Source organism: Chelonia mydas, chromosome 1, assembly GCF_015237465.2.
Source record: "Chelonia mydas isolate rCheMyd1 chromosome 1, rCheMyd1.pri.v2, whole genome shotgun sequence".
Taxonomy (NCBI): Eukaryota; Metazoa; Chordata; order Testudines; family Cheloniidae; genus Chelonia; species Chelonia mydas.
The window spans coordinates 166,258,462-166,385,238 of record NC_057849.1 but is presented as its reverse complement, the minus strand read 5'-3'; the positions used below and the strand labels follow the sequence as shown (position 1 = coordinate 166,385,238).

Below are 126,777 nucleotides of genomic sequence, written 5' to 3'. Positions count from 1 at the left end.
CGGAGCTCCGTGCCCAGACTCCAGTCAGCTGCCCCATATTCCGAGCAGGAAGGGGGCAGCCAAGAAGCCCGATGCAGCTGCATCATTCCTGGCCTGGAGCAAGAAGCTGAGGGAGGGTGCAGTCAGGCTACCGGTGGGGAGCTGTGCATGGAGGCATCTCCACACACACACTGCCCCTCTTAAGTCGATGGAAGCACTTCTGGTGAGGATGCGCAGGGCCAGCCTTAGGAAAAATGGTGCCCTGGGCAAACTTGTATTTTTGGTGTCTTTGGCCCCCATGGATGTGGCACCCAACCCCCATTGCCCTTGGCCCCAATGCGCTCCCCACCCTCCGTTCGTCCCTAACCCCTGCACTGTGCCCCCTTTGCCCCAACCCCTGTCCCTCCCTCCTGTGCCCCAATCCCTGCCCCTCCTGCACCTCTAACCCCTGCACTGTGCCTCCTTTGCCCCCAACCCCAGCACCCCATTCCTGTGCCCCTAAGCCCTGCACCCACCCTGCTGCACCCACATGGGGAAACTGACCTGGATGCACAGAGCAGCTGGCATTGCTGCTTGCTTCCCCGCCCCCCAGAACACTGCTCCTCGCCACCCCCTCTAGGGGACTGTGAGTGTGGGAGCGATGTTAGGATTCCCTGCATCCAGGTCACTTTCCCCACCTGGCCTACATAAGGGGTGGGCAGGAGAACAGCAGCTCCTATTGCCTCACAGCACAGCCCAGGTGGGGAAAGTGACCTGGACGCAGGAAGCCCTGGCATTCCTCACTCCCCTCCTTACAGCCCCCTAGGGGGACACAGAGGAATTTTTGGGGGGAGCAGCATCTATGCATCACCGCTCTCTTTCCCCGCCCCCCATGTTCCTCTCCTGGAGGAAGCAGGAAGAAATCTGGGCATCCTCTCCCCCCACCCATGGGGCACTCCCCTGCCAGCCAGGAGCAATTTCTGACTCTACATCAGCAGTGCGCACCTCTGTGCTTCCGCACGGCGGCCCCTTGATCATGGCGTCCCTGGGCGGTCGTCCGGGTGACCCACCCCATGGTGGTCCGGGCACCATCGACAGAAGAAGGGCAGTGTGGACATGAATAACCGCAGTAATTACTGCAGTGGCTGTAAGTTGACCTAACATAGGTCAACATATGTTTATAGTGTAGACATTGTCCTTACTATGTTTACTTGGGCCCTGATGCAGCAAAACACTTAAGCATGTGAGCAATCCCACTGATTTAACTGGGACTATTTATATTTAAAGTTAAGCACATACTTACGGATATTTTGCTACACTGGAGATTTGGGCAAGTCCTTTATCCTTCCTGTGACTCAGTTTCTCTATTTGTAAAACTGAGTTGTTAATATCGTTATGAGCTGTGTGAAAACTAGTTATGGATTGAGTTAAAACCTTGTTCAAACTTATGTGTTAACATGGCTGTGACAGGTTAGGCCCCCCCCCCAATTCCCCCCTGCATCCGGGATGCCACCTGATGTGCTGGGGTCCCACTCAGCCCCCCGGGCCTGCCAGACTGGGTTTCCCTTGCACAGGGTTGCTGTGCTAGATTCTCAAGCCCCTTTCCAGCATGCATCCTGGCAAGACCACATCCAGCTGCAGACACAGACTGCAGTCAGATCTGTGTGAGAAGATTAACCCAGCACTCACCCACCCACTGTGGAGCGGTAAACCCCAGATAATATTGTCTTATGCTGTATAGAAAGATCTGCACTGTGCAAGCTCATAAAATTCGCCCTCTCCCTCAGTGTAGAGAGAGATATGCACAACTTCTTGCCCCCCCCATTACAAATTGCACAAACTGGGTGTAATAATAAACAGAAACAAGTTTATTAACTATAAAAGGCAGGTTTTAAGTGATTATAAGGGATAGCAAACAGAATAAGGCAGATTATTAAGCAAATCAAACAAAATACGCAAACTAAGCTTAAGATCTTAAAGAGACTGGTTTCAAGAAATAATTTCTTACCCTAAATGTTGTTTCAGGCAAGTGCAGAGTTTCTGTAGCTTAGAGTTCCAGTTATTTCTCTTTACAGACTAGACTCCTCTGTCTCAGTCGTGACTCACTCAGCCCTTGCCTTTTCCTCAGCTTAGTTCCTTTGGGCTTGTCTACACTGGTAAATTTTGTCGATTAAACTAATGTCAACACAAAAAAAATAGACAAAAGCAAAGTCACCAAAGCGAGTCTACATTTGCTTCCTCTGTCAACAGATCGTGTCCACATTCGGGGCACCTTTGTCGACAGCATGAGCAATGCACTGTGGGTATATATCCCACAGTGCCTGGCAACACCATCTGTCACTACGTGTTGTGGGAAGGCAGAAACGGAGTGCGGCGCATCCTGGGATGTGCAAAATGTCCCGTCCTGAACCGCTTTGTGTCCCATCCCTCCAATGGTTTCTGGCTTCCTTTCGCACCGTTCCTGACTTTCCTTTCATGCTGTTTTTCCAATGTCAGTCTTTGTAGTACGTGCCAGCATCGGCAGTGAGAGAAGATGGATCCCGCACTTCTCTCCTATGCGCTGTTAACTGTTGTGAGGACATCGCGCATGGCAGCAGAGTTACTCGCAAAGTTACTGACAGAGGATGAATCGCAGGCACCCAAGTGTGATAAGAACAGCAGCAACTTATCGGTGCTTTGTGCATTCACAGAGCAGATGCATTTGGTAGACCATCGCTTTTGGGCTAGGGAAACAAGCACTGATTGGTGGGATTGCATTGTCATGCAGGTGTGGGATGACAACCAATGGGTACAGAACTTTAGGATGCGTAAAGCAACCTTTATGGAGCAATGTGCTGCGCTGGCCCCCAACCTGTAGTGCAAGGACACCAGAATGAGAGCTGCCCTTCCGGTAGAGAAGCATGTTGCAATCGCTGGGTGGAAGCTGGCGAATCCAGACTGCTACTGGTCAGTTGCAAATCAGTTTGGAGCGGGGAAGTCCACTGGTGGTGCTGTATTAGTGTGTGCAGGACTTTAGGCAGGCACACAGCTCCATGAGCACCCCAATCATGGTGAGCGTCGGAAGTGGGGGGGAAGGCGGTTGTGCATACAGACAAAATGGTCACAGCTTGCAGGGCAGCTTTGCAGAGAACTCACTCTAAAATTATCACACACTTTTTCAAAAGCGGCCAACCTGCTTGCTGACATTTCACTGCTGCGGGTGAGCAGGGAAACCAGGGCACAACTACGGCATGTTTGCAGCTTTCACTCCAGTCTATATGCAGCTCAGCCATGTGCCACTTTGGTCCCAGCTCCAGTGATTGCTAAATGGAATGGTACAGTTTCCTATAATGGGGGAACGAACAAGGCTGCAGTACCTTGGGATCTGCAGCAGAGGATTAACAAGTACCTATTGGAAACTTTCCAGAGCCTCTCTCTGGAGGATTCCCTGCAGATCTCACTGTCCATCGACACCTTGCTTGGCCATGCAGATTAGCTACACAGGGCAATGTCCAGCTCATAGAAAACACTACCTGCCTTCCACTTTTCGATTCCCTACACAGCAACTTACCCGGCATCTCATCTGCTTCCTGCTTCCCATAGAGCACTTCTGGAGTGGAGAAAAGTTCCTGGCTGCCTGCCCCACCGGGCGACCCTGCTGGAAGCTCCACATCCTCTGCTACCTCCACTTCTTCATCCAGAATTTCAGCTTCCGGGTTACCCCCTTTCAGCTGCCTCCGAAGTATCCACGGGGCTATCGGCGATGGAGGTGGGGTCACCACCGAGGATAGCATTCAGCTCCTTATAGAGGCAGCAGGTCTTAGGTGCACCACCAGAGTGATGGTTTGCCTCCCGTGCCTTATGGTACGCCTGCCTCAGCTCCTTTATCTTCGCTCTGCACTGCTGCGTGTCCTGATCATAGCCCTTTTCGCACAAGCCTCGAGAAATCTGCCCATATGTGTCCCGATTCCTATGGGTCAATCGCAGCTGAGACTGAACAGACTCCTCTCCCCATATACTGATCAGATCCAGCAACTCAGCAGTGGTCCAAGCGAGAATATGTTTGGTGCGATAGCCAGCCATGCTTACCTGGGAAGCTCACATAGGAAGCCAGCAGGCAAGAAATGAGATTTAAAATTCCCAGTCTTGCAAGGGGGAGGGGCGGGTTGGCTGCAAGGTAGAGGAGTTTAAACCACTGCGCAGAGTGGCAGCATGGGAATTGTGGGACACTTTCTGGAGGCCAATAAAATAAAATAAAAAAAGGCGTGGTGTCTATACTGGCTGTTTATCGACAATAAAGGGAGGGGAAAAGACAAAGGTCTCTCGCAGGGGTGGAAGTTTTTTGTTGCCAAAACTGGACATTTTTTCTGACAAAAGTCCCATTGCAGTGTGTACGCTATTGCTGTTTTGTCGCCAAAAGGCAGTTTTTGGTGACAAAACTTGCCAGTGTAGATAAGCCCTAAGTCTCTTCAGGTACTTTCAACAGTCTTTCTTCTTGGGTAGGCAATGGAGGGGAACCCTGTTTGCCTTAGTCCCCAGCCTTAAATAAGATTTACATAAGGCAGGAATCTTTTGTTTCCCAGTCTTGACCTTCCCCCTCCTTTTAATGGAAAATTACTAGAAGTCCAAGTTAGTGTTTAGTACCAGGTGACAGGACCACCTGACCTGGCAGTGTCACAGCCACATCCCAGGATGCCTCTCAGGAAGGAGAGAGATTAGTATCTTCGAAGTCTTATTGTTTCTTCCTAATGGCTCATCAAAGCTGATGCCCCGTTGTCTGGTGGGTGTCTCTCAAATACACACACAGTTGTAATTGTTAAATAGTCAATATTCCTAACTTTAGATACAGAAATGATACATGCATACAAGTTGAATAATCACATTCAGTAAATCATAACCTTTCCAATGATACCTTACAAGACCCATCTTGCATAAAATATATCTCAGTTATGCCATATCCATATCATAAGCATATTTCCATAAAGAATATGGGGTGTAACATCACAATGCCTGTCACTTAAGATTGTTGTAAGAAATACTTAGGAGGCTTCACCTAAAATAAAGCCTAGTAGAATCTGCCCAGAAACTAACACGATGTGGGCAGAGGGTTCCCCTGGGTATTGTGACCAGGTGGGGCTGTGTGAGGGAAAAGAGAATATACAGAAACTGAGAACAGACCAGATGAGAGAGAAGTGCAGAGGCAAAAATCAAGGAAGCTAAGCAGTAGCAGCCTGTGAGCACTAAAAGCTCTGTGTAGCTCAAAAGCTTTTTCACCAACAGAAGTTGGTCTGATAACACACATTACTTCACCCACCTTGTCTCTCTAATGTAGTAGGCTCTTTACACACTTATTTCTTTTATATTTGTAATGCACTTTGTGATCCTTAGATGAAAGACTCACAAGAAAGTGAAAAGAGGTTATTATTTATTATTTATATTATTAGTTGTTGCTATTCTAACTGCATTAGGTGTGGAATTAATCTTTCCACTCAATGATTTGAGGAGTTCATATCCAGTCAATGACCCACGCAAAAGTACAGACGTTTTACTTTATGTTAATTTCCATTTAAAAGTTAAAAGTTCACATTTGGGGATATATAGACTTATTATATGGAACACACCCTTCAATCTGGTAAGGAGAAGGCAAGCTCAGAAAAGGTTGGGAAAGGAATAGACAGAGATCTCTGAGGAGTCCACTTTTCTCCAACTCTCCAGAAATCTGGAATATTAGCAATTTAAGTCTTATTAATGTAGCACTTTTGCTTTTATTCATTACAAATTTCTCTCTTTTTAAATCTTGTCTTGATACATATCTCTTCCTTTGCACAGGCATGTGAAACTTTTTATTCAATTTATATCTCAGTTCTGGAACATTTGGGGATCAGATCCTGGCTCCTTCTTCCTCCTGCTTGTGCTGCTCTGTCAGCACAAAGAAGACGAAAAGCCACCTAAGGACTAGTAGCATAGAGGACATATTGGAGTTCAAGCTCCAAGGGGACGTGGTTGTGTCACTGCTGAACTTTGACAATCCCCAGCTGGTAGAATGACCTTTTGTGGAGATATTACCAGCCAGTACAACCTAGAGGAGCGCTGAAGCTGCTGTAAATTTCACATAGGCTAAACTAGCACTTGAACAGCCCCTGAACTGGAGGAGGACTCAAGATGGCATAATGTTTGGCTGCAGCTGTGGATTCAACCCTTTAAACGTATTTTGCTCCACGATACCACAACAGGCTCACAGTCATCAGATTGTCTCCTTTAACATTCTCTACCACAGTTTATTTCTTAAGGTTAACATCAGAGAATAAAAATCTGAGTCCATTAGATCTCTGTGAATTGAGCCAAGGACCAGTTTGGGGGTATTTTTAGTTGTACAAATCTGGCACTCTCAGCAGCACGCAGGGGACTTACTGGGTCACTTTAATCAACCTGTTGATCTAGACCAGTGGTTCCCAAACTTTTTCTGCCGCTTGTGCAGGGAAAGCCCCTAGCGGGCCGGGCCAGTTTGTTTACCTGCCGTGTCCGCAGGTTCAGCCGATCGCAGCTCCCACTGGCCGCAGTTCGCTGCTCCAGGCCAATGGGAGCTGCTGGAAGCGGCGGCCAGTATGTTCCTCAGCCCGCGCCACTTCCAGCAGCTCCCATTGGCCTGGAGCAGCGAACCACGGCCACGGGGATCCGTGATCGGCTGAACCTGTGGATGCGGCAGGTAAACAAAACGGCCCGGCCCGCCAGGGGCTTTCCCTGCACAAGCAGCAGAAAAAGTTTGGGAACCACTGATCTAGACCAAAGTGAAGCTAGGCCAAAATCCAAAGGACTTCTGATTGAAAAGCACTCTGAAAAGGATTTGGCTGCATTCCAATGGCTTTTTGTTAAATGAGAATCACAGCATATTAGGAGGTATGTGGTAGAGAAAGAAGATAGTCACGTAATAGAACAGAAAGAAGGAAAAAGAGCCAAAAATTATTACCAGGGTGAAGTCTCCAAATGCCCACTTGAAGTTCATGAAGAATGTGATTTTCTTTTGTAGTCTGTGTAAAGTGGGATATTGTCATTGGCACCCCCTTTACTTAAAGCATTACTAGCCCCAACAAGGCACTTACACCAGAGGTGCTATACCCCATCATGTAGAAGTGACAAACCGTGACTACTATATCCTGATGGCTCCAAGCTCACCAATTCTAATGAACATATTCTCAAGACCAGTGGTTCTCAAACTTTTGTATTGGTGACCCCTTTCACACAGCAAGCATCTGAGTGCGACCCCCCTTTATAAATTAAAAACACTTTTTTTTACATTTAACATTATTATAAATGCTGGAGGCAAAGCAGGGTTTGCGGGTGGAGGCTGACAACTCGTGACCCCCCCATGTAATAACCTCGTGACCCCAGAGGGGTCACGACCCCCAGTTTGAGAACTCCCCCATCTAGAAGCAAAGTATTTTAAGCATTGCCATGAGATAATTCCCAACATTAAGTGGAACCCCTTGCCCCATCTTCATTACCATGTTAACATATTGTCCAGAAATTTCTTTAGTTGCACTGAGGAGCATCCAGCTCCTACCTAGAGGTGTGACACTGCCCCGGTGGCTCTGTGCACTGCCCCGTCCACAGGTGCTGCCCCTGCAGCTCCCATTGGCCGCAGTTCCCAGCCAATGGGAGCTGCAGAGCCGGCACTTGGAGTGGGGGGCACCGTGCAGAGCCTTGTGGCTGCCCCTACATGTAGGAGCCGGAGGAGGGACATGCCGCTGTTCCGGAAGCCGCGTGGAGCGGGGCAAGCCCCCGACCCCACTCCCTGTCGGGACTTGTGGGCTGGATTCAAAGGTCTGATGGGCTGAATGCGGCCCACGGGCCATAGTTTGCCCACCCCTGGGTTAACCCCAGAGGAATTGGGGGATGGAAAGAAAGCCTGAGAAGGCTGGGTAGAAAGAAGCCTCAGGAACAGCAGCAAGCTGTAGGACTGAGCAGACTTTAACTGCTCACTATAGGATTCCTTGGCTGGAACCCAGTGTAGAGTTGGATTCCCCTACCAGCCACTGGAAGTGGTACAAGATTAGTGGATAAACCAACCGGACAGCTAGTCCAGAAGGACTTTGTTACCCTGGAAGGGGAGGACTATATAGTGACCTGGCCAGAAGGCCAAGTCATGAATGGGGAGCACCTGGAGTCGTAAAGAGAAAAAGGTGGGGGAGGTGTCACAGCATGAGTAACTGATGGAAGTGGAGGCTAGCCTAGGTGAGAGCTGAATCCCTAGATGTAGCCACAAGGAGATGCCACCAGCAGTGAGTGAACTCCTTCACACAGGGTATCAAAGTAGTTCTCAGACGACCATTGTTGTGTGTTTTTGTTTTGGTTTTAGAGGGCCCCAGTATTACCTCATTATCCACCTTCAAAACTCTCTTCTCTGCCATGATGCCTACAAAACAAACTTGACAATGGTTAGGCTGCTGGTGTGATGAGACCATTGCCTATCACGCTCAATCAGTAACATTTCATGTTTTCTTTGTACTCTGCCATTGGTCTGTCTGTATCCATCTGCCATCTCTTGTCTTATATTGAGCATATGTCTACACTACAATGGCACAGCTACAGCGCTGTGTATTCACAGTGTAGACATATGCTTAATATAAGACAAGAGATGGCAGATGGATACAGACAGACCAACGGCAGAGACATTGATGGAAGGGGTTTTCTGTCAATGTAATTATTCCACCTCTCTGAAAGGCTGTAGCTAGGTCAATGGAAGAATCCTTCCCTTGATCTAGCCAAATCTACATCAGGGCTTAGGTTAACCTAACTGCGGTGCTCAGGGTGCAAAATGTTTCACAGCCCTAAGCAACATAGCTAGGTCAGCCTGAAAAACATTAGGCTAAAAAACATATTCAGATCCATTGTAGAGCACTTGCCTTATTTTCCAGAAAAAGCAAACCAACACAAAGGAAAGAAAAAAGGAATTTTGATTTGTCACAGATGTAAATCAGGAGTAATGCTACTGAAGTCAGTGGAGTTACACTGGTAAAAACTTGTGTAAATGATATCAGAACTAGGCCCTAGATATGAGTTTATGTTTCTGGCAGTTAGTATTGGAAGCCTACTACATTTGAGAGACAAAAATAGGTACTCTTCACCCGATTGCCTGATGACTGTGCCCCAATGACTAACTCCCTAATTCCCTTCTCCAATCACTGCATCATCCAAATTGCCACTTTGTCCCTTGATGGGGCTTAATCCCTGTCAAGGTTCCTTCCCTACTCTGAACTCTAGGGTACAGATGTGGGGACCTGCATGAAAGACCCCCTAAGCTTATTTTTACCAGCTTAGGTTAAATGCTGCCACCACCAAAGTGTTACACAAAGAACAGGGGAAGTGCCCACTTGGAAACGTCTCCTCCTCCCAAATATCCCCCCAAGCACTACACCCCCTTTCCTGGGGAAGGCTTGATAAAAATCCTCACCAATTTGCATAGGTGAACACAGACCCAAACCCTTGGATCTTAATAACAATGAAAAGCAATCAGGTTCTTAAAAGAAGAATTTTAATTAAATAAACAGTAAAAGAATCACCTCTGTAAAATCAGGATGGTAAATACCTTACAGGGTAATCAGATTCAGAACATAGAGAATCCCTCTAGGCAAAACCTTAAGTTACAAAAAGACACAAAACCAGGAATATACATTCTATTCAGCACAACTTATTTTATCAGCCATTTAAACAAAACAGAATCTAACGCATATCTAACTAGATTGCTTACTGACTTTTTATAGGAGTTCTGACCTGCATTCCTGCTCTGGTCCCAGGAAAAGCATCACACAGACAGAGGGAGCCCTTTGTCCGTTCCGCCCTCCCCCCTCCAGCTTTGAAAGTATCTTGTCTCCTCATTGGTCATTTTGGTCAGGTGCCAACGAGGAGACTTTCTTATTTTAAGGTATGTCTACATTGCACATTCTTTCTGGCTGTATGTAGGGTATATACACTACATGCCTTCCTTAGCATGAGTATAAATAGCAGGATAGGTGGCGAGGTACTGCTTAGGGGAGTAAAGAGACAGCTGAACGCTGTGGGTATGTAACCGGCTATATACCCTACACTGCTCTCTATGTGCCCAAGTAGTGCCTCCCCTGTCGATCCTGCTACTTTTAGCAGTGTAGTGTCCCACAGCTGCCTCCCTGCTTCTGGAGCCTGCCCCTGCCATAGTGAAAGATTGGGCACTGGGGAAAGGTCTAGTGGGAGAGAGGCAGTGGGGAAAGGCTCCAGCAGCTCCCCACTGCTACACACCACAGCATGGATAGCCTGCTTTTCACTGCACTGTGCAGCTACACATACCCTACATGCTTCTGCAAGTGGTGTGCAAGCTTTCTGAAATTCATTGTAAATTTTTCCTCTCAAATTTCATTCCATTCCATCCCTTTATACCACCCTAAATAATTCCTTTCCATCCTGGGTGTGTTAATCCTTAGAATACTTGTAAATGATGATCATGTTCTAATCCAAGCCAAATAAATCAAAGTTTATTATTGTCACAGTTTGGTGCAGAAGCATCTCCTTGAACTTGTTCAAGATCTGTTGTAAAAACAAAAAGAATGGAGTTTTGCTGAGCAAAAGTGAAAGATTCCAAATGTTTGATGGGATTTTATTGGTGGTGGAAGGAAGAAAAGAGTAAATGCACAGAAAGTCGAGGCAGCTACTGCAAGTGCTGCTGTGTCTGGATTTTTAACAGTGTGATTAAAAATCAGAAGCAAACAAATTAAAATGGAAGGTTATGAAGTCACTATCCTGAAAACCAAACAAATTGCTGAAGTAAGGCTTGTGAGAAAGCTCAGCCTCAAATGTCCTAGAGTTTACTGTTACAAAAATGGATAGACATTTAGAAAATCAATACAGTGATGACGATGTTCAGCTACCATGAAGAAAAATACATTTAAAGTGTTTTTCATGGATTATTCAATGTTTGTTTAATACATACACGCTTGACATCCCTTGCAAGTTCACCAGCTATTACTTACCAAGGGGAATGATAGCTTCACATGAGATTCCTAAAACTAGGAATATAAATGTTTTTCTTCCGTGACTCAGTTCTCTGCACTAATGCATATATATGAAGAAGTAAGCACTTTTGGAGAAAAGTGATAATTCTGTGAAATTGCTGACCGGAGTTTATTTGAGAATAATGAACTTTACTTCCCTGGGATTTATTCTTCCCATTTTCAATCAGGGTTATGAAATTTATTCTACAATTTCTGTCAGTTTAAAAAATTTATCACACACACAAAAATGAAATGAAGCCAGAACAGAATATGAAAAATATAATCCAAGACTTTTGACAGGACGCATACTTCTATTTAGAATCCTTTCTGAATCCTTCCCATTTGCTTTTCACTTTCTCTACATACTTTCTGCCTGAAGTGCTCAACATACTTAAAAATATATACTGAAATATAAAAAGTAACAGATGTTGCTGGGAATACAGACAAAACGGCTGTATGTTTAAGATGGATTTACAATTGTTTTAACAAATTAGTTTTGCATTTGCTTGATTCTTCTAAACATGAGAAGAGCATCTTAGAATATCAGGGCTGGAAGGGACCTTAGGAGATCATCTAGTCCAACCCCCTGCTCAAAGCAGGACCAACCCCCAATTTTTGCCCCAGATCCCTAAATGGCCCCCTCAAAGATTGAGCTCACAAGCCTGGATTTAGCAGACCGAGGCTCAAATCACTGAGCTGTCTCCCCTGATCTTAGGAATCACTGGCAGGTCTAGTGATTGCAAGTGTGGAACTGATTCATAACTATTTGTAAAGACACTTTACATTTGTAGTGATTTAATAGTTATGTGTTTTACCTAGGAATATCTTTAAAATGTAAAAACAGCTTAGATCTCCCCCTTGTGGAGTCATTTACACTCTTTGCAAATTAGTGTAAAGTAGGTGGAAAATCAAAGAGTCCTGTTGCACCTGCCGCTTTTAGGTGGAAAGTGCAACTTTATACACAGATTGACTTCACATGGTGCAAGAGAGTGGCGGAAAATCAGGCTCACTACGTTAAATGTAATAACCATTTGTCTGTTGTATAAATCCAATCTTGTACCATTGAGGACAATGGTAGGTTTGCCAGTGACTTCAATGATCACAAAAATCAATCCCTATATAATCTTTGGAGTAAGGATCCTGGCTCTTCTGAGCCCACCACTGTGAGAGTGCTACTGGAACATAAACAAATACAATAAATAAATAAATAATAATAATAAATAATACTTGAAACCTACCCTCGCATAGAATCAGAGATGTTTTATTTTTCTGTTCAAACTATGTTCAGTGCAAGCTATTGTTCCAGGGCGTGGGGCAGCTGCGTAGGAAACTGGGATGATTTCACAGTGTTAGTGTAAAAGAAAAGTTACGTTTCCACTGTGCATGCCAAGTGTGCATGCCACTGTGCATGGCCAAGAAGACAATCAGGAATTCATCAAGATTAACATGCATGTTCAGAGCTGCACAGAAGTGAGCTGTAGCTCACGAAAGCTCATGCTCAAATAAATTGGTTAGTCTCTAAGGTGCCGCAAGTACTCCTTTTCTTTTTGCAAATACAGACTAACATGGCTGTTACTCTGAAACCAGGGGCTGGAAGGTGGCTTGGTTTGGCTTAGCATAGCTTAGCTATTGCAGCCAGAGTAGATAGGATTCCCGTTACAGCTGGAATTCTCCGTTCATTTCAAGGTTGCCCCACCCTTCCCCACCACCGGCTCTGGGTGGCTGTGTCTCACCTCTCCTGCCTTGGCAGCGGGGAACCTGTGCTGGATAAGGACAACACTGACCAACATATAGAAGCGGCCCCAGTCCTTTCCGCTCTTGGGACCGTCTTCCCTGAAGCGTGATGGGCAGTGCTAGGATCCGGCAGAAACCTTCCTTCACACCCAGCCTGGGCGGCTGGAGAGACGCCTCCCCGCAGCTCCCCGAGAAGCCCCCGCTGGAGGGAGCCGGAGAGCCCCCGCCCCCGCCTGCAGGGCGCCGCGGGAGTCCCGCTAGCCGAGGCGCCCAGGGAGCTGCTCCAGCCGCCTCGCGGGAAGCAGCTGGTGCTGGAAGATGGCGAGCCGCAGCCTCCTGCCGCTTCTCCTCGGCACCCTGGGGGCTCTGTGCTGTAAGTGGCGCGTCGCTCCCCTCTCCGCCGCGGCCGGGCCCTGCTGGAGGGCAGGGCGCAGCCCCAGCCCCAGCCCAGCTGCTCGCGGCGCCCTTTGTTCGGCCGGCTGCCGCGGCTCGCTCGCCCCGCGCAGCCCCGGGGCCGGAGCCGCTGTGTCTCCGGGGAGCCAGCCGCGGGCGGGGTTTGATCCCCCTGCTGTGCTGGGAGTCGTGGCCCTGCCTCCCTGCAAGGGGGGGAGCAGGGACGGCCCGCTCCCTCTGCAGGCTGGAGCGGGCCCCGGAGCGGGCTGCGTCTAGCGCAAAGGGATGCGGGAATTGGAAAGGATGGAGCGGGGCTTATCGCTTGGGGTGGCGGGATATCTTCTGCGCTAGTCCGTAATGCTGTTGGTCGGACCAGTTTGGGGGGCGAGGAGCTGCTGACTCCTCCAGAAGGTGGCTGGGCTCCTTTCCTTCCAACCTGTTGCTTTAAGCTTCCCCTAGGAGCTCGGTGAAGGCGAGTTTGCAGTGAGGGGGACCCCTTGCTGAATGGAGAGGTGCATCGCCTTGGCCAGAGAAAGGCTATGCAGGGCTGGAAGGGACCTGGACTTCTGGCCAGCCCCCTGCATTGAGGCAGGCCATGGTACCTAGACCATCTCTGCCAAGTGTTTGTCCAGTCTGTTCTTAAAAAACCCCTCTAATGATAGGGCTTCCACAACCACCTGTGGAAGCCCATTCCAGAGTTTAACTCCCTTTACTGTTTTTAAAAAAAGTTTTTTCCTAATATCTAACCTAAATCTCCCGTGTTGCAGATTAAACATATTACTACTTATATTACCTTTAGTGAATATGGAAAACAGTTGATCACTGTCCTCTTTATAATGGCCCTTAACATATTTGAAGACTGTTGTCAGGCCCTGCCCATGTCTTCTTTTCTCATGACTAAACATACCACATTATTTTAATCTTTAGAATACCTCATACATCAGGTATTCTAAACCTTTCAACATTTTTTGTTCCTCTCAAATTTTTCCAATTTGTCCACATTTTCCCTAAAGTTTGATGCTCAGAATTGAACACAGTACTCCAGCTGAGGTCTCACCGCTGCTGAGTAGAGTGACACACTTATCTCCCATGTCTTATGTACACCTCAGAAAGATATTAGCCTTCTTTGCAACTGTATCACATCCTTGACTCATTCTATTTGTAGAGCCACAAATATAATTCCTGGATTCTTTTCAGAACTACTACTGCCTAGCCAGTTATTCCTATTTTGTAGTTGTGCATTTAATTTTTCTTTCTTTCTGAAGTATAGTACTTTGTACTTGTCTTTATTGACTTTCAGACCAGTTCTCCAGTTTGTCATGGTTGTTTTATTTCTAATTCTGTTCTCCAAAGTGCTTGCAACCCTTCCCAGCGTAGTATCATCTGCAAAATTTATAAGCATACTCTAAGTCATTAATGAAAATATTGAGTAGTACTGAACCGCAGACGGACTCCTGTGAGACCTCACTAGATATGTCTTCCCAGTTTGATAGCAAACCATTCCTAGCTACTCTTAGAGTACAACCTTTCATCCAATTGTGCATCCATCTTATAATAATTTATTTTAGATCACATTTCCCTAGTTTGCTTATGACAATGTCATGTGGGACTATGTCAAAAGCCTTACTAAAGTCAAACTATATCACATCTACAGCTTCCCCCTCCACTTGGTAGTAATCCTGTCAAAGACGGAAGTTAACTTGGGTGCTTGTTATTTACATGGATTTGTCAAGAACAAACAAAAGCTCTTTGAGGCAAGGACTGCCTTTTCTGTGTTTGTACAGCACCTAGCACAACGTGGTCCTGGTACACGACTGGGGCTTCTAGGCACTACTGCAATAATAATAATAAATAATACCAAACCCTTGCCTGTAAAACCAACCTGTTTGCCTGCATGTTTAGGTCTCATACCGCACCTATCAATGTGGTATCTTAGGCCCGGTCTATATTACAAAGTTAGGTTGATGTAAGTCGACTTGTTTGTGCACGTGTCTCTGGCTGATGTCAGGACCCTGTTATGGTGACGCAGTAAGTGTCTTACTGTGGTCAATAATGCAATACAAATATAATCTTTTCCAATACTCTGTCAGGTTCTGCAGTTCTTTACCTCATGTTCCTTCAAATAGCAATTCGTGGGTGGACCTCTGAACTCTTGTGGAGTGCTATTGACTTCAGTAGAGCTTTGGATCAGGCCTCAAGTGAACAAAACTATTATTGTTTTCTTTGCGCCCAGGAGCAAAAGCCAAAATATGTATCCACCATAGAAATAAAAACAAACAGCTTCAGTACAAATGGGGGGAACATGTACTGATAAAAACAGAGAACATATTGAAACTACTGTATGTAACTTATTAATTAGACTTGTTTCAAAGCAAGTTGTTCATCTGCCTCAGTAAGGCAGTTTTCAGGGTGATTTTTATAAAATAAAGAAGCGGTATCGGAGCTGAAATTTTTCTATGTCTGCAGAAAGTTTTAATGTATTATGTAAAACAGAGAAACCCCAAACTTTCCCTTGCAGTTTCAGAAACTTGACACCATTCTATTGACAGCATGGTTCAAACGGTAACTCTTTTTTAAAGCAAAACAGAAAAGGGAAGTAAATCAGGAAAAAAATTGCCCTTCCCAGAGTGCACACTGAATATAAACATGAGAAGTTGTAACAGTGGGAAAGAAATCTTCCGATTAACAGTGCGTAAATATGCAGCAAATTATGCCAAACATCTGATAAGAATGTATCATACATAGAATATATTTTACTGAATACCCTATAATTTTGTATCATACATTTAATTTGTTTTGGTGTCTCCAACCTCTTCTCATTTTAGTGATTAGATATGACATCTGTTTCTGAGGTTGTGTGTGGAAATAACATTTTGAACTGAAATGTATATGTAGCAGTATCTCACTAATTCACAATGGCCACCTAGAGTGAGATAATCTAGCCCAGGGGTGGGCAAACTTTTTGGCCTGAGGGCCACATCTTGGTATGGAAATTGTATGACAGGCCATGAATGCTCACAAAGTTGGGGGTTGGGGTGAGGGCTCCAGATGGGGGTGTGGGCTCTGGGGTTGGGCCAGGGATGAGGGCTTTGTTTGGGGTACCGGAGGGGACTGCAGGCTGGGGGTGGAGCAGAGGGATTTGGAGTATGGGAAGGGGCTCTGGGCTAAGGCAGAGGGTTGGGGTGTAGGAAGGGGTACAGGCTCTGGGCTGGGGGTGTGCATTCCAGGGTGGGGCCAGAAATGGGGGGTTCAGGGTGTGGGAGGGGGCTCTGTGCTGGGGCAGGGGGTTGGGGTGCGGGGTGGGGGTTCTGAGCTGGTGCAGGGGAGGGGTGAGGGCACCGGGTGCAGGCTCTGGGGTGGGGCTGGAGATAAGAGGTTTGGGGTGCAAGAGGGTGCCCTGAGCTGGGACTGAGGGGTTTGGAGGGCAGGAGGGGGATCAGGGCTGGGGCAGGGAGGTGGGATGTGGGAGGAGGGCAGGGGGGAAGGCTGTGAGTGGTGCTTACCTCAAGAAGCTCCTGGAGGCAGTGGCATGTCCCACTCTGGCTCCTACATGGAGGCGTGGTGCCAGCCACGTGGCTTTGTGCGCTGCCCTGTCCGTAGGCGCTGCACCTGCAGCTCCCATTGGCTGCAGTTCCCAGCCATTGGGAGCGGCAGAACTGGCACTTGGTTTGGGGGCAGCGTGCGGAGCCCTGTGGCTGGCTGCCCCTACACGTAGGAGCCAGAGGGGGGACATGTTGCTGCTTCCGGGAGCCATGCTGAGCCATGGCACGCATGGAGTGGGGCAAGCCCCCGACCCCGCTCCCCGACGGGAGCTCAAGGGCCAGATTAAAAGGTCTGACGGTCTGGATGCGGCCCGCAGGCCATAGTTTGCTTACCCCTGATCTAGCCTTCAGTAGCCTGAGTGAAGGTTCCCACTGCATGGATTGGCCATCTCCTATATGAGAGTGGAGGAGAAGGAGGTCACTTCCTCTACAGTACCATCTTCCTCTTTCCCCCCACCCTCCCCCCACTACTCCCCACAGCAGAACCTTCTTGACAGGGTAAGAGATTTGCTGCTGAGGAGAGGGTGGCCAGCCGGGGATAAGGAGGGAGGGCTGTAGGCAGCATCGGTGGGAAAGTGCCTATTACTGGCTCTTCTTTTTCTTCTCTCCCTTACAGCTACCAGGCATTGAGAAAAGACTAGTTCATTTGGTTTGTTTCGCCTATATGGGAGTGGGGACTTTTTGTTTAATTCCTTATTTGATTTCTTGCCTTTCCAGTGTTTGGAGATAGAAAGCTATTTGTCTCTTTATTTAGTGATACACATTTACAGTTGTTGTTCCAAGTTAGTGCACTTTTTTGTCTTCAGATTTCCTTTTTTTTCTTTTTCTTTTTGAGGGGGTGGGATGGGTAGAGGTCTGCTGATGCAGCTGTGCGTGACAATTTACATCATGTACTCTGATGGAGACCATGTGAGCTTCCTAACCTATGAGCTACCCATTCAAGGATTCTTTCAGGCCTTTTAAATTCTGAACGAGAATGAGCTGTGTTCATGGGGTAATTATAAGATCCAGGGGAATAAGTGCATTAATCTAGATGTGTAGTGGTAGTGATTGTGGAAAGATCCCAATCAGGGCTTTAAATTAAGCCGGAGCTGTCTGAAGCAGAGCTCCAGTAAATTTTTTAAACCTGTGGGTCTAAAGCCCTGAGCTTTCGTGTGCCCCATGGGGCTGAAGCCCAGAGCCCTGAATGGGGGTGAGGGGCTATGGGAAATACTGTATTAGAATTTCAGCCTTGGTACCAATGAATCTAAAAGTGCATCAGACGTTTTATGAAGTTTCCAAGTCCGATCAGTCTGATATTTTTTGCTCATGTTGGTGTAAATCAGGATTAACTGTATTGAAGTGAATGGAGTTTCATTGGTGAAACTGACAGGAAAATCAGGCCCTGTATGTCCCTATGAGGACTTTACAAAGGCAGTATAGTGTCTTTGGCAAATGTTACAATGCACTATTCTGACCCACCTAATTCAATTCTGAGTAAGTTCAAACATATTCCTAGTTCTTGGAAAGCCCTAGTGCAGTGGTTCCCAAACTAGGGGCGCCGCTTGTTCAGGGAAAGCCCCTGGTGAACTGGACAAGTTTGTTTACCTGCCGCATCCGCAGGTTCAGCCGATCGCAGCTCCCAGTGGCCGTGGTTCGCTGCTCTGGGCCAATGGGGGCTGCGGGAAGCAGCTGCCAGCACGTCCCTTGGCCCATGCCGCTTCCTGCAGCTCCCATTGGCCGAGAGCGGCGAACCGCGGCCACTGGGAGCCGCGATCGGCCAAACCTGCAGACGTGGCAGGTAAACAGACCAGCCCGGCCTGCCAGGGGCTTTCCCTGAATAAATGGCGCCTCTAGTTTGGGAACCACTGCCCTAGTGCAAAGGACCATTTTCAAGAATCTTTGAATAAGCCAAATATGGAGTTTTTGTGCCAAAACATCTTGGAGATAAAATATGACACAAAAACATAAGAATTCATGAAAGATGATTTATACCTATTTTCCAATATCCATATCTCAAACAAATTGTCTCCTAAAATTTGCCAAGAAATATCTCATAGGGTCACACATGCAAAACTTTGAATTATAAACAGCAATGGCATAGTATTAACCAGGGGTGGTTTTACCAGGTAAAATCATAGGTTTTTTTACCAACCTGGGAAAAAACTAGTTTGTCCCAGTGTAAGGCATTCTCTATTTTAAAAACTGTTTGTTTAATGTACACCATATTGCACTTAGTTGTAATTACGTGTCCGAATTGTGGTTACATGAGGCAGTAGACTTGAAGATTAACTTAGGGTTGTACAAATAAAAAGTAAAACTGTTGTGGGCATAATACTAATATGTGTAACTATAATACTGAATGTCGGAATACCCTTTGGTTTGAGATTTTCTCAAGGAAGTTGTACACGTCATGACTCAAGTTTCAGTTTTCAATATTATATGAGCAAAAGTTGAAAACATTTGATTATATGAAAACAACAATGCAGAGTTGTAGGCTAGAAGCATTAAGCAATGAGAAGCATGCAGAGCTGCAGACTACCAGTCCAGGTCCATTTGGCCAAGCAGCATTCTGTATCATAAGACCAACTTTGATTTAGTGGATAGACTGCGCCCATTTCTCATTTTGAATTGATTCATTCTGTGCTTGCTGAACACTGATGCAGTTGCACCCCCAGTTCTATGAAGTCACATGGAATATCAGCACTGGAACTTCAGATTTTTCTACCATGTTACAGGTGAAGCATTTGCCTTAATAGTGGATGAAAAATTGATCTTTAGTATGGAGCTCCTTCTGCTAGAAATGCAATTAAATATGGCAGAAAGTCAGGATTTTTGCTGAGCAACCACTGACTTCCAGTTTCTTCTTCTTCTTCAGCTGACAATTCCTTTCTTGCATACTTTGGATGAGGGAAGTTGGCCAACATGTGTACAGGAGTAATTGCCTCAGGAACTCTTTTATACTTTTGCTTTGTGTGGCGCAAGATCTCCACTTATCAGGAAATACGTACAACATCAACTATTGATGTGTCCCTTTTGGAGTATGTTAAGTGCCACAACAACCAGTTTCAATTGACTGATCAAGTTCTTTGCTTCTCAGTAAATCCCTTGATTATTAATTATATTGACCACTCTATCTTCAAGTTCTACCTCATGATGGCTCACAATCCTGAGACAATGCGGCTGACTTTTAACATACATTTCCAGGCATGTTGTTTGACTGGTCCATCGTGTGTCACCAGGGATTTGGGGTTTTACAGATCCTTAGCGTTCTTTTAACGAGGCTCCAGGCTGATGGTGAATATGGAAGTACTTTTGTAAATCTACATGTTTCATCAAAGGACTTGGTGTAAGGTCTTGTCAAGTGAAATTAGCCAACGTGATGCACATCTATATGTAACCAAATTGTTGATATCTTGTTCCAACTCACTTCTCACACTTTGCATCTTTTCCCCATTGTCTGTCAGGTAACTCTTAACAACCACAACTATACGGGTCATTTGCTAATGCCTTGACTTCCCTGGACACTGAAACACAGTACTTTTCAGTCTTATTGCTTCCAGTGTCAACTGCTGATACGTAAACCTCATTTTTCTCTAACTCCGTGGTTCTCTAACTTTTGTACTGGTGACCCCTTTCACATAGCAAGCCTCTGAGTGCGACTCCCCCCCCCTTTATACATTAAAAACACTTTTTAATATATTTAACACCATTATAAATGCTGGAGTCAAAGCAGGGTTTAGGGTGGAGGCTGACCGCTCACGACCCCCCATGTAATAACCTCATGACCCCCAGTTTGAGAACCCCTGTTCTAACTGCACCCAGTTCATTGGAGTAACGTGCATAGCCATCTTGTGTTAATGTAACTGTTTTTCCGTGTAATTTGTTGCATGCTTCTACCCTCAAGCTATCAGTGACTGCATCTAACAGTTCACCAGCTATCTGCTTTTGATTGGGTGCTTTGTAATCTGGCCCTCGGTAGCTAATCCATTGCTTGAAAATTTGCATGTTCAGTAACAGAAAAGGAAATATTACAGCCATATTTTTTTTTCCAAATTTCAAGCCTAGCTTTTTGTTTCAATTCTGGAGTTCTTTTTGTTGCGAACATTTGTGGTTGAAAAACCGTGATGCTTCCTCCTGGTTCGTGGCTGACCTGGATCTGATTTTCCTTTGATGTACCTGGCAATGGCAATGAGGTATTATTATATTAGTACCTTCATCCTCAATCTTATGCCAGTACTCACATACATTTAGCTGAAACCAGTGATTGTTTTGTCTGTTTTTTCAACTGTACTTTGCAAAATGTCTTCTCATACGGTCTGCCTTCCAAATCACTTTTTCTTTTCAATTTCTGCATCTAAGACTCTCTCTCTTGCCATTTTCATGAATTTTCTCAATATCCATTAATTGAGTCAAGTGGTCTTGCCCCTTTCCTCATACTGAAATATTTTGACTTGAATCCCTGTGCTCCCAGAGTTCAGCTGCACACCAGATCAGGAGACAGAGGACTGGACTGGATAGTTAGTTTGGGAGTGTACCACAAAGACTTCAACTTCAGAATCTGGGAATTCACCATCTTTATTTGCTAAACAAAAATAAAATTTGCATTCCTAAAGAGAAGGAGAATTCCCAGATTCAAAAATTTCAGTTTCTGTTTGGGGTAGCCAAGTCAATAGCATAAAGCATTAGGTTGAGGCTTGTTTTGTTTAATTTTATTTCCTTTAATTAAAAATACAGACAACATAACTGCAAAACTATTATCAAATTACTAAAAGTTTTTCAGTAATTTTCATTACTATAGTCCTAATTTTATTCTTTGTGGTTTCCTGGTTTAAACAGATATTTATCAACACCCTGTCCAAAACTAGTTTTTCCTAAGAAATTGCCAACCGTGCCTATAAAGGATGCAAAGATGTGGGTGAGGAAAATCAGACTTATAAATCGGGCTCTATACCAGAGGTAGGCAAACTACGGCCCGTGGGCCACATCTGGCCTGCGGGACTGTTCTGCCTGGCCCCTGAGCTCCTGGCCCAGGAGGCTAGCCCCCGGTACCTCCCCCACTACTCCCCCTCCCCCGCAGCCTCAGCTCACTGCACTGCCGGCGCAATGCTCTGGGCAGCAGGGCTGCGAGCTCCTGGGGCAGTGCAGCTGCAGAGCCCAGCCTGACCCGGTGCTCTGCACTGCGCAGTGCATGGCCGGCTCAAGCCGGGCTGCGCGGCTGCCTGTCCTGGTGCAGCCACGCCGCCAGCCACTGGTGCTCCAGGCAGCGCAGTAAGGGGGCAGAGAGTAGGGGAAGAGGGTTGGATAGAGGCCAGGGGAATTCAGGGGGTGGTCAGGGGCCGGGGGTGTGAACAGGGTTCGGGGCGGTCAGAGGGCAGGGAAGGGGGGGTTGCACGGGGGCAGGAGTTCCGGTGGCGGTCAGGGGACAGGGAGAAGGGATGGTTGGATGGGGCAGAGGTCCCTGGGGGCGGCACTCAGGAAGGAGGGGGGTTTGGAATGGGGTGGTGGAGGGCAGTTAGGGGCGGGGGGTCTGGGGGCGGTCAGGGAGAAGAGGTGGTTGGATGGGCCAGGGGTCCTGGGGGGGCAGTCAGGAAGGAGAGGAGGGGTTGGATGGGTGGCAGCGGGCAGTTGGGGGGGGGGGCCTGGGGACAGTCAGGGAACAGAGAGCGGGGGGGCGGGAGTGGATGGGGGGAGGATCCTGGGGGGGCGAGAAGCAGGGAGGGGTCAGGTGGGGGTGGGGGCTGGGCCATGCCTGGCTGTTTGGGGAGGCACAGCCTCCCGTAACTGGCCCTCCAGACAATTTCTGACACCCGATGCGGCCCTCAGGCCAAAAAGTTTGTCCGCCCCTGCTCTATACTGTCTATAATTCTGTGGCCATGGAAGCAATGGCAGAATATGCCTTTTGCTTCAGGACATAACATTTTATTTAGAATGAAATTAATCTGGCTCCTGTCCAGATTTATTAGTGGAGAGAAGTTAAGCCTGATCTAAACACAGGGAGGTTTTTTGTGCCAGGATAATTATTTTGGTTAGGGCTGTGACTTCTTTTTGTTTCTACTAAAATAATTATACCATTATAAGACCTAGTGTGGGCACAATTATATTGTTATAAAGGTTCTTAAACTCTTGCAGCCCACGCCTGAGTTATACTACAAAGTTAGGTCAATGGAATTCACCTGACATTGACCTAGTTGTGTATGTGTATACACTTAAATATGTCTCCCACTGATGTAAGCTCTCTGTTATGCCAACATAGTAACACCGTCTTCCTGAGTGGCGTTGAGCCATGGTTGATGTATTGAGGTCAGTGCTGCATGAATGCAGATGTTGTGTTGCCTGTGTCAACCCTAACAGTCCTCCAGAAGCTGTCCCACACTGACTGCTGTGGTCTCAATTGTGAACTCCACTGCCCAGGGGTCACAGAGACCAGAAGCCCTGCCCTTTTAAAACTCTGCAAATTTTTGAAATGCCCTTTTCCTGATTTGTCCATCTTGGCACACCTAGCAGCTCTTCACCGTTATGTGCAACTGCCCAGCTGACCATTCCAGCTACGTGTTCCAAGTGCACTCCAGACTAGAGTAGACAGGAGGTATTGGATCTCCTGGACCTGTGAGGGGAAAAACACTGTGCAAGCACAGCTACAGACCATGCACAAAAATGTGGACATCTACAACTGGATTGCATGGGGGATGCAGGAGAAGGGGTATGGCAGAGATCAGCAGCAGTGCTAAGTGAAAGTGAAGGAGCTGCGGCAGGCATATCAGAAGGCCAGGGAGGACAACAGTTGATCCAGTGCTGAGCTATAGACCTGCCACTTTTACAAAAAGCTGCATGCCATCTTGGTGAAGACACCGCCACCGCTCCACACACCACTATGGATACCTCCGAAGAGCCTGAGTCACAGGCTCCTGGCATGAACAGCAAGATGAAGGGGGATGGGGGACATGTGACTGGGGGAGCCAGCTGTACCACAAGCCAGGACCTGTTTGAGACTCCACTGCAGTCCAGTCAGTCCTGGCAGTCGATCACAGATGAGCCCAATGCAGGGGAAGGGACCTCAGGTAAATGTGTAAATGTATCTCCCATTACAGTGATGGCATCCCCAACTTACCAGGATACAGCTAGTGACTTTGAGTTAATTATATGTAGTAGAAGAGGTAGCAGTACAACAAAGAGAGAGAGAGAGTTGCTATCTGCCTTTCATTCCCCTATAGATTTTAGGCAGGGGGGCCATATGGAGCAGCTTCTCTGTACAGGGCTGTCCCTTGAATCAGCCTGAGAGCTCTGGAGGAAATGTTTTCATGGTGGTACTCTGCAGTCTTCTCCCAAAGGTTTAGACTCCTTTTCCTTCCACTAGGGTAGGAAACTTTCCCATGTCAGTTGGTGATATACTTCAGTGTCACCTGTTGAATTTACAGGCTAGCAGCATGTGGGCCCAGGTGGCTTTGGGATGCCAGCAGCAGTTGTGCTCTCTGCCTTTGTTATTCTCAGGAGTGAGAGATCAGCTAAAATCACCACTGCCTGTGGAAAATGGTGCCTGTATTTAACCCCATTGCCCTGTACTCATGGTTTCATGCAACTGAGCAATTCTCTCGTCATTTCCTTCACCTCTGGCAGACCATACTCACCATGGCCGGTGGTGTGAACGGCACTGTGCACAAGCATGCTGAAGCAGAAGTGTCAATAAGCATGTTTTGTTTAAAACTTTAGGGATGCAAGGGACAGGCGTTCTGAATCTTATGTTTTTTGCTTTCCAGTAGGACTATATTGACAATGTCAAATGTGTGTTTTATCTGTAACTGCTGCCATTGTGGCCTTGAGGGTCTCCCCCTCCACACCCATGGAATGCCTGAGCCAGATAAGGAGCAAAAAGAAGAGGACTTGGGATGACCTGTTCAGTGAGGTCCTGCAAGCCAGTGCTGCATCAGCCCATGAACAGAGGGCCTCGAGGATGAATATTGCGGACTGTATGAAGAGGGAAATGGGAGACAGGCCCAGGAATGAGAGAGGGGAGTACATTAGGACATAATGGGGCTTTTCTAGCAGCAAACACAGATGTTACAATCCCAGGCTCAACTCCCTTTGCATTCCATGGAGAACTCCAGTATAGCACTTCCCTATACCCCCCGACAGTGTTCCATGTGGCATCTGGGGCTGCATCCCTACCCCTACCATTCCATATCGAGGAACGTGAAGGTCAATCAAAGCTTTACATGCATGGACCCTTGAGAGCCACTGCTGATATATATGTAAGCTAAAATGGACATGAATGTTCCTTCCTCTTCTTTAAGGTTCTCATGTATTTTGCTTTTAACTTGCACAGAATTTTTTAGAGAGTTTTTGTTACTCATCTTTATTTGTTCACAACGTGTGCCTCACTTGTTGTACACAGTGACGCAACAGATCGGATCAGTGACAAACACAGTGTAATAGTCATAAATATATAGCAAGCATCAGTGTTATGTTCACAGATGTGCATGAAGCACCACTCAGTTCCTAACAGGTCCCCAAAACATCAGGGTCAGGTAGAGCATAGTACACCACACTGCATTACTATGGCTCACAGTTAAAGTGCTCTTTCACAGCCTCCCTGAGCTGTATAGGTCTGCATTGATCTCTTCTGATAGTCCTTGTGTCTGGCTGTCCAAACTCAGCAGACAGCTGCTCCATCTCCGCTTTCCTCCACAGTGGCAACATTTCCTTCTTTACTTCACAAATATATGTTGCAGGACACAGCAGACAGCTATAACTGTTAGGATGTCTCTCATTGAGATCCAACCTTGTCAGTAAACAATGCCAGCTTCCGTTCAGTCTACTAATAGCACATTCAACTGTCATTCTGCACCTGCTGAGCTGGTAGTTGGATCTTTCCTTGGTGCTGTCAAAGAGGTTACTGGCATACAGCTTCATGAGCCAGGGGAGCAAAGGGAAGACCGGGCACCCAGGATCGCTAGTGGCATTTCAACATTGCCAGTGGTAATCTGCCAGTTGAAGAAAAAAAGTCCCTGGTTGTAGCTTTCTGAACAGATGTGAGCTTCATGCAGCTTCCCCGACCACTGAACACTGATGTCCGTGAAGCATCCTGGGTGGTCCATCAGACCTTGCGTAGCCACAGAAAAGTAGCTCTTTCTGTTGATGTACTCTGTGCGGAGGTGGTTTGGTGCCAAAACAGGGATGTGTCTGCTGTCTATCACTTCACCACAGTTCAGGAACCCCCCTTGCTGCAGATCCATCCATTATGTCCTGCACATTGCCGAGAGTCGCAGTCCTGTGTAGCAGGAGGCAATTAATGGCCCTGTACGCTTGCATGACAGCAGCCCTGACAGTGGATTTTCCAACTGCAGTTTGACTTCCCACTGCCTGGTAGCAACCTGGAGTTGCACATTTCCACAGTGCAATCACCACTCGTGCCTCCACTGTCCATGCAGCTCTCATGCTGGTGTTCCTGCGCTGGATGGCTGGGGTGAGCTCAGCACACAGATTCGGGAATGTGGCCTTGTGCATCCAAAAGTTCTGCAGCCACTGCTTGTCATCCCACACCTGCATGGTTGTGTGATTCCCCCTCAGTCAGTGCTTGTTTCTCAGACCCAGAAGCAGCACTCCACTGTTTGCAGCTGCTCCATGAATGCCACCGACAATCTTGAATTGTGTTCCACAGCAATCTGACCTCCAGGAGATTGTCCTATTCCCTGCTGCTCTTCTTGCAGCTCTGCAAATACCAGAGGTCTGTGCGTCCCATGTTTTAAACGGACATGACAGTAGGGCAGAGCTGTACAAACTCCATGCTTCTGTCAGAGATGACAAACAAGAAGTCCCATGCAGGTTTGTGGGATTTTCAAAATAGTCATGGAAATTATGGGATAGAGATAGCATTATGGGGTGGAGGAAGTTGCACGATAGGAACTTGAGTCCAAGGTCCTAGGGTTAACTCGTGTGACTCTTTGGCCCACCATGCATTGCCATAACTTCCCAAAAGATAGTGCACAGGACTGTGGTGAGCTGCACATTGGGATACCTACCCATGGTGCACCACACTAGGCATCAAAATAAGCTCTCTTGGTGAGTACGCAGAGCACCGATGCAAGGAGCCAAGTGTGCAAGCGCACAAGTGATAGACTAAATGTGGCAGCTTCATGCTGACTTAACTTGTGTCGGCAAAAGTTTGTAGAATAGATATGCCCTCATTCTCTTTCCTGTGCAGGTACTGACGTCCTAATAAGGATCTGGCACACATATTCTATGACCTGGCTTAAATGACGCAATCTATGAGAAAAATATATGAGCAACTGAAACTCTTTTTATTTATTGGAACAATTCTATCAGGAGTTTTTTCCCCACAAAATTTTGAGAATGTTTGAATAAACTACTGTGTTTTTTCTTGAGCAGGATGATACAAAGGGTTTCCTAGAAGCAAAGGTCACCTCTTTATGGCAGGGAAATAAGTTTTGAAAATCATTAGTATTTTATTCTGAACTCATTCCTCACAGAAATGTTGGAAGTTTAGTGTGTAAGAATAAATGTCTTCCCTCTTTCTTCATTTTAGTTTTTGCTTTAATAATTATTCCCCAGTAAGAAACATTTGTTGATTTCACACATATCCAGTAGAAGATTTATTATAGCTGCTTTTGTTGACATCCTTTCAGTTTGGATGCATTGGCCAACGTGAAAGGGTAGTAGAAATTCTAGTTTGTATTTTCATTATGTATTACAGTCCTGTCACCTTAATTTCATGTCCTGAAAGGGATATCTTGCCCTGCAGGAGGAATTCTGTTGAATAATGTTGCATTCCTGTTTAGAACCACCTACCAAAGCGTGTTCTTCCTTCTGGAGAGGTGGAATTTTAAAGCTGTAAGAGTTACAATGAGTGAAATAGTTATTTAAAGTGAGACTGTTGGCCAGGTTACCCTATTCTGGGGGAAAAACTTACAAGAGAAATCCCTGTGAGGATCCCTCAGTTCTGCTGGAGAAGCATAGTTTCCTTTCTCCTCTCTGTGCTTTGCTGTATAGACTGCAAGACCATACCCTACACCTCCATCCCCAAAAACCTCCACTGAACCCCAGGGATCTGAGAGTATCCTGGCACTTCGTCTGGAAGTCAGGGCCACCTGCATAGAGGTCTGCTCAAATTCTGTGCCCCCACCGTGACCTGTCCTGCTCCCCAGTCCAAGGGAATCCCTGCCCTGGAGGGGGTTCAACAGAAAAGGTAACAACACAGCCCCTAGCTATGTTATCTCAGTAAGCTATCCCCTGTACAGAAGAGGGAGGATGTGCGTGTCCTATTGGTCCCAGTCCAACATCTGCCTTCCCCTGCTCAGATCTCTGGCCCTACAAAGGTGGCTGACCCCATTGCCTACTGTGGATAGATCTGGAGATGGTAGAGCCACGCATAGTGGGAACCCTCTGCATGCAAATCTCTGTAATACAGTTTCACCTCCAGCCCCCTTGTGTCTGAGGCATAGGCACAAGGGACAGAATTAAGGCTGAATGTTCAACCTTCACTTTTGCAGTTTCCTTACCCTGAGAGCTTGTTTGTTTTCCCCCCACTTTTAATGTTGCAGTAACACATGCTTTTTGTTGGTGCAAGGAATATGTATTATGTTAATTCTGGCTGTTTTCTTTCAGACTCTTCATCTTACTTATGTCAAATCTACTAAAGAATATATTTTTTAAATCTTTTAAAAATATACAGTATGTTTATATATGGCTTCCTCTCTGGATCCTACTGAGAATTAGCTTCTTGGTATGCCCCAGTTCAGTGAGACAGGACCCTCTGCAGTGTGTGAGATATTCTAGTTATAGAAACCATACATAATTCCCTTTTAGAACTAATTTAAAAATTGCCTTTTATTTCCTAGAACTATATCTTATCTTTTAGGATCAGATATATCCATATAACCTTGTATGCTATCATACTTCCTGCTGACACATACAGTCTCTTTAGTGGTAATATAGATTGAATTTTCCTTGTGAGAGATTAATTTTGAGACCAGTTCTTTAGCCCTGAGCTAGGCTGTCTATTTAGTGTGACTGACTGACCTGCAGAAAGATTTAGCATGATGGAATTGCAGGGCATATTATATAAAATAAGTAAATCCCAATCCTAATCTAATAACCTTTCATCTCTCTTTCAAACCAGAACAATATCCACTAAACAAGAGCCTGTCCATCCACTTTCACCAGATTCTGTCTCTCAAATCAGTGAGCCATTTTAGAAACTCCTTTTTTTTTAACACGAAGCGGGGAGGTTTTATTTGGCCTGGTTCCCTAACAAACAGATAAGTCCTGTTTAACACACTTATCTAAAGGAAAACAAAAATACATTCAGAATGGCAACTGTTCACACAGTCCATGAAGCTGTTTTTTACTGACAGCAACTGACACATCATTTATGTCTGTTATGGGAGACCATCTGTATATGCCAAGGCTGTATGGAATGCTTAGTGAAAATCTATTCTGAAAAGTTGCTATAGCAGAAATAGAATCTTCTTTAATGAGTAGATCTGCTACTCATCTAAGATCTGCTTAATGTAGTGAAAGAATTAAGGGTTTTTTCCCTCCCTGACAATCTTGTGGAACAGACACAGATTTGGGAGAGATGACTTACACATCAACAAAATTAATAACAAAGTTCCAGTGTCGTGTCTTCATGATGAATTGTTTTTAATTTTAACTGATCAAATTTGATATGCAAATTGAAAGACAATAAATGCAGCTTTTTTCTCCCCAAGATTCATTTTTCAGAGGGAATCTGAATCTTTAAGGTTTACTTCCTGATTCAGAGTTCTGCCTTTTGGAATTTCATTTCCATCCTATGTAACAAGACACTTTGGGTTCTAGCAGTGTAATTCTGGAAAAGAGGCTGCTTTTTTTGTCTCCCTACTGGTTAGCAGTGCAGACCTCCTTGTGTGGTAATCTCCGTCACAGAAAGCTTGGTTCAGAAATCATGATCTTTATAATCAAGCCAGTTAAATAATTCACTTCCTCGTCTTACTCTGTTGTACACCTGCTGGGTCTTATTTGAGACAAGGGAAGGCAAAGTGAGTTTACCAGTTAACTTTACGATCAGTGGTCCAGTTCATTTGTTTTCGATTTATACAATAGTTGCTTGGAGGGCAGAGAGGGAAGAAATAGCACTTCAAGACAATTCAAGGTAATATAGTAACCACAGTAGTTGTTGATCCATTAGTGAGGTTGTATGTTAACTAGAACTAAAAATAAAAAGTGTGTGTGTGTGGGGGGGTTCCATTTCTCCCCACTTGCATCAATTTGTTGACTAGCTCACAGATTAAGAAACCTGGGTCATCCTGTCGCCCCCCTCTCGTCCATTCCATTCGTTTTTCTTTACTTGTTGTCTGTCCTTGTATACTTGATCCTCACAGATTTTACAATCTGCCTTTTTATTCCATGTTTGTACAGTGACTACCACAATAGGTCCCCATCCCTAACTGGAGCTTCTGCCTGCTCCTTTAACACAAATTTTTAATAATAATAGCAGTGTCATCTGAAACTGGGATGTGAAAAAGAATCTGGTTTTAACAAATGGATAACACAAAAGAAATAAACATTAGGGTCTGGACTAAAGCATGAGGTAATCCTCCAATTGCTAATTTAAATGTAACCCTTGAACTACTAACATCCATATGTGGATACTCCAGTTACACTAAAACACATACTTTTCTGAGACTTGCACTGTGGATACTGGACCAGGGAAAAAAGATTAGACTGCTTTGGAGCTGCAGGCCAGAGAAAAAAATATCCTACCATGTCAGATTTTTCACTGTTTTAAACTCTTATTTATTTTAATTTAAATTTAGTGCCAGACTAGCAGTGCTCTGTAAAATTGCCCATAACATGATTTAAATTAAAACTACCTGAACTATAGTAGGAGCAGCAGTATGGCTAAACCCAAGCCCTCAAAAATCATGAGGTTAGGAGAAAAGCATGAGATTTTTAAACAATAATAAATATACTGGGCTCTTTTTGTTTACCTTCTGACTTGTGAGCATTTAGGCTTCACTTGCTTCATGTTTTCAAGCATTTCTATACAACTATGAGAGCTAAAAACTGAACAAGAAAGCGAGAAAGAGAACTGAGATTTTCATGCAATCTCTTGCTTCCAAGAGCTAGGGCTTTAGAGAAAACGCCCAATATCATGAGTGTGCCAACAAAATTGTGAGAGTTGGCAACACCTCTGAAAGAGAACCTGAGCTGTGGGGAGACAGAGTCAGGGGTACATAATGGCATGACGGCAGCTCCTGTGTATAACAGAGCTGCAATTTGCCTCCCTGGTTTATACTAAAGGAAGACTAGCAAGAGCCATAGTGAGCCCAGAGAGAGTCAAAGAGCGTGAAATGTACAAAGCCCTGCAGCAGGCATTCTGATGGGCAGAAAGAGATGTTCTTTTGTAACTTATGTAATGTGATTATTTAAAGCCCCCTTGAGTGCCTTTTAAAATACTGCCACATGACATCATCAAGTTGAAATCCTCCTCCTCCTCCCTGGCTCTGTAGACTATAGAGCTCCTTGGCTGTTCTCACAATTTGCTCCCTCCTCTTTCTGTCAGGTGCATACTTTTTCCGTTGATGATAATTCACGCTAAGAAATATTAGGTCTTGCTCAATCTTATCACTCCACCTTCTCCTTGGTTGGCTGCAAGCCTGGATACCATAAGTATACTCTTCCAAGAGATACTTAACTGGTCTGTCTTCTGTCATCCTAACTACATGTCCTGCCCACTGAAGTTGTTAGGATTTCACTACACTTAATCTCCCGCACTTCCCTATTAAATTTTCTGCACTCATCACTGCACTCATCACTGTTACTGGCCCAACACTTCATCTCAAAGGTATTTAGCTGTACCCAGGTCTCACATCCATATAAAACAATAGGCCTTGTAAGTGGACTTGTATATCTGAAGCTTGGTCTTTCTCAGGTTTTTTTGGAGCTGAAAATTCTCAGCAGAGAAAAGTAAACAGGTATTTCTGCTCTGCAACCATGCCTTCAAATCTAGTCAAATTGAAAAGGGAAAAGAAGAGTTAAAAACAATTTTAAGTAGTATTAACCTGCTTCTCACTCCTGCTGTCAGGTTTTGTGGTTTTACAGTAATTTCAGTTTAAATTAAAATATGCTATTCTTATTTTAATCCTGTTCTAATCAATTTAAACTAAACCCAGATAAACCTGTTTTAAGATGAAATAAGCATGCCCACCCAGCCAGTTGCACAAATTTAACTAAATCAATTTTAAATGCCACCTTTAGGTAAACTGCACAACTTTGCCCTGACTGTTCAAGGGAAACAGTACTACACAAAGTGCTGTCAAATGTTCACAGAAGACAAACTAGGAAAAATAATCTTAGGTGGTATGTTTAAAAATAGTAACCAAATCATTTTCAGATAGAAGTGGGCGGCTTTATTTCTTTATTTAAATTGATAATGCCCCTTTTAACTTGTACATATGTGGTTATCAGTACCTTGTTTAGGAACAAAGTGCTGTTAATCACTGTATTGAATACATGCTGTCCTCCATCCCCGCTCTGTTTCTTGCCATGTCATTGCTATGTAACACAGCTATTCAGCTAAGGTCTATTATTTGGGGCTCAAGCCTGCGAACACTCACCTGAGTAAAGTTCCTTGTGTGCATGAATATTTGCAGGATTGGGCCCTTTTTAGTAATGTGCAGTATGTTATGTGAATTAGGCTCCAATCCAACAACTACTTACTCAAGTGAGTAACTTTACACATGTGTAGTCCCATTGAATTTAACAGGACTGATCATGTGCGTAAAGTGGAGCAAATGAGTAAGTAGTTGCAGCACTGGGATCTTAACTTCTTTGCCACTACAGTGCAATCTCATTCTGTTTTTTCAGAATCCTCTTTGTTTACCAGGCTAGGCCACAGAACTGAAATGAGAGGGGCTTGCACTTCACTTGTAAGTGTGAGGTGGCCACAGTTTATATTAAGGTTCCATTTATAAATGGTTTATAATGGTTAATAATTGATTAATAGATGTTATAATTGTTACAGACATAAGTAGTATGTTGCATCTGAAGAAGTGGGTTTTTTACCCACGAAAGCTTATGCCAAAATAAATCTGTTAGTCTTTAAGGTGCCACCGGACTCCTTGTTGTTTTTGTGGATACAGACTGACATGGCTACCCCCTGATAAGTAGTATGTGTCATAGATGGGTATAAGCACATCTGCAGAAGGTATTATAGATGATTCTATGACAATCTATAACAATTAACAGTTTATTAAAACAAATATTAACCATTTATAATAACTATTTATAAATGATACTTTAATATAAAGTATGACCTATGAGGTACTCCAGAGACAGAACTTTTAAGTAGCTGACTTCCTTGCAGTATGCAGTATAAAATCTGTACTCAAGAAGAGAGGGTTAACTCAAATCACAAATATGAATGGTAAAAGTAACCTTATAAAACATTTTGATTATTTAAAAAGAAAGAGTTATCCCTTCCCTCAGCTCCTTCCTAGTAGTCTGCCTGGCTCCAGATTTCTCCTCTTCAATACTAATCTCTCCCCAGCTCCTGGGTTTCTCTTTCAGAATTCAACAAAAAAAGTTCTCTGCATTTTTTTGTCTTGTTTAGTGTGAGCAGTGGAACCTATCTGCTATTTTGCTGCTGCTTTCTTAGTCTGAATGCCTGTTGGCAAGACCATACAATTCAGTTCTGTGCAACTCCAGGCCAGTGAATGATTCATGAATGTCAGTCAAGTTTTTGAGGTTTTCTCCCTCTGTACATGTAGAGTGAAGAGTTACGGGGTAAAAAGTGATTCCTAAATGTTTTAAGAGCTGCAAAACCTGTGAAGTTAAGATCGTGCTGTTAGTATTTGAACTTGACAAAAATACAAAACAAAACATACAATCCAAACCAAAACTACTCTACTCTATTGATTCCTGTTTCCCGTGATATTGTTCTATGTAGAGTTCCTGTAATTTATACTGATCTGAATTACATGTGTTATTTCACTTGTGTGTGTCTCTAAGGCCTGGTCGACACTAAAAAGCTAGGTTGAAGGAAGGAAGCCACCTTAATGTATGTGTCTACACTCCAGGTCCTTTACGCCGACCTATGTCACCTCTAATGTCGACTTCTGTAATCCACCTTTGTGAGAGGCACTTAATTCGATTTTCATGGGTCGACTGCAAGGTAGTGCAGACGCAGCGTTGTGTAATTTGACTTAATTGGCCTCCAGGTGGTGTCCCACAGTGCTCATCTGTAACTGCTCTGGTGATCATTCTCAACTCTGCTGTACTGCAGCCAGGTACACAGGAAACAGCCCCACCCCTGCGAAAGCCCCGGGAAATTTTGATTTCCCATTTCCTGTTTGATCTGCAGGGAGCATGCTAGCTTGAGCACAGCTGATCATGGAGACTACATGCTCCAAATGCACTCCAGCCCGTCTGCACAGCAGGTGGTGGATCTCATCGCAGTGTAGGGAGGAGAGTCTATGCAGGCAGAGCTCTGATCCAGCAGAAGAAACACTGACATCTATGCAAAGATTGCTCGTGGAATGGGGGAGAAGAGCTACATGAGGGATACACAGCAGTGCCGTGTGAAAATAAAAAAACTTTGCCAAGCGAACCAGAAGGTGAGCGAGGCGAACAGTTGTTCTGGTGCTGAACCCCACACATGCCAGTTCTACAACAAGTGGCATGCGATTCTTGGGGGTGACCTGACCAGCACTCCCACAAGCAACGTGGACACTTTACAGCTATGTGACTCTAGGACAACAAGGAGGACGATATGGTGGATGAAGAGGAGAAGAATGGGAGACAAGTGAGTGGTGGATCCATTCTCCCCATGAGCCAGGAAATATTTTGAACCCTGAAGCCTGTGGGTCACAGGACATCATGGTGGCCACTGTGATGCCAGAGAAGGCACCTCTGGTGAGTATACAGTTACAATCAAAGTCCAATTAAACTTTAGTGGTCACACACATTCGGTGGTATTGCATGTTTACTGTGAAGAAAAAGCAAGGTACTGTGGCTCTCTGCTTACAAGAGGCCACTCCAGCTACATAGATGGTGGCCCCCAAAAAAGACTGTTTATGTGGACTGGGATAGCCAGGGAATCCTCCATGGATATCTCTAGGAAACTTTCATGGAGGTACTCTGCAATCCTTTGCAGAAGGTTTCTGGGCAGGGCAGTCTTATTTCTTCCACCATGGTAGGACACTTTCCCACGCAACTCCTGAATTAATTCTGCTGGCATCATTGTGGTACAAAGCATACCAGCATAAAGACCGGGTCTATACCCAGATGCTTGCAGCATCCCCTTCCTTTCCGCCTGTGTTAACCTCAGGAGACTGATATCACATAGGGTTGCCTAGGGGAAACAGGGGAAGTTCTCATAATTCCAGATCGCCAAACCACGCGGCTGCTAATGTGCCTTTACTGTGCTCAGTTTGGGTCGGCAAGTGGTTTAAAGTGGCTGATGGGGACTGGGGCCGCACATGAGAGATTCCGCAATTTGGGAGTGAAAACATTCCCCCCCGCCCTGTTCGTAAACAGCTTCTCGTGGTGCTATGGGGAAGGGTCATTGTTTGACTAGCTACCTCTGCTCCCAACATGAGCCTGCCATAAACTTCATTAAAAGTGCGGTCACCCATGACCCGGCGGGCCTACTCACCATGGCTGGAACAGCAAAACGGCACAGTGAACGGTTACGGATTCTGACATGGCTTGCACTTAGTGTAATAAGGGTTTTTTTTTTTTTTATGAAAATGGCCTTGCTATGGAATCATTTTATTCATGTATAATGGATCCTTTATTTTTTCCTATGACCGACAGCTGGAAATGTGTCCTTTGGCATGTCATCAACACCTGAAAGCAGACTTTCGCTGATTAGGAGGAGGAGAATGCGGGAAGACATGTTCGCTGAGATAATGAATGCCTCCGGGACAGCTAACGCAGAGCTGAGAGCGTGGAGGATTTCACTGTCTGAGAAGTTAGACGTGGACATGGAGAGAGCAGGAAGACTTCCAGTGAGCAAGAATATGCGGCGCAGGATGAGATGCTTCGGATTATGAGGGACCAAACAGACATGTTGAGGCATCTGGTTGAACTGCAGGAACAGAGGAAGGAGGGTAGAGTCCCTCTGCAGACCCAGGTGAACAGCCAGCCAGCATCACCTGGTGCAGAATCATCCTCCCTCAGAATCACCTGAGGCATGGGCGAAAAGTCCATTATCCCTTTCACTTAGTTCAGGGGGAAGGTACAAGGAACAGAAGGCACCCATTCACACACGTTTGATGGTCTGAAATGCAGTATTATGGTACACAGCTGAAAATGTTTCCCCCATTCCAACTTTAAAACCCCTTTTCCCCTAGTTTACCTTTTATTTTTCTTCTTCTTCTTCTGTTCTCCCTCTTTTTTTACTGCTGTTTGTTAAATAAAGTAAATGGATTTGAGAAATAAATGTTCTTGATTGAGCAGAAGTACTAGGCTTGGGTGGGGGGTTGACTTTACAGGGACAGTGATACAACGCAGGTGAAGGTTTGGGAAAGCACAATGCAGACAAGCAGCTCACGTTACCGTGACTCATTATCGAAATGGCTTTTCAAAGCCTCGAGGATACACAGTGGGCCTTGCTGTGCTCTTCTTATTGCTCAAAAATTGCTGCCATGCGATCTGTCTCAACTTCCCACCCCTGCAGAAAATTTCCCCCCTTTTTTTCACAGATATTACGGAGCACACAGCAGGCATGTTCTCTTCACTAAGGTCCAACCTTGTAAATAAACTTCTCCGGCACCCTTTTAAACAACCAAAGGCACATTCAAACACCATTCTGCACATGCTGAGCCCACAGGCGCCAACTTTCATTGGTGCCGGTGGGTGCTCGTGTCCCCCCGGCCCCACCCCAACTTCACCCCCCGCCCCATTGGACCCCTCCCCAAATCCCCGGCCCAGCCCTGCCTCTTGCCCGAGCACACCGCGTTCCGCCTCCTCCCCTGGGGTGGGGCAGGGAGCTGCCGGTGGGTGCAGAGCACCCACCAATTTTTCCCCATGGGTGCTCCGGCCCCGGAGCACTCACGGAGTTGGCACCTATCGCTGAGCCTATAGTTGAACCATTCCTTAGTGCTGTCCAGACGGCTGGTTTATGGCTTCATGAGACATGGGAACAAGGGGTAGGCTGGGTCCCCCATGATAACTATAGGCATCTCAACTCGTCAATACTCATTTTGTGGTCTGGAAAGAAAGTCCCGGATTGCAGCTTTTTGAACAGAGCCGAGTTCCTAAAGATGCGCGCGTCATGAACCTTTACCGACCGTCCTACACTGATGTCAGTGAAACGCCCCCTGTGATCCACCAGTGCTTGCAACACCATTGAAAATATCCCTTTCGGTTTATGTACTCTTTGGCAAGGTGGTCTGGTGCCAAGATGGGGATATGCGTGCCATCTATCGCCCCACCACAATTAGGAAACCCCAACGCGGCAGAACCATTCACTACTTCCTGCACATTTCCCAGACTCATTACCCTTCATAGCAGAAGTCTATTAATGGCCCTGCACACTTGGAGCACAGCAGCTTCCACAGTTGATTTATCTACTCCAAATTGATTCCCCACTGGCTGGCAACTGTCTGGCGTTGCAAGGTTCCAAATAGCGATCACCACTTGCTTCTCCACTGTCAGAACAGCTCTGATTTTTGAGTTGCTGAACTGCAGGGCAGGGGAAAGCTCTGCACAATGTTCCTGGAAGGTCGCCTTTCGCATTCAAAAGTTCTGCAGCCACTGCTCATCATCCCATACGTGCAAAATGATGCAGTCCCACCAGTCAGTGCTTGTTTTATGGGACCAGAAATGGTGCTCAACAGAGTGCAGCTGCTCTGTGAATGCCAGCCGCAACTATGTATTGTTTTAGGTTTTTTTTAATGGCTTACAGGAGGGCTGCTTGCAGGACATCACTATGTTCCACACGGCAGACCCTACTTCAGCTTTGGAAATACTGCAGTAGAAAGCACGAGGTGTTTGAGATGCTCACAGCAAGAGTGCACAGCTGAATAGGCTCCATGCTTCTGGAGTGATGACGTACACGCTGCAGTTTTAAAGTGCGAAAACCACTGGGTTGTTTGCTGTTGAGTACAGTACATCGTGGGATGCCGACGGAATGTTCCTATTCTCCCCTGCAACAATTTTTTGGCTCCATGAGGCATTGCACAAACTTCCCAAAACACACTGTGACAAGTTGCACTTTGGGATAACTACCCATAATGCACTGCTTTGTGCATCATGCAGGCACTGCTAGTGAGGATGCATTCCATCGAGACAATGAGCATGGTGTGGCCATGCACAATCAACTTAATTAATTCGGAAGCTCGAGTCTAATTAAATTCGACTTAATTTTGTAGTGTAGACAAGCCAAAAAATTTGACTTTATAAAGGAACAATTGGAACATATTAGAGTAAGTAACAATAGCTCAGGATATAGCTTCTAAACAAGCTTCCAGTTCCTCTTAATTGTAGTTGGCAAAACATCTGATCAGTTCTTTAAACCTCTTCATCCTTGTCAAATTTGGTTGTGGGCTGTAATGTGAACAAAATTGAAACCAATACGTCTTTAATGTAGCCTAACCTTTATTTAATACTAAAGAGCCAGATTCTCTGTTGGTGTAATCTAGCACAATTCGGTTGAAGTAAATGGAGCAGTTTACACCAGCACAGAATTTAATCCAAGATTTTAGTGCTAAAAAACTAACGGATATCATTAACCCCAATGCGCCACCTGAACCTAGGTAGGATACAGTCTTCAAGTGCATGTTTAGAGTGAAATGTTCAACGTACTGAATTATGGAAATGTCTGCTTAAAAATTCCTGAATTTCCAAAACATTGAACAGGGCTTTAGCTGTGATTTCCATTTAAGACCCTCCTGCTGTTGATATCTATGAAAATCTGCCATTGATTTCAATGGGAGTACTATATGAAATGAAGTAAGGGTATGTCACGAAGTTAGTGGGAATTTAATGCGTAAAAGCCTGTTCGATGCTTTGAAAATTTACCCCACAGAGTCTGCCATGATTTCTGTTGTTGTTGTTGTTTTCAGAACTTTATCACTTAATCATAAACAATTTTACTCTAGTTCAAAATTTTGTATAAAAGATGCCATCTCTGGAGCAATTTAAATATATTTTTTCCTCATACAAATTTGAAAAACAATATTTGCAGTTGGTTAGTTCCTATACTTGTGAACCTCCGCTGATTGCCAGTGCTGCCGTGATTGATTCTAAATTGACATTTAAATGGAAGGTCTGAGTATATCTGGTATATTCAGCAGCCATCACCTCGTTAAAATTTGCTTGCACTGCACAGCTCTGTCTAGTCAGACACTTTTTTGGCATGCTACATCAGAACTTGCTCCTCCGTGCGAGAATCTCTTAAAATAAGCCCACACAGATCCAATATGGGTTGGGAGGACTAGGTGGGGGAACAGTTGCCATATAATAGGGGTGGTGTATTTTTTGTTTGTTAAATAGGCTGGAGTAGCTATCAAAGTGGTGTTCCCTGAGTGGAACAAAGCAGTACCCTAGGGCAGCTGTTCTCAAACTTCATTGCATTGTGACCCCCTTCTGGCAACAAAAATTACTACACGACCGCAGGAGGAGGACTGAAGACTGAGTCCTGCCTCCCGAGCCCCATTGCCCCGTGTGGGTGGGAAGGGGGCCAAAACTGAAGCCCAAGGGCTTCTGCCCTGGGCCAGGGGCATGTAACCTTAGCCCTGGTCGGTGGGGATTGGGTTTCAGACCTGCTGGGGCCCAATGGCAAACAGCAGCCTTGGCGACCCCATTAAAATGGGGTCCTGACCCACAGTTTGAGAACCCCTGCCCTAGGGGTATTTAACATGTCTTTTCTCCTAGAGGCTGAATGCCTTCCCTAGAATCTAAAGGCCTGATCCTATAATGAGATATGCAAGGGTAGATTTCTGGGCCTGCATAGAGCCCCACTGACTTCATGTATCTCATTTCAGAATTAGGACTATAATTTTTAAATGGTCTTTAAGACACCTGTAAGATTACTAATTTAGGGTTTCACCAAGCGGTAACATACACATAAGTAAAGCTGTGGCCTTGGAGAACATTTGTAGTGTCACACCAGTGGTCCTGTAGTTATGATTGAGATGGCACTTTCCTCTGAGCCCCAATCTTCAGAGGCTGAGAACCTAGTCCCCAAATTCCTGTTTTGGGCATGACATTTCCTAGAAGATGTGGGGGGGAAAACCCCCCCCCCATAAAATGAGTTCCGCCATTTCTGACTATCAGAGCATAAAAAGTGTCTTCTAGCTTTGTGGGGGTGGAGTTTAAGGGCTTTGTTTCCCCCACTCAGAACTCCAAGCAACAGTTCAAGTCTAAAATGTCACACTTGCTGGAGAGGGCTCCAGGCTGGGCCAAGGGGTTGGGGTGCAGGGTGCTGATGGCGCTTACCATGACTCCGAGGAAGAAGCTGCCAGGTCTCTTTGGGCTCTAAGCACACGGGCAGCCAGGCGGCTCTGCATGGTGCACGCTGCCTTCGGGCCCTCAGGCACACCCCCACCCCCGCAGCTCCCATTGGTCATGGTTCCCGGCCAATTGTTCCCGGCCAATTTGAACTGCAGAGCCAGTACTCGGGGTGGGGACAGCACACGGAGCTTTCCAGTCCCTGGCTGCCCCATGTGCCGAGGGTCCACAGGGACCTGGCGGCTGCTTCTAGGTGCTGCACGGAGCCAGGGTAGGTAGGGAGCCTCCCTTAGTCCTGGGCACCCGCTGTGCTGCCAACCAGACGCCTGGAGCCACTAGGGTCCCTTTTTGAACGGACGTTCTGGTCGAAAACCAGACGCCTGGCAACCCTATAAAGCATCAGCACATGGTATGATTGGTTGGTCCGTTTCTGCTTCTTCAAATCATTATGCTGGTAAAAGGAAGGCGATCGCATGGGGTGCGGGTGGGAGGGAAGAACAGCATGGTGGAAAAACTTATTTTGTCTAGAGGCTTATTGTTATGTGCCTCTTTTGAAGAACAACAGTAAAAACTACAGACTTCAGGAGTCCGTTGCATTTTAAAAATGTACAGTAGTTGAAGCAATAGCATTTGCAACTTTAGGCCTTTGTTCCGCTTACAAGCTTTCTGGCAACTTGGCTGCTGCTTTGTTGCTATGAAAACCAACTTTGTGCCCCACAGTTAGAATGCTGGAAAATAGGCTGCCTTTTTTTTTTTTTTTTTTGGAGGGGGGGATGAGACCCTGTCTACTTTAAACCATTGCTCCCCCCCCCCCCATTTTCAGTGTGTTCCTATTTGTTACCATGGGAACAGATTCCATGGCAGAGTTGTCAGAAGGCTTGTAAAATTGAGAGCTCTGTGTGTGTTTTGCCTAGCTACACCTTTCAAGATGCAGACTACCCAAAAAATCCTTCAAATCTGCACAACATGTTAATTTTGGAAGGTTACAAAAATATAATTAAAACAATTTTGTGGAGAGAAAAAAGCTTTCATTTTTATGCTGAAAGAAATGGAGTTCTAATATTTTTTAAACTTTTTTTATTTTCAAATCTAATAATTATATATCATAAAATATACACATCTCATAATATAGTGTTCTTGAAATAACTCACATACTTAATTCAAATAATCCTGCATTGTTTGGATGGCTGAAGTTGCTTGATCTGTGGATTTGTAAGGCACCCAGGAACATATGTGATAATACTCCCTGATCTCAAGAGAACTACTTATACGAATAAGTAAGTAACTCATGTGCATAAGTGTTTGCAGGATCAGGACCCTTTTCATTAGGGATCTTGTGGATTTTCCCATTTATAATTAATGTACACACATAAGCAAAAGATTTAAATTATTAAACAACCAAAACAGATGGTTTATAATCCAAAATAAAATTAACATATTTGGTCTCATACTGTGCAAATGAGATGTGTGTCTCATGGATTCTTCAAATACACATTTTAAATTAAAAAAAAAACAAAAAACAAGGCTTTTTGCCTGGGGCGCCAATCCTGCAATGATCTCTATGTGGGTAGACCCCTGTGCCCACATAGACCTCATTGCATGACTGGATTCTTAGTCTCTTCCCAAATAAGACGCTGATCTTGCCTTTTGTTAGACGGGGCAAACCGCTGTGCCACCATGTTGCTCTATGTAAGTCAATGGCACACTGTGTTGATGCTGCAGTCTGCTCATGTGCAACAAACTGCAAGATGAGGTCCCCAGGGTTTAAATATTGGAAGCTGTGATAAATAATGTATAAGTCTAGAAATATGTTTTAGGGCTGTCAAGTGATTTAAAAAAATAATTGCAATTAATCGTGCGATTATACAATAATAGAATGTAATTTATATACATATTTTTGCATCTTTTCCACATTTTCAAATATATTGATTTCAGTTACAACACAGAATACAAAGTGTACAGTGCTCACTTTATATTTATTTTGTATTACAAATATTTGCACTGTAAAAATGATAAGAGAAATAGTAGAAAAGTGTTCTTAAAATGAACAACATGCTGGGTCATCATCCGAGACTGCTATAGCATGAAATATATGGTAGAATGCAGGCAAAACACAGAGCAGGAGACATACAATTCTCCCCCAAGGAGTTCAGTCACAAATTTAATGAATGCATTATTTTTTTAGTGAGCTTCATCAGCATGGAAGTATGTCCTCTGGAATGGTGGCCAAAGCATGAACGGGCACACGAATGTTTAGCATATCTCTATCTGGTACGTAAATATGTTGCAATGCCATCTACAAAAGTGCAATCCGAATTCTCACTTTCAGGTGACATTGTAAATAAGAAGCGGGCAGCATTATCTCCTGTAAATGCAAACAAACTTGTTTCTCTTAGCAATTGGCTGCACAAGAAGTAGGACTGAGTGGACTTCTAGGATCTAAACTTTTACAATGTTTTGTTTTTGAGTGCAGTTATGTAACAAAAACATCTACATTTGAAAGTTGCGCTTTCATGATAAAGAGATTGCACTATGGTACTTGTATGAGGTGAATTGAATAATACTATTTCTTTATATTTTTATTACAAATATTTGCACTGTAAAAATGATAAGTGAGCACTGTACACTTTGTATTCTGTGCTGTAATAGAAATCAAAATATTTGAAAATGTAGAAAAGCATCCAAAATATTTAAAATATTTAACAGCGCAATTAAAACTGTTTAATTAATCACGATTAATTTTTTTTCGTTAATGGCTTGAGTTAAGTGTGATTAATCGACAGACCTACTTTTCATTACACCTTCCGTTATTCAGAATAAAAAGCAGGGTGCAGGAGACAGAGCAATGGTGTTAGTAACAATGAAAGCCCTGGCTCCACTCTTGAAGTGGAATAGTAGGACAGGGAATTGTGACTGTTCTGAGAAATGCACTCTCTCGAGGATTAAGACACAGTATATGGATTGCGACATAGCAATTGCTATACTGTTGGTAGGCTAGATAGCATCCAGAGTAACTAACTTATATTTTTACATCTCAGCATGCACATTTCTATGGTACAGTTTTTTCATTTTACCTTTCTACCTTCTTAGCACAGATTAACAAATTGTCTTGTTATTCTCTGCCAAAAACCTTGATTCTCATAATCACCGTTTCTGCCAAAAGAATAAAATAGAATGGCTGCATCCCCAGAAATATCTACATTCTAAGCAGGGCTGTCAAGCTATTAAAAAAATTAATCGCAATTAATCACGCTGTTAAACAATAATAGAATACCATTTATTTAAATATTTTGGACGTTTTCAAATATATTGATTTCAATTACAACACAGAATAAAAAATGTACAATGCTCACTTTATATTTATTTTTATTACAAGTATTTGCACTGTAAAAATACAAAAGAAATAGTATTTTCAATTTACCTAATACAAGTACTGTAGTGCAATCTCTTTATCGTGAAAGTTGAACTTACAAATGTAGAATTATTACAAAAAAACTGCACTCAAAAACAAAACAATGTAAAATTTTAGAGCCTGCAAGTCCACTCAGTCCTACATCTTATTCAGCCAATCACTAAGACAAGCAAGTTTGTTTACGTTTGCAGGAGATAATGCTGCCCTCTTCTTATTTACAATGTCACCTGAAAGTGAGAACAGGTGTTTGCATGGCACTGTTGTAGCCGGCGTTGCAAGATATTTACGTGCCAGATGCGCTAAAGATTCATATGTCCCTTCATACTTCAACCACCATTCCAGAGGACGTGTGTCCATGCTGATGATGGGATCTGCTCGATAACAATCCAAAGCAGTGCAGACCAATGCATGTTCATTTTCATCATCTGAGTCAGATGCCACCAGCAGAAGGTTGATTTTCTTTTTTTGTGGTTCAGGTTCTGTAGTTTCCACATCAGAGTGTTGTTCTTTTAAGACTTCTGAAAGCGTGCTCCATACCTCATCCCTCTCAGATTTTGGAAGGCACTTCAGATTCTTAAACCTGGGGTCAGTTAGAAATCTCACATTGGTACCTTCTTTGCGTTTTGTGAAATCCTCAGTGAAAGTGTTCTTAAAATGAACATGTGCTGGGTCATTATCCGAGACTGCTATAACATGAAATATATGGCAGAATGCGGGTAAAACAGAGCAGGGGACATACAATTCTCCCCCAAGGAGTTCAGTCACAAATTTAATTAACACATTATTTTTTTAACGCGCATCATCAGTATAGAAGCATGACCTCTGGAATGGTGGCTGAAGCATGAAGGGCCATACTATTGTTTAGCATATCTGGCATGTAAATACCTTGCAATGCCAGCTACAAAAGTGCCATGTGAATGCCTGTTCTCACTTTCTGGTGATGTAAATAAGAAAAGGGCAGCAATATTTCCCGCAAATGAAAACAAATGTGTTTGTCTTAGCGGTTGACTGAACAAGAAGTAGGACTGAGTGGACTTGTAGGCTCTGAAGTTTTACATTGTTTTGGTTTTGAGTGCAATTTTATAACAAAAATCTACATTTGAATGTTGCACTTTCACGACAAAGAGATTAATTGAAAAATGCTATTTCTTTTGTTTATCATTTTTACAGTGCAAATATTTGTAATAAAAAATATACACTTTGATTTCAGTTACAACACAGAATACAATATATATATGAAAATGTAGAAAAACATCCAAAATATTTAAAACATTTCAATTGGTATTCTATTGTTTAACAGTGCAATTAAAACTCTAATTAAATTTTTTGAGTTAATCATGAGTTAGCTGCGATTAATCGACAGCCCTAATTCTAAGCACTACTTTCATGTGATTCCTGGCTTTATTAAGCAAAAGCTTAATTAGGCCAGCTGTACAAAATAAACTACTAGCCTTGTGAGGGAGGACACGTGACCTAATCCATCTTTCAAAATTTCTGTCTACAGTGGTCATTTATTTATTGATATTTATTGTTATTTATTGCTGTGGTAAGCAGTCTGTCCTACTGACTTCTGAAGGCAGATCAGAAGAGATGTAAACACACATACACCCTTCTGGGTACACAGCAAACCACTTTTCTGAAAACAAATATCTTTTGTTTGGAGTTATTCAAAAGGGGCTTGCTTTGCAAAATCTGGACAAAGTATTTAAAACTAGTCCCCTTCTTCCCTTGTTCTTGCAGATATGAGATTCTTTAAATTTCACACCAGAAAAATTACATTTTTTGACCAGCTCTAGTTTGAAAAATGTTAGACCAACATTTCAAAGTTGAGTGGTCTGACTTTCAGAGGTTCTGTCCATCTGTGGCTCAACTGACTTTAGTGGCTCAGTACCTCTGGAAATTAGACCACTCAGTAGTGGCTAATTTTAGGCAATCAAGTTTGAAGTTTAAATCTATTTTTTTAACTTGATAAATAATAAACTGCCTTAAACTAAAAGTGAAGACCTCATCAGAAGATTTTGCCAGTGCTACCGTTTATACTGAACATCATGGAACACTTGTGAGGGAAAACTTTTTGGTATTATGAACTCATATTTATTTATTTTCTGTGTTAGCCAAGGCATTAACAACTGAATTTCTTTTCTCTCTCAATTTTTAAAACATGGTTTTCCCCCAAGGACTAAACGCTCTCTCAGGTCGTCCACTGCAAGTCTGCAGCAACGTTAAAATTCCTACTCTTTGGCTTAGTTGGTGCTCAACACAACCACTTCTCTCTCTCTCTCTCTCTCTCTCTCTCTCTCTCTCTCTCTCTCTTTTTTTTAAACACATGAAAAGGTGCACAGATACACTGAGCTGTCCATTCTCCTTGTCCATTCCATTGCTCTGAGCATGCACAGTTCTGAAATTGGCAAGAATCCGTTCTCTGAAACACTTGGAGAGGAAGATTATTTAATTTTATTTAGATTTAAATAATGAAAAAAGACCCTTATGCAAGGTTAGAGGCATTCTAATGTTAATAGTACAGTCACATCCCAGAAGCGTTAAAGTAATCATTTCAAACAGGAACTCAGCCAGCCCAGCTGCTGACAAAAATCTGTTTTCCATCTCTTCATTGTTCTGGGAAACATATCCTCAGCCCTCTTCAAAAACAATCAGCTTTTCAGCTTCATTTATTATCTTTTAATCAGAAAAACCCACCCCAAAACTCCAGGTTGCAGTGACTCTCCCTCTGCCAAGAGAGAGCTGGCTATGGGCTCCTGGTGGAGGGAAGATTATTGCTACATGGGGACTCTAACTGGCAGAAACTGATGAGATAGTGTGGAATTATCCTATCTGTTCACTTATATAGCATCAGTCACCATGGCATCTAATACTGTCTTGTGATCCGCTTTTAGATTCTTGTCTGCTTAGAGGGATTGAGCAAGCAGGAAAAATAGAGGATTAGCCCATTGTATGTGGCTTTGGCCCTCAGGCAAGGGGGGAAACAGTGTCTTGGATATGATAGGTTACCCAGCTGAGGAACTGGAATTTTAACGCAATTATAGCAGCTGTTTTGAAAGGCAGATGGTATCACAGAAGGCCAAAACAGAAATGCTGGATCTCGGCAACCACAACTCCTGACTTCATTATTTCTTGTGATCTGTGGATTGATTTTTTGTTTGTGTGTGGGGGGGGGGGGGGAGGGAGGAAGGGGGTTCCCTTTTAACATTATAACCTTCTCCTAGAATGTGGATTTTCTGAAAAACACTAAACACAGGGCTCAAAAAAATTCCTGGACATCTACTTGCCAAGATGCCAATTTAAGAAGGATAAGAAAGATTTAAGAAAGCAGTCCCACCAGCAAGGTGCATTAATCAGTGTGCTGGTGAGAAGCCTTCCTCACTGTGCTAACTCCCCGCTGACAGAATTGGGAGGGTGCTGAGATTTCTCCATGATGTTGACCCTGCTTCTTTTTAACTAAGTATTGGACAAATTTGAACACCACCCCACATCTCTCTGGTTCTTCCCTCCCCTCCTGCTCAAGTCTGCTTCACTCCTCCCTCTGTTCGATTTCTTCACCACCCTAACCCTCTGCCAGCCTTTGCTTGAGGGATCCTCCCTCCTATATGGTTACAATAAGTCTGCTGCTGCTACTCACATCTGTCCCAAGTATAGTGATATGGAAATTGACATATTTCTTGTCACTTTCACTGATGCCACATGATCCTTCAAAAGTTATCCCATTACAGATACGCTCAATTCAAAGGTTTCAGAGTAACAGCCGTGTTAGTCTGTATTCGCAAAAAGAAAAGGAGGACTTGTGGCACCTTAGAGACTAACCAATTTATTTGAGCATAAGCTTTCGTGAGCTACAGCTCACTTCATCGTATGCACACTGTGAAAAGCGTAGAAGATCTTTTTATATACACACAAAGCATGAAAAAATACCTCCTCCCACCCCACTCTCCTGCTGGTAATAGCTTATCTAAAGTGATCACTCTCCTTACAATGTGTATGATAATCAAGGTGGGCCATTTCCAGCACAAATCCAGGGTTTAACAAGAACGTCTGAGGCGGGGGGGGGGGGGGGGGAAACAACCCCGATGAAGTGAGCTGTAGCTCACGAAAGCTTATGCTCAAATAAATTGGTTAGTCTCCTTTTCTTTTTGCGAATACAGACTAACACGGCTGTTACTCTGAAACCTGTAAGGAGAGTGATCACTTTAGATAAGCTATTACCAGCAGGAGAGTGGGGTGGGAGGAGGTATTTTTTCATGCTTTGTGTGTATATAAAAAGATCTTCTACGCTTTCCACAGTATGCATCCGATGAGGTGAGCTGTAGCTCACGAAAGCTTATGCTCAAATAAATTGGTTAGTCTCTAAGGTGCCACAAGTACTCCTTTTCTTTTTACTCAATTCAAAGGCATTTGTCTACGACCTCACTTGGCTTGGCCAACACCACCAGGATTTGCATACATATCCAGCTCCCCATGCTGATAAATATACAGATCCAACAGTTTTAGTGTCTGCATCTTGAAAGGATCAACTCTTAACTCAGTTTCAGGTTATCTTGAGGCTTCCAATTCCTTAAATTTCTAAATCTTGCAGCAGTTATTTTCAGCCTCAAATACTGAACGTTTTAATACCTGTATGCAAATGAATGGCTGCTAAACAGGGTTTTTTTTCCTTTTCTCTGTTTATACCCTATGCCAGTCTCAAATTTCATAGAACATAGTTCACTTCATATTAAGGTTTTATAAACTTTCAAGAGTGAAAAAATTGAAACTCATACCATTTTTGGTTAGCAAATCTAAAACTATTACCACATACCATAAAATGAACCATGGGCTGGGTGTCCTCTTCTTGGCTTGAATAAACTCTTGTACCTTGCAAAAAAGTACCAGTATGCTTCCTTATTCCTGTTTGTGGCTAGGAGTATGTAGTTACCTTCTGTGACTTGAGTATGCTCTGTTTATGTAGCCTCACTGAGTTTTAAAATGGTGTCTTTTAGTCTTTCCTTTCTTTCTGATTAGTTTCTTCATATTTTTTTAATCCCCCTTCCTAATGTTTGGTGCCACCATATCATGTTAATGCTATGATCCATCCCACTGGTATATTGAACTTAATTATATTATGGTTACTAAACTACAATTACTTCAGACTAAGTTTTAATAAATCCATCACAGTATTGTCTAGGGCAGTGGTTCTCAAAGCTGGTCTGCCGCTTGTTCAGGGAAAACCCCTGGCGCGCCGGACCGGTTTATTTACCTACCGCGTCTGTTGGCCTGCGCCGCTTCCCGCAGCCCCCATTGGCCTGGAGCGGCGAACCACGGCCAGTTGGAGCCGTGATTGGCCGAACCTGCGGACGTGGCAGGTAAACAAACCGGTCTGGTGCGCCAGGGGCTTTCCCTGAACAAGCGGTGGACCAGCTTTGAGAACCACTGGTCTAGGGAACAGTTCAGGTAAGATTCACGGCAAATTCTGCCCCAAATGGGATTGATGCCTTATGGCCTTCCCTCTTGTTAACTTTGGTGTCAATAGAATGTAGTGACTGTCCTATTAATTCTGTGCTTAGGACAGTCTGAGCACAGAACTGTCTTTTGTACAGCTTAAATGTGGCAGGGCTTGGGCTTATCCTGATCTGTGGTGGCAAGGAGTTAAACAGTCTCAGCTGTGTGTGATGAGACATGAAACTGTCCCTGACAATTTAACCCAGGGCATGTGGCGTTTTAACTCACTTCATACATGCCCCAGAGGTGCTATTTTCCCACCCACATTTGGGGGTTTATTGCAGGCAAATCTTATTCTTAGGACAGCTGAATTCCTAAACCTACAATATACTTAAATACTTAACCTATGTTATAAGCAACATGTGGTCTGGAACTTAACAAAACAAATGTCATATGACTGTTTTCTTTTGTATCCACAACAATGTTTTGATTTTATTCCCATCTAGTTTCCTGCAATCAAATCAAAGGAAATGCGGTACGATAGTACCTAATGTGTTTTACTTTAGCATTCAAATTACCTAAAGAAATTTCCTGTTGCAGTAGAGTATTTCTAATGGCAAATGTGTGACCTTTGTGGAATTGGTTGTAAACAAATGAAGTTCAGATTGCTGCAACGTGAAAACTGTTTTCCAAATATATATATAAAAACATATGGTGGGAGAAATTAGTTGACAAGAGCCAGTTATCCTGCCATGTAGTATCTTTCCATTACTCTTCTTTAGATGTAGGATAAAGGGTCCAAAATTATCAACATTTTGAATTTTGAGTAGCTGCCAACGACACCTTATTCCTCAAGTGACTATTTAGGGAGAGGTTATCATCATTTTAGAGATGTCTTTTTGTTTGGCTGATTGATCAAAATCCTTAAGTGGCTTCTTGTTGTTAACCAGCCATATCTCTGTGCCATCATTCTCCTACTTAAATTCCTGTTGGATGTGTACAAAAGACCTTTCACAGAAGAAAGGAGATTGTGTCATATGTGCTGATCATAATGTATTGCTCACTCACATCTTCCTGCACTTAACTCCCTCAGCGTATTAGGGAGAATATACAGTTCTCCTGCAAAAGCAGTTTCCTGATAAGAGTTCACTCTGTAAAATGTAATTGATATCATGACATTGTCCACAGTGTGAATCAAGGAAAGTACCATATTCTAACAACTGAAGACATAAAATGTAGTCTTTCTTATTATGGTTCTACTTACATTTCTTAGTATAATTTTAAAAACCTAGACACTATTTATGAGAACTGGAAAGGGGGAAGAAATAGACTTTTTTTATTCCCCCTTTGAAAAAAACTTCTTATTTTCAAGTCTCTAGGAAAATGTATTTAACATGGCTGTGAATCACATGCATTTGAGTTGATGACTGTATTGGAAATAATGTTCTTTTTAGTTACTTTTTATAGGTTTCAGAGTAGCAGCCGTGTTAGTCTGTATTCTCAAAAAGAAAAGGAGTACTTGTGGCACCTTAGAGACTAACAAATTTATTTGAGCATAAGCTTTCATGAGCTACAGCTCACTTTATCCGACGAAGTGAGCTGTAGCTCATGAAAGCTTATGCTCAAATAAATTTGTTAGTCTCTAAGGTGCCACAAGTACTCCTTTTCTTTTTACGTTTTATAAACACTCTACCCAATCATTTGGAACACATCTATGGTTCCTAAAGATGTTTGCTAACCAACTAAAAACAAATATTAACCAGAGCCAAAGGGTCTGAATAAAATACTATTGTTTGTCGTTTTTCCTCTCTAGAAATGCAAAGTGGGAGACTATTTCAAGGGAAAACATGTAATGTTTGTGAACAGAAATTATAATAACAGTAACAGAAAAATAGCTGGGAAAACACAGATATGTTTGGAGATATCCCCCACTTTGTGTTCTTCCCCATCCCAGAAATATTAACTTTTTAATTAAATGAGGAAAAAAGATATGATTCAGTGGAAGTAAAACTACAAATTATATTAAAAATTTAAATGGGTAGCAGGGATCAACAGACACATAAAAGGAACTAAGGGAAAAAATGGAATAAGCATGAAGGAAAGCTTTAAAAGGTTTAAGGGAGAAAACAAAGAGAGAGGCTCAGTACCTCTAGCTGGAGTAATAGTTACCCAGAAAAAAATAATATGCTTCTGACTAATGAAATAATATTGTAAGATGTTGGTGGTTGATGTTTAAAGACAGTTAATGTTTCCTTGATCTTAAGAAAAATGATAATCCAAGTGCTCTTTGTTTGGGAGGGAACTGTGTTCACTACTTCAGTACTTTAATGTAGCCTAATTCAAGTGGAGTCTAGTTAGCACAGTGGTGAATCCACACCTGAGGTTTCCTTGGCCATCATTTGCTATCTAAGTACTATAAACTTGTTCACAGAGTCCTACTAGATACAAAACTTATATTTCAAGCAAAGTTGGTAATAATGTTTTTCAGCCACTGTCAATGGAGTAGAAAAACATGAGTAAAGTTTTCAAAAGCACGTAAGACTCATTGTCAAAAGTGACCACCATTTAGGTCAACCTAACTCTGTCACCCAGAAGGTGAAATTTTTCACAGGCCTGAGCAACAAAGCAAGGTTGATCTAATTTGCAAGACCAGGCCTTAGTGGCTGACTTACTGAAGTTGGACAGAGAATAGGAGAGGTCCAAGAAGAACGGGAATGTCTGAGAAAATGGAGATGCTCACTGTTGAGATGTGGGGAGGGAAAAGATGAGAGCCCTTATTCAGGTAACTTTCAACACCCATGCACTAACAGGTATAATCCATCACTAGAAGTGTGTGGTACAGGGGCAGCTGTGATTACAGCAGGGGGAATACACTTGAAGATTAACACAAGTTCTCCACCTGTGCCCTATTGAAAATAGCAGATTTTGAAGGAAAATGTGCACATGCATGTTTAAAAGCTTATTCTTGCCCTGGTTATATAATAATACCCAGCTTTTCTGTCACACTTCTCATCAGTAGCTGTTCAGTTTCATTATCCCCATTTTACAGTTGGGGAAACTACAGCACAGAGAGTTAGTGACTTACCCAAGGTCACCCAGTTGGCTGGTAGCTAAGCCAGGAATAGAGCCCAGGTCTCCCAAGTCCCAATCATGTCCTCTCACCAAAGAGCCCCATTTAGTATATGGAGGTTTATAACTAAACTTGGGAGCGCTGTCCTCTAAAATTGGCTGAAGCAAGTGTGCAATGGAAATATCCGTTGTCTGAATTAGTTTGTTTTTGTTTTTCCCTTTTGCAGATCATAAAGCATATGGAATCTCTGTCAAAACGGACAATCAGCATGTTACAGCAAAGGAGTTTCAGGGTACAGTATGTGCATGGGCATCACTGTATTTATATATAAATATATATAACACAAGAAACTGTTTAAAGAACATTATTAAGGTTGCAAAGTCAAGCACTGAAAAGTGAAGAAATGCCAGAATTAAGGTTGCATGTGCAAACGTAATTCAGCCCCATTGTGTGTATACGTTATGATATAGTGCTTAATTACGTGATCACATACTATCACTATATCTGTATCTGAATGCTTCAAACACTAATTTAATTTATTCTCTCAACACCCCGGTGACGTTAGAGGTTGTTGTTATCCACATTTTATAGACTGGGAACTGAGGCACAGAGAGAGTAGGGTCAAAAGTATCCACTAATTTTAGGGGCCCAGATTGAGACATATAGGACCTGATTTTTTCAGAATACTTAGTATTATATAGAACTTTATATGATCAAAGTGCAACCTCTATTGACTTGTAATTGTTGGTGCTCAGCACTTCTGCAAATGAGTCCCCAGGATATCAAGTCCAGCACCCAGAAAATGAGGAACAGGCAATTGGTGACCATCTGTGAAAAGTTTGGCTTAAGTGACTAGCCCAACATCACACAAACTGTGGCAGAGGCAGGAATAGAATCCAGTTCTCCTGGGCAGCATTCAACTGTATTAACCATGAGACCTTCCCTTCTGTTCCTGCAGTCCCCTGCATCATCCATGATAAACCTTCCAACATCTGCTACAAATGAGGCAGGAGTCCTACAGACAATAGCCTCCCTCACTAAACATCATTGATTCATTCCCAGAGCATGTCCTTTCTGTGCACTGAATGAGTCAGGGGTCCTTTGGAAAAAAATGAATTTATATGCATAAAGGGGGGCCGAATTAAGGCACCTTACTTGTGTCATTTCCTAACATTTGAGTGCTTGACTTTGCAACCTAAGTAATGTTCTTTTACGATAGTTTGGTTTGGCTTTGTAATTTCCTAGGTCTTTTAAAACAAAAAAAAAAAAATTCCAGCAGGGTCAGGTTAGTGAGTGACACTTATATTGGTATGTAGTTCCATGTGTTTGGGGTTTATGTTGGTCTTAATTCCATGTGTTGAGTTTGTTTTGTTTTTTTTATTTGTTGCATAAACTATCCCAGCTGCCCTTCTGCCTACCGATTCCTTGTTTGCAGGTTTCATGTAGGATTCATGGCAGAATTGGATCTTCTCGAGGGACTTGAATAAGAGGGCAATGGTCTGGTGTAGTAGCTGGGGAAGGTGATCCATGTGTAGGGAGTCACACGGCAGAAGGCATACAGACAGCTGGGGGAGAATCAGAAGAACAGGGAAACAAGACCAGCATCATTTGACAGAGTGGAGGGAGCAAAGGAGTGGCAGGGGGAGGGAGAGACAAGATTGGTAATAGGGAAAAGCAGCATTCTATAGGGACTGGAAGGTGGTGACAAGAAATGTGAATTTAGTGAGGAGGGGGGCACAGTGAAGCACTCAAAGGGACTGGTGATGTGTACAGATTGGCCAGTTAAGAAGGTGATCCTAGTAGCTGTATTTTGTATTTTTCTGGAAGGGGCTGACATGGGTGTAGGCAAATAAATAAGCATACTGATGGAACTGCCATAATGTCAGAGATGGTCCCTCTGAGGCAGGGTTGAAATATATTGGTGGGGAAAGCTTGTATTTCCACTGTCTCTGCAGACTCATTCTGTAGATGAAAAGGACTTTGATCTCCAAGGTTCACAGTCTGGCACCTCTCACAAACAGTAATGTCACTTCTTAAAAAATGAACACAGAAAAATATTAAATAAGATTTCAGAGCTCAGAAAGGATGAGAGAATGGGAACAGTTGGCTACCCTAGCTATTGGGACTTTTTTATGAAGGCTTGGCTGATTTTTGTCTCATTGTATGGCTCACCCCCTACTCTTCTTTGCTGCAATGCACATGCTGGAGGAGGACTTGTTTGTAAATACTTAGCATAGACAGTCTCATCACACCCATTCTCTTACCTAACAGCAAAGGAGGAACGCTAGAGCCCGTTCAGCTGTCTACTATGTGCAGCTGATTTGAACGGCACCCCAGAGGACCAGGTCAGGAAGGAAGCTATGGCATCAATTCAGTGGGGTAAAGATGTGTGCACACTGGGCATAGGCACACTATTCCCTCACCATTGTTCACAGCTGATGAGTTGCTCCAATGGCTGGTAACTCTTATATTGCCTCTTTTTGCTTTATTTTCAACCTACTGTTCTCTTTTCCTGTCCTATGTGTCTATTTTCCACCTGCTCTGTCCCTGGGTTGTGTCTGTATCCCATCTCTTAGCACATTCCCTCTAATTCCTATATCTCTATCCCTTTCCTCTCTGCTCTCCAGACTTCATTTGTATAGTTTTATCTTGTGCTTACTATGGAGAGCCAAGGAAACACAATTTGGCATCCTCTCTGCTGTACTGCTACTCAGCAGCATTTCCCTTAGCAGCATCAGTGCCAGAATAAAATGGAAACTGAGAAGTGTGCCAGCTTTATGAAGCTGCATCCTGTGGAAAGGATCTACTCTGGAAGGGTATGCAGTGCTACTGTGCCGGCTTCTATAATGCTAACTGTGAATTTCGTAAGATCCTTCCACCTGCAAGATTTAAATGCATGGCAAAACCCGTGCAGAGGCTCAGCTCCAAGCTCCCAAGTCCCTCTTCAGTGTTTGATCACTATGAGCGTAGGGCTTTGTATTTGTGTTGTATTAATAAAGTCATGGAGGTGGAAAGCAATGGATATTAAACTCAGAAAATGCCCAAATGTTTGAGGCTGAGAATAAGGAATATGAAGAAATTAATTTCCAAATCTAACTCTACATCAGTCGTGTATTACCAAATTTGAAATAAGTTTCTCTTGGTAATTTAAATTTAATTACCATTTCTAAATGTAGGTGAATGGATTTTCCTACCTTCCACTTAGCAGTCAAACACTGCCAAAACATATTTTAGTGACTTTTCCTTCATGTAATAAGTTGCATACTAGTAAGTCAATCAGTTTTCCATTCAGGCTTCTTTGTGCTTACCCAATGTTGTTTTCCCCTCAGCCATTCATTTTTGTCCCCCAATTCTCCCACCTTCCCACCAATTGCCTTTTCTTTCTCTTCCCTAAAGTTCTGTGTACTTAGTTCAGCCTCTCCTTAAAAATACCTTAAATAGAATTCTCCTACCTCTCCACCTCTGATTCTGTCTCCTCAATTCTGCCTGTTCCTCTCCTCTCACTCTGTCCAGTCTTTCTCCTCACTGCCTCCCACTCCATTTAGTCTCCCCTCTCCTCACGCTATATAACAGCGCCTCTCTTCCTGGTGACTCTCCTCCCCTGTTGCTGAATGCCGTGAAGCTAGGGAGCTAAGGTCGAGGAGACCTGCACCACACTTTCTCCCCTCTGTATAACCCTTCCCAATCCAGCAGGAGAGGAGGAGGAGGAGGAGGAGGAGGAAGAGCTTACATCATGTGAGCTAAGCACTGGGCTTCCTCCGTTCTCTCGCACCTCACAGGCAAGAGTCAGTGACCTCAACATTGCCCCTCTGTATTTTCTCCTTCCCTCTCCCGGCTCTGAAATGAAAGAATCTGGGAAGTAGAGAGAGAGAGAGACAGTGCAAGTCGCATCCCCAGAGTGTAGGTGAATTATATAGGCTTGCAACACTGAAACTCAGCTGCCTTCACTTTAGTTAGACGCAAATAAAGTTTGGAGCTCATGGGCTCAGCCAGCAATCGCAAGGGCCAGCAGTGAAAGACCCAGTGCCCAGGCAGGAATTGACTAATGTTTTTCATTGTTAGAAAGGTAACAAAACAAAAATAAAAGGGAAAGGAAACTTCAATAAATCTGAAAGTACAGGAAGGCCACCGCCTATCCCACTCCACCTCCAGTCAGGAACTTCTGACTTCCTCAGCTAAGTACAGAACACACATTTTGTAAAGCATTGTGTATTTTTCTTTGGAACAGGCTGCCCTCCTGTCACTGTTTTTTTCTTTAAAATTGGGTGGCTTCTTTAATGTCTTGTCTCATTTTGTGTTGTCTTATTGCTCATGAAAAATGCCAGACTGGTAGCATTGTAGCTCTGAAGCCTCAGCTCTGGTCTGGAAGGACAAACAGTAGGGGTGAATGTCTCCATCATTTACTCAATCCTCAGTTTCCCTGGCTGAGATTGGGAACGAGTGCAAATTAAAGCAGGCTGTTGTGTGTGCTTTTGAGATGTGGACACTTGTCCGCTGGAAATTGGATACACCCCATCAAAGGTATAAAAGTCTTTGGTCCCTATTAATGTGACCTGTATATGAAAGGCTCTATATTGCCTTGCCAACCTCCTAAGCCATCTGTTTTACCCCTTCCACTTGAAAAAGAAAATAAAGATCAAGGCTTTCCACTGGAGATTATATGCTATAGAGAGATTGGAGGTAGTCAAAGATTTTTCATAATAATACTAGCATTCTTTTCCTCCTTAGGCCAATCTGTACTAGAAAAGGTATGCCAGTATAGCTGTACCAGCAAACCCACCTACTAGAAACACACTTTCTACCGCCAAAAATGTGCTTTTGCCTGTATAACTTACAACAGTTCTGTTAAAGCTATACCGGCTTTAAATTCTCTCTCTAAATTCTGTTCTCCATTACACTTGTTTTATATTTGGAGTAAATACAATGAAGTCAATTTTGAGAGCAGGATTTGACTGTCACTGAATGCTGAAGCCCTTTAATAGAAAGAATATTATGATCAGTACTTGTAATTATACCAAGCACAGAGCTAAAACACTGATCATCTGTTTTCTTTTCCCTAGAGGCTATGCTTAGCTGTAAGTACTCAGCTGGAAAGGGTATTATTCCAAGAGTAGAATGGAAGAAACTCACAACCCGTGATGTCTCATTTGTGTACTACAAAGGTGACTTAGTAGGTAAGAAGCTGCAAACTTATAGACTGACAGATTAAAATGAAATTGCTAAAATGGAGTTTGCTTTCTTTTCTGAAGAGAATAACAATGACAAAAGGACATCCCAGAATTGGTTTTTGATGAGCATATTCTTGAATGGCTTTCCATGCTAATAGCTACTATATCCTAAACATTTTAACTTGGAGATGTAGATGCGTCTTTTGTACTGTTCCATTTAGACTTCAAAAATGGCATTGCAGGTTCCCTGCATCCTTCCATAACTTGAGTGCATTTAAATAAAATTATCTGTCTTTATTGAAAACTTTATGATCCTCAGAACAAGCTTCTGAAAGATTCTTTAAAATAAAACTGGAGATTTGAACATAAATGTCATGGTAATATATACAGTGTAACAGCGTATTTTAAATACACCCCCATTCTTTTTAGGACTAGAACATAAGAATAAGTGTTCTTTCTTAAAATGACTTATTTCAGCTTTACATTTTGAGTGAAAAGTGAATCTCTGTGGAACCATATACAAAAAATGCAAAGATTGTGTTCATGCAACATTGGGTTTGTGTAGTCATGGTCACAAAGATTCAAGTCATGCAAATGTCAACATTCCCACAGCCACCTTTATTCAGTTGTGCTACATATGCTGTATGTATTACAGGATAGATTTTTACAGCAGAAAGAGTATTAAGTTACTGTGAGGGGGAGGGGTGGCGTGTCTCACCGCAAGAGCGCCTCCTTGAGGCCAAATGTGGGGTAGCAGCTCTCCGTCCATCTGACACTCTCTGCCAACAGTCACTCTGGTCCTCCAGTGGTCTGCCTCTTCCTGGAATTCAGCCCTCCAGCCAAGTCATGATTTAAGACCCCCCTACCCTTTCAGGGTAACAAAAATACAACTAAAAGTTCATACACATCTTGACACAAAAGATCCTTCTAACCCTTCTCGGGCTATTCCTCAGCCTCTCCTTTAGACTCAGTCTTCAGCTCCACCCTGTGCTCAATAGTCCTTACCTCAGGCTTGTACACCCTTCTGCCAGCCCAGTCCAGGGACCCTGTATTAAGCAGTTAGGTCTGCTCCTTTGAATGCACTGCAGTTTCTCTGAGCCATTTCCCATCTCTGAGCCCCATGTGCTGCTCCTGTGCAGCCTGTACCTAACACAGCCTCTCCTCTTAAGCCTCTGGCTTCTCCCGGGTTCTCCCAGACCTTTCTCTGTTGGACCATCGATCCCTTAGGACTAACTTTCTATGCCTTGTCCCCTTTCCAGGGTCACCACAGAATTAATTCCATCCCTGTGGCCTTCTTCAGTCTGCCTTCCCCAGACTGTCCCAGACAGAGAGAACTCCCTATCACCTTTCTCCTGGGTTTTGCTACTTTCTCTAGTCCCAGAGAGTGACTGCAGACTCTACCTGCAGCCCCCCTTCTTTTTTTTTTTTTATTCCTTTGTGGCAGAATACACTTGACTGGATAGTCTATAGCCACCATCCGCTATAATTCCTAAACACCTAGTGGTTTGTATTCTCTTGTTCTGTCCTGTTTCTTTCAGATAACATAACACCTTTCTAATATTACCCCATTTTCTTGATATTTTTACTAAATAAACTACTGTAATTTTTGTTACTTTATGCCATTTAAATTTCTCGTAAAACTTTCTCTTTATCTAAGCCCTTACATACTCATAAAAGGTGATCAGTTGTTTCTTCTACTTTACAGTGCACACATAGTCCATCTTTTTGCTTGTTCATTTATTCAAAAAAGATTTTTGTTTAAACCACAATGACCGGTTAGTACTCTAAACAAAAGCACTTCATTTTTGCTGTCCGGGACCTGAAGAATGTCACTATCCTCAACTCTAGGGCACAATTCAAAAAATCTTCTTCCTCTTTTTTTTCATCCAGTTTTTTTGCCATTCCTTTTTTAAATTTTTCTGTACTAGGCTTTACAATTCCCGTGTACTTAAGGGTATTTCTATATCAAATTTTTTCATTTCTTGCAGCACTTTTAGCTGCTTTGTCCGTTGTTTTGTTCCCTGTTATCCTGTTATGTGCTGCCATCTAGGCTAATGCTACATGTAATCCCATCTGGGTTAATTGTGTTATTAGAAATATAAGTTCATCTATTAAATCACTTCTACACACAGAGACACCCTTTTTGTTGTCATAAAGCCTGATACTGAGTCTGAAAAAATGACCATTAGCATAATTGCCATTAGTTTGGCTGTCATGACAGCTACAAAATCAGATAATCTTTTAGATGTACTGATCCCTAATTTTGGTATACAATATGCCATCCCTACTCTTCCTTTCCCCCCCTCCCCATTTGTTATGGATTGCTCTGTATATATTTGACAAAAACAACTCACTTTTCATCTATGTACTTCATTTTTTATACCCATTATCCCCTTTTACCCTTAAGTTCATAAAATAAGTCTAAATCTATATTTGGACATGTGGCCTTCCATTCATACCTAATTTTCCCATGACTAAAAGTTTTGACTTCGGTTAGCATTTCCCTGTCTTTCAACTGCTGCATCCACATTTTAACTCAAACAGCATGTGTAGTTCTAACACGGTGTGCTTTGGTCCACCTGTTGAATTCCTAACAAACCTCATATATGTGTTCAATACATTCACCATTGCAATTCCCATAAACTTTGGCCCAGAAAATTAGGCCCAGGAGCTTCATTTGTGGTGTAGCTAGAATTTCACTGGCAGCTATCTGTATCTCACACATGGGTGTTGTAATAAATACACTGTATGCTACTTCTAGTGCCTGTGCTTGCATTAAATCTAATTTTATTTTATTTTTTAGTTCTGATTTTGATGCTGACCCAAAATCTTGGCAGCCATAGTGGATAATTGGTCTGATTAAGGCTCTGAAAATCATCAGCAGAGTTTTCTTATCCGTCCCCCAATTTGTCCCAGCAGTATTTTTACACAGGTTGATCCTTCCTTTGCATTCATCTATTTGATCTTTCCAAAGTAATTTAGTATCAAATATTATCCCTAGGAATTTTTTCCTTTGAATTATATCCATTTTTTCTCCATACGTATACAATTTACATTCTTTTGTAGCTTTTCTTTTTGTAAAGATTAGTTCTTTGGTTTTAGCAATGGAGAACTTGAAACCCCGTGCCTTTCCCAGTCTGAAGTCTCTCATAGAACTTGGTTGATTCTCTTTTCTTCCACTTCATTGTGCCTGCTTCTCATCCATAGAGCACGCTTATCTGCACCTACCCCAGCACTTATTTGCTTTGGAAGATAATTTAAAATAATATTAAATGAGGTCAGGCTGATACTTCCCTGCAGCCCCTTCTGCTCTCAGCCTTTTCGGTTTATAGTCCTCTTCCAGCCACTCCCCAGCCGAGCTTCATCCTCAGTTAAACTTGGCTCTCCCTCCAGGTGCAGCCTAATATGTTAATTGACGTCTTTCACGCTTTTGGAGCCTGTGTGAGATACATGCCACATCATAGTTTGACATCCAATCAGACAAGAAGCAGGAAGAGGAAATAGGAAATTTGTGCAATGCAGTCAAGTGAATGTTGCTGTTGGATTCTTAAGTTTTACTGACTTTTTGTGATTTTTTTTTAATGGGGTTTCTTTATTTCAGAGTTTTTAACTAAATGGCGGAAAAAAGGAGGATGGGGCGGGAATTAAAAAAGCCAAAGCTATTTGATTTGCAGAGCTTGCAAACTGTACTGGCCTTGCTAATAGACTTGTACATTCCAGATTCTGCATGTTTGCCATTTGTGGAGATAACAAGCTTGACAGGTTGAGATTATAAGATGCTCATGCTATAAATTTACAGAACTGAAAAGCTCTGGCAGTAGAGCTTGTAAGTTCCTTAAAGCAGCAAGTACATCTATATTTTCATATGTAGCTGTAGCCTGAACAAAATTTTCTACCCTGTGTGCTCTGTACAGTTTGCAGAAGGCCATATCATTGCTAAACTTTTTTCAAGCCAAGCAAAATACATTAATCCCCAATGAAAACTGACAATCACAAGGTTCAAATTGTAAACATCAGTTATTTTTATTGTAACCTTGTTCAAAAAGCTGTAGCTATTTTTTTTCTCTTTTCAATGGGAAGTTAGTTTTGCCCTCATAACACACACACACTCCCATAACTCAAATGTCTGAAAGAATTTTGTTCCAACTTAAAAAAAAAAAAATCACCTTTGACCAGAGACCGAGTATAGAAAAAAATCAGCCCACAAGGTGAAAGGTATGTGATAACAGGACTGTAATGGAGTCTGGATTTTTGAAAGCTTAACTAGAGAGCTTTGGGCCAACAGTCTCTATCCATAATAAATGGCACTTTTAAGTTTCTTAGACGATGCAGATTTCATCAAGCCACCCAAGAGCATGGGGGAAACGCATGTGCTGCCAAATTCAAGATTCCAACTCTCTAGGCTGTTGGAAACTGGCTGTGTTTCATAAGTGATGCCTTTGGTTTGTGAACAAAGGGTGTAAAGTTTGGGCTTAAAGTATCACCTTGTTTCCCTAAACTTATTTGTAGAGTGGAAGTGATAGTATCTTTGAAGAAAAGTGCTCATATATATTACCATTCAGTGGAAAATGAGGCACAAAGATTATCAAGATTAAAGAAGTGAGCAATGATCAATGACTAGATGCATAGTGTGGTTTCAAGACGAGCCAATGATGCACAGTGATATTTTATTTTTATAACAGGCTTGAGCTGCATAGTCTAACTGTCATATTCTCTTTTAAAGGTGATCTGAAAGGCCGAGCAGAGATGATAGATTCAAGCATACGAATTAGAAATGTGACCAGAAAAGATTCTGCGAGATACCGTTGTGAAGTTAGTGCGCCGACTGCACGGGGACAAAATCTGGCAGAGACTATTATTACTCTCACAGTGTTGGGTAGAAACCTAACTTTGACTCTGGGTTTTTGTTGAGGTCAATCCTAAGGGCAGGGTGGTAGGGGGAATTCAGTATGGATATTTTTTCTCATGCAATCTCTTTTGTTCATAACATTGTTTGCCAAATGACAAAGTGTACATTCTTTTCTGAGTTCTCTTTAATGTTTTTACAAACTGCATTTACCTTCTTTTGACTAGCTCTAACGAATAATTAATAATAAGGAACAAATCTACCCTCACAATCTTTTCTGAAAGTTTGGCCTGTATATTAAGGCTGGGATTTTCAAATGGGCCTAAGAGAGTTGGCCTAACTCTCTTAGACCCCATTGAATTTCCCAACACCAAAGCAACTATGACAGCTTAAAGTGCATTGATAATCACTCTGTTGATAGAAATAAATCCAAAACACACAACTGTGAAGAGGCCAGTGCTAGCTCCAAATTCTGATTAGGTTACAAGTAAAACTCAGAGGTCTTCTCCTTGTCCACTTTACAAAATTGCACACAGAAATACCAGCCTCTCTTCCGGAGAGATCCATGTCTGGGCTGGCAGAAATGTTATCTGGACTGAGGCACCTGTATGTGGAAAAGGCTTCACTGGATCTTTTTCAGCAACTGCCAGTACAAAGACTGGCTGAAGTTCTTCATAAGCCCTGTATTCATAGGTGCTGGAACTGGCTTGAAGTGGTTTCCGTTATATACTACTCCTAGGGGGATTCTGTGCCAAAAAATTAAAAATTCTTCAAAAAAAAAATATTCTGCGCACAAAATTTGGAAATTCTGCAAAATTCTGTATATTTTATTTATCAAAATAACACAGTATGATCACACCAGTTTCAATTACTTTTGGTTATTTATCTCAAAATACCTGTCCGCAAGTATGTCTGTAATAGTGCAGACAACAAAAAAAGATTCAGGGACTGTTTTTTGACAAATAGATTCCTTATCGGTATATCAATATAGAACACAAAGCAGAGTGGGTATTTTGTTCATTTAAAAATAAAAAGCCACAGTTCAGTGATTCTTGGCCTTTGGTGGTGACTAATCAAATAGCTGAAATATCATACTGACTAGAGCTGTTCAAAAAATTTTAATGAAAAAGTGTTTCCACCAAAAATTATTTCTCAAACTATATGAAATTTTTTTTCTGTGAAAATCTGTCATTTGAAACTTTTTTGAAACCAAAAGAAATTATTTTATTTTATTTTCCTTTTCCCCCCCCCCCCTCGCCCTTTCACTAGTTCAGGGGAAAAAATGGAGGAGGAGGGAATTGAGGGGAAGATGCTGAAAAAATGGGTGGGAAATTGTTTCAAATAAGTGAAAACAACAAGAACAAAAGATTTCAACAAAAAATAAAAAAAAATCCATGGAAAGTTTTGCCTGATTCCACATTCTCTTGAGTCCATGGAACTAAGTGCTGTGCTGGCAGGATGGAGGAGGAGAGGGCGGTTGAGAAGCTGATCTTGGATTGGATGGTCATGAGAGGGGGCAGAGCAAGGGAGATGCAGCAGCAGGTTGAAGGGGCTGGGAGCAAGGTGCTCCTTCCCTTTCCAGGTTCCTAGCAACCCAGGGATTTTTCTGTGTTCTCGTTTAGTGGGGTGTGACCCACTGGTCACCTCCTGGTGGTCCCTTTCTTGGCCATGCCCCACCAGTCTATCCTGTTAATTAATACATGGTGGGGTTCTTTGGATTGTCTTTGATGCCTAAGCAAATGTTGAAATAGAAATGCGAATGTTAATTTAAAACACTTAAACTGCCAAATGACAAATATGTTTTCATTGTTCAGTGGCCTCGGCAGCTCCATCGTGTGAAGTGCCCAGCTCAGCGATGAGTGGAACAGTAGTGCAACTGAGTTGTAAAGAAAATGAAGGGTCTCCTGCTTCTGAGTACAAGTGGTATAGGAATGGTGTTGCTTTACTGGAAAATACAGGAACAGGCAGTGCTAAAATAGGAAACATTTCTTATACCATGAATAAAAAGACTGGAACATTGGTAAGATCATCTTGTCCAACTCTTTCTTTTGACTTTTGTGTCTGAAAGAAGATTAAATCTATTATTCATGTTACACTATGACCAAGGATCAGGGCCCCATTGTGCTAGGCATTGTGCAGATGAGAAACAAACAAACAAAAAATCCATGCCCCACATTGCTCACAGTCTACATATCAGACAGGATACAACAGGTGGATGAAATACACAAATTGGGTGGGAGTGGAGTGAAAGGATGAGGTAAAATAATTTAGCAGAGTTTTGCAAAATAAACAGAAGTTACAGCTTGCCACATGCGTAATCAGTGCCAGATCAGGCATCGCAGTACAGATAAGTTTTTTAAGGAGGGATTTAAAAGAGGATAAAGTAGGCATCTTTACAGACTTCCATGAGTAGTTGTTCCCAAGCACAGAGGGCAATATTGGAGAAACAGATGTTTAGGAAATGTAAAAGTAACTTTCCAGATATACTTATAGGACCCAATCCTGCACCAGTAAAGACTGAGCAGGAAGCAGGCCCCATATCAGCATAGGCATCTTTTCCAGAACTACACATCTCTTTGAAGAGGCTTCCATGGATGCTTTTCAGTTATTATTAATGATAAATTTTAATCCAGGACTTTCTAATTTTGGGCACCTCGCCTTTATGGATGATCAAAGTCAGATACCTTAGAGGAGTCTGATTTTCAGAAGGTGAATGATCAGCACACTCTGAAAATCCCACCCCTTTAAGGTGTGTCAAACTGAGCACCACAAACTAGCATCACTAGTCACTTCTGAAAATCTTGGCCTTGATGCATAGTTGTGGCTCTCAGAGAACGAGCCTAATTTCAAAGCCCACTGAAGTCAATGAAAAGACACCCACTGAGTTTGATGAGTTTTGGAAAGTCCCCACCTCTCCCTTTCTTGTTGTTTATGTGAAATAGTCATCTGTTTCATCATGCTTCGTTTTGTAAAAAAAGAAAAAATAACCCATAGTTTAAAGAACTAATTGTCTAAATGGTATTAGTATAGTATCCCTCTTCTCCCAACCTCCTAACTTTAAATCACATGGTGATAGTATTTCATAACTGGAGCTGGTTGGGAATTTTCTGTCCGAATGATTTTCCAACAGAAATGCAGTTTCCACAAAATTGAAATTTTCCACAGGGAAATTTTGAGTTTGCTTAAAAAATTCAATTTTCCACCAGGAAAATCAAAATAAAATATTTAATTTTGAATCAAATTCAATTAAACAAAATGAAATTTCAATTTCCGAAATGTTTAAATGTTTTGTTTTGATAAAATGTAGAAACAAAATGTTTCTGAATCAAAATTTTTTGGAATTTGTTTTGTTAAATTTCAACTTTTCATCCAAATTTGGGACAAAAACAAAAATGTCAGGATTTCCATGGTATGGAAATTCTAAATTTCACTCAGCTTTATTGGTGACTTTTTAAAATTTAACAGCTATTTAACACCGTTTCAAAGAAGGACACTGGAGAGTATTACTGTGAAGCCTCTAATGGAATTGGACTTCCTCAAAAATGCTCTGTGAAGCGAATGCAAGTTGGTAAGTGTCAAAAGCAAATAAGGCAAAAAAATCTGATGAAAATGACTTTATTGCATGACACGTGAGAAGCTAAGACTAGGTTCAAATTATACTGTCTTATTCCTCCCCCAGAGTGCTGGAATCAAATGCAATTACATGATGTTTGTTATGAATGCTATTTATGTAGACATTTTTGGCTGCTTAAATCACTCCTCTTCTAAAAAGAAGCAGTAGAGATTACTGTATCTTACAAAAGGTTGGTTAGCTCACAGTGTTCAAAATGATCAAATGTCCTGCTTTCAGAAGATTACTATGCATTAAACTCCACTGAACAATAGTATGTACATAAGATATTAATATTTCAGAATGTTTTTGTGGAGGCTTTACAGTATGATCTGCAAGTCTTGTTTCACAGATATTTTCCCTGAGACATTTTTATGCGAGGCTTTAATGTAGCAAGTCAGAAAACTATTTCTGATCTTCATTTTCTTATCTGGAAAAACCGTAATAAATGTGACATTTATATCTGGTTAAAGGGACACTGTCAAGGTTGACAGGCCTAATGTTTGTTTTGCTTTCTGCTCCTTATCTGTTTGCAACATCCATGTAACTTGTTAGATGTAGAATTTGTTTTGTAAAGAAGTCCATCCATGATTTTTTCCCTAAAGAAAAAAAAAATATTCCAGCAGCCCAGCACTCTTGAGTAGCTCTGCAAAATCTCACAGCAGTGCATGCACAAGTGATGGAGAGAAGTTGGTAAGGAATATTTCAAGCTTCTGAAAGGTTTCAATCAACAGTGAAGGGGAAAATGCTTCTAATGGATGGATTCTACAAAATACTGTGGCAGTGACCTTTTAAACCAGGGGTCTCAAACTCAATTTACCTTACGGCCAGTGCTAGTCCTCAAATCCTCCCAGCGGGCCAATAATGTCACTGAAGATGGTGTTCAGAAAAGAAAACGTTTATACTGTATTTTTTTTCGAATTTCTTAGAAATAATAAAACGGTCATACAACTTTATACAATTCTTCACCTGCCAGAGAGTTTTTAGTGTTTGCCAGACACCTGGCAATGCTTCAGTTCTGTCAGTTTGTTGATGTTTGGCCTCAGTGACTGAGCAGTTGAAACCTTCAGGATTGCAGCAAGGGGTGTGTCAGAGAGTTGTGTTCGGTATTTTGACTGGTTTATATTCATTGTCGGAAAAAAGTGACGCTGCCTCCAGGGCTGACTCTTCCCGGCAACTAATGAAGCTGCCTCCAGGGCTGACTCTTCCCGGCAACTAATGAAGCTGCCTCCAGGGCTGACTCTGCCTGGGGGGCGGTGCCTGCAGCAGACATTGCCGGCAGCGTGTCTGCCTGCGTCTCTCCTCCATGGGTCACGGTGTGGAGGTTTTCGGGCCGCAGATGGCCCGCGGGCCAGGACATGGAGACCCCTGTTTTAAACAGTGCTCTAATATTTCTTACTCTCTCAAGACCTGGTTCAAAGCCTGTTGAAGTCAATAGAAAGACTTTGGATCAGGCCTTTTAATGCATTCATGTTGTATTTAAATAACTACATGCTATCAAGGCAGAATTCCTCTGCTGGGGAAACATTAATCCGAGCCCGAAACTGGTATTTATTAACACACACAATAAGCTTGGTTTTTTGGGGGAGCCAACGTTTTCAAATCTGTGTGCTTGTAGTTAGGCAACCAAATATATATTTGGGCATCTAAGTAGAAGCGGCCTAATCTCTCCCCCGAAGGTGCACACTTGCGGCTCTCATTGATTATAATGGGAATGGGGATTGCTCATCACCACAGAAAAATCAGGCCACTTCTGCATAGGTGCCCAAATCTGGATTAAGGAATCTAATTTTAGGCACCCAAGTTTGAATACTTTGGCCTTGGTGGTTTAGTTTTTAAAAAGCCTCACTTTCATTCACGTCGGAAGCCGTTAAGTTTCATGCTTTATGATTCAACAGTGTGAAAATTCTTGGTTCCACAAATATCATTCTGTGTCAACATTTTCATCAGCTGTTACATTACTACTATTTTAATCAAACTAACTTAAAACAAATCTTCTAGAACAGCTGTTTCCATTTACAGGCTTCAGGATATATTCTCCATTTGTCGTGTGTAACTTGAATGACACCAGGGGTTAGGCACTCATCTAGATGAGAAAATACCCCCTTGTCTCTATCAAGTTTTTGACTTTTGGGGTCATATTAAGAATTTTGAGGTGTGTTTAAAAAGCTTTGTGCTAACGAGGGTATTATTTGGTGGGTAGTAGAAGTGAATGGAACAGACATTTTGAGAACCTTTCTGGTTTCTAGCAACTTACATGTCACAGGCATTTACATATTGTATTCTGTAGTTATTATTGCCACTGCTCTCTGGAATTTTAATGGAATAGTGGGAAAACCGTTACAATGGCAAGTTTTTGCTTTTTGGGTTTTTAACACTATTAATTTTGTTTTCATTTATAGATGACCTGAATATAAGCGGAATCATAGCTGCTGTAGTTGTTGTGGCTCTGGTAATGGCATTATGTGGCCTTGGGGTATTTTATGCACACAAAAAAGGTTACTTTTCAAGTAAGTTAAGTTAAATCTTGCCTGCCTTATAGACATCAGGAAACTTGCTATGACTAAATATTTCTACTGTCTGTAGAGTATACTCCTTTTTCATGTAGGGTCTGATTCTGCACTATTGAAGCCAATGGAAGTATTGCATCTGTCTTCAGTAAGGGTAGGATCTGGCCCATAGTTATTTGTTCTGCCTACTCCTTTTGATCATACCCAGTTTACTTGTCACAAAAGAAAATGAGATAGAAATGGCAGGCTAGTCATAAATTGCTGCTGAAAGGGAATTTAGGCAAATGCGGAGAGTCCAAGTAAGCTCCAGTTAAGATAGTTTTGAAAATATTAGAAAAAAGTTTAAACATTTTCTCTTGCCCACAGTTGTATTTTCCACAAACGTTCATGAACTGAGTCAGAGAATTTCTAGCTCACCCAGTCAATGACAGGTACCTTGAAGTAAATGAACTCTAAGCTCAGGGGAGACAGAGCCCGGGATAAATAACTGCTTGGGTACAAAGTCTAGCTGATGAAAGAAGTTACAAATTCCTTCCCCAAAGTGTGTCATAACAGGGCTAATGAGAAACCAAAAACTCCGTGAAAGACATTAGGTATAAATTTATTTCTGGCCAGAATTCTGCCGTGTTTACTCATTTAGCAGGGCACCAAATAACATAAAAGAAGAGCAACAAAATTACACCTATATGTTATGAAGTACATATAATATGCACACATATCAAATATGTGTGTGTGCATATGTACGTTAAAGGGACATTAATTGGTGGTTTTGGTTTCTAAAATCTGTCTGTTCCAGTAAAAAGAAGTAATTTAAACAGTCATTTTTTAATCTAAGATGTAAGCAGTACTGAAACTTGCATCCTGGTGGAAATGGACTTGCTGACTCCATCTGATGGACCATAATGAAAGTACATGTCAGGAAAACTGATGCTTTTATTAAATTTCGTAATAGCTGGGCAACTTCCCCAGGGTATTTACAATAGGGGCCATGGAGTCTAATACAGTGAATACAGGCAGTGATGCAGGAGAATGTCTCAGGATGTGTCTGAAAGAGGGGACATGGCTTTTTGGGGGTGTAGGGGGGAGCGAGGTCCTGCAGATTGATTTGAGAGCAGTTTCACGAGAGCAGGTCACTGACAGCAGAACACTGTCAGAAGTAGACTAATAACTTCAGAGGAGAGGGGGCTTGGGCAGCTTTCCTGCTGGTTTATCCAGACAGACTGCTGCCAAGGGCATCACTTGTTCATCCTCCAGTGAAAAACATAGTTCAGCAGCTACTGTCAGAAATGAAAGGGGTGAGGAAGGACAAGAGTTAAATGTTATCCACAGGAGATATTTCAGAGGATGTTTGTTAGCCAGAGAAATTACTGTGTGCTAAATATGTTTTTTCTTTTACTTTTCCAGAAGAAAGCTCTTCTCAGTAAGTATATCACTTTTGGGTAGTTAATTTCATTTGTGCTTCAATGATGTAAGAAATGTGATTCTTGTGCAGGGCTTTCCACATCATTATTATACATGGGGGTGTTTTGTATCTTATTTTTGATAACCTGTTCTGAAATATTCTTTAGGCTACTACTTTGGTGGCTGGATTTTCTCACTATGCTTACTAAGCTGCATACTAACACCAAGCCACTATTAATAAATGAACCAACCAATACTTCTGTTAAACAAACAGAGGTAAATTTTCAGATGGCTGTGTCCCCTCCCCCTTTTGGTTGTCATTCAAACCCCTAATTCAGCCACAGCCACAGCCTAATTCAGCCACATAAATCTTGCTTGGCCAGCTCCCTGGTTGTGAATGCAAAGTACCTAGGTAGAAGATTTTACCCAAACCTCTGTCTGCAGATCATTTTGGAAACTGGTCATCACCTCAGTCTTGCGATGGAAGTGTGCTAGTTCTGTGAAATCAGCAACTGTACATACAGTACATACAAGCTGATTGTACAAGATAGGCTGAGATACATGCTCACATATGAGACTAATACTGAGTCCTTAAAGTGGAGGCTGGCCTTTCTTCTGTCTAGCTAAGCTCAATGTTAATAACTCACATTCTCAAATGAGGCCAATGGCAGGAAAAAGCAAGTAATTTACTAAAAGAAGATATCGCCAAGTACTTCTTAAAAATACTTTCTGATACTTGTTTTATGATGGTCATGAATATAATATACATCATCACTATACGAGCCATAACCAGATATGCATCACACCTTGGAGCCTTAAAGTAACAAGCCAGGGAAGCTAGTTTGGCAGTGGCTCATGATGCAAGGATTTTGTTGTCTAGAAGCTCCCTAAGGTATCGTCACAGATATTGTAATGGACAGAAGACAATGGACATGCCCCTAATGTAAACTGTTGCTGTCTGTGCCATTGGAGAGAAGGACATTTTATGAAAGAGCTATTTCCATTACATAGTATTTTCACACATCCACTACAGATCTTGTTAATTGTGAGCTGTGAAATGGTGATAACTTTCTTTACTTGGTCAAGATATTCTCATAAAGTAATCTGTCTTTAGTCAGATAGGAATGCCTTTCAGATAGCACATTGCAAAACACTGCTTTACCTCCTGAAAATCAGTGAGCCCCACAGACTCAATCTAAGATGAAACCAGGATGGTGTCTAAAGTGGGCACATTTGTTTCATTTTTATCTGCTTGTACTTTAGTTCTCGGAGAAGCTTATTTATACACAATCTGTCTTCTTTGTTTATTACACAAACAGGAAGAAGAGTTCTGACTATAAATATACCCCAAGTGAAAAGGTGAGTGTATTCAGCAATCAGCTAAGGCATTTGTGGGAGCTGCTCATCATGAGCCAATTAAGTTTCCATTTCCTGTGACTGTCCAATTCATTGGCCCTGAAATGAATAAAGATTAATACATTTCCTATATTTGAAAGAACAGAGGTTAGTCTTGGTTCTTTTTGGCTGAAGAACAGTTCAGGGTTTTGCTTCTAAGAAAACACTTGGATTAAGTGAGGGAAAATTACAGCTTTAATTAAACACATGGCGTCAAGTCTAATGTTCTACAGAGAATGTGAATTGGAACTATCTTTCCCTTGCCTTATCTTACTATATCATACTGAAATATTTTACATGTGTACTGTGGTAGAATAATCCCAGAAATTACAAAATCATCCTTTGACCAATGATCCCTTTGTTTTTTCCTGTGTGTGGAACAATCGACTTCCACAGCTCAAGTTTGAGATCTACGAGCACAGTTTCACCACTCTCACACTCTCTCCCTCTTGCTACAGGGAGGTAAGAAAGGGAAAGGGACCCTTTGGGGCCTTTTCCATCCCCTCTCCCCACCCTTAAGCAGAGAGAGTAAATCAGAAAGGTGGAACTAAAGCATTGCCTCTCTTCTCCCCCACACCCTGTCTGGCAGCACTGGAAGGTAAGGCAGAAAGCTCCTTACTGTGTGCAGTGCCTGCCAGCAGGTGATGTAGCCATGTAAGGAATTCTGCCATGTGACCAAGAATAACTTGATTTTTCTACACTAAACATGTACTGTGTGAATATATTATAAAGCTACTGGCATTAGCCATCAAGTGGAGTGAAGAGGAACTGAAAAACCACTAGTGCAAGGATCAGCAACCTTTGGCACGTGGCCCACCAAGGTAAGCTCCCTGGCAGGCCGAGCCGGTTTGTTTACCTGCTGCGTCCACATTTCAGCCGATCGCAGCTCCCACCAGCCACGGTTCACCGCTCCAGGCCAATGGGGGCTGCAGGAAGAGGCGGCCAGCACATCCCTCGGCCCACACCACTTCCCACAGCCCCCATCGCCTGGAGCGGCAAACCGCAGCCAGTGGGAGGCGCGATTAGCTGAACCTGCGGACGCGGCAGGTAAACAAACCGGCCCAACCCACCAGGGGGATTATCCTGGCGGGCCATGTGCCAAAGGTTGCCAATCCCTGCACTTGAGCACAGGTTCTCAAACTCTGCTCCACAGAGCACTTGCTGCTGGTCTATTGAGAGCCGGCTAGTCACAGGGTGCTGGCAGATCTATCTTCTACTTACATCTACCTGCTAAATAAAAGTTTATTTAAAAAAATAAAATCACTTTCTATGTAAAGCAATTTCTAGTTAGACACACAATGTTACACAACTGTGTGTGTGTGTCAGAGAGAGGGATGTCCCCAAGACAATCAATGTGGTGCACACTACGAATGAGTGAGATTCCCCTGCACTAGAGAAGACCCAATGGCTAGATTTGCTCAGAGAAACTTTGGATCTGTAATATTAGCTCAGCTTTGCAACATATGTCAAGAAAACTTAACAGCACCTGCAAACACTTCCTAGTCCATCTTTACTATAAACACCTGCATATGCAATTTCCTTCCCCACAGATGCACGCAGAAGCAGTTCCTATCTCCTCACACCTACCTTTACATTGCCTGCCGTACGAGAAACAGTTGTGAAGTGAAAGAGGTAGAGCAGAGCAATCACAGCACCCCACCACCTACATTATTCAAATTCTCCCACAAACTCAGTCACACGCCTGATTTACCCATCCCATCTCACCCGCCAGTCATCCTTCTGTTCACCTAGTCTCAGCTCTTTCCTGCTCCATCAGCTTTGTTCATTTACTTCCCTTCCTCACTCAAACCCAACCCACAGTTACTATGTTCTCTTCAGTGTGCCTCAACAATAGTGCCAAAACTAGAGTAGATGTGTCAGACATCAGCCCGAGTCACCGGCTGCTCCCCTTGCAGCACTACGTGACCCCACTAAGAGGCTGGATATTCTGCTTTAACCTTGCTCCAGTGGCCCCCTCCCTGAGCTGCTGGGATCTCTGGCTGGAAGCAGCACATGGAGCTATGTACCTCCTGTTTGCTTCCCTAGGCCTGAGGAGGGGATCAAAGAAGCTGGGCCATTGGAGGAGGCTGCAAGGTGGCAGAGTAGCACTGGCTTTGGGCCTGGCTCTAGCTTCCTATAGGAGAGGATTAGGATCAGAAGGCAACAAGCCTGACCAGAACAGGGGCAACTCCAAATCACCAGCTAATTTTAATTCTCCCAGCTCATAGTAGAGGGGGTCCCCAAAAATTTAGTTGATCCAATGCAACTTCTGCTGTTAAACTGATGCAGTGAGTGATGCTCCACTTACAGGTCTAGCTATGAAATAGCAACAGCTGCTCTCAGGGCCTACCAGTTGGCAGTCAGTATTTGTTATACCTGGCCACATAAGTGCTCTATGAAAGCTACCATCTGTCCTTAAATCAGAACACCAAGGAACTTAAGCAGTGGTTTTTGATTTCCCCTTTTGGTGGTAAAAATGTCTTGGTTTGTGTCTCTCTTCACTGAAATATGGGTAAGCTCTAGTTGTGGGGTGCATTCATCAACTGCAGTATAATTGCTCATCATCAGCAGCTATCATTGGAGTATTCAAAAGGAAAGAAACAGCAGTTTTACCTTTTCCCACTTGATCTTTAATTCCTCCCAGTGGGACATCTTTTGAACTGTAGTAGGTATGTCATGTACAAATGCGTTTTGTAGGCTTCACTCATCAAAGGGAACTGAAATGGTATGCTCACTGATGAGCCTGACTTCACACTTAGGCAAGAGGTTTATTTGCCTAATATTCTGTTGCTATGGGAAGGGGTTTGGTCTCATTACTAAGACTTCATAGCCTTTTTTGTTGCTGTAGGCTTGGTGTTTGCTTCTTCTCTTTTGCCAATCTGGAGACACAAGGGATGTTCTACAGATGTTTAAGTGTAATGGATACTAGGTAGGACATTCTGCTGAAAGCATTTGAACTATAACTTGTCACCTTACCCTTTTCTTTTTCTCATTTAGGATTTCAAGCACACCAAGTCCTTTGTTATTTAGAAGATTTCAGCCTCTTTGAGGGACAAAAACTGACTACTTGTTATACAAAATATCAAAGGGATTTTAACTCTTCTGCAAATATTTGGATTTGTTTTGAGATGGCATACACTGAAAGCAGAAAGTTTGCTGGAGCGTCTAGGATCTGATGTTACAAACCTAATCATGGACTGTACAACTGTTCATATTGTTAAAATACCATTATTTCTCTAATTTAAGGATAGTAGTATGTAGATAATATAAATAATTTGTATGAAGGTTTCTTCTCATCCTGTTTATGTATATACACAGGAAGAAGACTCATTACTAAGCGAATTCATGCTCATGAGCTTTACAGATTAGGGTTAGAAGTTTTTTGGCCACTCTAGCCTAGTGCTTTGTAGTGTCTACATCTAAGACAATGTGAAGAGCTCTAACTTTTGCTGTTTTTCAATTATTACTGCCATGACTTTCAAATAATCTGTCAGACCATGCAGTCAAGTGAACAGTTATTTTGATACTGTACAAGTATAAATTTGAGTTATGTTAAGTGTGGTTCACCCTCGCTATCAGAGAGAATCTCCAAACAGTGTTATGCTGTAGATCAGTGCTTTTCAATCTTTATTTGCTGATCCCTAGAAAATTTCAAATGGAGGTGCAGACTCCTTTAGAAATCTTAAACATAGTTTGCAGACCTCAGGTTGAAAACTACTGTTAGAGATCAAATGTTCAAGTCCCAGTGCTAAAGTGTGTCGCTTTTTTCCTACTAGGAAGTATATTTAAGATCTGTGAAAGTTTGTGCTAAAGATTGTATGTGTAAATTTACACTGTGAAGGAAAACAGTGCAGCAAAACTGATGCAGTGTTAGTGCCTTGATTTTTTTCTGTTACAGTTCAGTTTTACAAATAAATGACCCATAGTGTCTGATGTGCTGTCTACTGTGAACTTGCTTTCAGTGGTCTGCAACTATCATTAGTTTAATGTGTTGCCAGACTATGGTACTCATGGTGGTGCTGAACATTCTGCCTGATACTGTCTTCAATTACATGTTCCTTTAGCTCCAAAAATTTTACACTCATATTTCAACTCTAAAATGACAGCCATAGTAATTAGAAGGGGAATTTTTTTTTTTTTTTTTAGACCAAGCATGCTTTAACTGGAACATGCACTTAAAGTTTAACTAGGCAGACAGTCAGTCAGTTCTATTCACCCTGACAGTTCAATGCAGGAAAGCATCTGTATTCTGGACAGCCCATAAGCATTTGCTGGATTGTCACTGACTTCAGTTGGTCATAAATCAGCATCTAGTTTTGTTACTTATACTCGGTGCTCTTTCAAATGCTGGTGTGGCAGTGCAAAAATGCCACAGAAGCTTTATTTGAGATAGTAAGATGAAAATGAATAAAACTGCTACCTGTGGCCCTGAACTGCTTTAATATTACAGCCAACTTACTTCACTGTCTCCACTCCTTGTATACTACAGATATCTGGATCAACATGCCCTCCCCCGCCCACAAGAGAAGCTGTGTGAAAATTTTAGGAGCTAGATTCTTCGGCACCAAAATAAGCAGTATGGGATTCTAGGAGAAGCAGAAACTGGATATTGCTGCTCAAAGTGAGCAGTGACATTGACATTTAATATGTCCTATTTCTCACCCCATGGAGATTAATAGCTCATTTAGTGAACTATCATTCAGGCTGTCTGTACGTTATTGGTTTGATTAGTTCATGTCTAACAAAACGAGCCACAAGTTTTAAATGAATGCTTCGATTATACAATAATTCTCAAGAGGGACTGATCAAAGAGCAGCAGAATATTGTGAACTTTCCCTATACAAATGTAGCTGCTAAAAACAGTGGGCTACAAGGGCAGGAGTAAGCTAAGATTTCTTAAAAGAATTCACACCAAATACTGAGAAATTCACTTAAAGGAGCAATTATACTTTTTAATCTTAGCTAACAGTACTATAAGTGAGAATATTTTGCAGTTTCAAAATATGTGAGTGAAACTTTCTATAGAAAGTCTTATTTGCCCTGAAACATTTCCATGACATAAGCAAAAAAAAAAAAAAAAAAAAAGGAAACTATCATGACAGAGGAGGGCAAAGGATAGGTACAGTACTCTGCATTTTGGAGTAATGGCAGGTAAAGATGAAACTCTACACTTTGACCTGACACTACTGTGATATAGCAAAGGCAGTCAGTAAGTCCTGTGTTCCTATCAAGGGCTGAATTGGGGAAAAAAGTGTAATGGGTTAGCAGCTGATACCAAAATGAGAGTTACCCAGATTGCAAAATGCTCAAACAGTGATTATGTGGCTACTAGGCTGTAAGTTTGTCTTGCTTCTTTGGGATCAAATGCCATTCAGATAAGTCGCTCAATGTGATCATTTCTCTCCCTGTACTTTGAGCAGCAGTAAAATGGGCAATATTGATTTGTAGTTCAAACTTCTACTGGTGTTTCTGGTAGACAGGACTGAACTTGAATAAGTTTTTCATATTTTGATGGGGTCTTCAGGAACAGATTAGAAACTTTAGTACTTAACTCTCCCCAAAAACCACAAGTTTTTCCATTTAAAAGAACAAGATAGCCTCTGCAAGAATGTACTGGTGCACCAAGATTATATAAGTCAGTCCATTTCAGCTCATGAGCCTGACACAACTGGAGGATATGTGGCATGAGCCACAATGTTTGAGTTCCTGGATATGTCTAAATAAAATGTTACTATTGCAATAATGTAGCATAGAATGATCACATGCATACAATAATGCCATACTTGCAGGCTTTATTGTATTTTTATACGATTTCAATGACAGGTGATTAAAATCTAGGGAAGCATAGTTCTTTTCAACGGGAAAGCTATCATTAACTTTAACTGTATTTTGCACTTAAGTGGTCATTTGGTTTTATCTGGATACTGAAATGTCATCTCAGTAAATAGTGTTTAAACACTGGATAAAAGACTTAAGCACTTTATATTTGATCTCCAAGAGTGAATTTTATGAATATGGCAGTTCACAAGAATCATGTTGTACTTGTACAGTATTGAGTTCAGAAGTCAAACAAGTATTTGAAAGTGAAACTCCACATTACATTACAACTTCTGGCCTATTTAACAACTCCATGAGGAAGAGGACACCAGTGCTTGGACTGCAGATGTCAACCACATCATTTTTGAGACTCTTCAAAGTTGGGCTCTAGGAAGAAAAAATGTCATATTAGTTTCATATTAAGATGCTCAAGTTCTAAATACTGCTCATAGATCAACTTCAGGTTCTAGCAGAATACAAACCATGGACCCATTTACTACTTTTAGTGATCTGCAGCTAAATTTTGCAAACACGCCGTAAAGGGAGGGAAAGCAAAGAGACATTTAGCATAAGTTTTTTAAAAAAATTTCTTCATGAATACGCAATATTTCCTTAGAATTAGCTATCATGTATCTCATCCTATATGTATTTGATGTTTACCTACAGCCAAAGTAACTTACCTACTAACTAGCTTGCAACTAGTTCATTAACGGGGTACTACCAGTTTTACCAGCAACAAGAGAAAAATGTTGCTACCTACCACTGACTCATGTAAAAAACCACAATGAGCAGTAAAGTTGAGATATGAGACTTTCAAGTAGTACACAAAAACTAGGTGAATGAGAAATTAGTTCTTTCCTGGGGAAGAGATTCCACATTATGATGTAGTATAATTTAAACTACAAGGGAAAATTAATCCTAAATGACTCAAAACTGGAAGAGACTATATTTCATGCTAAAGACATTTAAATTGCTTTGTCTGTAGTAAGAAAATTAGTCCGCAGATAAGGAAGTTACTCACTTGACAGTATGAGGAAGAGAGAGTTCAGAAAATAGCAACTCTCACAGCAGTACCTCATGTAACTAAGGGGAACTCCTGAAATAACTAAGCATCTGGGTCTACCCCATGCAGTACCTGCCTGCCAAACAACTGGCAGAATGAAGTTCCAGGCACAGAGGACCTAGTCCTCACATAGGGACTTCTGATCGTCCTACTCCCTTAGATCACTGTAGAGTCCATGGAGGATGGGGAATGATCAACTAATGGCAGTTGACAGCGAATACTTATGGTGGATTTGGCAGTGACTTCACTACTCACCCTTATCCTTTAAAATAGCTGTTGTGTGACACTGGTTACAACACCTCTGCTGTTGGTTCCTCTCTGGTGGAATTTTCAGACTGAACCGTCACAATCATGATTCTCTGAAGCTGATTAATGTGCAGATGTCTGTGCTAAACCACTCAAGTCCCAAGATTATCAAATGACAGCTCTTAGCAAACAGCAATGCTGTGCCACATTGGGTGCCTGCTGCTAGGCATCATCTGAACACTTGGCCATTCTCTCCATTCCTGATATCTGAAATGAGCCTTGGTCAAGTACGTCCTCAACAGCAGAAACAACTGATGCAGAAGCCTTACTAAGCATACTCTGCTGCCACAAAGTTCCTACGTGCCGACCAGATTGCACACGTACCATCCCCAAGAACAGAGTCCTGCTCTCTCCCAGGACCACATGGCTGATTGTGACCAGTGACCTGGGGGTAAAAGGCTCTATATTCCACTATTCATCCTCTCACTTTCACACTTGTGATGCAAGAATAAATTAACAGAGGCTGGAGACTCACCCTCAAATTTGAAGTCTGGAAATTTGGTCAGGTCTCCCCCACCATACAACCGCTGAATTTTGGCAATTTCTTCAGCCATGTCTTTCTGGTATTCAGGGCCTACATCAGCTGGACCGCCAGCTTTCCTAAATGTAGAAAACGTCCAATGAAAATTTTGATTCTAAACATTTTACACAGCAATTTTATCATTTAAGAGCCTAATCTAAAGAGTAAGATAAATGGCTATACACCCCCAAATAAGTAAAGCAATTTAAATATTTTGAAAAACTCAGAGGTAGAGCGTACCAGGGGTACATTTTTCTCTTTTGGCATTTGAAAGCAGACATTTTAGCTTAACTAAAGCTAAAGGAGGGTTTAAAATGGAAAAATGAGAAGCATATTGCTACAAATATTAGCCCGTGTTCCTTTAATAGTGTAAATTCTACAACCCAATTATCCAGTTGCACTTTTTTTAAGTGGCTGTGAATGGAGACTTGGCAACAAGGCATCATTCTGTTCTTAAGCCTTTAAAGTACCTAGGCAAAACTTGCTCGAAACTTGCTATTATCATTTTTGAGGCTAATCTGCTGAAAGGGAAGATCAACTTCAAACCAAGTCGTTTAGCAAGAACAGTAATAGCAGTAGAACGAGGTGAAGAAGTGCCTAGTATACAGGTAAATTGCCACAATTAGGGATGTACTTCGAAGTCTACAAAACTGCACACAAGAGCAGCCCTACAGACTACTTAATGGAAAGCGCCAAATGCTTAATACCAAAGTGAAGCATCAATTATGGGTGTAATGTTACAAATACATGCTTATAATCAACAACTAGTTTCTCAATTTGAAAATCCATGTTTTCCCCCAGTGTAATACCAACTTGCTCAGATTTAAGATTTCTGTATAGTGACCATACTAAAGATATGTAGTTTAGTCATTACACATGAACTCAGGTTATAAATAATTTTAAATAGGAGTAAAATCCCTCAATTAAAATATTCATTGTATAATATTTACCAAAAATAAGATCTGCTAAAAAGGAGCTGAAATACTTTCTAAGCTTTTAAAAGGGGCTTAGAGGTATTAGGAATCTAATTTCAATGACTTTCAACTAGAGTTGGGTGACCAACTCCCTTAAGTCCCCTTGAAAATCCCAGTCTAAAGAATGATTACACAAATAAACATTCACTCATTCCTTTGTATTTTCTAAAAAGGATCGTTATTTGTAGATAGTAAAACAATAGAATTCTGCCAGGCCTAATTTTGAAAATTTTTATTTAAGATTTTTTTTCAATTAACTATTTTTACAGTTGTGGGGCATCAAGAAGGGGTAGGGCTAGGGTAGCACTGACAGCAAGGCTGCAGGGGGCACCTTTGACAGTGGGGTCAGTGACACCAGATCCCTGCAGGCACACTGACTGTTATGGTTATATCTTTGTGTCTGTTTCAGTAGGTCAGCTGCAATGGCCATTTACTGAGTTATTGTTTAAAATTGAGTCCTGACAAGATTATTTGCACACATGAGCATCACATTTCTAAAACTTTCTGTCCACAAGTTCTGTGCTTCATAGCTAACAAGTCATGTTTTAGACATCTAAACATGGAAATATTGAAGCTTTTCCACCAGCTTCAATATAGATTTAATACCTTCTGTTACACAACTTGATAATTTCCCACCCATATGTAAAAACCATTAGGAGAAAAATACTATGAAATTTAGTGATAGTGTCTTAATACAAACCATATCAATGAATTCCATTAACCTTATTCTGGCCTTAATTATTGCTTTAGTGCAGATGCTGTGCTCACTACAATAAAGGGCATGAGGAAATGGTTGCTGCACTGATCAGCTGACAGTCTAAAAACCACAAGAGTATTCCCAGATAGAATAATAAGAAAAAGATTGTACAAAGAGCTCTTCAATCCAGTAAGAATCAAAAACTACCCACAGACGGTAAGAGTAGCTACATCAAAGTTTTAATTTTAGTAGACAAATAGGTAAATTTGTGTTCTTTTCATAATACAAGACTTATCTGGTGCCAGCTGCAGCTTTAAGAGCTCTACAGCAAACCGTAGCTAAATTAGCTGTGGGCAGTTTCTCTTAATGCTCCAAGAATAACTTCCTCCATCATATTATTCTCCCCCACTCCCCAAAGTTTCCCATTTTAGTTATTTCTCTAAGTCCACCCCTAGAGAATCCCCTACAGCATGACTCATCCTCCATAGGGAAGTATTTCCATTTTAAAAGGATATTTTCCTTTTTCCATTTCAAAGCTAAGACAACTGATAGTTTGATACAGAGATGCTCTTTTTTATTCCCCTCTTTTCACCATCATCACCAAAGAGGAACTTTGAGGAGAGAGAGAAATAAAAAAAGCAGGTGGTTTGGACATTTTTTTCCACTGATATTTTGGCTGGGAGGGACTAACAATAGGAGTGTAGTCGCAATGTTCTTTCACTTGTATCTCCATGATCATCTTTATTTTGAAAAACTCTAATCTGTGAAATGGATGCTTACTTCCAGTTCGGACCACATTTCACTCCTAATGTTTCACTAAACAATTCTGCAATAAAAAGGTCTTCAAGCGGAGTTTGACACATTTGAACCAAGAGTTTGTTTTAAATGAAATTGTAACTTTAGAACACCAGTTCCCAAATAGTGGGTCCCAAACCTTGATGAATGGGAGGCACCATGACCTTTCCTGCCAATCATCCAACTCCGGCCCCCAATCAGCCCCTCTCCCCCCATGGCCACATTACAATCACTATCAGGCTGCTGTCTGTCCACTCACTGCCTAGATCCCGCTCCACATGCTGCTGCCTGTAATCCAGGTGAAGTGAGAGTAGGATCCAGACAGCAGCCGCAGAAGCTAGTGAGTAGACAGCAACCTGGCCCTTGCCCAGTTGCAGAGAGAAAGGGGCCAGCTAGGGCTGCAGATGGGGGCAGGGCTGAAACAGTGAGAGCTGGATAGGAGGCTTGGATGGCAAGCCAAGCTGGAAGTAGTTGGTGGGTCACCTTAGCAAAAAGTTTGGGAATCACAGCTATAGAACTTACTTCGGAAGTAGCAATATCAGTACACTGATAAGCATTTATTAAATTGAATGGGTTTGTTCACAGACTAGGAAAATGTTATTAAATCTAAAAACAATCCAAAGTCTATTGCCAGTGAGATTCTAACCAGTTAGTTAGCTCTTTATTTTGCCCGCCACCAGCCCTCCTTTAAACATACTGAGCATCTCCTATGTTTAACACCATTAAACAGCTTTTATTTTGCTAAATACGTCTAATGAAATTGGAATTTGTTGTTTAAGATAATTTTTTGTTAATGCAAAATCTTCCCACAGGTAACAGATGAATAAAAGAGTTTCTTGATAGGTGAGTAACTGGAGACATTTAAAACCAGAGATTCTCTCAAAATGCTGATATTCAAATGTAGTATTTTATTTTTGTATTATACGATTGTGGCCCACTATTTCTAGGTGAATTTATTCAATTCTTGCATTTTGTTTTTGGACAGTAGAAATGTAATTATTTCAGGTCAGTAAAAAAAAATAATATGGACAAAGTCAACTGTAATAACAAACACAAGAACTAGTAAAGACTTAAAGCTGTAAACTTTCTTTTTATTGAGGTGTTCTAGATAATTTTTTCTTGCAAATTATGTATCTAGTGTCAGTACTCAAGGGGAAACTGCATTTCTTCATGTAATTCTAACATTTCATGAAAACTTATTTTTTTGTAACATTCCTCAGTGAATCACAGATACATCCTTTAACACCTGGGACTGCAGTTGCAAAATACGGAATTATTTCCTACCCCACTTTCCTCTGGGCTTCAGAAGTGGAAAAACCATTGATTAGAATTTGTGCTAGATCAGTTCCTGGGGCCTTTCCATGCTGAAGCTAACAGGCTCTGCACTCAGAGTGCAGACCTAAAAGGCCTAATTATAAGAGGAATAATCCCATATTAATGTTTGCTAAAAACTTCATATTAAACTTTTTTACTTAATACACTGAATTACGTTTATTGCATTCCAATAACTTACTGGCTCTTCATGTTGTATTCTCTGATCTTGTCTATAAAAAGCTTCTGAACTGGATCAAGTTCCTTCGCCTTATTAAACACTATAGCAGAAAGGCCAATGTTCCTACGCAAGTGTACTGAGATGGCAGAGCGGAAAATGGAGGAAAACCTGAATAGCTGTTGGAGAATCATGATGAACTCGCAGAGGGTTTCAGCTACAAACAAACAGAATGCATTAAGTTAGGGGTTTCTTGCAGTTTTTTCTATACTTTACATTTGCAAACAGAAAAAAAAATGTAGATCAGTTAAAAATATCAACAGTACTAAATACAGGGAAACACCAAGAGAAAGAAATAGTCCAACATTTTTAAAGGAAAGAGTGACAATTTTACTATGCCCATGAAATATACTTTTGATAGAATGTATCCTCATTTTACCTATGATTCATATTTCTTCCACATTAAAATGAAGTGTCTGAATTCAAAAGTATAATAAAACGCTAAAAAAGTAAGTGGACATTTTTATTTGTAGTGCTTAGCAAAGATACCTGCATCTAAGTATTGATTTGGCACAGGACATACTAATTCAGAGACAAAAATAAAGCTCATTAGAAAGTAAATAGTTTTAATAGAGAATACAACAGGGATGAAAAGTAAGCTGGCAAATCAGCATTATTTGTTTTCATAGACATACTGTGCTATTCTAAGTCAGAAATGTGTGATCTTTAAACCAACAATGTCCCTTTTGAGAAAAATCTGACAACTCTGACTGACATTTGCATGGATCATACTCTTATGACCACAAGCCAGGTTGTGTGTTTCAGCGAATTAGTAATAAAAGGGAAAGATTTTCCATGACGGTCTCAACTAGCTCACATTTAAAAGGCAGAGAGTTTGCCGGTAAAGCACTGAGGAAGGACTTTTGTACTTAGCCCAACAGGTAACTCTACCCCCAACCCCGCACGGACCCGGGCTCCCTGTGGGGCGCTGCCGGTCTAGCCCCGAACCGGCTGTTAAAACCCATCGCGGCGCCGGGCTACCCCGGGGAACCGGCGACGGCGGCCACGCAGCCGAGCCGCCAACAGGGGGGAGGCGACGATCAGGCCGGGGCCAGCCCCGCTCGGGGCGAGAGATCTGCCGCTGACGGGGCGACCCAGCGTGGCCCAGCCCCGGGAACGGCCGGGGCCTGCGGCTGCGGGAGGCCGAGCGGAGCCCGTGGCCCGGCCGCAGGGAATTTCGTCCTCGAGCAGCCAGACCCGGCGCCGAGCAGCCCCCCCTCGCACGGGGGCGCCACGGCTGCCGCTCCCTGCCCGACCGCGGCTCGCCCCCTCCCCGCGACCCAGCGGCGGCCGCGGCGCGTTACAGGGGACGACGGGCTCCGGCTCCAGTCACCTTGCGGGGGTCACGGCACCGAGCCCAGCGCGCGGGGCACTCTGGGAAGCCCGCCCGGGAGGCCGAGAACTGTAGGGACCGCGCTCCTCGCGTCCCTGCCCCGCCCCCGCGGGTAAGATGGCGCTCCGCGCGCGCGTGCCCCCCCGTTAAACAAGTACCTGGAGCCGCCGCGCGCCCGCCGGAACGCTCCAATAACAATCCCGAGCCAGCACCAGCCCCTAACCACTCACCACCGGAAATGAGCAGATCTACTTCCGAGCCAGAGAAACTTGGGCATTAACCCGGCCGTTAAGTCTCAGCGAAGTCCCACCCCCGCGCCCGCTGATTGGCGGGTGGAAGATGGCGCCGTGGGGGATGCCGGGAGTTGTAGTCCTTGCTCTTATCTGTGTGGGGGGGGTTGTGTTCGCGCTCCCTCCTCGCCGAGGCCCTGCACAGGCCTCGCCGCCCAATCCGGAGCCCGTTCCGCTCTCTTCAGTGCTGCGCTCGGGAGGCGGCGTCAGGACCCTGCGGAGCGGCCGCTAGCAAGCGGGGAGCGGGGGAGTCGGGTGGGCCGGTCGGGGCGGGAGTTTCTGCGGCGGGTGAGTGCGGCGAGCGGGCCCGGGGGGCCCGGGGCGCCCGAGGGAGGGGCGGGAAGCGCCGCTCTCCGTATCCGGGGGCGGGGGGCTCGGGCCTGGCTGCGGCTCGTGTTTTGTTTCCGTTTCTCCCCGGCGCAGCGAGTCTCATTTCCGTTTCGGGTTCAAACAACAAGAAGGGAGGCGGCGGGGCGAAGGGCCGGGAGCAGCCACCGCTCGCGGGCTCTGTGCAGTCCCGGGGGGGCAAGGGCAGCCCCTGGGCGCAGCGTTGCCCGCTGCCGGAGGCCCGGTCCCGTCACATGGCGCTGTGGGGAGCCGGGGGAGGCGGCCTCCTGCCTGATGCTCCCAGCCAATTGCCTGGGAAACGCGCCCGCGTTGTCCCCCTTTCCCCCCCAGGCAGCGGGAGGCCTAGCTGCTGTCGCAGCTGCGGGGCCTGGCTGGCGGGCCCGCTGCTCCCCGGGAGTCCATTGTCCAGTCCCCATCCCGAGCTCTCGCTGGCGCCCTCCCAGCTACATCAAAGGCCCGTGCCCGCCGGCGGGGAATGAACATGTTCCAGGCGTCCCGCGCCTCTCCCCCCGCGGCCCCAGAGCGCTCGGATCCCCCAGTCCGCCCGGCGCTGTGTCAGTTCAGTCATAAAGGGGGAAGTGTGGGGATTGCCCGTGATTATTGTTGTTCTGGGCGCAACATACGCAAATATGTCCACTGTGGACGCTGCTGTGAATCTCATAGTTCTACTTATCGGAGTAGCCATGTTAGTCTGTATCCACAAAAACAACAAAGCGTCCGGTGGTACCTTAAAGACTAACAGATTTATTTGGGTATAAACTTCCGTGGCTAAAATCTACTTCTTCAGATGCATCTGAAGAAGTGGGTTTTACCCACTAAAGCTTATGCCCAAATAAATCTGTTAGACTTTAAGGTGCCACCGGACTCCTTATATTTCTACTTATTAAGATATCTGTTTTTTGGGACATCTTCTTAAAATTTTTTGTGCTGATTGTAGTTACAAGTGAATCATAAGATCAGTGTAACGGAACAAATGCAAAATGTTGTTTCTTGGTTTCTGTTTTGCTTCATTCCTGTGTGCATTAACCAGTACTTTGTTTTATAGTCAATTTTACTGGTATATGCTATGTAGTCACCTTTCCCCATTCACACTTGTTTTTGTGTGACATGCACTACAGTACTGGGAGAGGAAAACATTTTAAAGAACAGTAAAATATGACAGGTTTCAGAGTAGCAGCCGTGTTAGTCTGTATCCGTAAAAAGAAAAGGAGTACTCGTGGCACCTTAGAGACTAACAAATTTATTAGAGCATAAGCTACACGAAAGCTTATGCTCTAATAAATTTGTTAGTCTCTAAGGTGCCACGAGTACTCCTTTTCTTTTTAGTAAAATATGACTGCAAGACCACAAAGATTGAGTTGGATTTCAGTTTGAGTGTACCCCTTTCACATCCATTGTTTCCAATCTATGTAAATATTTAAGGTAATGTGCTGCTAGAGATTCACTGCTGATATAGTAGAGGGAACCGATTGGTTACTTTGTTCTCTAGTCACAGTTATTAGGCACAGAAATATTCACACTAGTCTGTTTCACAATTACTTGTTTTGTATTTGTATCGTTGTTTCAATACTTATATTCTAATAGCACTAAGAGGCTTTAGTTATGATTTGAGCACTATTTGTTCTGATTTTTTTTTTTTTATTATAAACAAGTGCACCTAATGCCAAGCTTTGGGCACCTTGACAGTTTCTTAAAGTACACTGCACTAACACAGACAGACTACAGCAATTATCCACAGATCATAATAACCGGGCTGCAGCATAAAACAAATGTAATACCCCCTAACAGAATTACTGGTCGTTCTCCTATCACTACCCAGCCATGCCCATCTCCCTAAATCTTTATGTTCTGTGGAGAAAAAGAGAGGTCTTGAAGTGTGTCCTGGAGGTTAACTAAGCGGTTACAGGACACCCTGCTAGCAGCCTTCTCTCTCTTGTATTGGTGGGAGCATCCTGTAGCTTAGGAGCCTCTGGTTTCCACAACTGTGGCAATGGATCAAAGTGACAGAAGAAGTCTCTTGGATAGCTAGGTCCCAGGCCAGGTAGGGTTTTACAGGTCAAACAAAATCTTAAAATGAAGAAGCCAATGGATTATAATCTATGCAGGTTGAATTCAGGTTTGATGTGCTCACAAAAAGAAATGCTGCTTAACAAGCCAGGTTCTGAATTCTGCAGCTCCTAGGTGGATTTAAGGCAAAGATAAAGATGTTTTATTTTCTTTGGCTATTAATCTAATGCTGTCCTCGCTTTGGAGAAAGATGAAAAATGATAAATAAGAAAAAACGCCCAAAAGAATAGTTTGACACTGACACATTGCATAAATTAGGTGACCATACCAGATGCATTTTCATCTAGGTGCATTGATTACTGAACTTGGTGAGAAATAAGAGACCTCAGATGGAAAATCTTTTGTTTGTTAGGTGTTTTGTAGATTAATGCTGAATACTTTCACCTATAAGAGGCAATATAATTTTAAAAAAATCAGAAATAGGTAACATTTAATACATCGTATTTTTAGAAAAAGTTTTATAGCAGTCAACAGCTTTCAGATTCCTTCAAAGGACAGTATGTAATATAAATGGGACAGCAAAATCTCTCAAGTATTTTTTAAAACAATTTGAAATTTAAATATCATCCAATGAAAGGTAAACCTGACAAGAGCATCATAGAGCATCCAATAAATGTAGAAGCCTCCAAAGGAAGAGAACAAAAGCTACCTCAGGATGTATGATCTCTGCACCTATATGTCTGTTTAAATTCCTGAATTTGCCTTCTCCCAGAAAAAAACAAAACCATCAACTTACTACTTCCATTTGACAGAACAAGCATTGTCAACTGCTTCATGGTTTCTGCATCACGCTTGCATTTTAGAGCTGTGTAATTGGCTTTATGAACAGAGTTTGCAGCTGAAAACATTTTTGGTAAAAAGTATATGGAATTAACAAATTATTTTTATGTGAAACTATAATGCTCAGATTTGCTTCCCTATAATTCGTGAAACTGCTTTAACAATTTTTCTTTTGCAGGCCTGTTTTTGAGACTTTTTAGCCATGACTAAAAGAGATGCAGAGGAGCTGATAGAAATAGAAATTGATGGGACTGAGAAACAGGAGTGCACTGAAGAAAGGTATGTGCTTACAATCAATCCGTATTGCTTACTACTTGTGTCACTTGTGCTGAAAATAGTTTACAGTTTTTATCAAATTTAATATTTAGGTCTGCGCCTGTAGAAATCAGTCTGTCTTGTCATTGTATTCAGTGAGAAAAAGACTGAGCTCTTATTTAAGAACATAAGAATGGCCACACTGAGTCAGACCAATAGTCCATCTAGCCCGATAGTAACCGACGCCAATTGCTTCAGAGGGAATGAACAGATCAGGGCAATTATCAAGTGATCCATCCCCTGTTGTCCAGTCCCAGCTTCTACCATTCAGACTTAGGGACACCCAGAGCACAAGGTTGTCCCTGACCATCCTGGCTAATAGTCTTTGATGGATCCGTCGTCCATCATCTTAACTAATTCTTTTTTGAACCCAGTTATGTTTTTGGACTTCACAACATCCCGTGGCAATGAGTTCCACAGGTTGACTATGCATTGCATGAAGAAGTACTCCCCTTTGTTTATTTTAAACCTGTTGCCTATTAATTTCATTGAGTGACCCCCTGGTTCTTGTGTTAAGTGAAGGGGTAAACAACACTTTCTCCACACTTCATAATTTCACTATTCACTTTCTCCACACTATTCATAATTTTATAGACCTCTGTCATATCCCTGCTTAGTCATCTCTTTTTCTAAGATGAACAATCCCAGTCTTTTTAACCTCTCCTCATATGGAAGCTATTCCATACTTTTAATAATTTTTGTTGCCTTTCTCTGTCCTTTTTTCCAATTCTAATATATCTTTTTTGATATGGAGCAATCAGAATTGCATGCCGTATTCAAAGTCTGGGTGTACCATGGGTTTATATAGTGGCATTATGATATTTTCTATCTTATTATCTATCCCTTTCTCAATGGTTCCTAACGTTAATTTTTTGACTGTTGTTTCACATTGAGCAGATGTTTTAAAGAACTGTCCATGATTACTCCAAGTTCCATTTTTTGAGTGGTAACCGCTAACATAGACCTCATCATTTTGTATGTGTAGTTGGGGTTATCATTACTTTGCATTTATCAACACTGAATTTCATATGCCATTTTGTTGCCCAGTCACCCAGTTTACTGAGATCCCTTTGTAACTCTTCTTAGGTTTCAGAGTAACAGCCGTGTTAGTCTGTATTCGCAAAAAGAAAAGGAGTACTTGTGGCACCTTAGAGACTAACCAATTTATTTGAGCATAAGCTTTCGTGAGCAACAGCTCACTTCATCGGATGCAACCGATGAAGTGAGCTGTAGCTCACGAAAGCTTATGCTCAAATAAATTGGTTAGTCTCTAAGGTGCCACAAGTACTCCTTAACTCTTCTTAGTCAGCTTGGGACTTAACTATCTTGAGTGATTTTTGTATCGTCGGCAAACTCAGTCTTCACCCCTTTCCCCAGATAAAGTAAGAATATGTTGAACAGGATGGTCCCATTACAGTTCCTTTGTGACCCCCCTGCTATTTACCTCTCTACACTGTGAAAACTGACAGTTTATTCCTACCCTTTGTTTCCTATCTTTTAATCATTTACTGATCCATGAGAGGACCTTCCCTCTTATCCCATGACTGTTTACTTTGCTTAAGAGCCCAAGGTAAGGGACCTTGTCAAGGGCTTTCTGAAAGTCCAAATACACAATATCCACTGGATCATCTTTGTCCACATTTGTTGACACCCTCGAAGGGTTCTAGTAGAATGGTGAGGCGTGAATTCCCTTTACTAAAACAGTGTTGACTCTTCCCCAACATGTCATGTTCATCTAAGTGTCTGATAATTCTGTTTTTAATTATAGTTTCAACCAATTTGCCAGTTAATGAAGTTGGGTTTACTAGCTTGTAATTGCCAGGGTTGCCTACGGAGCCTTTTTAAATATCGGTGTTGCATTAGCTATTCTGCAGATATCTGGTACAGAGGCTGATTTAGATACTGCAGTTAGTAGTTTTACTATTTCATATTTGAGTTCCTTCAGAACTCTTGGTGAATACCATCTGGTCCTGGTGACTTATTACTGTTTATCAATTCATTCCAAAACCATCTCCATTGACCCCTCAATCTGAGACAGTTCCTCGGATGTGTCATCTAAAAAGAATGGCTCAGGTGTGGGAATCTCCCTCATTCTCTCAGGGAAGACCAATGCAAAGAATTCATTTACATTCTCTGCAATGGCCTTGTCTTTCTTGAGAGTTCCTTGAGCACTTTGTCATCCAGTGTTGTTCTCCTCCCCCCTCCTCCCCCCCATTGTTTGGCAGGCTGCCAGCTTCTGATGTTCCTATTTTGCTGTTAGTTTTTGTGTCTTTTGCTAGTTGCTGTTCAAATTCTTTGGCCTGTATAATTATGCTTTTACATTTGACTTGCGAGAGTTTATGCCCCTTTCTGTTTTCCTCAGTATGATTTGACTTCCAGTTTTTAAAGGATGTCTTTTTGTTTCTAACTGCCTCTTTTACTCTGTTATTTAGGCATGGTGGCATCTTTTTGCTTCTGTTACTGTTTTTGTTTTGTTTGTTTCTGGGGAGGGTAGGGGGATACATTTAGTTTGAGCAGTTTGCAGGCATTTCATTCTTGACCTTTCCTTTTAATCTCTGTTTAACTAGCTTTCTCATATTTGTGTATTTCCTCTTTTTGAAGTTAAATGCTGTTGTGGTGGATTTCTTTGGTATTTTCCCCTCTACAAGGATGCTGAATTTAATTACATTATGACTGCTATTACAAAGCAGTTCAGCTATATTCACTTCTTGGGCTCAGATCCTGTGCTCCACTTAGAACTAAATCAAACATTGCCTTTCCCCTTGTAAGTTCCAAGACTAGCTGCTCCAAGAAGCAGTCATTAGTGGTGTGTAGAAATTTTAGCTCTGTATCCCAACCTGAGGTGATGTGCTCAGTCAATATGGGGATAGTTGAAATCCCCCATTATTACTGAGTTTTCTGTTTTTGTAGCCTCTCTAATCTTCCTGAGTATTTCACAATCACCATCCTGGTCAGGTGGTCGGTAGTTTATTCATACTGCTATACTTTTATTTTTTTTAAACATAGAATTTCTATCCATAAAGATTTAGTGCTTTTGGTCTGGACTTAGGAAAATCAGACTAATGGAAATGTATATAATTTGTTTTATTATGCCGAAAGGAAGCCATAACACACAAGATGTAACTTGCTTAGGATGACCCATAGTATCCTGTTGTAATTGTTGTGACTGCCATTTCTAATCCTCTCACCACATTATGTAAATATTTCTTCTATGCTATTTTCCTTAAGGTCATTTACCCTTTGCCAAACTAAATGATTGTCACCTTGAAGTAAAAACAAACCTATGGTAGAAATGGAAATCACTTTTAGAACTGAACAAATCGTCAAGCAGCAATTCAGACCTTCCAGACCCTGATTACAATGTATGATGGGTCTGCATTGTTTGTGATTTCTCAGTCATTTTTCCTTTGTCTGCTACTTTTACTCTGGTTCTGTTAGTGTCTTCTCTTCCTTTCCTTTCTTCACCTCACTCTCACTGCCTTGACAACTCCCCAGGAGCATGTTTGTGAAGTCTGCAGCATGTGTACAGCCATTAAATCAATATATCCTTCTCTAGCTGCCATTCCCAACTGTTATAGGAACTTCAGATTCCAACTTTCTGATGCCAGTATGCCATCGCTTTTCCCATCAAAGGGATGTAAACCAAAGCAGTTTGCAACTAGAAGGGGGGGGACGGGGGAAAGAGATAATATCCGTGACATTAACAGCGCAGCCACCATTGCTGCAAATACCAGAGATTAAAAACCTTTTGATCTACATAAGTTACCTTACTTCTGTCTAAATCTGCTCCTACAGCTTAATTGCCACTGTCTACAGTTTAAAAAATAATAATAATCATGGCTCTGTTACCTACTCTTGAAGAGCTTCCTTCAGGTATTAGCCCCTTTGCACTGGAGGAAAAAAGTATAAATGGACAACATAAATCCTGCCTCTAAATCTGATTTCCTCTTTATTTTTAACAAATTGAGTATTCTCCTATATTTTGTATGCTCCCTCTGTACATAAGCAAAGGCACCAGCCCCTCAAAGCTCTCCTTAGGATCGGAACTCCATACAATTTAATGAGATGTCCAAGTGCCTGGGTCAACATAGCTTTAATACAGGGGTTCTCAAACTGGGGGTTGGGACCCCTCAGGGGGTTGTGAGTCTATTACATGGGAGGTCGCAAGCTGTCAGCCTCAACCCCAAACCCTGCTTTGCCTCTAGCATTTACAATGGCATTAAATATATTAAAAAGTGTTTTTAATTTATAAGCGGGGGGGGAGGTCACACTCAGAGGCTTCCTATGTGAAAAGGGTCACCAGTACAAAAGTTTGAGAACCACTGCTTTAATAGTAGGTGACAAAACCAAGGTTACTCTTCAGGTTTCTCTTTGTAGCATGCAAACTTCTATATCCTTCTATATTATCTGCAGTGTGCATGGAGTTTAACCCATTCTTAATATGAAAACGTCGAGTGAGATTTTTCTACCTGCTCTGTACTATAACCATTATCTTTCCTTCATTGACTACTATTCCTAGCTAAGTGCATACTTTATCCTGCTGTCTGTCCTTCCTGTATGCTAACCTTTAGACTTGCACCACAATGAGGCTGGATACCCATGTGTCCCCTGCTCTGGAAGCTGTGGCTGCAAGTGAGTCACTGCTGTGCTTTATATAAATGCCTAAATGCTATCGCACTGAACCCCATTTATCCCTCTCAGGACTAATTATTTCCTTGCAGACTTCTTGGAGATTCAAAGGGAAAAAATTATGTAACAAAAGATGGCAACAGTTGAACTCCTTCCCCAGTTCCAGGTGATGCCAGAGTCATTCCTACCTGCTGGGTGGATTTCTCAGCTCTTTCTGTTTCACTAGTCTGTCGGTTTCTTCCCTTTCTCCAGTTCACCATCACTTCCCTGGTGCTGTATTGCTGTTGTGCTCTGCCCAGCTCCTGTTAACACTTCATCCCCTCGCTCTCCCGTGACCGGGAAGGTGGGAAGGGGGGATGTGTGCAGGGAGAGGGTGTTCTGATTTCTCTTTATTTTCCAACTGCCATGGAATCTTCTGATTCCAACATTCCATCCCTTTTCTGTTTAATGGGGACTCACCAAAGCATTCTGCTTGCTGTTATGAGCAGAGGAGAGAGAAGGAATTTGGTTATGGGCATATATTTTCATTACGTTAACAGCAGTGTCACCATCACAACAAACACCCAAGTTTATTAATATTCTGCAGGAGTTCCTTGGATACCAAAAGGGTTTTCAGAGTGAAACAAGATGCTAATATTTTCGAATTGTGAGGTAATTATGTAGTCCTGGGGTAGCCATTGATTACACATCCTGGTAATAATCTATTTACCTGGATGGCCCAGACCTTGGATATAAAGAAATACATATTTCATCACAATGTAACAGCCTTTTAACTCTGACACATGCAATGATTTTTGATGTATTCTAAGATAAAAATATGTATTTATGTGGACTTCTATATGTGGCTGATCATAGTGCCATCTAAATATAAAACTTGTTTTAGGAAGGATTTTGTGTTTATTACTGAGAAAAGAGCAGTATTTTATATCAGAATCATGTTTGTTTTGTGATAAAATCTGCATTTTTGTGAAGAAAGTGAAATGTTGACATGGGCAGTGTAAGACTTATGATGTCATTAACTATTTCACTTCCTTGCTTTTAAGTACTTGGGTTTTATAAATGGTGATATTCAGAGTGAGAATCCTTTAAGTGGGTTTTTGAACAAGAAGATTTTTTGGTATTTCTTAGTGTCTTGACTGTTGCCTTTTTTTCCCCCTAAGTCTGTTCTTTTTCCTTTTGTTTGTGTGAAAATACACATATAAATGTTTTTTAAAAATCAAATAAAAGGATAGGGGCTGTTTGTAGGTGCAGAGATCTGCCTACACAGAGCAGCCTTCAGGATGGGTCCTGTATTAGCCCATCTGAAAAATTTTGGCATTTCTAAACGCATTACCTAGTTTCTTTGCACTCATTTAGTTCTTTTTCATTTGGTAGTCTTAAAATACAGAAATGAGCAAGCATTATCCTCATTTTAAAATTTTTTCTAACTAATTAGAGATTTGGAAAAGAAATTGAGTCGGTGAGTTGTATTGTCTTAGCATTTCTGAGATCAGAGTTCTGCTCCTGTCATTTCCCCAGATCTCCTACTTAACTATTGACAAGTCACTTAAATTCTGTTCCTCACTTAGTTATGCCATTTGGTGACCTTTGGAAAGTGCAGAAAGTGACTATTTTTATCCATTGTGACTTTTTTACATTATTTTTTAGTCGTCATGTTTGGGGGGGGTATTTTTTCATTTTTATTGGCAGATTTCTTTTCAAAAAAGGCAGATTTTTATTTAAACCTTTTACTATTTTTGTCCCTAACAGTTGCCTCTTGCACTTGCCAATTTTAATATTTGTTTCAGATTTTAATTGTGATGGGATACATTTGGACAAATAGAAGAACATAGACATTCGATAAGTGGCACAATTTAAAAAAAAAAAAACCTTTTTAAATTCTTATCTCAAAAAGCAATTATTCAGAAACATTGCAGTTGTCTAAGCACTGTTCACAAAAAGATATCAGTAGCTTAAAAACTGCTTAATTACAATTTTTTATTCAAAAATAGCTGGTGCCCAGTTCTAAGAAATAGCAACAAGCTCTTTGAGATGGACTATAAATGTAAGACAAGTCTGAACCTGCAAATCAGTGTGTCTTTTAAATTACTTATAGTTCTAACTACTCACACATTGCTGGGAATTAAATTAAATGGAACCACTTGGGGGAAAAGACCAGAGTGTCACTGAGTAAAAACATATGATCACCCCACCCTCTCTATCCCTAGGCTTCAGAGCCAGAGCTCTAGCCCCAGCTGCAACTTCAAAGAGCTGTCTACAGCTGTTTTTAGAGCCCTTAGCATGAGTGCTGCAAGCCTGAGTCTATTGACCGGAGCTGGGAGGCTTGCTGCTTGGGCTCTGTAGGCATACCCTCAGTAGGGCTTTCAATAAACTATTAAAATTTCTGGCATTAACATTCGCTTTTGCATAGCTTATCTCCAATTTGTTTTAACTAGCTATAGCTTTTATTACTATAGGAGAACACATAGCTAATTCATGTTCAAAGCTGTTTTGTTAACATCCGGTTAATGATCAATTCTTTGATCCTTTGGTGTTTAAGCATCGTTGAGCAGACGTACACCACAGCAGAATTTGTGAGTCAGGCTATTGACATCAATGAACCAGTTGGAAATCTTAAGAAGTTGTTGGAACCAAGACTTCAGTGTTCCTTGGATGCACATGAAATCTGCCTGCAAGATATCCAGGTAAATCAAAGAGTGTTGAAAAACTTCTTCTGAGGGTTCAAACTGTACTCTGAGAATAGTTCTGTATATTTAGTCCCTTCCCTCCACTCTGATCTTTATATAGGGAGTTTCACTCTTCAGTTTGCTCAATTGTCTACAGTTAAGAGTCTAATCTTGCAAATGTCAGTCTCATCAACTTGAAACTGTTTATAATATGCACCCATTAATTACTAATTTACTGCAAATAAAACTGGGAAACTTTTAGGGTTCGTGTCAGAAATGTATCTCAGTAGAAGAATGTCTTATCAATTTTGGGGGGGAAATAAACATTATAATTTGAAAGTACAGATCATACACTAAGAATTATGTTCCAAGGTATCTTAGGTCAGGAGGCTTGACTGTTCCCTGAAGCCTTTGCTACTTGCTCGTGCATATGGGAGTTGCACTTTTTCAGATTTTCTGAGTTTAGAAGCCAGAAGAGCTTTACACAGCATTATTTTGTGTTTTCTGATGTTTACAGGTCTAGTTGTAAAGATTGTTCTGCAGTTATACAAAAACATACTGTGACCTTTTTTTAATGTATGTTTTTGAAATAGATGGTTACTGCAGGGTTTCCTGGATGATGATTTTTTTTATTTCAATACGAATTGATTTTGTTATAACTTTTATAAAGCTTAAGTAATACAGCCACTAAATAAATACTTGGTAACCTTTCTAATTTCCTTCTACTCTTGTTAATACTTAAAGATTCTCTCGAGTTCCAGGAAAGGTTATTGGCATACATTGAAATTGCTTTACTTCAGCCCTCGTTGGGTAGTAACAGGGAGATTTAAAAGAAAGTATGTAAGATATTTGCTGGCCCTGATGTGTGGTTACTGTTCACCATACAGGAGAGCCATATATTCTGGAACTTCCACTGCCAGAAGCTGGGAATGGGCAACAGGGGACGGAGCACTTAATGATTACCTGTTCTGTTCATTCCCTCTAGGGCACCTGGCATTGGCCACTGTCGGAAGACAGGATACTGGGCTAGATGGACCTTTGGTCTGAACCAGTATGGCCATTCTTATGTTCTTATGAATTCTGTCTGGGTAGTTATTACAGTATGTGTATATATTTCTTTATCTCTAGAATAAGAGCTGCTAACAAATGCTTGATCGCACTAGCTGTAGGAGTGACATTCTTAGTGATGAGAAGTTATGCTCCTGTTTCCCAGAAAGAAAACATGGATTTTTGTATCTATTAATACTCTTACCCAGGGATGGCCAGCCTGTGGCTCCGGAGCCACATGTGGCTCTTTAGAAGTTAATATGCGGCTCCTTGTATAGGCACCAACTCCGGGGCTGTAGCTACAGGTGCCAACTTTCCAATGTGCCAGGGGGTGCTCACTGCTCAACCCTGGCTCTGCCACAGGCCCTGCCCCCACTCCACCCCTTCCCGCCCCCTTTCCTGAACCTGCCGTGCCCTCACTCCTCCCCCCTCCCCCCCAGAGCCTCCTGCACGCCAGGGAACTGCTGAACGGGAAGTGTGGTGGGGGAGAGGTGAGCAGGAGGTGCTGGGGGCGGGGGAGCTAATGGGGGTGGGACTGCTGATGTATTATGTGGCTCTTTGGCAATGTACATTGGTAAATTCTGGCTCCTTCTCAGGCTCAGGTTGACCACCCCTGCTCTTACCTTATCCTTGTTGATGAAAAATGCTGTAGGCAACAGTTGTAGGTGAAGTTGTTGTAGTTCAGAGTTTCTTTCTGAGACAGGTCACTTTTTTTCTTTTCTTTTCTTTTTTTTTTTTTTAAGTTTACAGAATGATGAGTATAGTTTTTCAAAAGACAAAATACAGGAATTGAATAGCAAATATTAAAGTCTTTCAGTTTTTTTATTCAGATCACAACTGCTACAACTACACAAAAATGTACAGTTATCTAATTTTTTCCTATAGCTATCTTCTAGCTAGACTTGTTGCCAAAGTGTGTAACATAGAGATTCTTTGCATAATAAAAAATCAAATTTAGAAATATCTGTTAACAGAAAAATGATCACAAGATACTATATTCAGGACACAAAGATGTATCCGATATTGACATTGGAATTAGATTCTTCAGTGACTTGTATTTTTTTATTATGAAGCTGAGATAGTAAAAATAGCCTTTGTTGTCACAGTCAAAAAATATATATGTAGTTTATTTTTCAAGTAAATTAAGTTTAGCAGGAAATATTCTTGAGGTCTGAAGGCCCAAAGAAAAGAACTAAGATTATAAAGCTGACTTTCTCTAGCTACTAAGAGTTATTTCAGAGCTCAGGAAATATTGAAAAGTTTCATTTGCTAAAACTGCATTTTTGTTTCAGACCTCCACATTATGGCTATTATTGACCTATTGTGATGTGAAAATGACTAGTCACTGAGTTACAGTTTGTTTGACAAAATATATTTTTAAAAGATTACAGTAGACTTTCAAGTATCAGAGGGGTAGCCATGTTAGTCTGGATCTGTAAGAGCGGCAAAGAGTCCTGTGGCACCTTATAGACTAATAGATGTATTGGAGCATAGTAGACTTTCAATATATCTAAAGTACCAATTAATGAAGCTGAAAAGGATTGAGTTTTAGCTGATAGATCAGGGGTTCTCAAACTGGGGGTCGGGACCGCTCAGGGTGTCGTGAGGGTATTACATAGGGTGTCGCGAGCTGTCAGTCTCCACACCAAACCCCACTTTACCTCCAGCATTTATAATGGTGTTAAGTATATAAAAAGTGTTATTAATTTATAAGGGGGGTTGCACGCAGAGGCTTCCTATGTGAAAGGGGTCACCAGTACAAAAGTTTGAGAACTACTGTGATAGATCCTTAATAAGGATCTATTTGCAAATTCTCAAAACTTTAATATTTGATAACTGTAATTCATCATGGAGGATTTTATTAGGCTTACAATCATTTTATTTGTCATCCTGTTAGCGCTTTTGCTGTCACTCCCTGCATAGAAATCTGTAATCTTATCATTTTTTTTAAACCTCTGTAGTATGTTTGAAGCAGAGTCTAGCTTACTGCAAAGATTCCCTTGCAGTGAGGTGTTGGCAGTGGAATATTGTGAAGACCTGGAATAGTATTTATATTCTGCTAATGTAGTTGCTTCTAAAGCAGACGTAACTGAAGGCGATCATGGAGGGCACTGAATGAAAAGAACATATCTTCTCCCAGTGTTGTTAGCCTCATTTGGGGTTTTGATTAGATCAGTGGTGAAAAACCAACTCCCTCTTTCCCTTTCTGTCTCTTTGGCCAGGTCTACACTAAAAATTAGGTTGAGCTAGGTATGTTGCTCAGGGGTCTGAGAAATTCACAGCCCTGAACAACATAGTGATGCCGACCTAGCATCTGATGTAGACATCACCAGGTGGATGGAAGTATTCTTCCATTGACCTACCTATTGCCTTTTCGGGGAAGTGGATTAATTACAGTGGCAGGAAGACCTCTCACATCACTGTCGGTGCAGCTGCAGCACTTTTAGTGAAGACATAGCCTTATTTGATATAATGATGAAAAGAGGAAGGGAATGAAGGCTCTCTTAAGAGCTAAAAACATAGTTAATGACTCCCTTACAGTAGAAATACTTCTTTGTATTGGACCTCACAGTGTTATGTCCCAGAATATAACATTTTTTTTACCAACACCTAAAAATGGAAGTTGAGGGAAGAGAACATTTTTGCTCTGCTAGAAATAAAGAGGTGAAAACAGAAATGAAGGTAGTCTCCTTGATGTCAGTGATCATGGCCTGATAGAAGTAGCCTCTAGCTGGTTCCCAGTAGCAATTTTAACTGATTAGTGATTGGGGCTGTTATCCAGAGGATACAGAGAGTAGGGCTATCAGATAGCCTCTGGTGGAAATAGCTCCCAGCTGGTTCCACACAGTGGCTGGGGCGTGAGATGTGGCTTTGAATTCTGTTGTACTGGACAAATCAGTAACACACCGCTTTTTTTTATATACTGTTGAGTGAAATAAATGATTTTCTGCAGAAAGTTTGATGTGTAGAAGAGAGGAAGATAGTACTGTAACAATAAGGGTATTAAAGTCCATGTAAAAGATGCATTAAAGAATTAATCAGAATCACAGCCAATGTGGCATGATGTAGTATTTCAGAGGCATAAAGTGAAGATTGTCTAGACAACTATCTTTGATTGATGTGGTGAGTGACCATTAAATAGTATTACATATCTGTATTAAAGGGATACTGTCAACTTAAAAATCACACTTGTGCATTGTTGCAGTTACCACCTAAGATTAGAGAGAGAAGTGTTGTTTTTCTTTTTTACTTTGTGCATTGTGACAGTACATTGTTTATAGTTGGCTTCACTATTTTCCCCTATGGCATTTTTGGGGTCTCTTGCATAGCAGCAAATTACTTTTAACTTAATTTTTTTTTTAAATTGACTAGACTGCGGGTTGACAGTTCCTTTTAAAAAATTTTGTAATTGGAGCTACTGTTCATCAGCATGGAGTAATTTTTCTTTAGATTTCAAATTTCTCTGGGTAAAGAGCATGTCTACTATGATTTTTACAGTGCTGCACACGCTTTTGGTGATTAAGACTAAAAATATTTGATAGCTGCAGTTAGGAACTCAAGTATTCTGATTCCCTGACATATATGTACAGAGTTTTGAACTGAACATACAAGATAACTTTATAAAAGCATTTAATTATAAGTCTAGTAATTTAAAAATATTTCCTCCTTGTATCAAGCTGGACCCAGATCGCAGTCTCTTTGATCAAGGAGTAAAGACAGATGGAACAGTACAGCTTAGTGTACAAGTAATATCCAGGCAAGGTAAGCAGTTAAGCATTTTATTTGCTATCATACGAGGTGAGCCATATTGTAAGTGTATTCATGCGTTACCATTTTTAACTGTAGCATTGAAAATATAACTGCATTATTAATGCTTCTATAGGCTGATTTTTTCCATTGTGCACCATATGTTTATAGAGTGTCCGTTAAAATTTGTCATGGACTTATGTTTCTGCAGCCCAAAATGTGTCTGTCTTCCATAGTAACTTTATATAAATCTCAAACTAGGAAAGCTGGTGGGATGGTGACAAGGTGGAACTTGGCAATACCCTGCATGTGAGACCTTTCAATGAGGTCAAGCAGTTGTTTTTCTCATGCTGGGCAAAATATCTGGTCAAATGAAGCAGAATTGCCACCTGCTAATTGAGAGAGACACATCAATATAACGTGAACTTACTGCTTCACAAATAATTAAATTATGGTGGCATTATCAACTGATCATGTACTAAAGATCAGAAGCAAAAGCCTAAAGTGGTCATCTCTTTGTTGATACTTGTGTTTCTAAGATATATTGAACTAAACCGTAGGGACACATAACCAATGTTTCTTCTTCTAGTGCTCGTCCCTGTGTGTATTCCACACATGGGTACGCATGTGCCCGTGTTCTTGAGACTGGAGATTTCTAGCAAGTAGCATCCGTTGGTTTGTGCCTGTGCAGTTGCTCCCTTCATGCTCCATGCCAAGGTCATAAGGGGTGGTGTGGATAGACACTCCTCTAATTCCTTCTTAGTGCCACATGTCCCGAGTTGTAATCCTCTGTATTCAAAGCTATCTTCACATAGTCTTCAAAACCTGTAAATATGATTGTATGTCGTTAGTATTTTTAGCGTTTTAGTGATTTTTATATTCTAGTTAGTACGGTTTAGTTTCTCCCTTCCTTGGAGATCCACTTCTTGGGGACTATGCCCAGAGTCACCAGGTTTAAGAACTATCTCCTCTCCTTTCTTCTCAGTCAGAGATGAATGCCAGCTCCGTCTTTACTGCTTTGAGGAGGCTCGTGTCTCTGCCAAGTACAGCTCCGCTGCTACTTATCTCCTCAAACCCATGAGGGACAGGAGCTTTGACTAAGCAAGTACCTCAGGGAGAAGGACAATATACTCCAGTCAGCTACAGGCCAGGGAGATACCCCTCCCTCCACCGGTACATTGGCCTTAGTCTGTAAGCCCCGCCCCTCTGAACATGCGCTCTGGAGCAGAGTCCAGAGCTGTTAAGCCCAAGGAATCGCTGACTCGGGCCTCTCATTAGCATAAGGGGCACTTTCGCAAACACATGAACAGATCCCCTTCCAGATGTGTTCCTGAAAGAAAGGATCGCTCCCTGACTCTGTCCAAGTCAGGTGAGTCCTTGTGCACAGATCATAAAGACTTCAGTCTGCCTAAAACTCCTGGCCATGAGGGTAAGGTGCAAAGGAGAGAGGACCAAACTGGTTGAAACTACAATAAAGAACAATATTGTCAGACATAATGTATTCCTGGAAGTCAAAGCTCTTCCTCCAGTGTTAGGCTAGTGTGAATGAGGAAACATGAGCTTGTCCTCTGTTTTCTTAAAAAGTAGCTGAAAGAAGTGAGGTGGAAAGAAAGACAGACAAATCTGGCGAATGTATTTTAATTTAACATTTCAGAAAGCTAGTCTCAGGCTATTACTTCAAAATAGTGCTACTTATGATCTGATCCATCTACAGAATTAGTTCATCACTTGTTTCCGGTATGGATAAAGCAGTAGATTCAATGGCTTGTAGTCATTTGACAAACAATGATTTGATCTTTGTTATAATAGTGAGTAGTTCTTCTCTAGCTTTAAAAAGCTTTATTTATTATGCCTATTTTCATTCTTTGAGGGATCAAAAGACATTAACCCCTGGTTTTATGTAAAACAGAACTATAACTGTTGTTGCTGCGTATATTTAAAAAAAAAAAAAAGATGGCTTATTTAAATACTTCAACTTGTTTATAAAACTCTTGTTTGCATTTAACAATCTTCATGACTAATTCTTCATTTGATCAGCCACTTTAAATATTGGTACTTCTTTATACATTTCATGTTTCCATATTCTGTATTTTTTACTCTTTTTCCCCTCTCACCCTGTGTCTAGGTAGAGTGAGGTAAGAGGGCCAAATTCTGCTATTCCACCAGTATGAATCCAGAACAATTCAATTGACTTTTGCCATCAAGTAACTGAAAGCAGAACTTATCCCATTGATGTAAATGTTGGCAATATGCCTTAATGATAGGGTCAAATAATAATACCTAGCGCTTATATAATACCTTTTCATCCAGAGATCACAGCTTCTCATGTAATTTTGAATGTTAATTTACAATGTTTAAAATCCATTTTAATTGGTTTCGTTGTTGTACCAATAAAATAAAAACCAGCAGGATCTTATTAAAGGGAAAAAGGCAAAATACCACATTTATTGTGAATACAGAAAGAATCATAGTAAGCAGTTAGTTACAGCTGTAACATTCCATTCAATCTCATCTTTATTCACACATTCATTCATACACACACACACACAGGTTCTGCAAGGTTGTTATCATAGTAAGCAGTTAGTTATAGCTATAACTTTCCATTCAATCTCATATTTATTCACACACACACACACACACACACACACACACACACACACACACACACACACACACACACACACACACAGGTTCTGCAAAGTTGTTATCATAGTTACCAGCCTTAGAGTTGCTCATGCCAAGCCACTGGCCAGGTGGCCTGGACATGAGGAGGGAGCAGGGCCTTGTCAGATGCTCATCTGATGCTCCTGGAAGTTGGTTTGCAGAATCAGACCCCAAAGTTCTCACTTTTAGAGTCTATTTTATAGGAATTTCTTTCTATGCCAGTCTATGGGAATTGCTTCATCATGCTGTTGCTGAATCAATCAGCAGATAGCACATTCCTGACGGCTCCTAGATGTTATCTTGTTCTTTGGTTCTCCCATTCTTGAGGCTGTTGGGTGGATTCCAGTCTGCCCTCCGGGGGTCCTCTGGTTATTTCCACTTGACGCCTTCTTCAGCCGATGGACACTGGATTCTTAGGCTGGCACCTCCCTGATCATTCAGTTATTATCCACACCAAGCATCCATCCACATACATCCTCTATCTCTATTTTAATCACAATTGTTAATACAACAAAAGGGCGGGGAGTCTCTGGGTGCTGTTTCTATTGTTAGAGTATTGCTTTGAGTCTCTGTGAATTGCTTTGAGAACAGACTCTGTCTTAGAATGTACTAACACAACTAGCAGCTTGCAAGTTTCACACACAGAGGGAGAGAAACAGTACCAAAAACCAAGAGACCTCTTAATTAGTAATACCCTGGAATTTAAACTATGGGGAATCAAACTCATTTGTGATTTTAATACAGAACTTCTTTAATATGATCCAACATCGTTAAAGAAAAAATGTGTTGTATGACCATTTATAGATTCTTACAGTATATACACTGTTTTTGAACAGGGATTCTCTAATTGTGTTTAATTAGATTTATAATTATTTGAGCAATTTGTATCATTGCATTTCCAAAGGGACTATATTGTTATAATTTTAAGAATTTTTAACACTTGGGAAAGAGATACTGAATTAACAGCCTTACAGACTTAAATACTGTATCTCCACATAACATATAAATATGGTGGACAGCGATCGCATATCTCTCAATCTTCAAGCCTGTCAATGTATGTCAGAAGTAACTGAAATGTGTGACAAATTACTGAAATGTGGAGTATCTGTTTTGTTTTGTTTTTTTGTTTTGTTTTTTGTCATCTGTGCATCGTGATTGGCAGATTGTAGTGTTCATTCAAAATGCTGCTGCTATGTTAAGCTTTTTGGCCACCTTACTGGTCACATCCTCCATTGGCCTTCCTTTCTCCTCCAGATCAGGCACAAGTTTCCTGTCTTCACCTGTAAGATCTTTTATCAGTTACTTCTTCCCTACCTATGAAATCTGTTACCTTAAAACTGTCATCTTTACTATCACTGTCAACCACGCCAGCCTTCATCTGCTTTACTCTGCTTACCTCTCAAAGCACCTTTGTGTTTTTCCCATGCTACCCCTTTTATGTTTGTAAAAGTCTGTGAAGCCCCCACTTTCTCCTCCTTCAAATAACTCTATACTGCTTATTGTTGAGAATTTTATGGATCACCTTGTCACGCTACCTGGCATGGGTCATGGTTGAGAATGCCAAATTCAGGACAGATTGTAAGAAATAGGGCAGACACCCCCCAAAACTGGTGGTTTATTCTATCATTAGAGGTAACAAAGCTAGTAACAAAAATGAGCTCCTGTATCACAAGAAGCCAAAATATAGTCCCCCTTAGGCATTCGAGCTCCTAGCTTACCACCTACACAACTGGATTTCTGTGATAAATGATTATTAAAACCAGAAATCACATATAATAGGATCTTCCAACTCCAAGGAGATGGCCACTCAATCCAGGTGAATATATGCTTTCAGGATCTCACCAAATACCTTGCTGCAGCCAATCTTTAGTAAACTAATTAAAGATTTATTTAAAAAGAAAAGAGGAAGAGGAAAGCTATTAAATGCTTAAAGGAATCCTATACATTACAACTGATTTCAGAGTCTGTAGGTCAGGATAATAGCAGTGCTGGTAAGTCTGCTAGCTTGCAATAAGTCTCTCTGGATTACCCCAAAGATTGTGGGGGTCATCAGTTCTTTGTTCAAAGCTTTCTTGATTTTAGAAATTACAGTCTGAAGAAGTGGAGCAGGATTGAAGACCAAGAAGTGATGTTACAGTCTCATTTATACTTTCAGCCCAAGTGCATGGAAAGATACTGGCAAAAGATGGAGTCTTAGATCACATGTCCTTGCTGAACTATTGGGCAACCATTGCCTCACTGCTCTCTGAAACATCTCCAGGAGGGGCTCACTGGGTGAGCTGAGTCTACTCAATTGTCCATTAACATGTGCGTAGCCCATCAACACATGGATGGCCCAACACAGGGATGGCTAGTCTGGATGTAAATTTGCCTTGTGGATGGCACTCAAGAACAAAACATAGTTTATATACAAACGCAGAGCCAATGTTTATAACCTCAGATACAATGGTGATATATTTATTTAACCAAGGTAATCATACTTGACAAATTATAATTTTTCCATAGATCCCTTACATGACATACTTTATACAAGATTTACTGCAACTTTGTAACAGTGATGAGTGAACTAGTTATCTTCCATTTTATACAGCATCACACACACCTCTCCTGACCATGAATAGGCACTAGTGATCTGATACTAGTGCTTATTTTATGAGATAATCTCTGTACTTTACCTCATTCTCTCAACTCCTATTTTCTGTTTCATCTACCTGTTGTCTCTTGTCTGGGAAGGTGTTGTCCTTGTTTGTACAGCACCTAGTACAGTGGAACTCTGATCTGTGTTTGCAGCCCCTTTGTGCTATCGTAACACGAATAATTAGTTCAGGCCTTCTGTATACATCTTAAGGAAATTTAAAAGGGTGCACACCCTTTCATATATATATATTTACAAAGATATAAAAAATGAAAGGATGTGTATAATATAAAATTAAAGGGGGGGGTATATAAAATATAAAAATGTCAGAAGTCATGTTTAGGTGAGTATTCAGTTACTGAAAGGTTTTATTGATATCTAAAATGTCTAATTACCCAAAGATTCTTAAGACAGTTTCCAACAGCAGTTCTCATTATATCACAGATAAACAAAATAAGAACCATTACATCCTTTTTTGGATTACTGGTTAAACATAAATGGCATACAGTTCACTTTTGACTTGTTTAGTTACTAATTTTTATTAACCCCAGTAGCTTCAACATGCTATTTATGTTCATATGTTCAATGTGGTGCATGACAGATTAGATATACAGTTCTTGTTACAAAAAAGTGGCTGTTTATTGGCTCGTATAGTAGGTCAGATTCTGCTATCATTTACTACTGTATGTTCCTTTTGGGTTCAGATAGGTTTGCATGGGTGTAACAAGACAAAGTTTGCTCCTCTGTGCTTGGAATGGGTTCCTGGAAATCAAAAAGTTAAATGTGGTTTCTTTCAAATGGTTGCAGTTATCAGTCACAATGACTTCATTGTTTTGCTAGTTAAAGGTGCTGATCAACTGTTTTTTAAATAGAATCCTTTCTGAAATTTTGTTGTCACTGAAATAACATCTTTACTACAAAGGATAACACTTTTATTCAGCATTTCTCCTGTGCCTTAAGGAAACTTTTGATTAAAGGAAGAAAGAATAAAAATTTCCTCTGAATTAGAAAGTCTAAAGTTAAGGTATTTTGTAATTGATGTTTTCTTACTTTCAGCTAATTTAAACCTGAAAACACTTACTGAGAGAGAAATACAGTTCTCTGTATATTCATGACAAGAATGAAACCCTAACAGATAACACTTAATAGTAGTCAACAAAACTAGTGGTTCACCAAGTGTTGTAGCATCAAAGCTGTTTTTTGTCCCATGTCTCTTGATGGGTTTATGCAGAAGGCTTTGTACAATGAATAAAATGTACTTATCCTGTCCATGTACTTGTTCCTAATTCTGTCATCTTTTCTCAGGTAGAGCTTAATACTCCTAAGAAAGAAAAGCAAGAATGAACTTGTTTTAATAGCACTATTTTGCATTTTTTTCTTTGTAAATAAATTATGTGAGTAGGTGATATTAACTTCTGTGGCAGTAACACCTAGAGACCCAGCCCCAATGTGCTAAGCACTGTACATACATAACAAAGAGGCAGCTGCTGCCTCAAGGAGCTTAATATAGATGAACCAGCAGGTTTATACAGTAAACCATATGGGGGTTTGAGGTGAAGGATAAAGTAACGTGAGATGGTTCTCATCGGCATGATAAGCAGTAATCACAGCACACTACCGCCCAACTGTGATGAAGTGTTTTTGTAGGCATCATAGCAGAAGTCAGTTTGAAGGAGAACAGAGGCTTTGTGTATTTTTACTTGAAATCCCAGAAGAGGGACTGTGGCAGAGAGCGCATAGGTGCTTGTTGCGGAACTTGAAAAATGTGCAGCCAAGACTGGCCTCATTGGTGCAGAGGAGATGGGGGTCATTGTCTCATTGTCATATCAGAGATGATGGTTCAAATGGTGATAGAACATGAAAGGCCTTTTAAAATAAAGACAAGTAGTTTGTGTTAAATGTGTGAAGGAGGGGGAGTCAATAGAGCAGGACATAGGGAGTGCGGGTGACAGTCAAATTATGAGCTAGGAGATTTATTTGTATCTGCATTTGAATGGATATAAATTGGGCAAGATAGCATTTAACAAGGCCACAGAGGAGGCTGCAGTAATCAGGGCCTAGATTAACCTTTTAGGTATGTGGTCAGAGAGAACAAACCAGATCTCAAGGTGTTACACAGGAAAAAGCAGCAAGATTTAGACACTGCCTAAGTGTGTGTGTCTAGAGAGAGAGGTTGAATAGGAGTAGATGATGATAAAATAGGATAGTAGAGTGACTTCATGGAGAACTTAGAAGATGGGGGTAGAAATTTTGAGTGGATTTGGAGTTTGATGGAAAACCGGTTGTATGACCTTGCTTCCTGGAACTTCTTGGTCTGGTTTTGAATTGTGGACCCTTAAAAATGTAAACTTAAGATGACACATGAAGAGGGCATCAAGATAATGTTGGAGAAGGGTAAGGAATGAAATCTGGCAGTATCCAGGAGGTATTGATAGGTAGGCTTACTTACAAGGGAGACAAATGAGAGCAGAAGTTTGGAGTTAAGAATGACTAAGATTTCTTGGAGCAAAGTAAAGGTCTGAGTTATTTTATAATCATACTAATGATTTATGTAGCACTTCAAACTGCTTTATAAACATTAATCCTCATAACACCCCTGCAGAATAGATAAATACTACTTAACCCATTTCACAGATAGAGAAACTCAGGTGGAAAAGGTAGGGCCTGACCCAGAGCCACAGAACAAATTGCTGGTAAAGCTGGATTTAGAACCTGAGCATTCTAGTTTCCAGTCGTCTGATCCACTAAACCACATTGCCTCTTTAAGAGTATGTCTACACTGCAGTAAAAATCCAAGTCACAGAGCCAGGGTCAATTGATTTGGGTTTGCAGGGCTTGACTGGAGCCTGGGCTTTGAGGACCCCCCCCCCCCTCAGGATTTGGGCTCCAGCCTGAGCTTGAACATCTGCACTGCAATTTTTAGCCCCATTGCCTGAGCCCTGTGACCCTAAGTCATCTGACCCAGGTCAGCTGCAGCCATGCTACAGGTCTTTTATTGCAATGTAGGTGTACCTTATAGGGCATCTTAAAATGATGCTAACCAAAGAGTGTGTAATAATTTCAAAGACACTTTAAAAGTAACCACTTTTGAAGACTGAAAGTAATATCTATTTTTGGACCTACTATATATCCTTCATAGGACAAGTGTAATAGTTCCTTAGGTATGCATATGGAGCTGCCAGTTGAATATGTGTTTGTGGGTATATATAAAAACTGAATTTGAAACACATGGGATTGTGGGGTGAAGGGGCATAATTATTTGTATGTTCACTTTACTAAATTATAAGTGTATTCTTAAGTGAAGGGTGAGAAGAAATATCACCTTGCGTCTGCTATCCTTGATAGTGTTGAGTCATATGAATCATTCTGAAAATGTGATGCTAACCGTGAATGCATCTGGTGTTTTCTGTATCTGATTCTCAGCATGTAGTAACAGTATGTTTGGTGAGATTTAAATGAAACGAGTAATGCTTTTGCAGTGCTCAAAAATAATGTATTTTACCTTACTGTATTTTCATCCATATCTAGGAATAGAGCCCAAGTTAAACATCCTTGAAATTGTAAAGCCTGTAGAAACTGTGGAGGTAGTTATCGATCCGGATGCCCACCATGCTGAAGCTGAAGCTCACCTTGTTGAGGAAGCCCAAGTGATAACTCTAGATGGAACAAAACACATTACAACAATATCAGATGAAACTTCTGAGCAAGTGACTCGATGGGCTGCAGCACTGGAAGGCTACAGAAAGGAGCAAGAACGCCTTGGAATACCCTATGGTAATAAAACACGATGTTGAGTAGTTTGTATGTTTTTAATAACTGAGAATTATTTGATATTGGGTATTGTATAAGAGACAATATTTATTAAAGTGCTCAGATACTATGATGAGATTTCATATGCTATGGTGAGGAGTGCAGTACAAATAGCTTGATAGAGTAAGTAAAGTGGAGGTGGAACCATGGCTGATAGTTCCTTGGTAGAAGAGGGTAGGTTTCCTCCACAGCTTACTTATATTACAGATTTGTGTTTTCCCCTGGTCTATTGCATAAAGTAGTTTTAAAATATGTGTACTGGAAGATCAAGCTGTTTGTGTATGAATTTGACCTTGGGTCCAGGTCTCTGGGGTTCCTGACTCTCTTCAGGGCTCATTAAAGACAGTAGTAGTGGAGGATGCGGAGCACCAAGCGGTATCAGATTTGTATGAAAAGCCACACTTGGATTCAAGTACTTAAAGTACCTAATTTTTAAACTTCAATAATCTTTTCAAAAGAGGGTCACCATGGAAAAGACTAATTGTTCTAGCATTATAGAATATGAAATGTCTGTAAATGTGTTCTGGGAGCTAAATTGAAACTTTTTGTGTGAGACCTATGCCACATTTGAACCCTGGACTCTCCAGGTGAAAATTAACTGCGGTAAATCATTGTAATGTACTCTCCAGTGATATTCACTAAATCAACCTGTAATATGTAAACAAACTCCCATAAACTTGCCCCCCCCCCCACTTTTTTTTCCCCTTGTTGAGGAAGCCCAAGTGATAACCCTAGATGGTACAAAACACATTACAACAATTTCAGATTGTTTGCCTTTTCTTGCCATTGTTTGGTTTTAGTAGTTGGAAAAAGTTAAATTCATCTCAGGTATTTACAAGGGAACAAGGTATTAAATTGGCTGATAGTCTTAACAGATTCTCAGAGAAATAACTGAAGCAATGGCTTCTGATTTGCTTTGTTTTGTTGATCCCTTTGACATACAAGCATTTCTGAATTCACTTTCATTGTGCTAGATATCTTGTTAACTGAGGGTTTGATACAAAAAGCTTAGGGATATTCATGTGAATATCTCTTGAAATTTCACAGCATGCCATCCATAATGCAAGAAGAAAAGTTACACTCTTCAACATAGTACTAAAAACATCTAATGTTAAATAAACTGTTGTAAATCAACTTTATAGATTTGTTAGTATTAAAACTTTGCTTTCTCAAAGAAGAAAATCAGCATTGTGAATGTGATACCATTGTAATTTCAAAGGTTTACAATTATTTTCCATTATGTAGGTGAGAATTTTCTAGAAAACAAAAATTGGCCTCTTTTATGACAAAACCCAAGTATAGACATTTTGGAATTCTCCTCTTGGTAGTAGAAATGTCTTAATCAAGTGAATGCCAAAAAGGATAGCTTTTAAATACCATATCAGATTTTCCTGACTTCATGGAATTGGAGAGAAAGGAGGCACTTGAGGACCTTTTGTATTCTGAATGTATTGTTGGTGCTTTATAATATATGCCTGCAATTTTTTAAATGAATTTTTGTATGATTCCCCAAAGATGAGATTTCATTTTGCCTGACCTTTCTATAAATGTGTAAAAATTGCATTTCTGCTGGGAGTTGTTTTTCAGCTTCATCAAGGCTTTCTGAAATCACTTGCCTCTTTTGAGAATCCAGAGCACTTTGCAACAGACAGTGAGAGTTGTAGCTTGGAGTGAATAAATTTGTTAGTCTCCAAGGTGCCACAAGTACTCCTGTTCTTTTTGCGGATACGGACTAGCATGGCTGCTACTCTGAAACCTGTAGCTTGGAGTAAAATCAAACCCTGTTTTGTAGTGATATTGCAGACTCTATTCCTTCCCATTATTTGTTCTGACTAGTAAGCTAACAACTAACCACCATCCAGGAATTTTCCACCCTTTAATGTCTCTCTTCAGTTTCATTCTTGTCTCAGAGAAACATACAAGGTGTCCTCCACAGCTGTTTCTAGCTGTCATTTTCTCCTTTAGGCTATTTTTTGCTGGAAGCATGGAACAATCAGAAAATGCTAAATCAAAGGAAAAATGTCCCCAGCTGCTTTTTGGAGCTGCAGTTTACCAAGAGGGACCTTAAGTGCATTGTATTTTCACTCTGAGAAGTCAAAGTTATTTCAGGAGACAAGGCAACAACAGAAGTAGATAATTTTTGGTGTTTTGGCAGACAGCTTGCTTAGCTGTTTTAAGAAACAAGAAGCTCGCTGTCTGGAGCAGAGGAGGTTCTTTGTGACTTCCAGGAGCTATGATGAGAACTCTCACCACCAGCAGCACCACCGTTCCTTGGGCCTCCCCAGCTCTAGAATATTTCTTGGGAGCTAAGTCTTAACCAGGAACATTCTCATATTTCTTTTACTATTTCCGGGGACTAGTGTGCTGCAAATGCAAAGTTAGCTCTTTAATACGAGATTTTTAAAACTCTGGCACTGCCTATTCTTCTTGCATTTTGGTGGATGTGCCAGTGGTCCCAGGTTTAGAACTGCTGAAGTGAGAGATTTTCTGCTGACCAAGTACAAGATCCAGACCCTGTCGGGGAGAGTTTCATGACCAGTGGAAGTCACTGCTAAAGCATGTTTGTCTCAGCCATGAAACTCAAAAGCCCCTCAAGAAACCAGATAAGATACAGCTCTAGATACATCTTTTTCCTAGATGAGGGAATGAGGAGAGAACTTTCCTGATCCATTCTGTTCAGAAAATCACAGAAACTATATCTGTGTCGATCCATGATGCCAAGCTGTTTTTTGTTAGGGCTTCCCAGAGCTCTCTTGGGGTTTGGAGGATAAACGGCTCTCGTGTCCCAACGTAGATTCCAGAGTTATGCTGTGCTCACAGAAGCATTATTATGGAGTATAGTGTTAGCCTAAAGAACTTACAAGATATGACAATAGTAACAGGAAAAAAAATTGACCCTGCATGTGAAACAGTTTTTGACAGCCATCTGTTCTAACTGTTCACCCAGTTGGCCTAGTTACAACAAGGCAAAAAAACCCAAAACTATTCATCCTTCTCCCAGAAAGGTTAGGAAGCTTAATAATGTTGCTTAGAACTCTCACTAGCCACCAATATCCTCAGCTCCTCGCTGGTTGCACACACAGTGTTACTGACCTAGATCTTAGTTGGGGAAGGGTATTCCATCCCAACATAGGGAAGGCTAATTATTCATATTGGAAGGAATGAAACAAAAAAAATTGGTAGAGAGAGCAATAGAGGGCTCAGAAATTTTCTGGGATGGTGAAAAGAAATGGTGATCCAAGTCAGAGGCTTGCATAGCACTCCAGATACTGCACTGTCTCAGGCAAAGCCATAGAAAGCAAATTAGCAAGTCCATAGGAATAGTTTTGTAGTGGCATTTTGAGAATCAAAATTTTATTTGTGTTGTGGCTTTCCACACCTACTATCTTCCCTTTTTGTTTCTCTGCAAAGAATGTTTGTGGCATGACCAGGCTTTGTTACTAAAACTTAAGAATTAGCTCTTTTTAAAAGAAGAAAAAGATTTAACAACTCATTCATATGACTTTTCAGTCATACTTGTTTCAATCACATGGGACAGTGTTTTTTCTCTGGTTCTTTTTATTGTTAGTCACTATAGGGAATAGTTCTGTAGTGTCTAAAATGGACAGGGTGACGCACCTTTTACAGTTATCAGTTGTTTAATATATTTTTCTTCTTTTTTCCTAGACCCTGTACAGTGGTCAACAGACCAAGTACTCCACTGGGTGGTATGGGTGATGAAGGAGTTCAGCATGACTGACATAGACCTCAATACTCTTAGTATTCCAGGCCGAGAGTTATGTAGCCTCAATCAAGAGGACTTCTTCCAGAGGGTCCCTCGGGGAGAAATCCTTTGGAGCCACCTGGAGCTTCTTCGAAAATGTATGTGAGCTTTCTCAATGACTGATTTAGTTACTGTTTTTTTTCTGTGGAAAGATAAAGACAGTTGTGAACAGTCCAGGCTATTTTCCCACTTTCCATTAGCAGTGAAAGGGAGGGTGTCAAATACAAGATAAGGGAATATGTTATAATGAGAGTACTTGCTGTTACAAAAGAAACGTCTATATTTTAAATCTGGTTGGCCCATCTTTCCTCAAATTTTATTACTGTTAATCTAATACAGGAAGTAAGGTATAAGAGGTATGGCTCTTGCAACATACCTGAAAATTTCTGATTTATGTTTTTATTATTAGCTTTGGTTCATCTTCTGATTTGACAGTCTTATAATTAAATGTTAAGTGCTATTTACTATGTTGCAGTCTCACATAAATGTGAAAGTTACTAAGCTAATTCTTTAGCCCATATACACTGCAGCTAATCTATTGTGTATTCAATGTTTAGATACAATTAGGTAGGCTGATTTTCTGTCTGTGACACTGAAAAAAGTACATCATATAAGCAAAATAGAAAGTTTGTGTGGGTAAACACTAAAAAAAATAGCGTGTGTAATATTCTAAAAGTACATTCGTGAAAATAAAGTGCCACCCCAGATGCCCAGAAGGACATAAAAAAGGCTGTGCATACTTCTTTCACGTGGTGTTACATATTTACTCTTAAAAGTCATCATCTTTATTACACTCTACAACCTTTATGTTGTTTCTCTGCATTCCTTTCTTGTTTTCTCGGTTATAAATCCATTTGGCATTCAGTTGACTTATGAGGGTAAGGATTTGAATAAAGATTTAAATATTTTTCTTTTACTTGTCAGATGTATTGGCTAGCCAAGAACACTCTGGAGAAATAGCAACAGTTACTATTGATCAGCGTGAGTAGTCATGCCAGTAAATTATTAAGACAGGTGTTTGTCAACTAGAAATGTGGGTTCAGCACTCATGCTACCAAAAAGTCAGAAAAGCCACAGAGAAATAACACATCTTTTGCATGTTTTTCAACTTGAAAGCAAAGCTTTAATTTTTTAGCCACTTTGAGAGTTTAATTTAATCAGAATTTTGAATTTCTAACTTTCTTATTATAATGATCAATTGACTTTACCATTATTCTGCACCATAATGTGACACAAGTGAAATATTTGTAATATCAGTTGTTCAGAACTGCATTCTTGGTGAACATATATCAGAAATCAGTTCTGTATTTAAAAAAAAGTAGCATATCTACTGTAATGCTAACACCAATTCCATTTTAAGTGGTAGCAACAATTAAAATTATTCTTAAGGTGTAGGTTTATGAATATCCATGTAGCTCTTTGGAGGGGAAATATTTTGAATTTTAATATTGGTGTACATACACACGCTAGAACCTCAGAGTTTTGAACACCAAAGTTACGAACTGACTGGTCAACCACACACCTCATTTGGAACCGGAAGAACGCAGTCAGGCAATAGAGACCAAAAATAAAAGCAAATACCGTACAGTAATATGTTAAATGTAAACTACTAAAAAAGGGGGAGAATTTAAAAAAGAAAAGAAGACTTGACACGGTAAGGAAACTGTGTTTGTGCTTATTTCATTTAAATTAAGATAGTTAAAAGCAGCATTTCTCTTCTGGATAGTAAAGTTTCAAAGTTGTGTTAAGTCAGTGTTTAGTTGAAAATTTTTGAAAGAACAACCATAACGTTTTGTTCAGAGTTCCAAACAACCTCCGTTCCCGAGGTGTTTGTAACTCTAAGGTTCTACTGTGTGTGTGTGTGTGTGTGTGTGTGTTTGTGTGTGTGTGTATTCTCTCGCATGCATGCATCAGGTTTTTGTACCAACAAGTTATAATTATTGTTCTCCAATGTTTGCTCTTTCACAGCTGTGCAAATTATTCCAGCATCTGTACAGCCTGCTACCCCAACCACCATTAAAGTAATAAACAGCAGTGCAAAGGCAGCTAAAGTACAAAGAGCACCAAGAATCTCAGGAGAAGACAGAAGTTCACCTGGGAACAGAACAGGTATTTTCTCAATTTTATTTTAATGTAAATGTTGTAAATATTTAACAGTTAAATCACATGGTGAATTTGCAGAATACAGCCATATCCCTTACAGATATGATTTTGCCAAATTTTCTAAGGGCTGCTTGCTTGGATATGAGGCCTGTGGGGAAAATCCAGGTGTGACAGGAAGTGCTGGTATAGTATGTAGCCCTCAGACCTTTTGAGTTAGTACTACGTTAGTACTACATTGATGGAAGTGCTATCTTGTAGATGAGACAAACACAAGGTTGACCGTTGTCTTAAACGTACCCCCCTTCCTCCCACTCAGTGCCATTTGCTCAGGTTTTTTCTCCTCCTGACTGCATCATTCGGGAAGGAAGCAGGGATTGGCAAATATGTTCCAGAATTCTAACCTGGCACTTTGCATACTGTTTGTTCAGTTTTCCTTCTTACTCTGCTGGTAACTTCACCAGTTGGAGACCTGCTAATCCCTATGAAGTGAAAGCACTTTTAGGAAAACTGCACGTTAGCTATGCAATTTAATTTCAGAATTCTCCTTAGATTTTCTTCATCCAAACTCTTTGTATCAGTTTCCCTGTTACCTTGCTTCTGTCCTCCAGTATTGCTTTCTTTTCTGTCCCTTCCCCTCAGTTAGGATTTGCTACTTCATCTGTCTCCAAAAAAACAAATCTCACCTCAAAACCACATTTAGGTTTTGCTTGATTGACACGCTCTGCAAAGTGCCTTGTGATACTAGTCAAGATTTTCAAAAATAGGAACCTAGAACTAGGCTTCTAGGCCAAGACTTCAGTGAGAGCTTCTGGGTGTGCTGCACTTTTGAAAGATCAAGTCAACTGTTTAAGTGCCTAAACGTGCACTTAGAATCTAACTTACAGTCTTGGCCACAGTATAACATAGATATTGAGCTGTCCTAAACTGAAGTTAATGAATTCTTAAAATAACTTCAGCTCTGTAGAAAATAACTTCTGTTTATCTTTAAAGATAATCTTTTATCTCAATAGGAAACAATGGCCAGATTCAGCTATGGCAGTTTTTGCTAGAACTTCTTACTGACAAAGATGCTCGAGACTGTATTTCTTGGGTTGGCGATGAAGGGGAATTTAAACTGAATCAACCTGAGCTGGTTGCACAGAAATGGGGACAACGTAAAAATAAACCCACCATGAACTATGAGAAGCTTAGTCGTGCTCTACGGTAAGAAACTCTACAACTAAATTATTTCATGAAATGGTTGTATACTTTTCTCTAACTGTAGCATTCTGCCAGTTACGTATGGTCTTTTGTGATTGCACATCAGTTAAAAAACAGACAGGTATGGACCGCCATGCCACCTTCTGTTGCCATTCTCATCAGCTGAGCAGGATGGGTCATTGGATGTATGAGTGGTTGCCTTTAGAAAACAAATGGAAAATGCTATGATTGATAATCTTTGGATAATATGTTTAACAATTTCTTGGGGAAATAGTCACTGAAACAGCTTTAGTTACAGAATTTAAGATGTATGTCTACACTGCATCTCACTGGCAGCAGCGTGTAGGGTATGTATAATGCTCTTGCCATTTTTTCCACATGCTAAGCAACTTCATCATTTCTCGGGGCAGAGAGAACTTGCCCATTAAAAATCTTTTAATACAAATTTCATTTGGTAGCTTTGACCAATAAATACCACATTAAGGTATTGAAATTAACTTACACAGTAAAAAAAAAAAAAAAACCGCAGTGTTTCTGGAACTGTGCAAAAAATGACACTATCACATTTTGAGTACCATTGTTTCACCTCACCTACAGGCTTACAGCACCATTTGGCAGCTCCACATCATACTTCATCTAATTGCACATAAAATAAGCTTTCAAATCATGTATGTAGGGTGGGTACATTAAACTCCAAAATTATGGTCCTTTTTGGAGATTTGCCACATGCCAAACTATTAGCAGAATTTCAGATTTTACATAGATTTTTTTTCCCTATTAAGTATCATACTTAAAATGCTCATATGGGCTGAAAAAGACAAGTCCAGGACCTCATTAGCATCCTTACTGTGAGAACAACACAAACTCAGACACACAATTGATAAGAAAATAGCTCCTGCTTTGTTTGCAGCCAGCATCACCATCTGATATGTTGAACTTTCACAAGTCAAGAAAACTGAAATGCTTCAACTAAGCTATTTTCCTTCATCTGGGTTTTGTAGTTTGAAGTCAGTAGGTATTGTGCTCCCAAATCATGTTAAGGGTCGGATTTACAAAAACATTTAGGTACCTAAATATATGGGCTTAGGGCCATAACTTTAGACTGCTACTTTAGCAAATTCTGTCCTGTATTTAAAAGAAAGTGCACAATAACTTTTCATTAAAACATTTTTTCAGAGTTAATAAAGTAATAGATTTTATGCCACTAAAAACATTGTCAATAGAATAGATTAGGCACATTTTCTATAAAATAAGATATAGGAGGCATTTTTGGGAAAGGTAGGTGAACAAGTTATCTTTCATGATTTAAATGTACTGAATCTGTTTTAAAAAAATAATTACTAAGCTGAACTTTGAATATTTCACCTTCTAATTTAGAGTACAAAATTTAAGTAAAATTTGAAAAATTAGTAAATATCTATCTTTTAAATCCATTACAAACAGTTACTGTATGTCCTGCACATTGTTTAAACAGGTATAATTTAATGGGTCCTATATGTATGAACACACCCCTTGCGTTAACAGGCCCAGTGCGTGCCATTGTGGCATTTCTGCAGCTCCAGTATTGATAGGCATCCTTTGACACATCCATAGATAACAATTTCTGCATAGTTATGGGGGATTGGCTCTAGTGACATTAGCTTAGGTATCAGTTCTCCATTGTATTTGGCCCAGTTCATGTTCTCTCGTAAGGGCAGCGTGGGATTGTAGGAGTTTCAAGCCACGATGTGGAGGCAGGCAAAGTCAGGCTTTTTTGGATGTGGTAGCGCAATGCATCATTTGTTGGGGTCAGTCCTCTAGTGATCGACGCTTTGAGAACTTGTTGCAGCTCTCCTCTTTAAGTAAATTGTTCATGTTGCTGCTGAAATGATTGTTTCATTCTATAGATCTTCCTTCCCTAAGTTTCTTAGGAATCCATCTTTCTCCATAAATATTGTCCAAGCTGTTTTCTTGCTGTGCCCAGCAATATGGGAAACTGTATCGAAGCCTGTCAGTGCCTGGAAAGAAAGTATTGTTTTTGTATCTGCTTGTGGAAATACAGGCAGAAACTTCTCTTGAATAATATGCACAGGAATTTATCGGGGGGGGTGGAGGGGGAGGGGGTTGGTGTTGGAGCCTTCATCACAAATTGCTGTGAGGCATTTTCTCATAGTGTGCCATTAACAAAAGAAAAACATCAATGCTGACACAACACCACAGTCCGCATCTGTGTGCATGCAGTGTTGTACAATCCTAGCGTCTGCCTCTTTGAGGTCAGTTCGTAACTCACTTATGTCTACAGTTAGGTTGATGATTTAACTGTGCTGTCTTCTTTAAAGCCTTCGGATAGGACAATTGTTTTGTGGAGCATTGGTTAGGAGTTTGTCATAGAAGAAGCAAGCCAGATCCAGCCTTATTTTCTGAGTGGGCCAAGAAGTCTGGCCAGCTGTTGGGTAGTGGAACAGGTCTGTTCTCATATGATTTTCTGAATTGGCCTACAAGCTTTTGAATGCGTCTGTTGTATCATACCTTAATAGAATCTGGTGTGACTCTGTTAAATGTTACATCAGTCCTGCTGAAATGCTGTCCAGAATGAAGAACTGACTTGACAAAAATGTTGCAAGGTCACCAAAGGTGCGTGGAAGAGGTGTTTCCATTGCTGTTACACGTGCTTGCCAGGAATCATCAGACAGGATGTACTATCAAGTGTTATCTCATGAGGACAAGAGATGTCCCTGGTTAAAACACCTATCATAGCAGACTTATTTCCAGTGCTAAGATACCCTTTACCTCAGAAAGAACAAGTGGAATTGGCATTAAGTCATGGCGCAATATTTTGTGCATATCCACCTTCCTTCCTGCATTATAGCAGTAATGATGTGCTGTGGTGTGAGACAATTAGCCTTTATTTTGACTACCTTGTCTTTGCTTTGCTTTTTTCCCCCCAACTGCATAGAGGGAGAAAAGCTTCCGACACCTTGTCTTTTTCAAGTCACGGAACTTGATATGGGCACTTTGCTCCTTTAGCATCATAAGCCTTTTCTGAACAAAGGTACTCAGTTGCTCCTGTTCATGTATTTCTGCATTCAACAGAGCTTCCTGATTCATTTCTGTAGCCAAATCCTTCATTGCAATTTTTTGTAGTGTGTTGGAGGCTGGCTCACTAGTGAATAATTTGAACCTTTGAAATGTCATTAACACTTTATTTTCATCAACATGATCATGGTTCTTTCATGCTGCTGTGGATTCAATGCAAGTCGAATGGTCATCAAGTCCAAAACTAAATAATTTTCTGGTTTGGGCTGCAATTTGGGCACATAGATTATAGGAGAGAGCCCATCTACTGAGTGCTGGGGCTGATCTTGTGATATCTAGAATTCCTTCTCTTTTACAAGTGGCATTGACCCACCCTTGGAAGTGGTCCAGATCTACCTGATTGAATCTGTGGTTGGAATCTTTCAAAACTCAATTGCCCATATGTAACTTTTAAATTATCTCCAGAGGGAGCCGGTTCATTTCTGCTGAGTACACAGGTGCTCATCAAGCATAATTTGTGTGATCATACCAGTGAGAGAACAGAAGCATTTTTTTTGAAAGCATACAGGTAAAGCTCTCAAGTTCCATTCTGTTGAACTCGGTTGACGAATAGGAGGATACACACCATATCTATGTACTGCCACCAGGACTGGAAATTGGGATGGCTTTCCATGCTGCTTAGCACAAGTGATGCTATATGGTCATGAAAACTGGTAGATGACAGAACAGACACCTTAGTTATTGTAATCTTGCAGGGGTTTTTCTCTTAGTTTCTTGTCAAGTTACTGTAGCTAGCTCAGAAGTTATTTGGTAATAACAGTGGCCATATTATTTGTAGAGCTATCTTGTGAGCATGAGTGGCTTTTGCAGAAATTTTACCAGCAATTACACGCTCTCTCATTTGTCTGCCTAAAATTCCACTTTCAGTACACACACTCGACAATCCAGAATCCTGAATATGCTGAAGTGCCCAGCACTTTTAGAAAGTTCGTTGATATGTGCAGACTTCCTAAGAATGGAATCAGGATGTCCTTATATTTTGGCACAATCCATTTTAGTGCCTCAGACCAGGGAAGAGTGCTTGATAAACAGTCCTGATTACATGCTTCTGTTGAAGATAATGTGTGATTTGTGCAAGTCTTTTCACAACAGTACTCAGTATATCAACTTCATGAGTTTGGGGACTGAACGCTAAGCATGTAACCATATTTAGTTAATGGGGAATTATTGTTACTGCGCTTTTCATTAAAACTTGTCCAGCCAGATTTTGGATTTTCAAATTGACATTTGAGGAAAAATGCTATCTCCTGTGCTTGAGCTTTCAAAGTCATTTGGCAGCCATTTGTGTCCATTAAATCTTTCTTCTAGGACATCCTCAATGAATTTTGGTTCTGTTGTACCTTCTGTGATATTAGTAGGAAAGATGGCGTTAATTGCACCTGGAACATTTAAAGTAGCCGGACTTGTTGGCTCAGTGTCCTGTAGGTCCTCTCTGCCACGCTGCATACTGTGTGGCAAGAAACATGTTTTGCCAGTTAAGTGTACACTCATTTGTATCAATGTTATCTGCAGTGAAATGGATAAATCTTCCTTTATCCTTGGACTGGTCTTCACTATAGAGCTAAATTGATGCTGCTGCAATGGATTTAGCGGGTCTAGTGAAGACATGCTCAGTCAACGGGAGAGCCCAAGAGAGAAGAGGTCTATTTTTATGTTGGTGAATAAAATAAATCTTTATCAAGATCTTACAATGAGAAAAAGAACCTACCCTTTAGCACCACAGTATCCTCCAGGGTGATCATTGGGTGGGCAGGTGGGTGGGTGGGCTTCGTACACTGAATATTGCTCTGTTACTTTGCACTGATTTTTTTTTTTCTTTTTCTCATTTAAGGTATTACTATGATGGCGATATGATCTGCAAAGTACAAGGCAAGAGGTTTGTGTACAAATTTGTCTGTGACTTGAAAACTCTCATTGGCTATAGCGCAGCAGAGCTGAACCGGTTGGTCACAGAGTGTGAGCAAAAGAAACTGGCAAAGATGCAACTCCATGGCATTGCACAGCCAGTCACAGCAGTAGCACTAGCTACAGCATCCCTGCAAACTGAGAAAGACAATTAAGCATAAGGACCTGAAAGTGGGAGCCTGAGGCCTTTCTTATATACCCAGAGCAGTTATCTTTATCAGAATCGGAAACTTCTTTTTATTCCTTGACAGTACAATATGATGCATGATTTTCTACAAAGAACTGAGACTCCCATAAATTTGGATCTTTAACACACTGAAATATATGCTATGTTAAGGGATCACCACACCTTCTTCAATATGAAGACAGACCCACTGTGTCATGTAGTCTGCTGAAATTGGTGAGGAAAGCTGAACTGGTTCATGTTGTATGTCCAGCCCTACAAAATATTTTTTGCAGCATTTTAAGAAAAGTGAAGCATTTACAGGAAACAGACTGGTCAATAGTTTAAATTCAGCCCTTTCTGATATTTTTTTATTCTTTATTGAACTACAAAATGGAATTGGATGCTTACACAGTTAAAGCAGGAGCTGCCCTTAAACATGCCTGTTAATCTCATCTAATCAAGCAGAGCAGAAAGAACAGACACATTAAAAAATAATAGAAAGCATCAAGTCCTTAAGACAATTTCTCTGTTTATAAGCAAAGAAAACTAAGAATAGACTAAACTCAAGATCAGTGCTGAAGAAAGAGATCCATATTTAAGTCTGGCTTAGATCAAAAGCCAATTATGAGAATTTCATTATAATGTGTAGCTAACATGCATATACTAGGGCAAGTTCTTAACTTCTGAAAAATGTTATGCTGGCTACTCAGCAAAAGAAAATTAATAAAGATTTTCCTGTTTTTCCTGTCAGGTGATTAAAAACTTGAAAAGGTATCCCTCACCCAAAAAGAAGTTTTTATTACTCTATGCTGCAGAGTATATTAGCCAATACTCCTTATACCTGCACTTAGTTGATCTTGATGAACTGAAGACTTAAGTTAATCACATTCAGCAGTCCTTTTCTGTTTAGAAACAAAATGAGTTGCAAATAAGTTTATAAAAATCTGAAGTTTGACTTCCAGATTATTGTACAGTTTTTTTCCTATTAAAATATGAAAAAATATAGTTTCTTATTTAAAATTAGTTTCTTTCCAAACTTCAGATAATGTTTTAAGGCCTCAGAAACAAAACTACACATTCCTGAGACCTAAGCAGGACACAGTTAAGGGTTTGGATACATTTTTCGAAATATATATAATTGGAATGTATCCTGAATCCAGAGACTGGTATTAATACTTCTTCATTCAGGCATATACATGTTAATATGTACAAAACTGTGTCTCCATGATTTGTGAGCTTCTCCATTAATGACTTGCTAGACTTCTGTTAGTCTGAATAGAGCATTTTTTACTTTTTGCCCCTTTGTTTAAACAGTATGAATATTGTGTTACCATGCATTTTTGCTGTTCTTGCAAGCAGATTTTTTTTAAATAAGGAACCATCAGCAGAAGCTGTGGTGTCACTTGACAAGTAGTAAAAATATAATTGCATAAGAGAAAATCTTTAGTACCATGTTGAAAGGTCAAGTTACTCTTAAAACTTTTAAGTCAAGAATCTGGCTAAACTGACAGATGCTTAATGTAAAATGTACTTAAACGGAGTGGTGGGAGCACTATGTTATTGCTGTTGACAAGTAAAGAGAAACTGGCTTTCAAGGAATTGGAAATATGTGAGACTTGTATATTTTTAGGGTTTATTTTTTAAGGGTACATCTAGGGGCTGAGGTATTTTTCTCGGTGGAGGGGCATCTCCATGCCCCTCCTGTAGGCCTAAGGATCTCATGCCGTTTTGGCCATCTACCATTTAAGTCTCTCTAGCTGCCATCTCCACCATTGTAGCTTTCTCTTGGCAGATTCCTCCAGTGACTTTTAATTTACCATTCTTGAATTACTGAAGCACTCCCTCATTTGCCAAAAGGGTGAGCATGCTGCTTCTGAATGATGTATTAGCTTGATAAGAAGCTACACAAATCCTTTTTAGTCCTTAACAAATCCTTAAGTTACAGATATGGGTAAATCAGTCAGAAGTCAAGTCAAATGTCTAACTTGTATGACTGTTATAGTACAGTTGTAGCACATTTTCACTATTTATCAAGCATTTGAAATCTCTTATGTAAATAGCTGAGGTCACTATCTTGCTTATGAAAGGGAATATTAGGCTGCAAGTTGTGTAGCTAACAACTTTTTTCTGTGTCCGGAATTCCATTTGTGCAGCTCTGTTCAAGACAAGGATGACACTGTAAATACAGGCCACAATTCAAGTAGCTAATTAATAAATGTGATACAACTGCCTCTTAGAACACTGCTCAATCTTTCTAGCAGAGGTCTAAAATACTGCAAGTGGGCAGAGAAAGGAAGGGTTCAAAACGGTAACCTACCAAATCAGTCTAATGGAGGATGAATTAATATCAAAGCTAATAAGTAAAATTGATGCTTTACCCTTGAATATACACAAAATGAAATAAAACTATTAGGAAAGATGGCATCAAAACTTCCCATGTAAATACATCTCATTATTTTGAAGCCCTTTAATTTAGTAAATATGATTATCCCTTTTGGGTTTGTTTTATATGCATTTTATTTCCTGGTAGAATCTGCTGCTCTTCCACCATGTTCTTTTCATTAAAAAAGGACCAATGCATTTTTCAAACAGCATAAGGCTGTTGTCAAATGTCCTGTAGCTAAGAGAGAAATCTGACTAACTTGATGTCTTCAATTAAATAAAGGATGTAGAATATTATATGTCAATATAATTGTTTTGTTGCTGCCAGAAAAAAAATAAGTATAATCCCAATTTTTTGTAAAACGGGGTTTTGCATACATTTTTACTCTTTAAATAAAGACACTTATACTCTGCTAATAATTATGTATTACTTTTGTTTTGAATTTTTTTGGTAATTTTACATGAAACAATTATTTTCTATTTTTACTCTGATAAAATATTTGTGCATAAAATGTCAACATAGTAAAATAAAAAAAATAAAACTGTTGCACAGCTTATGTTTTGGTGATTCATTTGTTTTTCAGAATAGCTTCCACAGCTTTTTTTAAGAAGCTAGTTTTAAAGATTAGTATGCCCAATTTCATCTTCAGCTACTAGAGAGCACAAGAAAAGAGGCAAAAATTAGCTTCAAGCTCTCTTCAAAACAGATTTTCTTCACCTTAATATTAAAACATCTTTGTACTTGTGCTAGAACTACAACCTACAGAGTTTGTCTTCAGCAGGTTTGGTTTTGTGACACGTTTCCTGTTTGTGCTACAAACCCCTCAAAACTACAAGAGCATGAGATGGATTCAGTATACATCCACGATGGAATTAATTAGAGTGACTGCAGAACCTTTTCTGGAAATCTTTCATGGAAGGATGTTCTATATATGTGTGCAGATTAATATGAAAAGGGCCAGTTTCATTTTAGTTTGAGTTAACATATGTAAAATATGCTACTTATGCAAATATTACATATGTTACATTTTTGTTGTTGTTGCATATATGCTGTATTACTGGTTGGTGATACTTGAGCCAGAAAGAACACAGCTTGACTTTTTTAAATTCCAGGAGTTTCTGTGCAGACGATAGTAGCCAAATATATTTTACTTTTAAACTGAGCAAAGCTGCAATGGCACTTTCTGAGAAACAAGTATAGAACTTGGCAATGCCAATTTTTTAATGCACTCACTTTTTGGAGTTCAACCATACTTTAAATACTTAACCCTTTTTTTTAATGTGGCTCTTTCTGTGCCCGAATTGTTCTCTTTATACTTTTGTTTTGTAACTATGTGAAACGTGTTGGATCTGATTTTTATATTACCTCAGAGGTGTAAAAGGCCTTGTTAAAGAGGATGCTCATCAATGATTTCATATCTTATGGCACACATCACCTACATGCTGGTAGCTTTGTATGATCTGGAGAAAAATCTATATCCTAATTAAAACATACCTCCAGATCTTCTAAATCAGCATAGTACCAACACAACCAACAAACTATGCTGATTTACACCAGCTGAGGATCGGGCCTTTATTAGCTAGGGTTTAATCTTTTTAATAATATTACAAACAGTTCTCATCTTCCTGTTAAAAGAAAAAAAGTGAGTGTCACAGAGTTCTTTGTCCTTTTAGAGCAGGGATTCTCAACCTTTGTCTTTCTAAGCCCTCCCCCTCCACCCCATCCCCAATGCTAGAAAAATTCCAGGGCTCAGGGCTTCTGCCCTGGAGCCCTCCCCAGCCCAGCCTGGCACCCTACCTAGGTGTATTTTGACTTCTATTTTGGGGTGCCAGCTCTGCATGGTAGGGCCAGGGGAGGGAGCGCCACCTCCACCCCAATTCACATCAGCATGCCACCCAGCCTGACTGGGTTGGGGGCGGGGCATAGCTAGACGCTGTGTGCAGGTAGCTCAGGGTGCAGGGAGGGGGGTAACTGGGGGCTGTGTTCTGGGGGAGGGCCCCCCTGTGGTCACTGCTCCCCGAGGGAGACAGATCTCCCTGACCCAGGCAGCTTTTACTGGCTTTGCGAGCCGTCAAAGGGGGCTGGGAGCTGAGGAGCAGCTGCAGCCCTGAGCACCAGCAGCAGACAGGGTAGCGCTGTGGCTGACTGCTTCATGGTACTAGCCAGAGCAGCACCCACACTGCCCGGCTCTGGCTTCTAATCTCTGACCAGGGCAGGACCTTGGTGAGAGAGGGGTGAAGCTGCTTCTGGGACTGCCCCGCTCTGGTTAAAGCACTGCAGACGGGGGGGGGGGGGGGGGCAATGCCCCTTGTGCCCCCTTCCCACTCTGCCCATGGTCTCTGGGCTCACAGACCCCCTGAAACTGGCTGGAGGCCCCCTGGACCTCCAATTGAGAACCACTACTTTAGAGGAAAGGACCAAATCCCCAGTCTGCCAATGTCAGGGGCTTGATTCAGCCTGGTGAGAGACATCTGTGACTCGTTAGGTCATTAATAGTTGCAGCTGGGGTGGGCTGGGACTGTTGGTCAAGAGAAGGAGGAATGCTTAGGGAGAAGAGTTTTACAGGGGCCTCTGGCTGGGAGGGGGAAGGCTGCCTAGGCAGTGACACCTGAAAGGGGATTGTGTGAGGTAGGCCTGTCAGAAGAGGGCTCTAGTGAGGGTGACCAAAAAGGTTGCACAGAAACCAGAACAGCCCAGTAAATTATCTCAGGTTGGAGAGGAGTCTGGGGAGCGTGCTCCTGGCTGAGAGATCAGGAAGTATGATGCTTGAGGAAATGGAGACGGCCAGGACTTGGCAGTATGTGAGTCTGTTTTGTTTTAAGTCTTTTCTGTTGGATTGTGTTTTGGGGCCCAGAAGACCCTGGGTATCCTGATAAGATATTTGATTGTGTGTGCACATGCATGCTTGAGGGGCTGGGTCTATCAGCCTACTACTAAGGGGCAGCAGGAAGGGAACCTCTCCCTTGACATGAAGTGGAGTACTGTTACAGTGAGACTTAGCTGAGGAAAGTGAGTCAAAGGGTCGTCTGTAATGAGTGTCAATTTGCATGTTTCCATTTTCCAGATGCTCTGTAAGTAGACACTAGTGGTATTGTAAGAAACAAAGCAAACATAAATCCAAGCTTAGAAAACATTTTAATGATCTATGGCCATGTACACACGGGCTCATTCCTGCTGTTGGCTGATCATATACATGTAACCTTTATGCCAGTTGACTAATGGGTT

At 41.4% G+C, this 126,777-nt stretch overlaps 3 protein-coding genes across 14 annotated transcripts; 2 read left to right on the top strand and 1 right to left on the bottom strand.

Moving 5' to 3' along the window:
- The first annotated feature begins 12,673 nt into the window (after positions 1-12,673).
- Positions 12,674-74,838, top strand: JAM2 (junctional adhesion molecule 2). The gene is made up of 10 exons (XM_037905642.2): positions 12,674-13,065; positions 52,202-52,267; positions 57,036-57,149; positions 61,867-62,019; positions 63,804-64,009; positions 65,455-65,557; positions 68,002-68,109; positions 69,514-69,529; positions 70,830-70,869; positions 73,903-74,838. The coding sequence occupies exons 1-10, from the start codon at positions 13,011-13,013 to the stop codon at positions 73,933-73,935; spliced, it is 894 nt and encodes a 297-aa protein (XP_037761570.1). The 5' UTR covers positions 12,674-13,010; the 3' UTR covers positions 73,936-74,838.
- A 2,052-nt stretch (positions 74,839-76,890) lies between these two features.
- On the bottom strand, positions 76,891-84,342 carry ATP5PF (ATP synthase peripheral stalk subunit F6). 8 transcript variants are annotated; one of them, XM_043538326.1, is made up of 4 exons: positions 84,190-84,342; positions 82,591-82,783; positions 78,567-78,691; positions 76,891-77,109 (listed from the first exon to the last, which is right to left on the bottom strand). In XM_043538326.1, exons 2-4 carry the CDS (start codon positions 82,758-82,760, stop codon positions 77,081-77,083), a joined length of 324 nt encoding a protein of 107 aa, XP_043394261.1. In that variant the 5' UTR covers positions 82,761-82,783; positions 84,190-84,342; the 3' UTR covers positions 76,891-77,080. The 8 variants fall into 8 exon arrangements, with proteins under 8 accessions (XP_043394261.1, XP_037761605.1, XP_043394262.1 ...); XM_037905677.2 differs by having other exon boundaries at positions 84,118-84,267; XM_043538327.1 differs by lacking the exon at positions 84,190-84,342 and adding an exon at positions 83,960-84,142.
- Positions 84,343-84,388: 46 nt separating this feature from the next.
- Positions 84,389-124,108, top strand: GABPA (GA binding protein transcription factor subunit alpha). Of its 5 annotated transcripts, none has more exons than XM_037905621.2 (10): positions 84,389-84,537; positions 87,623-87,723; positions 94,928-95,072; positions 99,779-99,863; positions 108,676-108,921; positions 112,624-112,818; positions 113,645-113,701; positions 114,689-114,829; positions 115,834-116,026; positions 120,930-124,108. In XM_037905621.2, the coding sequence occupies exons 2-10, from the start codon at positions 87,647-87,649 to the stop codon at positions 121,156-121,158; spliced, it is 1,368 nt and encodes a 455-aa protein (XP_037761549.1). In that variant the 5' UTR covers positions 84,389-84,537; positions 87,623-87,646; the 3' UTR covers positions 121,159-124,108. The 5 variants fall into 5 exon arrangements, with proteins under 5 accessions (XP_037761549.1, XP_037761560.1, XP_043394258.1 ...); XM_043538323.1 differs by lacking the exon at positions 84,389-84,537 and adding an exon at positions 84,702-85,151; XM_037905627.2 differs by lacking the exon at positions 84,389-84,537 and adding an exon at positions 85,149-87,517.
- The last annotated feature ends 2,669 nt before the right edge of the window (positions 124,109-126,777 follow it).

Coding starts and splice junctions, on each gene's coding strand:
- ATP5PF (XM_037905658.2), bottom strand. CDS start 82,760: ATGATTCTCCAACAGCTATTCAGGTTTTCCTCCATTTTCCGCTCTGCC. Junction 78,692..82,590: donor GAATACAACATGAAGAGCCA/GTAAGTTATTGG, acceptor TTCTACATTTAG/GAAAGCTGGCGGTCCAGCTG. Junction 78,299..78,566: donor TCCAGACTTCAAATTTGAGG/GTGAGTCTCCAG, acceptor GGCTCATTTCAG/ATATCAGGAATGGAGAGAAT.
- GABPA (XM_037905621.2), top strand. CDS start 87,647: ATGACTAAAAGAGATGCAGAGGAGCTGATAGAAATAGAAATTGATGGG. Junction 87,724..94,927: donor CAGGAGTGCACTGAAGAAAG/GTATGTGCTTAC, acceptor TTGGTGTTTAAG/CATCGTTGAGCAGACGTACA. Junction 112,819..113,644: donor CCTGGAGCTTCTTCGAAAAT/GTATGTGAGCTT, acceptor TTTACTTGTCAG/ATGTATTGGCTAGCCAAGAA.
- JAM2 (XM_037905642.2), top strand. CDS start 13,011: ATGGCGAGCCGCAGCCTCCTGCCGCTTCTCCTCGGCACCCTGGGGGCT. Junction 52,268..57,035: donor TACAGCAAAGGAGTTTCAGG/GTACAGTATGTG, acceptor TCTTTTCCCTAG/AGGCTATGCTTAGCTGTAAG. Junction 57,150..61,866: donor CTACAAAGGTGACTTAGTAG/GTAAGAAGCTGC, acceptor TCTCTTTTAAAG/GTGATCTGAAAGGCCGAGCA.